Here is a 130,526-nt window from a genome sequence, read left to right as displayed (position 1 = left end):
TGAAGTTTAGAAAAAGTTTTTGATTTAAATTTTTTTTTAAAGTTTTTGATTTATTAAAACATAATATCCCCTAACTATTGAATTTATAATTTAAACCCTAAAATATGACAAAATTATAATTTATCTAAAAAGATATTGCAATAAACAAGGCAGAGCATTCTATATCCACTATCTGGTTAATGTTTAAATATCATTTGCTATCGAATTCGAGAGCATATTTTTCTTTTTTATATTTTGGGTTTTAAAAACTTCAATTTTCGGTGCCATTTCTCTTAAAGATTTTTTCTCTGTTAGTGACTTTTTATTTTCATTATTTTAGTGAATAAATCTAAAAATTATTTTCGATTACTTTTTAAAATTTGTTAAAAATTATAAATATTTGTAATGTCTTAATTGCTTTTAAAAGGCTACTAATGATCAATTACGTAGTCTTATAAAAGTGAACTCAACCCAGAAGACAAAGAGAACTCCTAGATCAAGCATTGGGAGAAATTTGCCTTCGTGGGGACTTTTCAATGGAACTTAAAAGCATGCGCGTTACATATAGTGTAAACCACGAAAACCATCCACGGTTAGACTGACGGCAAGTGAACTCTAACCCATAATCTGTCTTCCACAGAGGATATTTTACATTAGTACTGTGATCAGTGCGAACTGAGTGCATCTTCATATTGACCCGCCAGCTCTGGCATTCGAACCCGGTGCGGCTCTTGAGCATTTGATTGGTGGTAATGGTGGTGTTATTCGCTTATTTCTCTCTTTAAATAGATAATAATTCTTATTTATTTAATTGGCAATAAGAACAACTTCAAAAATTATCTAAACAGTAACAACTATCATTTTAATTACTTTACATCTTTAGTAATTAATTTACTAATTGAAGCGTAAAAGGTTATTTAACGTTGCATTACAACGTAGTATTATAATTAATGAATTTTTTTTCACATTTATTTACATTCACAATTAACATTTATTCAATGTACTATATTTAAGAGCAAATTAGAATCAAAATGCTGGAAACTTATCAGAAGCAAACCTTATTGAATATTTTTAGCAGGATTTCATTGATTTAATCATGATTTAAGTCAGCTGGTTTTTTTAAAAATATCATTGTTTCGCATTGAATCGAATGTTATTTTGATACTTAAATATATATTAGTCATTTAATGTATATATGTATTATAATATCTGGTCTTTTACATATTTTAATTTGTAATTATGAAATTTCCAGAAAAAAAGAAACCATTCATTAAAGTAGGATTGCTTTTTTAATAAGTAAATAAAAAAAATTAGTATGCTTGATTTTTTTTTCATGTATTTTTCTTTATTTTTTTATGATTCATTTATATTCAATTTCCAATTAGTTTGAACAAAAATTGTGCATCCATTATGCATTTGCTAGAAAGTAATTTATAATACAGTAATATTGCCTGAAATATGTAATTATTTTCATAACATTTTCATTGGATTTAAATTATTTTAATATTTATAAAGTTGAATTAAATAAGATGTGTTTTATAAGTAGATCAGTTTTTTCAATTTAAAATAAAATATATCACAAACCTTTTATGACGTAGTTGACAACTTTTTTAACTATTCCTCTAAAAACTTCAGCTTAAACGTATATGGAGAACTTTGTTTCTGCTTACAACAATATATTTATAAACATCATTTTTTATGACATTATTTTTTGAATACACAAGAAAATTAAAAAATAACTTGATTGGAATACATTAGAGGAAAATTTTTTATTTTCTTGTAAAATAATGACGATTTCGATGTTTAAAATATACAAATTCACAAATATACAATATACAAAAACATAAATAGTTCATTGCTATGAAACTGCAAAAAAGGTATTACATATCATCGTTAAAATATCTTATAAATTTTTTAAATAGTATGTCTTTTAGATGTTAAAGAAAATTAAAAACTTACATTTAGGAATATTTAAATATAAAATTTACTTTATTTAAAACTGCCATGTAGTATCATTTTTAGCTATTCAAAAAAATTAATAAACTAAAGTAATGAATACAGATTTTAATATGAAATTGGAAATGAATGAAAATTTTGTATGTTGACAATTTAGAGTTTTTAGGGGTTTTAAATTTAGTTAGTTTTTAAATTTACATGTTTTTCTTTCTTAGATTATTAGCTATTGAACTTAAAACTTCTGGGATGTCTAGATTTTGGTTTAAAAACTTAACGCAAAGTGTTTTCAACCTTTTTTGAAGAGTTTCATAGCTCCTCTTTTTTCTATGTGCGATATGCACTCCAGCTTTGATTTGCTGGAAACTGAAATACAAAGAATGAAAAGCTGAAATACAAAGAATGGCTGAAACATTCCTAGAAAAAGGTTGAAAGGGTTGTTAGAGTGAAACCCCCTCTTATTCTTGTAGGTGTATTCAAGAAACCTCAAGGACATCCATTTGCAGTACACTAATGTACACATACGTCAAAGTAATTGCTATCTTCAGAAATTTACAAGATTAATGAAATGCACTGATTCTAGCAGTAGACTCGCAAAAAAGTACATAAACATCTTTCCTTTTTTATAACACCAATTTCCTTTTGTTTGCAAAAATTTTAATATAGCCACAAATGCTTGTTTTTTGGTAAAGGCACACTTTAGTGCATCTAACATGATTCAATCTGTAACATACCTTATTGAATTTGATAATCATTGATTTATAATACATATTATTCACTTTGTTAAAATGATATTTGTTTTAGACCAGGGGTTTCCAACTGGCAGCCCGGGGGCCGCATCCGGCCCGCGAAGCCTTTTTTTGTGGCCCGCGGACTAAACTTTACTAGTTGTCATTTTTTTGCGGACAATTTTCGTAAAGAATCAATATGGGTTTGAAATGCTTTTCTCGTTAATAAAAACCTAATTTCTTCGTATCTGTGAAATTTAACATACCAATTGTGCAAAAAAATTTATTTCTCAGGTTTTACACCAAGGAAAATATTTATTCAAATGCAAAAATAATCATGTATGTAGCTCTATTTTATTTCATTTCTTTTTGTATTTTGTTAATATAATTTAGCATGTGCGTATCAGAAATTTTCTCGAAGAAATTATCCGATTTAACTTTTTGAGACCACTCATTTTGGACGAAAATATTTGCACACACATTTGTAAATTTTAAATGTAAATATCTATTCTCTGGTGGTTGTAGCAGACAAATCTCAATTTTCTCATTGAATATTTTGTGTGCTACTATGTAAGTTTTAATAAAAACCTAAGTTATTGTAGCCCGAATTTTATTATTTATTTAATATTTTTAAAAATATTATTAATAAGAATTAAATATTTCTAAAAATCTACTTCTTATTTTAATTTGTAATTCAATACTTTTGTTTTGTACAACTTATTAAAAATCTGACAATAATATTTAATGTTCTTTCAAACATGAAAAAGTCCTTCATAAAATTTTGATAAAGTTGTGGCCCCACCATTTGATTTGAATTTTTAATTGTGGCCCGCGGCCTCATGTAAGTTGGAAACCCCTGTTTTAGACCATTATAATAGAATCGTCCTTTTAAAAACATTTCTCTGATAATGAAAGTGCATAGAGAAAGTGATTTTTTATTAAAAAATGTAGTTTCATGAATGCTGTTTTTAAAAAGAATTAAAAATAAAACCGTCTTTAATGAAATAAAAAAAATATTTAAAACTGAATAAAAATAGACATAACAGAACAGAAATGTCTATTATTTATTATTATTTCTTAACAGAAATAATAATAAATAATAGATTTTAAACAAAGCGAAATTTACTTATATATTTCCTAAAAATAGCTGAGAAATGTGTTACAGGCTATTTAATGTAATTTATCAGCGCAAAATAACGCGTGTTTGAATAAGTTCTTTGAAATTAAATTTTTTTTATGCCGAAATCTTAAATTAAATCTTAACCGTGTTAAAATGAAATGTATTAACAAAAAAATATTCTTAATAAAATTCAGTATTAAAATAATCCCTTAAAAGACTACCTATCTGGTAAAAGACTCCTCATTTTACCAAAATAAATGAATCATAACTGTTAAAATAGGGTGAAAACAATTTTGCAGAGAATTGTATCTCCACTAATTACTTAAAAACTGACATATGTTTTAAAAAAATCCATGTTTAATTAAGAAAAGAAATATATTTAACAAAAAAATATCTAGTTTAAGAAACTCCTTCTTAGAAATGAAAAAAATTTCTTGCATCAAATCCCTCCTCCTCCTACTTGCACTAATTAACGAATCTGAATCAAAATTATGAAACGGCAAGAAAACTATTCATAACGTTAGCGTCGTGTCAACTACTTCTATAAACTATTAGTTAAATAAAGAATAACACACGTTCTGTAACAGAAACAACAAAATTTTAAATAGTCTTTTTATCATATAAAGGAAGGGGAAAAAAGTAACATTGTGCTTAAATGTTCTTTCTCCTTTACCTCAATTAGCAAAACTAAATATCAATTAATATGAACTTAAAATATTTCCATGACACCAACCATTCGAATCAGAATTTTCGACAATAAAATAAGTTAATAGAGATAAACGTATCTCTTATAAGAAATAAAAAACCTATAAATAAATATATAAAAGACGAAACCTCTTATAACAATTTAAAATCTTACAAAAAGAAAGAAAAAATGCATCCGACACAAAAGTCCTCCTACCTTCCTCAATCGGCTAATATGAATATCTATACCCTCTTTCCAATTTATCATTTAAAAAAAAAAAAAAAAACATCTTTTACATTAAACATATTAAAATGCATCTTCCCCTTAGAAAAATAAAATAAATAAATAAATTAAATACATCCAGCTTCTAAGAAAAGAAATACCGTGACTCTAATTAAAAAAGAGCAATACTTTCCTTTCTCCACAATTAAAGAATAAACATCCAACACAGAAATCCACCCACCTTCCTTAATCGGCTCATATAAATATCAACATCCTTTTCAAAAAATATCATTTAAAATGAAAAAAAATAGCATATTTTATATTAAATCTTGCCCTAAAAAAATAAAATAAATAGAGAAATTAAACATACCCAGCTTATAAAAAAAAAAAAGAAATACCGCTACTCTAACTAAAAGGCACCAATACTTACACCTCCAATCACGAATAACCATCCAACACATAAATCCTCCCAACTTCCCCGATTGGCTACTTTAAGCCCCACATTAGCAACTTTATACACAAAATATAATTTAAAATAGAAAATAACACATTTTTCGCTTAAAAAAATTTTAAAAAAAAGTAAAATATTATTGAAAAATTTAAATTGTATCTTCCTGCTTTAAAAAATATTCAAAGAAGAATAAATAAGTGAAATAAAATTAAAAAAAAAGCGTAATACAACCAGCCTATAAGTGCCCCCCCTTACCCTTATCGTTACCTCAATGATCTAATCTGAATTATTACAGATAAAAAGAATATTCATTGAAACAGCGAGAAGCATTCATGTTGCCCAGAAAGCGAGAGGGGAAATATCCCTACAGATTTTCCCTATGGAGGTACCTTTTTTACCGGGACCTTTTTTTCCGGGACCTTTTTTTCCAGGGACCCTTTTTTCCGTGCCTTTTTTTCCAGGTACCTTTTTTTCCGGGACCTTTTTTTCCGTACCTTTATTTCCGGGACCTTTTTTTCCGTCTACCGTATTGATTGCTTTAGACACTATTCCTGACTATTTACAATTTAATTTTGCTTTTGAAACACCCCCTTATCCCATTTATAAGAACTGGAAAAAACTGTTTTCGAATAACGTCGGCGAAAACAAATACAAACATGTATTAAGATTATTTTGTAAGAAAATAAATTGTCTTAAGGCATGTTAAATTTTTTCTTTGTATAATTATAGTAAATACCAAAACAGTATAAATATTAACATTTAATCTTTAGAAACATATTTATTCATGTTGTCACTGCAATTTGCGTTGTGTTTTAGAATTTTGAAGTTTTTCACTTATGCGCCTCTTTCACTTATGCGCCTTTTTCTCTTGGCCCCTTACACCGGTGCATAAGTGAGAGTTCACTGTATCTAGTACTAAGTCACGTGTTAATTCAAAATATAAAATAAAAAAATTTTTGTAAAAAAAAAATCTTTATTCAAATTAAATCAAAAATTTTTTTAAATAATATAATCAATTGAAAACTTTTCAATTAATATTAAAAAAATAACTTATGTTTATTGGTATGTGCAAAAAAGCAAACACTTTGAATAACTTATGATCGAAAGTTTGAACTTTTATTTACTAAGACTCAAAATACTTTAAATTAGAAAAACAGACACGTACTTTTTCTAAAAAAAGCATACCTTTTTTTTTCAATTGATTCAAATTCTTGACTCTCGAAATAAATGACCATATCTCGAGAATTTTTCAAACGAACTAAAAAAAATTATCTCACAATAATAAAATTCATTTACCTAAAAACAGTTCCTGGTCAAAAATGATTTGTAAGAAATATTAATCATTTTATATTATTTTATTTACTAAGAGAATAGTCGAAAGAACTTTAAATTGAAAATTTAACAAATGTCATTTTAAATGACAAAATACAAAATTTAATCTGTACTAAATCAATCAAATAAACCTGAATCTTTCAATTTTAAAATAGTTATATATTTAACATTTAATTTCTCAAGAACTTTTCGACAGATTTTGTTCAAATTTTGTATTTTACTATTTAAATTAATATTCTTTAAAATTATGTAATAATTTGTATATTTTTGAATTCAAAATTGTTCCGACTATTAATAATAAATAATTTTTTAAAAAAATATTTTTGACAGGGAATTATTTTTAGGTTAATGAATTTTATTATTAAGTGCAAAAATTTTTCAATTTGTTTCAAAAGTTCTCGAGACATGGCAAAATGCATGAAAACTGCAATTAAGTAAAGGAGCCCAAACTTTCAACCTAAAAAATCTTTTGGGATCTTAATTTCCATATTGTGAATACCATCCATATTTTGAGAGACGAATATCCAAATTCAACAACATATACATATGTAGGTAGAGGAAGCACGTTTGCCCGATTTCATAACTTAAAAAAATATCTTCTGCACCAACTAATTAGCATATTTTAAGTTTGGCCCTCAAACCATTTAGATTGAGATCTAGTAAGTTAAAATCCGATCATTAAATCAAGAGTTATTCAGGTTTTTTACTTTTTTTATTTTACGCACTGTATACAATAACAGATAACTTTTACAAATAATACTGCTTTTCATTATTCCCTTTTCCTTATTAAACCTAATATATTAATAATGATAGGAAGAGAAATGAAGGGAAAAAATAGTGATGATTAATTTTATAAATGCAACAATTATCTTAAATGATCCCATAAAATCTGGAATAAAAATCAGAAATGAACTTATTTCATAATAACAACTCACTCTAGATTGCATCTGTGGAAAACAGAACTAATTATCTAATAGAATTATTATTTAATATTTTGGACATTCTCGTAGTTAGTTGACCAGTCAAAGTCAAAGGTACAGAAGAGCTTAAGAGCAATAAATAACTATCAATTAAATCTTAATTTGACTAGTAAAAAAATAATAGAATTATTACTATTTTGTTTAATATTTTGGACATTCTCGTAGTTAGCTAACCTGTCAAAGTCAAAGGTACAGAAGAGCTTAAGAGCAATAAATAACTATCAATTAAATCTTAATTTGACTAGTAAAAAAATGACCTTTTAGAAAAAATGATAGAAATCACTTAAAACTACTGCATTAAACCTGTACTTAAAACTCTCATAAGTGATAGCAGTAACTTTGGTCTGAAAAAGCTGTTACAGTAAATAAAAACTCTGTTCTCAATAAGTAAATAAATGTATAAACAAAATATGTACTTTAAATAACTATAAATTCAATGATCAGATTTTCATTTACAAATTTGGAACATTCGTGTTTTTATAATACAAAACAAAAACATAAGTATAGCAACAATGAATATAATATAAAAACTAAACTTAAACAATAATCAGTAGAAAATAACAAACCATCATTTTTAATTTATACACTTTTTTTTGTCTTACGATATTTTTTATTCCTGTATGCATACGCGTACATAATACCACATTAGTTTTATAGAAAATAATTTTAGGTTTGGAAAAATATAATCCTTAGAAACATAAACAGAAGTATTGTATGCAATTTTATTAAACCAACATTTTTCTTAAACCTACTAAAATCTATTTTGCCTACTAAAATTTTATGTACTAAATATTTTACATATTCTTTACAACATTTAAAGACAAATTCGTAAAATAAATCGAAGTAAAATTTGTGTATTGTTACCTAAAATTTTTATTTTAAATCGAATAACTATTTTAATTATAACGTCATAGAATGAAATTTATTTCGATAAGATCAATCATTTAAAAAATTTAATTACTTCTTAAAACTTATAATACGGCATCATCCCCTCTTAAAAAATACGTCACATTGTATTTTTAACAAAAACTTGAAATTTGTTTTTATTACTTGAGTATTATTGTGTAATAGAATGCTTAAAATGTAAAAAAAAAAAAAATTATATAATTTTTAATAATTGTAATTTTATTTTTACATTTAAGTTTAATTAATTTTTTATTATTAAAATATAATAATTTTTTAGGAAAATTAAACTCTTCACTTATATTGATTTAGACACAATCAATATTGATCGATAAATAATAATTATTGATAAAATTATTTGAAGGGTTTAGCTACTACCTGAAGCAACATCAGCTTTACACAATTACAGCAGCTTTCAAAAGCAATAATTTAGAATAATGTTTTAGTAGAATAAACTTTTTCTGTGCATTCATGTAGGATGCAGTGCACTCACGTTCTGTGCATTCACGTATACACGGGGGTGTGTAAATACGAGAAATTAGTTACTGATTGTAGCATAAATAATGTTATTGGTTAAAAATTATGTCAATCAAGAAACTTTTCTTTTCCTAGACCTCCCACTTTCTTCAATCTTATAAGTCACCATTTATTTGTATCTCTACTCCCCCCCCCCCTCGAAAGGAAGATAATTTGAATTTTCTGAGATATGCACCCTTTTTTCTTTTGAAGAAAAAAAAAAAAAAAAGAAGGGGGAATGAGTCCCCTAGGATGCTTAAAGATATCTGAGATGAAAGGATGTTCTCTGTCTGTAGTAAATCAATCGGTTACACTTGTCTTGTCCTTAAAGTGTTTCTTCTCAGAAAATTTAGCTTTGTATTCTAACACATATGTTGCTGACAATCACGGTGGTCCTTTTCAGGAACCTTCGAATTCATGGAATCGAATGCTGGCACTATACAGCTTTTGTTGTTTTACGTTGGGGTTGTTTGTTATAGACAGAAAGCAAGATCAGGTTAAATTGAACCACGTTTCCCAGAAGTCTGTTACTTATAATAAAATAACAGGGAACAACAATATTTTTCCCACTCGTTCATGCAGAATGACCAATTTTTATTTTAAGAAAAAGTTAAATGGATAATGGAAATACCTTAACTAATTATTTATTTATTTCAATCTGATTTACACACGAGCTACAAGTTAAGAGCTACAAGTTAAAATTAAGCATTACTATTAATTAACTATAAAAAATTTTTTTAGTGACAGAAATAATATTATTATATTTAAAATATTTACATGTTCAAATTATCATTATAATAAAAGCTGATGAAATTACACACATATATTGTATATATATATAATCATTATCATTAAGGATTTTCCTTATTAGTTATTAAACATATTTTAAAATTCAATTAATAAAAATATCTTTCTTAAATTTGCTATTTATTTTTAATTTAAAATTTTCAGTACTTTTCTTATTTCTTAATTATAATTTTTACAAATTTCGTTATATGATGCACAAAATATAGTTTGCTTGCACTAAAAAAAATTCAATGATTGAAAATTTGATTTTATTGCTACTTATTTCTTACATTTGCTTTCAAAATTAAATTAATTTTAATGGGTACTCTTCTTAACGTATTTTTCATCGTCAACGAACATCCGTTTCACATGGATAATTTACACATCTTTTGTGCTCAACTTTTATAACATTTGTTTTTATACAAGACTCTAAGGACTAAGGAACCTATAATTCTTCCCTTATTCAAAACCTAGCTGCTTGCATTCATATTACGTAGTGTATACTTTAAATCTTAAAATCTAGTTTCGATATTCGATATATATAGATAAAAAAAATCATAAGTGATGCAAAGTGTGTGGTCATATTTTTCGCAAATTTAACCTCTCCTCCACAAAGAAATTTCGAAAAATGATATTTAAACACAGCTCCTTTTTCTTAATTTAGTGAATAAAAAAAATTATTTGACGTAAATTTTTGCAACACAACCTTTACGTAATTTGATGACTTCTTTTCCAGTTGCAATGAGAATATAATTAAAAATATAATATAAGCAAATATTTTATGTAGCATAAACAAAAACAGGCACAAAATGGATTTTTTTTTCACATCAAAAATCACATTTTTTACATCATGAAACCATTGCATCAAAATTTTGTAAATCAAATTTTTTTTTCATAAAAATATCAAATTGCCGGAGTATTAACTTGCTACAACTGCGAAAAATATTCTGTAAACATGAATCGTAGCAGAATGTTATGGAATCATCGTAATGGATAAATAAATAGAGCTTTTATCGCATAGAAATTCACTACCTAATTTTATTATAAGACCGAAAATTTTTGATACAAAACATCTTTCGTTTTTTTTTTTCTTTTATTATGTAAAATTTCATACTTAGAAAAGCTTGTTATCTACTCTTAAAATGGAAACTCAAAATAATAAATTTATTATCAATGTTTCAAAAAAAAAATATATGCACTGCGAACATTTAGTTAGGCTCTGTGGTGCCCCTCTATCCTCTGGTGCCCTAAGCACGTGCTTAGTGTGCTCAATGGTTAATCCGGCCTTGAGTAGAGAACCGATTATCCGGAGCAATTGGGACCATCGCGATTCCGGATAACTGATTTTTCCGGTTTGCTACAAAAAGGCTTTTTTTTTATTGTTTATCAAACCTAACGTAAAAAAATATTATTTAGAAATAGTTTTAAAAAGAAGAAAAAAACGATAAAGTCATGCATAATATATAAGTTTAATAAGATGATAAGGAAAAAAATAATGAAATTAAAAATGTATACAGAAATATATACTTTCTTCCCTTTTTTTTCCTTCTAGAAATGGGGAGAAAATTTATGGAATTTCGTTCTGGTTTCTGGATAAGAGGTTCTGTACTGTATAAGCTAGGGGTGCACAACCTTTTTGAGTGAAGGGCCGCTTGCACAGCAGGTTGGCTAACGAAGGGTCGCGCATGTATTTAGACATGTTAATGACAAATATAGTAATGTTTATTTAAACATTCGCGTCCTATTTTTTTTTATCAATAAACTTAGTGATATATTTGTAAAAAATTAAAGGTGTTCCATTATTAGCAGGGTTGGGGTTTTGGACAGGACACGTGGGTTTTACTGTCTTAAACTGGGTAAAACTGTCCTAAACTGGGTAAAACTGTCTTAAAGTGTCCAAAACCTTGAACTTTGGTAAAAGATAAAAATTCTATAGATGTAACCATTGTACACATAATAATTACATGTATCAATAAATGTTTGATATTTTTTATACAATTTACTATAACTTATTAAAAGAAAATAATAAAATATAATAGGAAAAAGTTTATAATTTTTGAAGCTCCACAATTCATTGAACAACAAAAGTGAATACCTAATCCTTTAAATATAAATATGCTTTTAATACTGATAAATAATATTTTTGCATAAGGTTAAATATGGCAATATTAAAAAATAATAATTTTTCTCAAAAAAAATACTAAATTTGTTCAAAAATTAACCTTCTATTTTTCACAATATTTTTAAAATTTTTTCTTAATAATTTTTGCATTACAGGATGATAAAAAAGACATCTATTTAAAAAAAATTGTTTTTAAATATAAATATATTAGTTTAAATTGAAAATACAAAATAACTGAAAAATGTATTAACAGTTTTGAAGGGCATAACATCAGTTTCAGTTACTGACACTGGTGATGTATCACCACTATGCTGAAAGAATTGAACATGAATGAAATAAAAGTATTCTTGAATAGTACTATAGATAAATAAACCTGTTTATGTTGAACCAAGTACTTAGTCCCTAATATTTTAACCTGTATGGCAAGGCCAAACTTCAGTTATGCACTATTTAATGAGAGGACCAATTGAACTTGATTACTGATTAATCTTCCTTTGTTTAAATTGAAGAGTCAAACAATATTAATGAAACATTATACTTTTAAAAACAAATATTCTCTAGTATATTTAATTATCAATAAGTTATTAGTTCTATGTTTATTTTACCTCTTAAATATTGTTCAGAAAAAATTATGACATAATTTGAGTAAAAGGGTTTTGGACAGTTTAAGACAGTTTTGGACAAAGGGGTTTTGGACAGGACGGTTTAAACCAGGGTTTAAACTGTGGATTAATCCATTCTGTCCTAAACCTTGCCAACCCTGAATTAGAAAATTGCTTAAAAAAAATTGCTATTTTTATCATATGAACCGTAGATTTAAGAAAATAAATAAACATTGAAAAAAAGAAACGTTTTTTTTTTTTAAATCATATCATGCAATGCGAAAATGTCTTTTACAATTAAATCCTAATAAATAAAAAAAAATGCAATGCCCACAGAATGAAAGTAGGAAAAAATTTAGTCATAATTAAGTAATATAAATTCAAATTAAATATTTTAATTGAAGAAAAACAAAACTGTGATAGTTCAAAATAAACTTCAATGCTTATTTTGTTATGTACTTTATTATTTCATTTTATTAATTATTAGATTTTCTTTATCGTAAACATTTTCATTTTTTTTAATCAAAAAAGATCACTTCAGAAACAAAAAATTGAAATCTTAACTACAAACAGTGAGCAGTTTAAAAATTCACGTTTTCTTCCATTTTATGAATTTCTCAAGTTGCAATAACATTACATTTAAATTAGGGATGTAACGAGTATTTGGCCCTTCTGTGAAAAATTCAATTGGTTGAATGATCTGTCAAATATTCGGCAGAATATTTTTTAGAAATGTATTATTCTAAGTTTTTTTATTTTTGAATTTTTATAGATATTACTTTTTTTTTTAAAAAAAAAAGAAAAATTATAATCAGAGAAGTCAATTTTGTTATTTTTTCGATACTTTGAGAACTGAGAAGGATTTTTTTCCAATTTTTGCTGTTTTTATTATAATCAAGTATTTTACAGAACGTCTCATACTATTGATTTATTATCACTCTTTCCCTGTACTGTAATATAAATAAACAGTAACATAGAAAAGTGTGATTTTCAGTATTAAAGTTTTATTTCAGGAACTAAGAAAAATTTGTTTTTTTCTGCTTTTCTTTTTTTAGAAATTTTTATTATGCCAGCATTTTTTTTAAAAAATAAAGTTTCTAATAAAATTTATTTTATGGCAAATTTTTTTCTTCTAAAATTATGGCAATGAGAAAAATTTAAATTGAGATTTTCTGCATAAGATTTTCATTTAAAAAATTAAGAACGTTTTTGTTTTTTCTAAATTTTTATTTTCTTTAAATAAAAAAAACTTTTTTTTAGACGTTTTTATTATAACGCATTACTTTTTAATAGCAGTTCTATTGACTTAATTCTTTTTTCTTGGCTTTTTCTGGTAATTGGAAAACTGAGATGTTAAGCTTTAAAATTTTCTTCCAAAAACATTTTAAAAAACATTCTTGATTGGCCTTATTTTTAGAGTTAATTTAAGAATATGTTTTTCCAGGAAATATTATTCTGAGCATTGAAAAGTTAGTTTCAGTGTTGCTATGCTGCTAAAAGATTTTGCTATTTCGCCCCAAGTGTACGGTGTTCAGTCGATTTTTTTTCTTTTTTTTTTGCCGAATATTTGGTTATTGACCAAATCACAATTCATTACCACATTTGACCAAATCATATTCATTGCGGAAAAAAAGAAGGAAAAATAACTAGGATTTACGATAAAACTGTACTGAAATACCGTATCAAAAAGTGATTATTTAATTGTGCGAATAACAATCAAGTGTCTTAGTAACATCATAGTTAAATAACGGGATCATCAAAATCATGTGGAAAAGAAATAATTGGGGGGGGGGGAATTACTTATATTTATGCTGAACTCAGCACGAATAAAGCTTGTCAAATGAACAATTTAAAATTTGCATGACGTAATAGAACAATTGAAATTTTTTATAATACGTGGGAACGCATAGCAATAACTGCCGAAAAAATTGTTGAAAAAAAGAAAGAATTGCCAAAAAAAAAAAAAAAAAGACAAAAAATCACTTTGATTTAACATGAAATCGTCACAAAAAAAGTGTACCAAAAAATGATTATTTAAATGGGCAATCTGAAACTCGCGTCGAGATTTTTGAAATCATGTAGAAAAGCGAAAATAACTGTTTAAAATAAATCATTTACATTTTCCATAAAATCGGCTTAAAGAAAGCGTGTTAAACGTACATTTACTAAAGAATCTGTTAAAATTGATTGTGTCAAAACGCGATGACTTAAAAGTGCGATTAAAAATTGCAATTTTAAATTTTTTTTTTTGTGTTTAGAAGCTCTCTCAGGCCGCACTTTAGTAGCCGAAGGGCCGCAGGTTGTGCACCCCTAGTATAAGCAATCTGTACGAAAATTCTATTTCAATAGGCATTTTTTTACGAAACTTACATAAAAAAAAAATTATAAGTAGAGATCAGTAGTAGAAGAAAAATCACTATTCAGATGGATAATAATAAGAACTCATGGTTATTACCAAAAATGAAAAATTGTAATATTGATCATAAAGTATTAAGCGGGCCGTGATTCAGAAAAAAACATTCAATAGCTTAAATAAATTAAGCTATATAAAATCATAATTATAGTAATATGTAATGCAAGTATTGTGTATGAGTTACTATCTATTAAAATGTCCCCAATGACAAAAAATAAGCTTGTCCCAGGTTTTTGGCAGTTTATGAAAGTTTTCGATTGGTTTTTATCGTGTCATGTCAAATACCAGTTTCTAACACAAAAAACCCAATTCCGAATACTGTTCTGCCCATATTGCAATGATTAACTTTTTAAGAGATCATACTTCATAGTATATTTTATTTCATAACCATTGCCAATTTAATTTTGAGTTTTCACCTACCAATGTTCAAATCTATAGCCTTGTAATTTTGAAATTAATCAAGAAGACATCAGAATTTCTGAATCAAGTATTGTAACAAATATGCCTTCGTGGTGGACTTTTTGGTAGAACTAACCAACATTTGCATATAGACCAGCAAACCTCCCAAGGTTAGTTTTAGGCAAAGGAACTCTAACCCATGATTCGTCTGTCACTGAGAATATTTTATAAACTTTTCCAATTGGTATTTTTTATGAAGTTATTTTTAGTTTCTCATGATTTTGGTGCAGATCATGATTAGAAAACATTTCCGAAAATGTCGCTTTTAAGTCATTTTCCTTATTTTCTTCAAAAAATATAAAAAGTTGAGAAAACAAGCGAGATATCTCATTGTAAAGTAATACCGAAAAAATTAGTATATTCAAATTTTGATGTACTGAATCATACACAACATGAATACTCACTATTGCTTTATGACGAAGTTCTTTTCCATATTTCAATTGTTCTTTTTTTTCTTCACACAATTTCTAATTAGGCTCTCTTTCAGTATGATGATGAAAATAAAGACATTAGAATAAAGTAATATTCATACAAATAAACTGAATAAATATTTTTTACAAATACTCTTTGTATAATATTTGTTCAAGATTCAAATGTTACCCAGTATTTAGTTGCTTATTTCTACCCACCTGCATTATTCACGATCGCAAAGAACTATAGAGATCGTAGTTGTATGAGACGAATGGATGGGTGGCCTAATGTAAACTATAACAAGCGTCCTTAAACCGGAAAAAATTTTGAAAATTTCTGGTGTATCCCTCCGCTTATGTTATGACTACGAGGCGATGTGCGAACAAACCTAATATTCTATGCAGTTTTGTTATTGTAATTTGGGTTCAAATCTAAACATAATTGCACCATTCATAAGAGCTTTCAGAAATGTATTGATTCTCAGAGGTTGTAAGGCCAAAAAAAATTTTGGAAAGTTAATATCTCATTGGGAATAATTCTTAAGGTTTGCCATGTTTTGTATTTTTTCCCTTATTTATACATTTGAATAAAATGTCGCCAAAAATATCTTTTTAAGTTAGCCTAATTAGAAAATATTCAAATGATTATAATTTTAACATGATCATGCTGAAGTTAAAAGACTGAGAGAAAGAACTCGGTACATGTGGAATACTGCAAAAGATATGATGCAATAATATGATGGAGCGTTTTTTTCAATCTGCGGGGTAAAAATATATCGGAAGCAGTAACCCAGAAGTCTTGCGAGAGCAATTTAACCACTAGCGCCACCACCCTTAGCTTTACACGATCACCCATCCATAGCTGCGATTTCTGTATGAACAATCATTCAGACGATCCTGAGGAAGAGACGTCTGTTATATGTAGCGCTTAGCATTGTAACGTTCCTTCTTTATTGTGACTTATAAAATATAAGAAAGAAACTTTTTTGATAATCTTTCTTATGCAGACAAAAACAAAATGGTATATCTTTTTTTATCAAAGGAACATCCAAACCACATCGGAAAATATTTATAAATTAACAGAAAAAAATTATGCACCTTGTAAAAATATGTACTTCTTAACTCTAATAGAATTAATACCTAATGCCAACGAAGTCGTTTTACTGAATTTAATGATATTGGCGATCGAAATGAACTACAGGTCAGGTAACGTAGAGCAAAACTCTCTACCTATGGCAACACTTCGCAGAAAGGGTCTCTATCTTCATAGGAATTGGTAACTAATTTTAAACCATAGTTTCTACTACAGAATGGCAACAAGGAGATGATAACGTCGGATCAATGGGCTTTTCGCATTGTGATTGGCTGTTGCCTATCACTCAAGTCGTTGTCGAAGTAAAATTATGTACCTAATATAATATAACGCAATTTTACTAATATCTTAATTGTTTATAATTTTTGCGTGAATTTCTTCATTTATAATTTAAATGGCAAATATTTTCAATGTTTTTCTACATTTTTTTTCTTATTTTTTAAAAATGAAAGGTCAATTTACTTTTGAATGAATTTTGTTTTGAATCAATATCTTATAGAAGTCTGTATTTGCTGATTATGACTTACTTTCTCATCTTCAAACAGTTGCTGTAATTAGCTTATGGTAACAACGTTTAAATGAAACGAAAGATATATTTTAATTACCAAGTAATTTTTCAAAAAATATTTAAATATAAAGTAGAAAGTATTTCAAAGTTGCGTTGAAAAACATTTAAATTTGCAACTTTATTTTTTAAAATTATTTCCACAAATAGTTATTCCTTAATATTACTGAAAACTTATTTTAATTGAATAAGTTTCAGTTTATTTAAAAATAGTTTTTTTTTCTTTAATATTTTGTTACCATTTTAATAATTAAAATTAATAGAAATGTAAAAAGTATATTTTCTTCGCATTATTTTGAATAATTGCTGGTACCATTTAGTTATCAATAATACCACATTTTTCACCCATGGCGGTTGCATTTTTAAGTGCTGTAAAAATTATTTCGATGAATAGCATTATGTTTATAACTAGTCGAAATGATTTTAAAATAAACTTTAGAAGCTCAAGTTTTGTGGCGCATTTGAACTATTTTATTTGATTTGTTTTACCTTTGATTATCAAGTTTTAGCCATATATATATATATATATATATATATATATATATATATATATATATATATATATATATATATATATATATATATATATATATATATATATATATATATATATATATATATATATATATATATACACGTATGACACAGTCGGCAAAATAAACTTAAACACCCCCCCTCTCGAATCGGTTAGGAACGGGCCTGAGTAGAATTCTATTTTAAGGTCACCTATTCCTGGCTAACAACTTTAGCACCGTGAAACTCAGAGCAACACATACAAATATTAACAGCAACATGGAGAAAAAATATTGAAAATTATAAATGATCACAAAATTTATTGCACATTAAAATTTCAATATTTTTTTTATTTTTTTTCCTGTAATATTAAAAATGTACACTTAAATTAAGTCAATGCTGGCTATGCGGAGATTAAAGTATTGGCTGCAAGTTGTCACTTTGGACGTCAAAAATACTTCCCGCCTGCATTTAATTATTATTACTTTTAAATATAGATGGAATTAAAATGAATATATTACACCATTTTGAAAATTATTTTATTTCTAGCTTGTTTCTTAAAAGGATGCATTTTTAGGAATAAGCTTTGTAAGGTTCATCATTATTTTTGGAAATATTTAAAAGAAAGCTTTACATTAAGATTCAAAATGTTCAATTTTTGAAAAATTAACCACGTTTTAAAAAGTTTGGCTACTGGCTAGTATGAAAATTTTCTTTATAGGACTGGGCTATAAATCGATGCATCGCGACACATCAATTATTACTTATATCAGCAAGCCGATACCATAGAGTAATAAATAGGAGGAGACGGCATGCCCGTAAACTCCTTAACCGCAACCGCGGCGCCATATTGGTACAACCAAAACAAATCGAACTTCGTTGAACTAGAGCTGTACGTGTTTAAACATGTTTCAAACTGAGTAATAGATTTTATTTTAGCAATTAGTCTAGTGTTGAAAATGATATTAAACACAGTCTGAGAAGATCAATTTTTCAAATAGAGTTGCATGCTTTATATATTAATAAACAGGTTATAATTATTAATTCATATGTTTAAAAAATTTTTTTTTTTTTTTTTTTTTTTTTTTTTTTTTTTTTTTTTACTAAGTGATACATTAACAAATTTAAACAGCTTTATTTTCTGAATTTAAAAAAGTAAGCTAAAACTTTTTATAAGAGAACTTTTTAAAATTATTTATCTAAAAATGAAATCATTTTCTTTCTTCATTTATTTGAGAAAAAAAATGGGACAAGTACCTGATACTCTTTATACGTAATTTTTATTTCACTTTCTATTAATCTTATTATAAACACATTGAAGACCATTAAATATTTATTTCAGTTTTTTATTAAAGTCAAAAGTCAGATGAAATTTTATATAATATATATATATATAGTAAATAAATGTGTGTAAAATCAAAAAGATTAATAAACTTGTTCCTTTTTATTACTGCATTTATATTTTACAATGCGTGAGTTAAAAATTGTGAAACATTATGTAGAACTCCCCCGTAACATCAAAGAGCAGTGGGTTCAGTGGTGTTCAGAGATTCCTGTTTTAAAAAATGCGAAGGTTCCTCGATATGTGCCGAACTCTTGCGCTGATGATGAAAACGCAACACTGGAGATACATGGATTTTGCAACGCGAGTGCAAAAGCTTATGGCGCGTCAATTTATATTAGATTTTTAAAAGAAAATACCATAGAAGTAAAATTGCTTACATCTAAATGCCGTGTTGCGCCCATAAAAAAAATTACTTTACCGAGATTGGAGCTTCTAGGTGCCTTATTGTTAGCCCAATTGGCTAACAAAGTAAAACAAATTGTGGATCAAAAACGATTTTCTTATGTTTTTTTGTACACCGATTCAAAAATAACTTTATATTGGATTAAAGGGTCGTGTAAGAAATGGAAATCTTTCGTAGCTAATAGAGTTACGGAGATACAAAAACTGACTGACACCAATTCTTGGTCGCATTGTGCTGGCAAGAACATTTCAGCAGACTTTGTGACTAGGGGTACTTCTGCTGAATTTCTTCTTGGCAACGACGTGTGGTGGAATGGCCCTCAGTTTTTGAGAGACAAAACTGATCTTTCAACAGAGGGTGATCTGATGTCAGTTTCAATCGATGACATTTCAGACGAACTAAAGAAAAATAATGAGACTGACGATTTTCAATTTAATTTTACTTGTCTTAATCATGATTCCATTATTGATGATATTCTCAAACTTAGTAATAATTTTATAACTATTATTCGTATTATGTGTTACATTCTTAGATTCATTAATAATGTAAAAGGTAATAATAGGATTATCGGACACCTTACGCATGAAGAAATAAGGAAAGCAGAGGTAAAAGTTCTTCAAATTGTTCAACAGGATCATTTTATGCAGGAAATAAATAATCTCAAAGAAGGTAAGAGTGTTCCAAATAATAGTAAGGTGAGATCCTTAAATTGTTTCTTGGATAATAACTTTATTTTGAAAGTGGGTGGAAGATTAAAAAATTCTAACTTAAGTATGAATAAAAAACATCCCATAGTACTGTAAGATAAACACCCTGTAACTTCGATTATTGTAAGATATAATCATTTAATCTATTTACACGTAGGTTCCAATACATTGTTATATCTTTTAAGACAAAAATTTTGGATAATGAATGGGAGTAATATTTGTAGAAAAATTGTACTCGAATGTCTTGTTTGCTATAAAAGTAAACCTGTTTTGGAGAATTAAATTATGGCAGATTTGACAAAAGAAAGAGTAACCCCTAGTTTTCCCTTTATGAATGTGGGAACCGATTTCTGTGGCCCGTTCTATGTAAAATTTAAACACCAACGAAAGGGACAATTGAATAAAGTATACGTGTGTACATTTATATGCCTGAGCACTAAAGCCATTCATTTAGAATTTGTAACAGATCTTACATCTGAAGCATTTATTGCATGTTTAAAGCGTTTTTTTGGTCGTCGTGGCAAATGCTCTAAACTGTTTAGTGACAATGCAAAAAATTTCGTTGGTGCTAGTGTAGAACTTAAAAAACTACATAGAATGGTTAAGTATCCTGATGAGATCTTAGCAAAATTTCTTTCCAGTCAAGAAATTGAGTTTAAGTTTATACCTCCGAAATCGCCAAATTTCGGGGGAATTTGGGAATCTGGAGTAAAATCCTTTAAGCATCATTTAAAACGTGTAGTCGAAAATTCTCATTTAACTCTCGAAGAATTTGTTACAATAATTGCGGAAATAGAAAGTGTTCTTAATTCAAGACCACTTACTCCGTTATCCTCCGAGTTTGATAATTTTGAAACTTTGTCCCCTAGACATTTTTTAATAGGCCGCCCCTTAACTTCCATTATTGAGCCTCAGATTGTTGACATTCCTGAAAATAAACTTTCTAAATGGAAAAAAATTACTAAATACAGTCAACAAATTTGGAAGCTCTGGAATCGAGATTGTCTATCCCATTTGCAACAACGGGGTAAGTGGATGTTTCCTAAACAGTGGCGTACGCAAGGGAGGGGTTTAAACAGAATTCTGGAGATGCGAGAATTCTGGAGATGCGGTGAAAAATTATATAAAAGGGGGAACGGAGTACAGTTAGTCAGACTAAGAGTTATCTCTGCCGCTTGTCTTTCGGAGCTTGTCGCTAAATCTGTTTTAATTATTCTCAACAAAAAGTTCATTCAATCGCCAAACCCGTCGTCGCCACTGTTTCGACTAGTGAAGAAATCAGTAACAATACCATTGGAGATACTGTTCTCGTTGAAGTTATTCATTCCAGCTCGAAACTTTGAGATCGTAGCATAGCGGATATTTCTGCCAATATATATATATATATATATATATATATATATATATATATATATATATATATATATATATATATATATATATATATATATATTATAATTATTTTGAGAAAAAACCACGACCTGAAATTAGTGGGGTGACAGCATCTAGTACCAATGTAAGTTTTTCTGTTGTACAGAAATGTGATACTTCCATTGAAGAAAACGTTTCTAGCATAACAAAATCTGATGAATGTGAAAGTGGCCCTCAAAGTGTTACTTCCCACCCATATGACAATGGACTTTTTTTCAGAAGATATTACATTATGTTCTTAAACTTAAAAAATGAAATCAAAATTTAACTAAACAATGTTGTCTAAATAAAAAGCCAAAATTGTCTAGCTGTCTAAATTAGGGAAATAATAGTGCTTTATTACAGACTCGAATTTCTATTAGAAGTTTTAGAAAATTATGAACACCCCCCTTGAAAAAATTCTGCGTACGCCACTGTTCCTACAAACAATGTTAAAGTAGGTTCATTAGTTTTGATTGAAGACGAAAGCATGCCTAGCACCAAATGGTTCACTGGTAGAATATCGGAAATTATTTTTGGTAAGGATGAAAAGGTACGAGTTCTCAATATAAGGTTGGCCAATGGCAATTTGTTGAAAAGAAATGTTCGTGATATTTGTCTAATGCCTATCAATGATAATTAAAATTTTGTTACCTATTATATATAATTCTCTTACGTGGCTCCCAAATTTTGGCTGTATTTATTTTCCGTCGGTGGCAACGTTTGCTTTGTATTGAAAACACCAAAGCATTCTGCCTTTTAATGATGTGTTTCTGATCTAATATATACAATTCTCTTACGTGGCTCCCAAATTTTGGCTGAAGTACTTTGTACAACTAAATAAGATTCTTTTCACAACAGTTAAATATTTACTTTATTTTCTTCATTCATAGAGAAAACAGTCGGCAAAGAATTCTGTTAGGTTAAAAAACATTTCGCTAAAAAAATAACGAATTCTAAAAGAAATTAAAATGAAATCTTAAAAAATAAAAATGCTGTTGCCAGCCATAGAATTTTTTGAAAGTTAACTTAGCAACATAAATCAAAATGACATAGAATCGCAACTAGATCAAAATTATGATACCTGAGCGCTTGACGTAACAAATCCTTCAATTCTAAAAGTATTGTATCGCCAAATGCCCAAATTAACAATTGTGTTCTTAAAGAAATTCTATAAAAAGTTTTAAATAAACAGCCTATTTCTACAACTGCTTCTTGAAGAACTTGGCTCATTGATTAAAAATATTGTTTTAATTTTTCAGTACTAACTTTACTTCTACTTTCATTATTGCTATGACCCTTTTTCATTACATTTTACAACTTCATGCTAAATTTGAGGACTTTAAGTTGTTTTGTGGTTGAATACTGACATTTAGAAATGTGTACATAAAAAAAATAATATTTAAAGGTTAAGAGTTGCTTCAGAAAAATTTGAATTGTTGACATTGAACTTAACAATAAAAACAATCGTATTTGTGAAAAATTGAATTGTATTGTTGACATCAAAACTAAAAATATTGTGTTTCAACTTAACAATACTACCTTAATTTATACTTTAGAATTGCCTCGGAGAAATTTGAATTGTTAGCAATGACTTAAACAAAAAGTTTTATTTTAACTGACAAATACTACATTATAATTTTAACTTTTTCTATGACTATACTCATTTTCTTACTCTTTTCTTTGTTTTTTATACATTTTATATTTTTGTGATAAAATAAAAAACTTATAGTTGTTCTGCTTCTGAACACTGATGAAAGCACAAAATGACGGGCTTCATCAACAATCCAAAATATCTTCATTTATTTTACAAATTCAATATTATTAAGGTGGCGCCCTTCAGAGAATTAAAGATACAAAATTATTTTCATCAAAGCCGATGCTTTACATCCGGCGTTCATACATGGCTTTAGCCCTCTGGTGGGAAAGACTTAAAACAAAACTTACAACAGTTACTTTTTTCAACAACTGAAATTTAGAATAGTGTGATTAAAAAAAATATGTGAACTGTATGCAATTTCAAATTAAGATTGAAATGTACAAGTTTCGAATTTTCTACAGTGAAAAGTTTTCGGAACTTCAGTATTCAAAAAAGTATACAAAAACTAGACGTTAAGAACGTATCCAATGAGCGAGCAAAGCGAGCATTGGATTGCGAAGCAATCCGAAATGAACTGCTAAAGCAGTTACGGGGGTTGGTGAGCGCCAGCGAGCAGGGGGGCGAAGCCTCCTAGTATTTTACTAATTTACTTGATTTGTGTGAATATTGTTGGATTTAAATGTTATCTATATATTGCTTATTTTGTATTCGATATATTTGATTCTATGTTATCATTCATTTAGTTTGAAACCCTTAAGGTTTCAAGGTCGGGAGTATGTTCCCGCACCAAATTAATTAAAAAACAGATCAAGAGATGGCGCTGGGAAGAGTCATGTGTGTATTAAGTGATATAATAGAATTAATACCTAATGCCAACGAAGTCGTTTTACTGAATTTAATGATATTGGCGATCGAAATGAACTACAGGTCAGGTGGAGTAGAGCAAAACTCTCTACCTATGGCAACACTTCGCATGCTTTCAACCATTAGCATGTAGAGAGTCATGGGAGAAGCAAGTACGTTAGCTTCTGGCTTGATTTTCATGAAGATTAAAATCTCTTAAGTTAGGAAACTATATGGAACTGAAAACTGTGTTAAACATTTCTCTAAAAGAAAGCGTCATGGATATTTTAAAAATATTTTTATTAAATAAAAACGAAAAATATTACGAAAAGGAAAAATATCGTAGTACATACACACAGTAATAAATGATATTTTTTCATAATAGCAATTTAATTTATGTTTCCTTTATTTTTTTATAAAAGCATGGGAAAAACACCTCTACATCAGATGTAGACAAGGATAGACAGTTCCAGCCTCATGAGCTAATTTGTCGTAGAAGATGAATGCTTTAATAATCCAGCCTCACGAGCTAAATGATGTAGAAGAATTGGATTCTTTCATTGCTGCACAAATTGAATTAGAATCTTCTGATACTCTTCCAACAGTTTCAGTGGAGGAGACACTTTTAAATAAATTTATAAAATATATATCTATTAAACAGTCGAATAACGGAGAAAACGGAATTCATGTGTTTTCTTTACAAGAACAGATTATTCTTGAAAATTAATTACAAAATTCTTCAATCGTTAAAAATAAGTAAAAATTGTTAATAAGTAAGAATCGTTAATAACTAGTCAGTAACCGGCGTTGCATAGCTGCACAATCTACATTCTGGCTTTATTGTCGGTCAGCAGTTAACTTAGCTACTTCAAAAACTTAAAAGTTGACTAGTTTCATTTTATAACCGTCGTTGAACAGTCGACCCCATTCTGTGTTTACGAATATCTACGTTCAACTCCGTAGCCTTGTAAATAATGAACCCTACTCAGAAGACAGGGAAACTCCTGTATCATGGAACAATTTATCCTTCGTGTAGCGATTTTTGATGGAACTTCATTTTCGTTACTTGGAGAGGAAAACAGCGAAAACCTCACGTAGTTAGCACGACTGCAAAGGTATCCTATACCTATAATTCACCTACAACTTTAGACGTTTTGTGTTAACTCTGTAGTCGGTGCGAGCAGGGCGCAGAATACTTAACAACCAACCACCACTGGGACTGGAAGCTGGGTTACCTCATTAGAAGGATAACGCTCTATCCTCTGAGCCATAGCGGCTTTTAGCGCTGACAATAAGGAATTATAAAACAATATTTTCAGAATAACCAATATGTGATACGTTAAATAAATATTTAAGTAAATTTATTAATATAAATTAGTAATATTTAAGAAAATGGAAGTAAATTTAAAAAAAAAAAAAAAAAACCGTTGGTCACGAAAACGTGGAGCCCTTACCTCCTTAACTCCCCCGACCCATAATGGCCTGTTGTAGGAATGCTTTACTTCTATAAATGGTCAGTTTAAATGTGCTAAAATGAGTTGTTCTCTGCTATCACAAATATAAGAACTGCGATGATTCAGGGGATGGAGCGCTCGCCCCCCGAACAGGTGAACCGGGTTCGAATCCTAACAACGGCTGGTCGATACGAATTCCGCTCCCAGCTCGTTACGACCAATGTGCTGACGTAAAAATTTTTCAGTGGTAGTAGACGGACCATGGGTTGGAGTCCCCTTGCCGGCAGACTAACAGTGGGAGATTTCCCCCCCTTTGTAACACAACAGCAGATTAGTTCCATCAAAAAGTCTTCCTCTGGGGGTGCTGATCCAGGCGTTTTCTTGTCTTCTGAATTGGTTCAAAATTACAAGGCAACGGAGATGATTATTAGTAGTCGTAAAACCAATATTGTCTCAGCTGTTTAACGATTGTTATAAAATATAAACAAGTTCAGTCATCATTTGAAAATAATCAAAACTTAGCTGTAATATTAGTAAGGGGATAAGGAAAATTTTTTTTAATAAAAATGTTTAATAGATAGTTAGAAATATTTAAGATAAATAAAAAACTGATTAACAACTATTAAAAAATTCAAGTTGCAAAATCCGTAATTTTAAGAAAAAGTTAAGTTTAAAATGTAATAGATGCTCTCTTAATTGCCGCGTCATAAAGAAAACAAAACAAAAAACTTTGAAAAAGAAAAATCTAGATAAAAAACAAAAAAAAAAAAATATTCTTAATTTTTAAATGAAAGGTTTAAAGCTAGAAATTGCAATTGAACTTTCTCACAAAGCCGTATTTTTAGAAAAAAGTGCCCGTAAAAGAATAATGTTCATTAGAAACGATCCTTGAAACCTGCTGATATAATAAAAACGGTGATAAAAGAAAAGTTAATAAAAAAAGAAATAATTTTTTTTCCTCAGTTCTGAAATATAACTTTAATGATATGAATTTTATTTTATTTTAAAACCGTCGTTGAACAGCTAATGTTCAACTCCGTAGCCTTGCAATTTTGAACCCAATCTTGAAGTCAAGGGAACCTCTAAATCAAGTACTGGGATAAATTTTGCCTCAGTGGAGTATTTTTTGATGGAACTAATCCGCATTTGTTTTGCATGAAGAGGAAAACTACGAAAATCTCTCATGGTTAGCCTGACGGCAAGGGGACTCTAACCCATCATCCATCTACCACTGATATTTTTACGTCAGTACTGTAGACAGCTCGAGTTAGGTGCGGGATTTGCTTCGATTCGAACCCAGTTCACCTCATTGGAAGGCGAACGCTCTGTTACCCTGAGCTATGACGGCTCCATCATTCAAATAAGTAATATCACACATCCATAGAACTCGTTTAATTTTTTTTTTTTTACTGAACGAAAAAATCTTAAATATTCAGAGATAGAAAATTGTGCTGCTACTTACAATGTTTCAATGGGTACTATTGAAATTTAGCACAATGATGAAAATACGGTAAATAAAGCTCACACACACACACACATATATATATATATATATACACTAGTGGGCTGAGCCCCCTGCTCGCTGACGCTCGCCAACCCCCGAAAATTGCTACGCAATCTTATATGGTTTGCTTCGCAAGCCAAGCTCGCTTCGCTCGCTACTAACTTCGGTACATTGCAAATGCACAAAATTCTAAGAATTCCAAACAATCACTCAAATCCATATAACAACTTTAAAAAAAAAATTACATCTTTTTAGTAAATACTGAGTCATTAAAATAAATTTGAATTCAAATAAATTGCATGTAATTCGTTAAACCTATTAGAAATGTGCTATAGTATAAAATCTTAAGATAAAATTTCTAAAGCAGATATCTCTTTAAAAAGGTTAAAATCTTGGCTATAATTAATTTTATTAAAAACTGAAATAAGTGAATTGCGATGGAAAAACCTGCATAAACAAAACACTGAATTTCGGAAGAAATCATATTTGGTGAGAATGCTCTTTCTTGTCAAAAAATACTAAATAAACTGACCTCAAGTAAAACTCAAAGGACTTTGAATCAAATAATTAAGGAAACTACTATCAAAGATTGTATAAGTGTAAAGATGGGAAACTCGCGAAAGTCGTAACAAAATTTGGCACAATGCCAGCGATTCGTGTACGGCGGAGAAGTTTGTGTCCAGGCATGCGCAATATCATCCTTAGTTTTGGAAGGAGAGTTTGGAGAGAGAAGTACATGAGAAATCAATCAATGGCGGACGTTAATTTGACAATTATCCCTCACAAGTAAGTGCGCTTTGTCTAACCTAAATTCTGTTGATTTTTTTCTCCTTGTTTTTATTTTTCATAAAGATTTAATCCTCTTTTTTTCTTTCAATATTTTTCAGGGATTCTTCTGTGCGCAAAGCAAAGAATTATGATAGATGTGCTTAGTGCAATGTAAATAGAGCGGTTATCCAAATTTGAAATTGTTTCGCTTTCCTCAAAATATCGAAATGTAAGTAAATAGTTAAGCATTTTCGAAGATTTCGGTAAATTATTTTTCAATGATAGATTATATGAACCTATTAGATAAGACTGACTTAGAATTGTAACTAAATGTGTGACTAATTTATAGTGTCTGACTTTAATTTAATTTCATTTGGTTTTTAAATTCTGTATAATTCCATAAGTGCGTTTATCTTTTTTGGTCGGAATTAAATATTTACAAATGAAATTTATGTATATAACTAAGTAAAAATTTAAATGTTTTTCAAGAAATGTGAAAAAGATCTATAAATCTGACATTTTAAATTTTTGAAAGTTCATTACATATATGAAATTATTTAAATAGTGTTAAGTGTAAAAAGTGTTACTTTTTATTCATATAATATTTATAGAGTGGTTTATAGTAGATATATATATTTTATTTATCTATTAGCTCTAAATGTCCACTCCTTAACTTATAGGCACACAGGGCAATGCCCGGGGACCCTATTTTCTCAGGGGGCCCTAGAGAATCGTACTTTTTTGAAAAATTGCATTAAAAATAATTTAAGACTAAAAACATTACTTACATTTTTTTTATAGAGTATGCATTTTTTTTCTACAAATAGTGATTGCTTATCAAACACCAATAATTGGAGTACTTTATCACCAAGCAAACTTAAAAAAATCAACCGAAAACTATTTTTCTTATTTTATTATATGAGGATTACAGCTGGTTAGCGTATCAATTCTTTTAAAACTATGCATAGTTTAAAAGTTCTTTATTTGAGTTTTTGTGGTAATCAAAATTAGTTAAAATTATTGCATTATACAGTCCCTGGCCAAATTATTAGACGCGATTATAAAATTATTAGACCAAATTATTATTAGATTCTATGTAAAATCTTAATTACTCAGGTGATACTTCCACAGCTTTATTGTATTTACGCTACTGAAACCGGTTTGTACTTGTTTACGTTTGTGTATCAATTGGTTAAATTAGGCTATATGTAATATAAATTCGACAAAATGTAATAAAAATACAGATTATTTATTGAATCAAGTACTATATTATAATAATTAGGTCAAATTAATAGACGCACTGTAGTTTTTTAATAATGACATGATTTGCACGAGTTTACATACTATACTTTAAAAATTAAACATGCGCGTTAATTTATTAATATAATGTATTTAATTATAAAAGTATTAATATACATGTTAATACTTTTATAATTAAACATACAAATGGATTTTTATTCAGGCGATTCACCTCCTATTTGTATTTATTTTTAACGTATTTCATTTCATTGTTAACCAACTGATACACTAACGCAGAGGTCGCCAAAGTGGTCTATATAGACCCCCAGGGGTCTATTTAACATAAGAGGGGGTCGATCCGATGAGGAAGGGTCAATTGGTCGAAGGATTATCAGTATTTTTCAGATATGTGACAATTAGAAATAAAAGAAGATTTGGAAATATATACAGGTAATCTTCAAAAATTGAGCGGTGATTTTAAACTGCGTTTTGTTGATTTGGAAAACATTGACATCCCTGATTGGATTATTGTGCCATTTTCTGCTCAAATTGAAAACGTAGACATCAACCTGCAAGATGAACTTGCTGAATTATTATGGGGATTTGAAGCAAAGACGCTTTTTAAATTTTACAATAAGCAAATTTTGGACAAATATAAATATAATGCAAAAACATGTAAAACTTTACGAAATAGCTCAGCCATTTATGATAGCATTTCCAAGTTCCTATATGGTTGAAGCCGGCTTCAGTCACGTAAATTCAATCTTAACTAAGAAGAGAAATAAATGAAATGTGGAGTTTCGAGGGGATTTAAGACTAAAATTGACCAATTTTGAACCCAATATAACGAATCATGCAAAAAAAAAAAAAAAAAAAAAAAAAAAAAAAACCAGGCGTTGATTAAGAAGCAATAAATCCGTAGTTACTTTACTTATTATTTCTACTTACTTATAATTACTTATTATTTCATAAATATTAATGTATTTATATTTCAGCATTAATATATTTTTCATAAAACTATTGTTACACTACGTACTATTACTTTAATAAATGTTCAAAATCATAATATAAATGTACAAACACAGTATCTAATAGAGTTTTATTTTAATTAGCAGAAAATTACTTTTATGGGGGTCGATGGAGATTTCGAAAAATTATGTAGGGGTCGATGATCAAAAAAGTTTGGCTACCCCTGCACTAACGTAAAGAAGTGGAAACCGGTTTCAGCTGCGTGAAAACAATAAAGCTGTATAGTATTACCTGATAATTATAATTTTACATAGAATCTTAAAATGCGTCTAATAATTTGGCCAGAGACTGTATCTTAAAAGTGATTTATTTTTGCATGTGAAGTGTTTTAGTTTGTTTTTAAGCATTACGACACATTATAGGTCTAAAATATTTTTGTGCCCAGGGCCCCTGCATGCTATGAAGAGGATACTGCCAGTAAAACATAAATTTAACTGATTTTGTTATTTAATCACCCAATGAATTGTTTTGTTATTTAATTTCCTTTCTAAATATTTTCCTTAAACACTGCCTACTTTTTTTAAACTATTTAATAAAATATTAATACTTAAGAAAAATAATACATATAATTTATTAATGCCATACATTCTAAGTTCCGTTCTCGAATTAGACTGTATTCTTATGTCATATTAGCACTTTAATCTTACTGTGTGATTTTTTCTTTATATTAGGTGCAAGAAATGATTAGAGGCCAGCAGAATTGTATCGTTACTGAACGTTGATACTGACAGACTGACAACACAACAGATGTAGATTGTGTTCAAGACATTCTAAAATTAAAGATTATGTATCAAAAATAATGCAGACTTGTTCCTAGTGCAGTTCCAATGAACCAATATTGCATCTTTTTAATTTCATGTTATTTTATTTCATAAACTTGCTCAAATATTTATTTATTGTATAGAATGTATACAATTTTATTTGGATAATTTTTATTTTATTGAAAAGTATATTCTTAAAATATATAACCAAAAAGAATATTTTTTAGATAAGTTTAATAAAGATAAAACAAATACTGCAACAAGTGTCTTGTTTATTTTCTTAAAACTCTAAGTATATAAACTCCTGTTTGTGAAAATTGCAACACCATGAAGGAATCGTCATAATTGAATGAAATTTAATACACAGTTGAGTGGTAGTGGTGCAAATGAATGATTAAACTTTCAAAGCAAACAAACAATAACAAGAGATCGAAATCAGTATTTTGTGTAACCACCACAGTCCGCAATAAGTACTGCTACACGACATGGCATGGAGTCAAGCAAACTTTGAATGTCTGTCTGACGAAGAGAATTCAATACTGTTTGTATGCGTACCCAAAGTTCGTCTGTAGAAGCAACAGGACGAGGATTACGAGCGAGACGTCGACCAACGAAATCCCACACATGTTCAATCGGCGACATATCCGGGGAATACGCCGGCCAAGGAAGAAGTTGTACCTGTCGCGATGCAAGGAAGGATTGAACAGTCCTAGCAATATGAGGGCGGGCATTGTACTGTTGAAATACAGCACCTGGCAAGGCTTGAAGGAAGGAACAGCTTGGGGCTGTAGAACTTCACTGATGTACTGGTTGCTGTTCAGATTACCCACAATTCGTAGCAATTGAGATCGTCCATGATATGCTATGTCACCGCAGACCATAACGCCGGGTGTTCGTCCACTGTGGCGTTCGATAACGCACTCCGGAAGATGGCGTTCACCGGCATAGGGTCTGACACGAATGCGGCCATCATGGTACCACAAATTGAAGCGAGATTGGTCAGAAAACACGACACGCTGCCAATCAGCAAGCCAGTTTCTATGCTGGTTGGCCCATTAGCGTGAGGGGGATCCTGTATAAAGGAGTCCTTGCGCGCAGTCCACGCTGCAGCAGACGTCTACGAATTGATAAAGTACACAATGAAACACCTGTAGCTATTGACCACCGTGCTGCCAGTTGTCTAGAGGTAGCCGTACGGTCCGTTAGCGCAACGCCTAACAGGTGTCTATCCTCGCGAGCTGACGTGACATTTCAGGGTCCACTCCCGGATTTCCGAGTTGTCCGACACTCGTCCATCAACTGCTTTCAAACACGGATCACTGTGCTGCTGTTACGCTGCACACGAGCGGCTACTACACGATGAGATAATCCAGCTTCACGAAGGCCGATGATTCTCCCACGTTTAAACTCCGTAAGTTGTTGAAATCTCGCTCTCTTTCGTCGAATAGGTATAAGTAATGACTAAGCTAACATTTACCACTAGCAGATTACCACCGATAACCATACTCGCTTGGCTACAGCCGTCTATTTATTCGGATCCATCCGCAGTTCAGAGGGCGCTGCTCAGCATACGCATGCGCTACGGGTCTGAAATTCTAATCATTTGCATATCATGCTCCACTTTGCATTTGCAGAAAATTTCAGCTCACTCGCGTAAGTCCTTCATGGTGCTGCAATTTTCACAAACATGAGTTTATATAATTAAAATTTTTTTATTTATATATAGCACATTTCTTATACATATACACACATGGAAAAATTAACAAAGCGAAAAAGTTTTTTTTTTTCAAGGGAAAATAAATTTTACTCAATTTTTTAAAGTTTTAATGAATTTTTACTTTTTAATATAAATTACTTTAGTTAAATAAAAATTTACTACTTTAAAATAAATTATAATCCTGGTAAATTTGTGAACTGAAAAAAATTTGAAAGCAAAATCGAATCCGATTATAATTAACGGAGAAAATATGAGTGCATTGGGTGAAAATCAAATCATGTGCGCCCGTTCTTCAATCGCTCTTAACGGTGGCTTTCCTGCATTACACCTTCAGCGCCCAAGTTGGGGGAAAGATCCTTACGACTTAACATTGATAGTATAAGAAGTTTCCCTTCTTTACGCGAAGCGTATAAGTTCTTTGCTGCTATCACGTTTAATATAAAAGGAAGATTTATTAACTAAACAATAAAATTACAGCATCGCAGTTACAAAAAACAAATCTCACACTCACTCAAAAAAAAGCAATTTACATTCTAAATAGTCACCATAGCAACCACAAAACTCTTCTCGTTACCATCTATGAACTAATATATAATAAATAAATTATTTAACAAAAAATAAGATGAGTATAAGCACATAATATTTTACACTCTGGTTATTTCAGTTTCCGTTTTTAAAAGCGCTATATGTTGAGCCATCACATCTAGTTTTGGCATGTGACATTTTTAGCTGCAATCATTGGTCGATTTTCTAGCGTTGCCATTCGGGGAGTTGTAATGAGGCTTTTTTTTATTGCCGTGTAAGAGAAATATATATATATATAACGTCGTTGCCGAGTGGAAGGATTAAAACAGGTCTTAGGCAGGAAAGGAGGGTACAAAATTTATTTATTAATTATTAGGACAGAGCAGTCATGAGAAAGTGTACACGGAAAGTTGCGCTCCTTGGTTATATGTTAGGGAAAATCTTGCAAAGTAAAATCCGTAAAATGTCTTAATTTAGGGAAAGAGGGAAATCGTAGTATAGTTTTTATTGGTTTATCAAATAGATCGAGCGTTTCCCCCACAGAGCAAAGGGAAAAATGTCCGGCTTTTAATTAAATGCATAGTTGAGCCAAAAATAGATTTATGAACAGGATGTGGCTTTTAAAAGTGTGAGAAAGTATTTCGATTAGAATAATTAATTAGGATAACATAAAAAGATTAATTGAAGCTTTTTATGTTATATATATATATCCTTGTTCTCACGTAGTTATTTACTTTCTAAAATAGTTGGATTTTATTAGGAAAAATCAGAACGTAATCGCTTACATTGCATAACAATTATAAATGAACGGCAGATGGACATGAATAACATCAGTTCGTTAATAATCACGTGACTCCCCGTTTCAGATGAAAACGATAGTAAGCGTTTTTTGCTTAATAATTAGTCTTCTTAAAAAGAATTATAAAATATTTCCTGGGAATTATGAATGGATTAAGATTTTTTAAAAAAAGCTACTGTAATTTTCCTTTTTTGCTACGACGAGTTGTACCAGTGACAAATTGTGCGTGCCACGATTCCGCAATATTCGTAAATAGACGCATTTCATAGATGCAACAGCAAGAAATTGTGCTGTTTTTCAAAAAATGATTAAAAATAAAGGTTTCATTTTATTAGATTAATCGAAAAAAGTGCCTAATAACTGTTTATACATTTTAGAGACTTTTATTCTTGTGAGATTTATATTTACACATTTTAAATAAATAGAATCTCGCATTCATACTTACATTAAAACATTGATAACATTTTATGAACATATGGGACTACACATTTTACACATGCTCAAATTTCAATTACTTAAAAAGTGTTTAGGAGTTACATTTTGGGATTTATATTTTTTTAAATTTTTACCAAATTTATCCCTGCAAAATACAGTTCTACAAAACCCGTCAAAAAATCTGTGATCTTCAAACAAATTTGGACAAAATGAGGAGGAGACAAAAGGGTTGAAACAAATTCCAAGATTTCAACAACAATGCATGCAGGAGTTCTTTTTAGTGGAGATTTTGTGCTCTCACAAAGCTTTTCATTTTATCTAAGACTGAAATCAACCATTCCATTATCATAGCTAGTTAATATCTGAGGGAGGGTGGGTGTGAACAATTTAAATTTAGGATAACCAACCTCCGGGAAAGATTGGGATGTGTAGCAAAAAAGAAATAATGAATTAAAAGTGGATTGAAGAACTGGTTTAAAAAAATCGGTAATGGAGAAATCACAAATCTGAGAAGTGGAGAAACCTAAATTGAATAGCAGTACAAGAATAAATTTTAAAAACTACAATGAAAATAAATGAAAGGCTAGATCACTTAATTTCAAAAAATCGCTTATTACACTCATTAAAATAATTAAGTTACTCAGAGGCAAACACAATTACGTAATATAAGAAAAAATAGGAGTTAAAATGAAGAAATAAACAAAACATTTTTTATTACGTTAGTAACAAGATCAAGGTTTTTCATCAGTATGAGAGCAATTGTGTTTAGTTAGATAACATTTATGTGAAAAACTCTTCTTACATATACTACATGAATAAGGTTTCTCACCAGTATGAGAGCGAATGTGCACAGTCAGACGACTCTTCTCGGAAAAACTCTTCTGACATATACTACATGAATAAGGTTTCTCACCAGTATGAGAGCGAATGTGCACAGTCAGACGACTCTTCTCGGAAAAACTCTTCTTACATATACTACAAGAAAAAGGTTTCTCACCAGTATGAGTGAGACTATGGCTATGTAGATGTATCTTCTGGGAAAAACTCTTATTACATATACCACAAGAATAAGGTTTCTCCCTTGCATGAGAGCGATAGTGTACAGTCAAATTACTCTTCTCTGAAAAACTCTTATTACAAATGCTACAAGAATAAGGTTTCTCGCCAGTATGAGTGCGATAGTGTTTAGTTAGTTTACTCTTCTCTGAAAAACTCTTATTACAAATACTACAAGAATAAGGTTTCTCGCCAGTATGAGTGCGATAGTGTTTAGTTAGTTTACTCTCCTCAAAAAAACTCTTATTACACATACTACAAGAATAAGCTTTCTCACCAGTATGAGTACGATTGTGTTTAGTTAGATCCCACCTATACGAAAAACTCTTATTACATATACTACAGGAATAAGGTTGTTCATCAGAGTGCCTGTGATTGTGCTCAGTTAGTTTATCCTTCCTTGAAAATTCTTTACTACATATGCTACAAGAATAAGGTTTCTCACCAGTATGAGAGCGACTATGCTTAGTCAGACTACTCTTCTCTGAAAAACTCTTCTGACATATACTACATGAATAAGGTTTCTCACCAGTATGAGAGCGAATGTGCACAGTCAGACGACTCTTCTCGGAAAAACTCTTCCGACATATACTACATGAATAAGGTTTCTCACCAGTATGAGAGCGATTGTGTTGAGTCAGTTTACTCTTCTCTGAAAAACTCTTCTGACATTTACTACAAGAAAAAGGTTTCTCACCAGTATGAGAGCGAATATGCACAGTCAGAATTTTCTTCTCTGAAAAACTCTTCTGACATATACTACAAGAATAAGGTTTCTCACCAGTATGAGAGCGATTGTGTTTAGTTAGACTACTCTTCTGTGAAAAACTCTTATTACATATACTACAAGAATAAGGTTTCTCACCAGTATGAGAGCGATTGTGTTGAGTCAGACTACTCTTCTCTGAAAAACTCTTCTGACATATACTGCAAGAATAAGGTTTCTCACCAGTATGAGAGCGACTGTGTTTAATCAGACTACTCTTCTCTGAAAAACTCTTCTGACATATACTACATGAATAAGGTTTCTCACCACTATGAGAACGATTGTGCACAGTCAGACTACTCTTCTCTGAAAAACTCTTCTGACATATACTACAAGAATAAGGTTTCTCACCAGTATGAGAGCGACTGTGTTTAGTCAGACTACTCTTCTCTGAAAAACTCTTCTGACATATACTGCATGAATAAGGTTTTTCTCCAGTATGAGAGCGACTGTGTGCAGTTAGATTACTCTTCTCTGAAAAACTCTTCTGACATATACTACATGAATAAGGTTTCTCACCAGTATGAGAGCGACTGTGAGCAGTTAGATTACTCTTCTGTGAAAAACTCTTATTACATATACTACAAGAATAAGGTTTCTCACCAGTATGAGAGCGAATGTGCACAGTCAGAAATTTCTTCTCTGAAAAACTCTTCTGACATATACTACAAGAATAAGGTTTCTCACCAGTATGAGAGCGACTGTGTTTAGTCAGACTCCTCTTCTCTGAAAAACTCTTCTGACATATACTACATGAATAAGGTTTTTCACCAGTATGAGAACGACTGTGCACAGTCAGACTACTATTGTTTAGAAATCTTTTATTACATATAACACAGAAATAAAGATTCTTATTAGTATTAACATTAAGCCTGATCATGTTACTGTCCACTAAAAAACTCATATCGTATAAAATGCAACTGTATTAATCTGTATGTAGCTAATTATTATTTAAAAGATCTAAATATACTGCAATCATAAGATTTTTTAAGAGTGAAAACTCTTATGACAAGTTAAAATATATTTTTAGAAAAGCATCATTACAAATTTTACTCAAATGTCTCTCAGAATGAGTTATGGATACTATAGTTGGATACTAATAACTACTACTGGATATAATATTGAAAGGATAAAGCAAAAATAGTATTTAAATTGTTATAAAAACATTTAAATTTTGCAATGGAATAATTATTAGAGTAATTCTTAGTAGTAAATACATTGCAATAAAAAAATCATAGTAATAAATAATGCATACAGTATTATTATAGTCCTATAAGGTAATGAAAATGCCTTGTTTTCTCTCTGGCAGGCAGTAGAAACAAATTTTAAGATCACTTATTCTTGGTTAATATCTTTGGTTGTCTTCAAGAACAATGAATTTCAGAACAATTCATCCAACTATAAAGAGCAACATAGAGAAGAAAAAAAATTAAAAGTCATAAATGGTATTAAAATGTATTGCATATTCAAATGTAATCAATTTTTCTGTTACCAATAAAATAAAACTTAAATTATGCCAACAGATGCAAAAAACTTTTGTACTGGACAAAAGAGACAGTCAACACTGGCTATGGAGCGATTACAAAATTGTCTTCAAGTCCCTACTTTGGACATCAAAAGTGCCCCAAACGTCAAAATTACATTTAATTATTATTATTCTTTTAGATAAACTTTTCTGAAAATTACTTTATTTGCAACTTGTTTCTTAAAATGATGCAGTATTAGGAGTAAGCTTTGTAAGGTTCATCATATTTTGGGAAAGGCTTAAAAAGAAAGCCTTACATAAGGATGTAATTAAAAAAGTAATTACATGTATAAAAAAGTTGCCACTGTTAAAATGCTATGTGTAAAGTCAAGATTAAATCTACCCGAAAAACATTTATTACTTGATTAAGGTTTCTCACCAATATGAGTGTGACTGTGATTAATTAGACACTCCTTACTCGAAAAACTCTTATTACACATACTGTAAGAATAAGGTTTCGCATTGGTATGAGTGTGAAGGTGTTTAAATAGCTGCCCATACTGTGAAAAAATCTTATGACAAATATTACAGGAATAAGGTTTTTTCACCAGTATGAATGTGATCGTGTACTGTTAAACATTTCTTTTCTAAAGAACTCTTATTGCATATACTACAAGTAGTATAAGGTTTCTCACCAGTAGGAGTGTGCAACTGATTATTTTGATGAGTCTTCCGCAAAAACTTTTTTCACGCCTATAGAATAAGGTTTTTCACAAATAAGAACATGATTATGTTCAGTCAGACTAGAAAATCTCTTATTACAGAAACTACAGGAATAAGGTTTCCCACCAGTATAAACACGCTTATGCACATTCAGTTTACTTTTATGAGTAAAACTCTGATTACATATAATAACAGGGATCCCACTATTTCAACAAAGCAAAAATTAAGCACTTCTAAGGACTTTTCTAACGAACTCTTAATGCATATACTACAAGCATAAGGTTTCTCACCAGTAGGAGTGTGCAACTGATTATTTTGATGTCTTCCTCAAAAACTCTTTTCACGTCTACAGAATAAGGTTTTTCACCAATATGAACGTGATTATGTTCAGTCAGACTAGAAAACCTCTGATTACAGAAACTACAGGAATAAGGTTTCCCACCAGTATAAACACGCTTATGCACATTCAGTTTACTATTATGAGTAAAACTCTGGTTACATATAACAGGGTTGCCATAGTAAAAAATGGTCAAAAATAGTTGCTTTTAGTAGCCTCAAGCATGAAAATAGTCGCCTGAACAGGAACAAAAATTTATCAAAATTGGTAGCCAAATAACTAAAACTATAGCTTAGTTGTCAAATACCACAATTGGGACTGGGTGATGCCATAAATTTTAAATCGTGATACATCGTCCTTTAGACGTCGCGATATAGCGATGTATCGCAATTTAGCATATGTTCAAAAATTACCTATGGAAAATCTTTAAACCAATCAAAAATGAATAAAAAGGAATAAATCTATCACAAAATAATTCTAACATTGCTACTATACTAATTCTTATTATCTTATATTAATTATATTATCTATTAATTCTAAACATTACTACTATAACATCAATATCATTGCTTAATTTTTTCAATCAAAATAATTAAGAAGTCAAACTCAAAGAAAAGCAAACCCAAGCTTTTTCATAAAATAATCACCTGCTTTTATTAACAAATAATTATATGCCTAAACTAATCAACAATCTTCTCCTTTTATTTTATTTTTATAAAAAGACTATTTTTAACGAAAGCAGATGTGTTTCCACATCAAGAAAACTTACTAATGGTACCGCATTTCTAAAAAATCAGAATTCATTCACAAAAAAAAATTTTTTTGTTAATCGATGGCAAATAGATGAATATAACTGGTGATTAAAAAACGTTTTACTCATAATAAATAATGCATTATCGGAAATAATAAAACAATTCATCATAATAAATCAAGGATAACAAAAACTGAGTAATTAAAGTAGATTTAAAATAAACCTCACACGTCAATCCCCTTAGCTAGAAGTTTCATGTTCCTTAATTGGGACATTCATTGATATGCGTGTGCAATACATTCCCCCCCCCCTCCTCGTAAATCGAAGAGAAAACGAAATCAGCATTCCTTTAAGTTTGATTGACTGCAGCTTATCAGAAAAACAACTGACATACAGGAGAAAACATTTGTCCCTTCCCTGCCCGAACTAATTCATCTTTCTTTTATTTTTTATAATCGTTATACTTCAAAATAGCGGGAAAACCGAGCAAAATCTTTCCCAGTTTTCTGGATTATTAAATACCACTAATTTTAAAATATCCTTTAACTAAGTAATAATTTTTTAAAAAAATTTTATAGAATTTTTTTTTTTAAATTAATAGACTAAATCTAAAAAACGTCAGCCTTTTTCGTATTAGAAAAAAATAATAAGTGCAATACCGAAAATAAAAATAAATTTTGCTCTATTTATCCTTATTTTAATTAAATCGATAAAATAAAAAAAGGAAATTTTATAAAAAATAAAAACAATAAATCTAAAAATTATTAAAACGCCATTTTAAAAATGACAAAATATCGCTTAATTTTTTATTTATTAAAGAAAATAAATTAATCATTTTAATTATAAAAAAAAAAGCAAACTATGTTTTAATTTATTTTGAACATAAAAACTAATTTTAAAATTAAAAAAAAAATTTTTTTTCTTAAATTTGCTCAAATTTTTTGAGAGTTTCAATAAATTAAGAAAAAAATAGTTGAGAAAACTAACAAAATATACTTTAAGTATTAAATGATTTTTGAAAAAAACATCGCTATCAATTTCGATGATTTACAATAATAAAGTTGGACGGGCAGACGGCCAAATATAAAATAAAATATAAGCTTTGTTTTAACTTGTAAAAGCAAAAACTAAAGAATTATTGGTTTAAAAATAATTAAATTAGTGAGGTACATTGAAAGGAATATAAAAAAGATGAATTTATCTAAAAATTACAAACAATACTAAACAATAATTATTTAAATACGAAATACCGCAATCAAATCGAATCACTTAAAAGATAAAACATTTAGTGAAATCTCTTCCTAAAATAGATTTTCTTTTCATTAATGGATGAATTCAGAACAAAATGATACCCAGCAATCTCACATTAGCAGGAGTCTCTCCAGAAAAGAATTAAAAAAATAAAATGCCAAGTCCCACTGAAAAGTAATCTTCAAGGGGGGAAAAAAAGGAAGCAAAAAATAATTTATTGGGTTCTACATTCTGACGCTAATAACACACAAAACCACGACCTAAGATTAAAATTGTCCTTTGCCATTCAACATCCCGAAACCAATTCCGAAACGACATTGTCTTTGCAGCAAAACTGAAATGAAATTAGTCTTTCTATTAGTCTTAAACAAGGTTTTTTTCCTATTTCTCAATATTTTTTAGTTTACTTAAAATATATTTAAAATTTTACACATACCTATGATGACCTGGAGAAGTAATTGAAATTTACAAATCTGTCTTTCTTTCTTGAGTTTATGATTACAATAACTATTTACTGATAAAAAATGAATATTAATCTTGAATATAAGCTTATAAAGTAGCTCTCCTTACAAACAAATAAAATAAACTGTGTTTTTAAGTTCCACCTTTGAAAATTTGATTGTGAAACTTTTGTTTTTGAATTTGTTTTGATTTTTTGAAACATCTGAACCTTCGATCTCCGGAAACTTCCGGATCACAGTTGGCGAATAATCCGGAAATCCGGATTCCGCTAACTGTGATCCGAAAGTCCGGAAATCCGGATTTTTTCCAGAGCACAATCAGCCCTGTAGTAGCTCACTCTGATCACATTTAATCAATATTTCGTGATATATCGCCTATTAACAGAGGCATTATCATTTTGTTACAAAACCGATTCGTCCCTATATGATTTTATTTTGAAACAATTTTAAAAATATCAGCAACAAAAAAAAAAAATGTAATTTTCTAATTTTTTTTTTAAGAAAAATATCTTGAATATTAAGAAACATTCAAGAATTGAATATTAAGAAAAATATAAATCAACATAAAACACACTTTCCTGAAATGTGTTATGAAGAGGACACTGGTATGGTAGAAAATCAAATCATCACATAGATATACAATTAAAAATAAAATACGCTTCCACTTGAACGAGCGAATAATGCAGGAACGCAGATTCCCCCCCCCCTTCAGTGGGGTGAAATAACAAGGGAGGGATCAGCGTGATGACGTCACTGAGCACAGGCACGTGGTAGGTGGCATTACGTACGTGTTAGCGAGGGGACTGAAAAGTAACATTCATTTTTGCGAAAAAACTTCGCAAAAAGTAAAAAGTCTCCCAATAGTCGCCTATTCCTGAAATTAGTTGCTTTTTTAGCCTTTTCAGGCAAAAAAAGTAGCCATAGCCTAGGGCAGAAAATAGTAGCAAATAGTTGCATTTTAGTCGCCTGTGGCAACCCATAACAGGGATCCCAATGAAAAATTAAGGACTTTAAAAATAGTATCATTGTTTATCATCGAATATAGATATGACACCAACAGCAGTGCTAATTATTTACCTTCCTAAAAGAATAAATAAGTAAAAAAAATGCTGAAAAACAATTTTATTATAATGTAAGCACTGACATAATTGAATTAATTAACAGGGCTCGCTAAAGAATTACCAGGCAACTTTTGCAAATCCAGGTCGGGTCTTTTTTAAAAAAAAAAAAACATTTTTAGATTGTGAAAGGATTGTTGCCATTCATATTGTAAAAGCTAATGTATGAAACTTATCTGCATTCCATTTAATGATTTCATTGAAATTGAATTGTAAAATTAAGTGCAGAAATTAAAATTTGCAATTTTTTCATGCATATTAAAAAAGAAGAAAAAAAAAGAGTAAATAAAGAAATTTGCCAAAACATTGAAAAAATTATTTCAACAAGTTTTTCTATTTCGCTACAAGACCAGCAAATAACTTTTATGATGAACTTAAACAAAATTATTTTCAGTCAAACCTGTTCTTAGGAAATAACTTTACATAATGTAATTAAACATTTTGACGCAAAACATGAACTACTTTTAAAGCAACTAAACAAAAAGTAAAAAAGGTATATCAAGTTGCAATGTTTACTTAGTAAAATTATTATTAAAATCTAAGAATCTTTTAGTCGAGTAGATTTGAGTTTTTATGTCACAATATGCTTCTCCTTAAATATAAGTAATAGAGTAACAATCTTATCTTAAAAATTTTTTACATCGCAACAAAACAAATTATAAATAGTAACCAAATATTTAACTTTCTTGTTAGAAGCAATTCATGCTTTCTTACTTAGTACTCAGTAAGGAAAAACTTAAGTATCTTTGAAAGAAAACTTTAGGTTCTCCTCAAAAACCCAATAAACCTCAGGTTTTTGATGAAACCTTGCTGGGCTGGGATTATTCAAACCCTCTTTCTTACAAATCTGTTTAATTTTTAGTACAATCATGAATTTTAAAAAATGTTATGCTTTCTTACATTTTTTGTTAATACAGTCATTACACATTGAAATATTATACAAATTTATTTAATTCTTCAAGAATTCAGAAAATAGTTTTTGCTATGGATTCTAGTTTAAAAAAATGTCAGACCCTTTTCTTAGTGTTTTACTTAATTCCTATAAGGAGATGCAATGCATTTACCAGTAGAACTGAATTTCTTTAATTCTGTCAATTTTGAAAGTTAGTGTGGGTCTTCTACTTAGGTACCTTAAAACTGCTCCCCCCTGAAAAAAAGTACTATCTCTTCCATGTGTAGTACTCTCCTTGTCCACACCATTCTTTTCTTTTAGAATGGTTCTCTCTCCTTATAGAATATCATAGTAGGCAAAGGGTAGAATATATTAATGAAAGGACAAGCTTTCTTCTCCTTGCCTTCAACACCCCCCACACACACATTAATTTTTGTCACTCTAAGATGCTTTACCCTAGATGTATGGTCTAATTCTAAGCGATAAAAGAACAACATTTTGTTTTAAAAAATTGAACTAAAAAATTTTTCATATCAATAATAGTGATGCTAAAAAATTTAAGGACTTTTAAAAACCTTGAACCAAAATTAAGTATTTTTAAGGGCCCCTATTATCCAAAAAAATTAAGCAGTTTTTAAGGACTTGTAAGGACCGTGGGAAACCTGAATACAATAATTTTATTCTAATGTCTCTCAGTAGAATGAGTTATTGTTGGATACTAATAACTATTACTCCATATATTATTAAAAGGGTAAAGCAAAAATAGTAGGGTGACCTGGGGTAATTCCTGATTAACAAACGCAAACATCTATTTTGTGAAAAAACTATTCAAAATAGAATTTTAATATTTACTGGAAGTTTGAGGCTATATGAGATGAGTCCTATGCCACCTTCTTTTGCTTGAAAATCTAATTAGAATTTAAAAGATTTTAAATTTTTAGTGATTAGGAATTACCCCTGGTCTGGATCATTTCTGTGGTAATTCCTGATCACTTCTGGGGTAATTACTGATCACCAGTTTTTATTGTAAAGGGGCTGTTTAAAAATAATTATATGATGGTAATAAACAAATAAGACTTCATTAAGGGAAAGTGTAAAGTTAAGTAAGGTATGTCAACAGCTCTGGCAGCAGCTCTCACACTGAAATTTTCATTTTCAATCATTAAAAGAAATTCACTAATTTTGTTTTCTAGAAGCTTAGTATCCTTTTTAGACTTATAATTTCTTACCATGCTTATACTGGGCTAATTTATATACTTAAAAGTTATTCTAACAATTATACTAGGCTAATTTATAAACTTAAAAATTATTCTAACGATGTACACACATACAATTAAGATAGAAGCAAAGTAAGAAAGACAAACCAGAAATGGTGCATACCAGAATACAGTCTTGTATACAGTTAAAAACAAATTTTGTGTTGACAGTTAAAATATATTTTATTGTTGTTCCACTTAATAAATATGAACTGTTTTTTAAGAAAAGACAATTAGCTATTTATAAGATATTTATATACTATTTATAAGAAGAAATGACAATCATCAGGAATAACCCCAGTGATCAATAATTACCCCATGTGTAGGGGGCAACATTTGATATAGTTTCCTATAATCAATTATAATGTTTACATTACATATGAAACAATTAAACAAAAGCTTACACTACTTTTATATAAAAGAAAAAGAAAGTAACTCAAAATATTTATTATTAAGAGAAGGAGGGGGATCTTTGCAGAAATGTGCACATTTTGAAATCCATCTTTGAAATGGAAAATACAGAAAGCAGTTTAAAAGATACTTATTTTGTTAGATTAAACAAAAAATTATTATTAAGTAAATGTAGTTATACTTTAGAAAAGTGTACAAGCATTCTTGTCCATGTCTCAAATTTAAAAAAAAAAAAATAATTTTTTAAAAATAAAACTTAGGTGATCATTATTTACCCCAGAAACAGAGTGATTGTGAACTACCTCGGGTCACCCTACTTAAATTGTTTTAAATACATCTAAGTTTTGCAATGGAATGAATATCAGAGTAATTCATAGTAATAAATACATAGCAATAAAAAAAATCATAGTAATAAAAAATGCTTACAGTATTATTATGGTCCTATAAGATAATGAAAATGCCTTTCTTTGCAGTAGAATCAAATTTTAGGATCACTTATTCCTGGCTAACAACTTCAGCACTGTAAACTCAGAGGTCAACACATACAAACATTAACAGCAACATGGAGAAAAAATGCTGAAAATTATAAATGTTCATAAAATTTATTGCATATTAAAATTCCAATTTTTTTTTCTTTTTTTGTAATCTTAAAAATGAATACTTAAATTACGTCAACAGGTACAATAAACTTTTATACAGGGTGAAATTAACAGTGGAGATTAAAGTATTGGCTGCAAGTCGTCACTTTGGACGTCAAAAATGCTTCATGTCTACATTTAATTATTATTACTTTTAAATAGAGCTGGAATCAAAATGAATATATTACACAATTCTGAAAATTATTTTATTTATAGCTTGTTCTTAAAAGGATGCATTTTTAGGAATAAGCTTTGTATGGTTCATCATTATTTTTGGAAATGCTTAAAAAGAAAGCTCCACATTAAGATTTAAAATGTTCAATTTTTTAAAAATTAACCACATGTTTTAAAAAGTTGCTACAGTTTTAAATGCTGCAACTAGCTACTGGCCAGAATGAAAGTTTTCTAATTTTCTCTATAGCTGTACTCATAACCAGAGGCGTATCTAGAGAAAATGGCGCCTTTGGCAATCCTCCTATCGGCGCCCTTCTTAAAATATTTTTATTCTCGATTGTTTCACATATATACACACCAGCATATATATATATATATATATATATATATATATATATATATATATATATATTATTATTATTATTAAAATAAAAAAACAAAAATTTAAAAAAAAAAAGTTAAATTAAAAATTTTTTTATAGAAATTCGGGAAAAAAAAGATATAATCTCTTCATCAGCCCATACTATTATATCCATAAAAAGGAGTGCTTTTCAATATTGTATCAATGTAGCCAGAGCAAATATCAATACAACAGTGTGAGGAGCACTCAATAAACTTTTTTGAAACAAAATAAAACACATTAGGTAATAAATATCACGTAAAAAGCAGAAAATAAAATGTTAAAAAAAAACTGAGCAAAACACTATACGAAATCTGTAAAGCGAATTGCTAATTCAAATGAACTTACATGTACGGGAAAACTTTGGAAATAATGATTTAAATTATTTCCATAATAAAATTGTCAGATTGCACAATATGAAAACAGAAGAGCAAATTGTGGTAAAAGCGTAAATAGAGGGATTTGTTTTAAGCCGCGTTCTTACTGAAGTACTGAAGCGCGCTTGATTTGTTAGTTACCAAGGATTGTCTCGAAAATGGATGTGCGCAAGGTGATATTATACTGGCTAATTTAAAGATTATTGTAGTTCGTTTATGTCACACTAGAGCTGCACAATGGGAATTATAGAAGTTTATAATAATTAAAGTTTATATTTAATCATACAATTTTAATGATTTTAGAAAAATAACATTTATTTAAGAGGGAAAGGAACATGAATTGCCGTTTTGCACATATTTTTAGCTATGCAATTGCCCGAAATGGATTTGCACAAGAAGTTTTTAACAAACTTATTTATAATGACATACAATTAACTCAAGGATTTCACATAGAATATTATTACTTTAGTTGGGTATCCATTGTTTTTTATCAAATTTTTAAAGAGTTCGACGATATTTTTTTTTTTTTTTTTGAATAAATAAACATTACTACATGTTCTTTTAATTCTATTCATTTGATTAAAAATGGTATTTAAATAGATATTTTTAGGAACATTAGAATTCTAAGCAATTAGTTTATTTATATTAAAATTGAAATCATTTCTGTTATCGTTCAAATCAACTAAGCAGATATTTTCTTCTTTTATAATACCCAAATCGAAAAAATTAAAATTAATATTATCATCATGATTACGAAACAAGATTAGTTCCTCGGGGTAAATATTATTTAATAAAATTGTACAACCCTGAAAATTAAAGATAATTAAATCATCAATAATCTAAAAATAAATTTAATATTAAGAGAATGATTTTTTTTCTTCATAATAGTGCAAAAACAAGTTAGCTAAGAGAGATAAGAAATTAAATCCTTTTGGTATTCCATCGATTTGAATAAAATTCTTTTCCATTGTAAAGGTAGTCATTAAAGAGACAAAATTAATTAGAATTTCTCAATGATCAAAATCGCAATTAAGGATATTTTTAAAATCATAGTAATAATTCAAAAAGACATCCTTTAGTTTAGAAAGGGGAATGCTATTGAAAAGATCCTGGAAATCAAAAGTTGCAATAGAATTAATTTCATTATCTTTAATATATTCTAAACTCGGGTGATTATTAGTAATAATTCAAGAAAAACCTTCTTTAATAATATTGTTAATAATTAATATTAAAGTAGTTAGAGAAAATTGAAACCACTATGTACATATTTTTCCGGCATTGTGCTTGAAAATTTTAAAAGGAAAATAAAGGCAGTTAAAATCTAGAGATTTTAGTTTCGTTTCGCATTTTTCTTCTTTTTTAGGATATTAAAACTTTTTTTTAAATTCGAATTGTAGACTTAGAACTATCCAAAAGAATTATATATTTAAATAAAAGTATGTATATTCAAATTAAAAATTCTTATCTTTAATTCTTGTTTGTTCATTTTATGCACATAAGTCCGAAGGTGGTTGGACCCATCAAGTAAATCAGAAAAAGAATTACCTTTATAATCCTTATTATTAGTATCAGATAATCATGCATTATTACAATTTTAATGGTTCGATAGGGAAACGTTAAATCTTTCATTTTAAATTACAAAATATATTACGATAAAATTGTAAGTTACTTTATTTTTCTTTAAACCCATAGAAATAAGCTAAAAAATTAGTATATACACTAAAAATCAAATATAAAAAAGTACTTCCCCTTAATAAACACGTTCATCAAATTTAGGTTTTTGATCTTCAAAATATTCCCCAGAAGTTTAGAATAGAAAAGAGGTCTCCCCCTCCCCCTTATATATTTCCTTTAAATTTGAACTAAATGGAATATTATTTTTATGTGAAGAAACGAAAAAGTTACAAAAGTGCAATAGTAACTAAAAACACATTTAGAAAATCTGCACTAATATTAAAAACACAGATTAATTTCTTTTGTTCATATTTGTCACACAATTTTCGCATATTTCGCAAAATAAATAAATAAATAAAATTGAGGATAAAAACTTAATTTCTAAGAAGAAATATTCTGAATTAATATAATAAATAAAAACTGTTTTACACTAATCTTATTTTTCCAAATATGGCCATGGCTACTGTACCAAGGGTATTGTTAAAAAAATCCATAAAAGATATGATAAAAAATTGCTAAAAGAATTACCTAAAAAAAAATATTATTTGAGTGGGCATAAAATGTTTTTTATAGGAAGGTATTGTAATATTATTATTAAATATTTTAAATAGTTCTAAGAATTTTCTATAATTACGGTTTATTGAAACCAAAATAGGCTATTATGTAACCAAAATACTACGTTAAACCTAAGTTAATTAAAGAGTCGTTTCTTAAATTTTGCACTCAAGTGGCAATTAGTTGAAAATATATATATATATATTAAAAAAAAAAAAAGATAGAGATTAAATGCACGTTTACAGAAAAAATTATTTAAAATTCATATGATCAAATATAATCCAAACATATAGATCAACAAATATATAATTATTAATAAAACAAATTTTTGCCTTAGCGGTAATACGTTTACACATTTGATGATGCATACACACTTTTTTTAAAATTTAAATATTGTCTGGGGTCATAAGTAAGTTTAAAATTTTAAGCGGTTAAAAATTTATCCAATCGAGAACCTTTACATTAAAATGCAACTTCAGTTTACAAGCAACAAATAATTAATATATAAAATAAAAGATTTAACCATCGATATTTTTTTGACAAAGCCATTATCCAAATAAATCTTTCCAAAATGAATTGAATTTAATTAGTTTTAAAATTTTCTTTTAGAAAAAGGAGAAATATAAATCTTTTGAATATTTTGAGGAGAGAGGGCTTTTTGAATTTTTACAAAAATGCATATGTTTTATAAATAAACAAGATCGAATTTTTCTATAAGATGTTTATTATTATTTTTTACTTATTTTCTTAAAATAAAGGGAATTAATTAATGAAAAAAAATCATTGTTGTTATTGTGCTGCTTTAATAGATAGTTATAAAATACTTATCATAGCTTCAATGATATTTTGTTTATATTTTATTTTAATTGTAATGGACAAATATATAAATAAAGGTCACTTTATATGAACCCTTTTAAAAACAGTTTTTTTAAGTATAATTTATAACTACCAAAATAGGTCTATAGCAGGCAAAAGATTAAAAAATTTTGTGTACGAGATGCTTTGAAATTAAAAAAATACTAAGTAAGGTTTTGATAAATTACACAACTCTTTTCTTTTTCTCAATTTGTAAACATAAGGATTATTTAAACTTGAGCTTAAGTTATTAATTTAAAATTAAAATTGTGTGTGAATAATATTTCTGTGACTTAAAAGCAAAAACAAAAAAAAAATCAGTTTGAACAATTAACCGGTACGTTCCTTAATCTATTCATTCAATAAATAAATACGTTAAAAAATAAATTAATTAATTAAAAATAAATAAATTGAACTTTTATGAGTGTTTAAACCTAAAATCTATCTTTTAATGAATGAAAAGAAATCTATTTCTGGGTAGTTGGCACTCTTAACTGAGCCAATGCTACGTAATTTACAGAAAAATATTTACTTATTGCAGTAATTTTTCAGGAAACTTATAAAATTATGTTTCCAACATTTCAAATTTTAACATTCGTTTTTTTTCCCATTAAGGCATTGTTTTTAATAATAATGATACAATAACCAGCATTTAATTACACAAAATTCACTTTTTGTTATCAAAATATCATTGTGCATATTAAATGTTTTTTTTATAAAAAAATTATATACAAAAACAAAATATTATAATGTAGTAAACGCCCCTCTCAATCTACATATACAGAGATGCAAACTAGCTCTGCTCCGTGTAGAAAAATATTTTTTATGGAGTGCAAAAGTTATATTTATTGCATGATTCTTTGTTTATTTAATGTAAAACCATTTTCTCCCTCTACGTATAAATAATAAATAACTGAAAAAAATCATGTGAAACATAATTTTGTTCCAGGTGAGAATTATAAATTTTATCAGAATTATCTTAAATCCTGCAAGGTTTCGTTTTTAACTATCACTCAATAAAATATTTTAAAGAAAGTGGAGCAGTTGGCATTGCTAGAAAATATATCGATCGCTACAAAATATAACGCGAACTAATAAAGTGAGTATGTTGCAATACAATGATTTGAATAAATAAGAAATGATTACTTACAATTTAATCCTTGATTAAAAGAAAATCCTTGTAATACTATTTTTAAATTACACTTATGACTGTCTTTTTTTTTTTCATAAAAAAAGAATAGATGAGATGGGGTGTATTCATTGTTAAGTCTTACCATTGGTTTAAACAAGGCGGAGGCACCTCCTATTTTTAGTATTTAAATGTTATGCGACAATGATTCCCACCATGTGTGGCGAAACCTCCCTTTTTGGAAGGATTTACGCCAATTTACAGCAAGGGTTCTATTTGTATAATCAATAAATTCGAAAGCCGCTTTTCAATGTGATTTTCACCCCTGATAAAATTTAAGACCTCCAAGCATTTTAGATAATTGGGCTAAACTGGACCGGGACACCCCGTGGTTTTCACATTTCTCTGCCCTCTGTCACCACCAAAGGGCTATTCTCTGCCTGCAGGTGTTCTATTCATCCCCGGATAATTGCCCTTTTACATCCTGGTAATGTGATATGAAGAGATGTTTATCTTGTCTTTTTGCTTGACTGGAAAAAGGATCATTGGAAGTTTTTATTCTGCATTCTAAATGATTCGTTTCAATGTTTTATTCTTTTTTAAATTTTATTTTTACTTAAAACAAACAAAATATCAAAATATTTTGAAAAATTGTAAAAAAGAAAGAAACGTTGGTGTTGATTGATTTTGCGCCTTTTTCAAATAATGCGCCCGTGGCTGTTGCCCCGCCTGCCATACCCTAGATACGCCACTGCTCATAACTGAAAAAAAAATCTAGTACATTTTAGGAAATAATACAAGTTTCATGATAATTGTTGTATAATGTAGGAAATATTTTACACACAGGGAATTTTTCGGATTTTTATAGTCATCATAATAGAAAAACTGCAATATTTCCCACTTATGATTGACATTAAACATATTTAAAATGTTATGTATTATGTTTACTCATAATTTTGAATATTAATAGTCATTTAATTCATCAAAGATAAAAAAAAATTTTTATTAGAAAGAATTCTGAATAAAAATAAACTGCAAATTTTCGAGCAAAGAAAAGACTTGAACTGATTTCTATAAATAAGGCTTCACTATGTATCAGCAATACTTATTAAAATATACAGTAGAGTCTACTAGGGGTGCTCAACCTGCGGCCCTCGGGCCAAATGCGGCCCGCCAACCCTCGATGTGCGGCCCGCGGCTGCAATCTGAACAAAATGAGAAAAAAATTAAATATTTGTTTTTGAAGAATAATAAAAAAAATTCGGTAATTTAAATTTACACTTTTAAGTTTTTGACGCACCCAATCTCAATCAATGTAGTTTTTCGATGGTTACGGATTGCAGCATAGTTTTAAAAATCCCTTTTAATACATCATTATTACGAATTTTAATTACCACTTTTGACGCTTTTCGTATGACTTTTCAGTAGTTATTGCTACCCATTTTCAAGTAGTTTCTGAAATAGCGATTTTTGAAAGTTATGAAACGCTTTATTTGTGCAAACTTCATGGAAAATCTAAATGATCCTTTCTTCAACAGTTATTGCTGCACATTTCCGCCCGGTTTTTAAAACTTCGATATTTTAGCACGATATTATTGCGAGTAAAGAATCGCTCATTCAGGTAACCATTTTTTGACATGGGCTTACTTGTAACGATTTTATCGCAAATCAAATTATTTTTCAATCGTTATTTTAGAAATTATTGCTACACATTTTTACAAGGTTTTGAAAGTACAGACATTTTTTATACGCTATTGCGACATTTTAATTTCAAATCCGGCATTTAAATTACATAAAATTTTGATGGACCTAATTTACTCCAATTTCATCTGAAATATAAAAGTATTTTGGTCATTGTTTTAGTAGTTATTACGCTTTCCCTGTGATTTAAAAAGATTATGATATTTTTAATACTATGGTTTGACAGCAAGCGAGTTTTGAATCGCGCATTAAAATAATTATTTTTTATGTGCTCTGTTTGTGCCGATTTTATCATTTGCGTTGTACCGATTTTAACACGCATTTTTTAAGAGGTTTTTCGAACGTGTTTTTTCTTCTTTCCCGTTATTGCTCCATTTTTATTTGTGATTTAGAGTATACCTGATATTTTCGCACAATATTACAACTCGCGAAATTCGATTCAGTTTCAATTTTTTTTCGTAACTTAAAAAGTAATTACGTACCTTAGCCAAATCAACACCTTCCCGGGAAAAAAAAAACGAGATGTGTTTATATTAAACGCGGTCCGTTTCGCAAAAAAAAATAATTCAAAACACGGCATAATTCTTTAGTCCCATGAACGCGTGCAAGTTTAACAACACACATCGAACCTATTCTTTTTGTTCTCACATGTAATTTAAAAGTCATACATCGTAATTTGTATTTACGCTCTCTGAAAATTGCGCATTGCATTTCGTATTAACATTAACGAGATTTAAAAATAATCCATCGCGTTTCGTATTTACGGGATTTAAAATCACATATCGCGATTTGTGTTCTGGCGTTTAAAATATCATCCTTTGCTACTTTTCTCGCAATTAATATGCACTCGTTTTAAAAACCATATATCGCGATTCATATTCATGCATTTTAAAAATCAAGTGTTGTGAGTAGTCCTTTCGCAATTTAAAAGCCACACGATTCGTATTCACGCGATTTGACAGGCATCGAGTTTTTCATTTACGTAATTTAAAAATTACACATGGCAATTCGTATTCAAGCAATTAAAAAATAACACATAGCAATTCATATTCAATCAATTAAAAAATAACACATCGCTATTTGTATTTCCGCGATTTAAAAACCCAGAAAGGAAGAACACCATCTAGGACAAATTCCAAAACTGATTATGTTATTTGCTCTAAGTTTAATACTACCCACAACAACAGCTTCTGTCGAAAGACTGTTTTCCAGAATGAATTTGGCCTGTTCAAAATTACAGAGTAGTCTTTAAATACAATCATTACATTTTCATTTAGTGGCTCAAAAAATATCACATGATCAAGTAGATAAAATTATCACAATATTAAAAAATTTTGCAAATTACAGTATAAGCATTAAGAAATTTTTTAAACCATTTTCTACCTTCTTGGAGCATTTTATATCATTTATGATTATATGCTGGGAAATGATTTGTATATCATTAAATTTTAACTGTATAAAAAATTTAATCAAGATAAGTTTCGTAAAGTAATGTAAATTTTATTGATTATTAATTGATTGTGTATTAATTGTAAATAGTAAGTGTTATGTTAAAAATATATTCGTCATAAAAAGTTGTAAACAAGTATCTTAATAGTTTTTTATTATTAAGGAATATAGTTCCTTAAAATTTAATGTGTTTTCTTTCTTTCTTTCCTCTCTCAGCCTCTTATTATTAATTTAAAATAAAAATGTCTGAAAAAGTAATGTCTTAAAGTACAGTCCCTAATAAATGCTAAATCTTATTTTCCACTTAAGGGGTTTTGTTTTAGTTTTTATAATTTTTAACCGTATAAACTTTCCTTAAATCAAAGTATTTAACTTGAATTTATATTAATAACTAGAATATTTATTTATTTGAAATTTAATTCTATGAAAAAAAATTTAACGTTAAAATTTATGTTTAAATGGACTTCTGTATTTTGTAGTGTGATAAAAAAAATTTCAATTTTTCCATAGTTTTTTAATTATTTCAATTTATCTAAATTTTTTCTGATAAATTGATTCTGATTTTCGAATTCTGTTTTCCTTCTTAAGTAATCAGTTTTGCATTTTCTAATTTTAAACGCTTTAAAGTATTGTATTTTCTGCAAAGAGATTACAAGGTAAACCGACAAAAAGAATTTAGTGTTATATAAACAATGATGTTTATATAACAATCACCACCAACAATTGCTTTCAATATGTCGGTCTAAACACTTTGGCATGCGGCCCTTCATTGGTCAATCTGCTGTGCATGTGGCCCTTCACTGAAAAAGGTTGTGCACCCCTACAGTAGAGTCTCTACTGTAGAGAACCGATTATCCGGAGCAATTGGGACCATCGCGATTCCGGATAACTGATTTTTCCAGTTTGCTATAAAAAGGCTTTTTTTTTATTGTTTATCAAACCTAACGTAAAAAAATATTATTTAGAAATAGTTTTAAAAAGAAGAAAAGAACGATAAAGTCATGCATAATATATAAGTTTAATAAGATGATAAGGAAAAAAATAATGAAATTAAAAATGTATACAGAAATATATACTTTCTTCCCTTTTTTTTCCTTCTAGAAATGGGGAGAAAATTTATGGAATTTCGTTCTGGTTTCTGGATAAGAGGTTCTGTACTGTATAAGCTAGGGGTGCACAACCTTTTTGAGTGAAGGGCCGCTTGCACAGCAGGTTGGCTAACGAAGGGTCGCGCATGTATTTAGACATGTTAATGACAAATATAGTAATGTTTATTAAAACATTCGCGTCCTATTTTTTTTATCAATAAACTTAGTGATATATTTTTAAAAAATTAAAGGTGTTCCATTATTAGCAGGGTTGGGGTTTTGGACAGGACACGTGGGTTTTACTGTTTTAAACTGGGTAAAACTGTCCTAAACTGGGTAAAACTGTCTTAAAGTGTCCAAAACCTTGAACTTTGGTAAAAGGTAAAAATTCTATAGATGTAACCATTGTACACATAATAATTACATGTATCAATAAATATTTGATATTTTTTATACAATTTACTATAACTTATTAAAAGAAAATAATAAAATATAATAGGAAAAAGTTTATAATTTTTGAAGCTCCACAATTCATTGAACAACAAAAGTGAATACCTAATCCTTTAAATATAAATATGCTTTTAATACTGATAAATAATATTTTTGCATAAGGTTAAATATGGCAATATTAAAAAATAATAATTTTTCTCAAAAAAAATACTAAATTTGTTCAAAAATTAACCTTCTATTTTTCACAATATTTTTTAAATTTTTTCTTAATAATTTTTGCATTACAGGATGATAAAAAAGACATCTATTTAAAAAAAATTGTTTTTAAATATAAATATATTAGTTTAAATTGAAAATACAAAATAACTGAAAAATGTATTAACAGTTTTGAAGGGCATAACATCAGTTTCAGTTACTGACACTGGTGATGTATCACCACTATGCTGAAAGAATTGAACATGAATGAAATAAAAGTATTCTTGAATAGTACTATAGATAAATAAACCTGTTTATGTTGAACCAAGTACTTAGTCCCTAATATTTTAACCTGTATGGCAAGGCCAAACTTCAGTTATGCACTATTGAATGAGAGGACCAATTGAACTTGATTACTGATTAATCTTCCTTTGTTTAAATTGAAGAGTCAAACAATATTAATGAAACATTATACTTTTAAAAGCAAATATTCTCTAGTATATTTAATTATCAATAAGTTATTAGTTCTATGTTTATTTTACCTCTTAAATATTGTTCAGAAAAAATTGTGACATAATTTGAGTAAAAGGGTTTCGGACAGTTTAAGACAGTTTTGGACAAAGGGGTTTTGGACAGGACGGTTTAAACCAGGGTTTAAACTGTGGATTAATCCATTCTGTCCTAAACCTTGCCAACCCTGAATTAGAAAATTGCTTAAAAAAAATTGCTATTTTTATCATATGAACCGTAGATTTAAGAAAATAAATAAACATTGAAAAAAAGAAACGTTTTTTTTTTTAAAATCATATCATTCAATGCGAAAATTTCTTTTAGAATTAAATCCTAATAAACAAAAAAAAATGCAATGCCCACAGAATGAAAGTAGGAAAAAATTTAGTCATAATTAAGTAATATAAATTCAAATTAAATATTTTAATTGAAGAAAAACAAAACTGTGATAGTTCAAAATAAACTTCAATGCTTATTTTGTTATGTACTTTATTATTTCATTTTATTAATTATTAGATTTTCTTTATCGTAAACATTTTCCTTTTTTTTAATCAAAAAAGATCACTTCAGAAACAAAAAATTGAAATCTTAACTACAAACAGTGAGCAGTTTAAAAATTCACGTTTTCTTCCATTTTATGAATTTCTCAAGTTGCAATAACATTACATTTAAATTAGGGATGCAACGAGTATTTGGCCCTTCTGTGAAAAATTCAGTTGGTTGAATGATCTGTCAAATATTCGGCAGAATATTTTTTAGAAATGTATTTCTCTAAGTTTTTTTTATTTTTGAATTTTTCATAGATATTACTTATTAAAAAAAAATAGAAAAATTATAATCAGATATGTCAATATTGTAATTTTTTCGATACTTTGAGAACTGAGAAGGATTTTTTTCCATTTTTTGCTGTTTTTATTATAATCAAGTATTTTACAGAACGTCTCATACTATTGATTTATTATCACTCTTTCCCTGTACTGTAATATAAATAAACAGTAACATAGAAAAGTGTGATTTTCAGTATTAAAGTTTTATTTCAGGAACTAAGAAAAATTTGCTTTTTTCTGCTTTTCTTTTTTTAGACATTTTTATTATGCCAGCATTTTTTTTAAAAAATAAAGTTTCTAATAAAATTTACTTTATGGCAATTTTTTTTCTTCTAAAATTATGGCAATGAGAAAAATTTAAATTGAGATTTTCTGCATAAGATTTTCATTTAAAAAATTAAGAACGTTTTTGTTTTTTCTAAATTTTTATTTTCTTTAAATAAAAAAAACTTTTTTTTAGACGTTTTTATTATAACGCATTACTTTTTAATAGCAGTTCTGTTGACTTAATTCTTTTTTCTTGGCTTTTTCTGGTAATTGGAAAACTGAGATGTTAAGCTTTAAAATTTTCTTCCAAAAATTAAAATTGATTTTTATGCTCTCTTGTTTCGCTTTGCGACATTTTAAAAAACATTCTTGATTGGCCTTATTTTTAGAGTTAATTTAAGAATATGTTTTTCCAGGAAATATTATTCTGAGCATTGAAAAGTTAGTTTCAGTGTTGCTATGCTGCTAAAAGATTTTGCTATTTGGCCCCAAGTGTACGGCGTTCAGTCGATTTTTTTTCTTTTTTTTTGCCGAATATTTGGTTATTGACCAAATCACAATTCATTACCACATTTGACCAAATCATATTCATTGCGGAAAAAAAGAAGGAAAAATAACTAGGATTTACGATAAAACTGTACTGAAATACCGTATCAAAAAGTGATTATTTAATTGTGCGAATAACAATCAAGTGTCTTAGTAACATCATAGTTAAATAACGGGATCATCAAAATCATGTGGAAAAGTATAGAAATAATTGGGGGGGGGAATTACTTATATTTATGCTGAACTCAGCACGAATAAAGCTTGTCAAATGAACAATTTAAAATTTGCATGACGTAATAGAACAATTAAAATTTTTTATAATACGTGGGAACGTATAGCAATAACTGCCGAAAAAATTGTTGAAAAAAAGAAAGAATTGCCAAAAAAAAAAAAAAAAAAAATCACTTTGATTTAAGATGAAATCGTCACAAAAAAAGTGTACCAAAAAGTGATTATTTAAATGGGCAATCTGAAACTCGCGTCGAGATTTTTGAAATCATGTAGAAAAGCGGAAATAACTGTTTAAAATAAATCATTTACATTTTCCATAAAATCGGCTTAAAGAAAGCGTGTTAAACGTACATTTACTAAAGAATCTATTAAAATTGATTGTGTCAAAACGCGATGACTTAAAAGTGCGATTAAAAATTGCAATTTTAAATTTTTTTTTTTGTGTTTAGAAACTCTCTCAGGCCGCACTTCAGTAGCCGAAGGGCCGCAGGTTGTGCACCCCTAGTATAAGCAATCTGTACGAAAATTCCATTTCAATAGGCATTTTTTTACGAAACTTACATAAAAAAAAAAATTATAAGTAGAGATCAGTAGTAGAAGAAAAATCACTATTCAGATGGATAATAATAAGAACTCATGGTTATTACCAAAAATGAAAAATTGTAATATTGATCATAAAGTATTAAGCGGGCCGTGATTCAGAAAAAAACATTCAATAGCTTAAATAAATTAAGCTATATAAAATCATAATTATAGTAATATGTAATGCAAGTATTGTGCATGAGTTACTATCTATTAAAATGTCCCCAATGACAAAAAATAAGCTTGTCCCAGGTTTTTGGCAGTTTATGAAAGTTTTCGATTGGTTTTTATCGTGTCATGTCAAATACCAGTTTCTAACACAAAAAACCCAATTCCGAATACTGTTCTGCCCATATTGCAATGATTAACTTTTTAAGAGATCATACTTCATAGTATATTTTATTTCATAACCATTGCCAATCTAATTTTGAGTTTTCACCTACCAATGTTCAAATCTATAGCCTTGTAATTTTGAAATTAATCAAGAAGACATCAGAATTTCTGAATCAAGTATTGTAACAAATATGCCTTCGTGGTGGACTTTTTGGTAGAACTAACCAACATTTGCATATAGACCAGCAAACCTCCCAAGGTTAGTTTTAGGCAAAGGAACTCTAACCCATGATTCGTCTGTCACTGAGAATATTTTATAAACTTTTCCAATTGGTATTTTTTATGAAGTTATTTTTAGTTTCTCATGATTTTGGTGCAGATCATGATTAGAAACCATTTCCGAAAATGTCGCTTTTAAGTCATTTTCCTTATTTTCTTCAAAAAAGATAAAAAGTTGAGAAAACAAGCGAGATATCTCATTGTAAAGTAATACCGAAAAAATTAGTATATTCAAATTTTGATGTACTGAATCATACACAACATGAATACTCACTATTGCTTTATGACGAAGTTCTTTTCCATATTTCAATTGTTCTTTTTTTTCTTCACACAATTTCTAATTAGGCTCTCTTTCAGTATGATGATGAAAATAAAGACATTAGAATAAAATAATATTCATACAAATAAACTGAATAAATATTTTTTACAAATACTCTTTGTATAATATTTGTTCAAGATTCAAATGTTACCCAGTATTTAGTTGCTTATTTCTACCCACCTGCATTATTCACGATCGCAAAGAACTATAGAGGGCGTAGTTGTATGAGACGAATGGATGGGTGGCCTAATGTAAACTATAACAAGCGTAATTGGGAATAATTCTTAAGGTTTGCCATGTTTTGTATTTTTTCCCTTATTTATACATTTGAATAAAATGTCGCCAAAAATATCTTTTTAAGTTAGCCTAATTAGAAAATATTCAAATGATTATAATTTTAACATGATCATGCTGAATTTAAAAGACTGAGAGAAAGAACTCGGTACATGTGGAATACTGCAAAAGATATGATGCAATAATATGATGGAGCGTTTTTTTCAATCTGCGGGGTAAAAATATATCGGAAGCAGTAACCCAGAAGTCTTGCGAGAGCAATTTAACCACTAGCGCCACCACCCTTAGCTTTACACGATCACCCATCCATAGCTGCGATTTCTGTATGAACAATCATTCAGACGATCCTGAGGAAGAGACGTCTGTTATATGTAGCGCTTAGCATTGTAACGTTCCTTCTTTATTGTGACTTATAAAATATAAGAAAGAAACTTTTTTGATAATCTTTCTTATGCAGATAAAAACAAAATGGTATATCTTTTTTTATCAAAGGAACATCCAAACCACATCGGAAAATATTTATAAATTAACAGAAAAAAATTATGCACCTTGTAAAAATATGTACTTCTTAACTCTAATAGAATTAATACCTAATGCCAACGAAGTCGTTTTACTGAATTTAATGATATTGGCGATCGAAATGAACTGCAGGTCAGGTAACGTAGAGCAAAACTCTCTACCTATGGCAACACTTCGCAAGAAAGGGTCTCTATCTTCATAGGAATTGGTAACTAATTTTAAACCATAGTTTCTACTACAGAATGGCAACAAGGAGATGATAACGTCGGATCAATGGGCTTTTCGCATTGTGATTGGCTGTTGCCTATCACTCAAGCAGGCCCGTTCCTAACCGATTCGAGAGGGAACCTAACCGATTCGTTGAAGTTTATTTTGCCGACTGTGTCATACGTGTATATATATATATATATATATATATATATATATATATATATATATATATATATATATATATATATATATATATATATATATATATATATATATATATATATATATATATATATATATATATATATATATATATATATATATATATAATTTGTATATGGCTAAAACTTGATAATCAAAGGTAAAACAAATCAAATAAAATAGTTCAAATGCGCCACAAAACTTGAGCTTCTAAAGTTTATTTTGAAATCATTTCGACTAGTTATAAACATAATGCTATTCATCGAAATAATTTTTACAGCACTTAAAAATGCAACCGCCATGGGTGAAAAATGTGGTATTATTGATAACTAAATGGTACCAGCAATTATTCAAAATAATGCAAAGAAAATATACTTTTTACATTTCTATTAATTTTAATTATTAAAATGGTAACAAAATATTAAAGAAAAAAAAACTATTTTTAAATAAACTGAAACTTATTCAATTAAAATAAGTTTTCAGTAATATTAAGGAATAATTATTTGTGGAAATAATTTTAAAAAATAAAGTTGCAAATTTAAATGTTTTTCAACGCAACTTTGAAATACTTTCTACTTTATATTTAAATATTTTTTGAAAAATTACTTGGTAATTAAAATATATCTTTCGTTTCATTTAAACGTTGTTACCATAAGCTAATTACAGCAACTGTTTGAAGATGAGAAAGTAAGTCATAAGCAGCAAATACAGACTTCTATAAGATATTGATTCAAAACAAAATTCATTCAAAAGTAAATTGACCTTTCATTTTTAAAAAATAAGAAAAAAAATGTAGAAAAACATTGAAAATATTTGCCATTTAAATTATAAATGAAGAAATTCACGCAAAAATTATAAACAATTAAGATATTAGTAAAATTGCGTTATATTATATTAGGTACATAATTTTACTTCGTACATAATTTTACTTATATTTTAATGAATACAATAAAATAAAATTATTATCTTAAAATTGAATTAGAATTCAAAATTTACACTAAAATGCATTTATATACACCGAGGAATAATATTCGAAATCATATAGTTAATCATAATTTATATAAACCAAATATTAAACTTATAATAATCATAATAATCATTTATTATTCAAGAAAGAAAATAAATATGAAATGAAAAAGTTGCTTTTTACAACTATAAGTAAATATAAAAAATGCCGCCCCAAGGTAAGTGCCGCCCGGTGCGGACCGCACCCACCGCACCCCCCCCCCCCCTAGATACGCCACTGGAGCCAGGGGTGAAAGTGAGACGGAAAAGAGAAGAGGCTGGTAGTAGAAACATTTCAGTTATTGCCAGTTTTTGGGTGGAGTTAACGGTTCTAGGGGTGTTTCACCGAACATACCACCTGTGGTCTTTACCCCCACCCCTACAGAATGAAAGGAACTCCTGAGGTAGGTATACTGACATCGAAAACAAGTACAGGGGTTAACATAAGATTGATTTTTGGCAGAACAATATGAAGTCAAAAATCTCGCCAGTGATATGTCTGTAAACTACACCTTCCCTCTTACACACGAATTAGCTGCGCATGCTCGACAAATCGAAACCAAAAATCGAAATACTAGATCAGTTGTGACTAGTATTGACAGCACTGATCTAGTAACTAGTTTTACTCTATATCCACGCCCTCGAGTGAGCTGTGGTGCTTCTTTATTGTAATTTAATCCTTTTTTTTTATAAGTTGTAATGATTAATATTAATTCATAACATTCTGTCTCTTTGCAGAAAAATAGGAAAATTCGCAAATTTTATAACACATTTTTTATCTCGAATTTTTGAAAGATTTATAATTTGTAAACTTTTAAATTAAAAAAAAAGAAACCGATATGTTCTTAAAATGTAATTCTTTATATCATTCTGAAATTCAAATACTTGAAATTAAAAAAAAACACAATTTATGTACTTACAAAAAATAAATTAATTAAATTAAATAAATTAAATAAAAAACATTTTAGTGAGCAATCTGAGCTGCCCAAAACATTAAATTTCATATAAAGCACAAGAAATTGGAAAATGATAATAATTGCTGATATATAGTCTCGTTATTATCTGTTAGCGTTCAATTAGTTTGTAAAAAGCGTTTTGCTGGTTTTCATTTATGCTTAATGGAAATTCTAATTATTTTCATTCAAAAAGTCTTTCAAAATGTGATTTTACTCCTCTATTTCAATTACAAGTTATTTTGATATCTGCGTTGTGTACAAAAAAGTGAAAAAAGTACAAAAATAAGAAGAGCATTTCACAACATTTACTAAGATGATAGACTATATATCCAGGATGATAAAAAAAATATTGATTATTAAAAAATAATTTCATTGCTATAATAAACATTGAGAAGAAATCCTATTATATATAGGTTGATATATTGGTTATATATAGGTCATAATACATAGGTTACTACAATAGCTTTTATATTACTCTGATACTTAAACTACAAGTTACTTTGATTTTTGGGTCGTGTTAAAAGTTAAAAATATAAGAAAAGTGTCTCACAACATTCACTAAGATGACAATTTGTCTGTCAAGGATGATTAAAAAAATTAATGGTTAAAAAAAATAATTTCATTGCGATAAAGAACATTTAGCTAGAATCTTATTACCGTTCAGGAATCTAAAACACTTTTTTGTGGTTTTTTCTTGCATGTAACGCAAAATTTGATTATTTTTATTTAGTCTTAATTGAAATAAGTTATTCTTGTAACTTTACTGATTATGATTGTACTCCAAGTAACTTATGAGTAATTTTGATTTCTGGGTTGAATTAAAAATAATGACGTTTCCTTATATTCACAAAGATGATAAACCATCTATCAAGGACGGGAAGAAAAAAAAAATTCTTTATTTAAAAATAACTTCTTTTAGATAATGAATATTTGGCTGGAATGCCTATTACCGATAAAAACAATCTGAAAAACATTTTTGTAGTTTTCATTAGCATGTTACGCAAAATTTGATAATTTAATTTTATTTAAAATAGGTTGTTTTTATAGCTTTCATAAGTATATAATTGTATTTCGATACTTAAATTGTAGCTTATTTTGTTTGTTTATATTCAATAAATTGATACATTATCTGTTTCATAATTTTATAACCGTCGTCGAACAGCCGACCTAATTTTGTGTTTACTCCTACTGATGTTCAACTCCGTAAATTCAATTTTAAATCCAATCCAGAAGACAAGGATAGTCCTGGTTCAGGTATTGAAAGAAATTTGCCTTCGTGGAGGACTTCTTGATGGAACTAACCAGCATTTGCGTTACATGGAGAAGAAAACCATGAAAACCTCCCACGGTTAGCCTGACCTCAAGGAGACTCCTGATCTTCTGATCCACAACGGTTAGGCCTAAATAATAATCAAAAATTGTTGCTTATAAAAAATTATTTCATTGAGATAAGGATGAACATTTAGTTGAAATCCTATTACCTCCAAGCAATCCGAAAAACATTTTCGCGGTTTTCCTTTGCGGGTAACGCAAAATTTGATTATTTTATTTTAAACTTAATCTTGGTTAAAATAAATTATTTTTATAACTTTTATAAACATTGAAACAAGATTTGTACATTGTAGTCAATTTATTTAATATCTTTCTTAAGCAAAACATACATATCTTCAAATTTATAAATTGATTTAAATCAATTTGAGTATGGAGTTTTGATAGAAATCTGATTTTCTGTGCCTTACAAGTAAATGAAATTAAATAATACTATATCGCGATACAAAATACGAAAATACTATATCGCGATGCCAAACTGACGATGCATCACGATATATAATTTCTAATATCGCCCAGTCCTAGTCATGACTATTCGTTTTGAGCTCTTTTGGGTAATTTATTATATCGAGAGAATTTTATTTTATTGATTGTTTTATTGATTGTTACATAATACGTGGCGAAAATCGACATTCCCTTTCATAAATTTCATTTTCGAAAAGGGAAAATAAAGCACCTTTTAAAAACACCCATTAAGAAAAGCACCTTTAAGGGCCTTTAAAAAATGAAAATTGAAAATAAGCACCTTTAAGCACTTTTCAAAAACGCTACGCACCATGTTTTATACCTTAGTCACTCAAATCAAGATAAAAAAAATTGTCAAAATTCTAGATAGTATTTAAGTTTCAATTTTCAATTAATAAGGATTTTCAATTATAAGACGATATTTTAAGTTTCTAAAACAACACAAAAATATTTTTACTCTAAATAAACATACATGTTCTTTGACGGATTTTGATTTTTGATCCCCAAAAGCAGTGTTTCCCAAACTTATGACTTTTGTGAACCCCTTCTAAATGTTTCGTAACGCTGTGTACCACTAATAAAAAAATGAATGCATTTTGTACTATAAAAATTGCACAAAAGTTAATAAACACAACTGGCTGTTGACACCACTGATTATTAACTGTTAACTCTGCAAAAAATAGCTAATAGAAAAATACGTAATCGTAAACTTTCATAGCTAGCTTTGTTTTTAAATAAAGTTTTTGAAATTTTCGTTCGTTGCAAGATATTTCGCATAAGAACGCGTACCCCCACTAAACTGTCCCAGTACCCCTGGGGGTACGTGTACCACACTTTGGGAAACACTGCCCTAAAGAAAGGTGGTAGCCGCAATCTCGTAAATATGGTTGGACGCTTGTACGTACTTTAACCTTATGCATATTTTAAAATATCTCGAGAACATTTAAATGAAAATAAAAAAATTGCATTGAATTATAATATTCGTTTATCCAAAGGTTATTTTATGAAGGGTTAACTAATTAGTACTAAATATGCTAACATATGTATCAAATATTATACTTATATAATTTGTGAGTATTAAAACACCAATGCTAATTAGCTTTACTACCGAAACCTTGGAAATAAGTGTTTTACTTCCTCTCGAAAGGGACATGTATCGAAGATAATTACTTGACACAGGTAAATTTTGAAGAGTATGAGTGAGCCATGAAGAATAGCATCACACCAAGCAATGCTGAATGCATTTATTTTTTATTCTTATGAAATGAATTACACAAAACGAGTTTTTATTTCAATAACGTAAAGCCACCAATAAGGATGCATTATTAAATAAAAGCTATATTAATTGAGTCAGTGTGCGGGTGGGTGACCACTTGGATCAGTCTGCGTAGGGACCGAGGGTGTGCGGTATTGGTCCTCGTTAAACTGTTTCTACCGTAAAGTGCTCGACTTCGCGCGCACGTCGTCGGGCTACCGAAGCGGGGGTGCCATCCCCTCCGCAGAGGATCAAAATTGTGATGGCATGTCTTCGGAACATCGTCAGGAATGTTTCCCAGACCGTCGCCAATAGCCCATTGTGCAGCTCTAGTGCGACGTAAATGGACAACAACAGCTATATTAATTAAAGAACTTAGTAGAAAAACGAGGTAAGTGATGTTCGTATAACGAAAAAAAAAAAAAATTGCATCCGAACTATTTCATCGCCAATTTTTATTAGAAGCCGGGATAAAATTCTCTTCTTTATTTTACTTACCTGTGCCATATTTGAAATTAAAATCTTGTAAGCATACTGAAAACTTATGCGGTTGAGTGAAGTTAAGATTAAAATTAAAGTTTAAAAAAATTAATTGATGATTAAAATGAATCATTTAAGCAACCACTATTCATATTGACGCAACCACTTTTTGTTATTTTTTTTCATTCATAATTTTCTCCTAAAAATGTCACTTACCTGGTTCTTCCATTAAGCTCTTTAATTGTGTCGATATATGTTTTCCAGTTTTGAGCATGATATATTTTATTTAAATTATATTTTTTTTAAGTTTTTTTTTTTCTAGTATAAGATAGGTCAAATTCAGTTTGGAAAATGATTACTTCAAATATACGGGGAAAGTAGAAAATTGAAACTGATGTACTTTAGTACTATTTGTAGTTAAATCATTAATTTTCATCACATCGGTAAAGATTTTTTAATAATGTAATGGGAAATCCAATGTTAAAGAAGAAAAAAAAATCAAAAAAATATATCTTTTTTCTGAATTCTAAAGTTGTTCATTATTATACATATTTTATTAGTTAAGAATACTCTAAATGCCTTTGTTTGCAAGAGATTAATTAGTCAAATAATTTCTGAGAAATCGAATTTTGAAAAATTTGTATTTGTTATTTAATTTCTCAGAAGCGATTTGACATACTTCACTCGACAGATTTTTTTCAATCACACACACACACACACACACATATATATATATATACACAAATAATATAAAATAGAAAAATATAAAACTATTGAAGGGAAACAGAAAACTCTTTCTCAATACACATATTTTGCTATAATTAAATGCGATATTTCTGCACTAATTAATTAGTACATTTGAAGTACCCCCACCCTTGGACCTTCAAGATTGAGTCCTTGAGCATGAAGCTCCTATTATTAGATCAAAAGACCGTTTTTGTATTTTGCGTATTGTGCATCATACAGAAATTCAAAATTAAATCTAGCGTTGTTATGAAAAAAAATCATACTAAATATTTTGGAATTGTCCTATGACTGCAACACAAATTAAATGATCGCGTTAAACGTTTTTAATATTTTAAAAACTTCTCTCTTTGATTTTATGTAAGGACAGTGTTACATTAATATCTATGATTTTTTTTTCTAATCACACATAATTTTTTAATGAATAGCAGATTATTAAAAATGCAATGTATTTTTATAAGCAATAATTGGTCATGTCTATTCGTTTTGAGCTCTATTACATCGTGAGAATTACATTTTATTGATTGTTCAGATTGTTTACAGTCAGAAATTAATTATTTTTATTAAATAACAGCTTTCTTTAATTATTAATAAAGAATAATATTTATTTCTAAGTAGACAAATTGTTCTTTTTATTAAACTTAGAGCAAGATTTTCATGTGTGGAAAACTTTAAATTGCAACTATGAATAATTAAATCAGTTTCCCATAATTCCTCCTTCACTTCCTTAACCATTTTAACATAGTTAAATCAATTTCCTTTTTGAGTCATCTGAAGTGAAAGTATTAGAGTCTGATAAAATTTTTTTGTAATTATTTTATATTTCTAACAATAATCAACTGTGACTTCAAATACGCTTAAAAGCAATATTATTAAAATAATATTGCTTTTAATTAATATTGCTTAAAATTGTTATAAATTAAAACAAGTCTATTTTTGATGCTTTTTTTAATAGCTAAGCCAAGATGTTTACGCACATTAAATAATGTTTCTGTTTCGAATCTTATAAAAATAAATCGAATAAAAAATACAGAATACTTTATTTTAATAATCAACTGTGACTTCAAATACGCTTAAAAGCAATATTATTAAAATAATATTGCTTTTAATTAATATTGCTTAAAATTGTTATAATTTAAAACAAGTCTATTTTTGATGCTTTTTTTAATAGCTAAGCCAAGATGTTTACGCACATTAAATAATGTTTCTGTTTCGAATCTTATAAAAATAAATCGAATAAAAAATACAGAATACTTTATTTTAATAATCAACTGTGACTTCAAATACGCTTAAAAGCAATATTATTAAAATAATATTGCTTTTAATTAATATTGCTTAAAATTGTTATAATTTAAAACAAGTCTATTTTTGATGCTTTTTTTAATAGCTAAGCCAAGATGTTTACGCACATTAAATAATGTTTCTGTTTCGAATCTTATAAAAATAAATCGAATAAAAAATACAGAATACTTTATTTTAATAAAGTGTACTAATTCGGGTTAGGAAGCTCATTACCGGCTCAAAATTAAACAAGAGAATAATTATAATTCTTCAGAAACAAAGAAGTTATAAAGTGAATGATTTTAAATTTAAAAAAAAAATAAATAAATAAATAAACTTCAGTGTCATTCTAGAAATAAAATCTTGTTCTTTTAAGTAATAAACAAAACCAAGTATAATAAAATAAATCAATTAAAAAAATAAATTAATAAAAAAGGTCAAAGTGGGGAAACTTTCAAAGAAAGTTTTCAGATTTAGTTTTAGTTTCTCTGGTACGTCGACAGCAGACAACTACAAACGAATATACCGGTTGTGTTTTAAGAAAGAGCCATTCCTTCCTCTAAATTTTCACCTTTGGCGATCATCATTTGGCATATACTGGGGCGAAAAAGAGTGCCAATCTAGTAGGTAATAAAACCTAGACTTAGTTGAGAGTATGATGATTGATCATCCCCACGCCCATAAAAAGGGGGAAGCAGAGACATTCGGTGAAACACCCCTGACACGGGAGTTAACTTATTCTTTGTTTAAACTATCGAACAATATCGATTTTATCTTGAGAGGCGAAGCAGATTTATATATATGTTAAAATCTTAAAGAAATCTTGGTAGTTACCGATATTTTATTTTTCTCGGAAAAAATGCTTTAATAAAATGTGTTGCGCACCAGTTTTTCATCTTTTCCGTCTTGCTATATAAGGGCTTTCACCCATGTTTAGAGCGTTTGATTCCTTTTTTTTTTAATCTTTTCTCTTTTTCAAAAGCTTCTGTTTTAGAAAAAAAATTAAAATTTTTTATTTGTGTTGTAAATTTTTTATTTTATTTTTCCTCCTTTAACTTTTTTGAATTCATGTTCATAATAAAGAGTATCCTTCTTATTGTACTATTCATAAATGCCAAACTCCTGTTTGGAGAATGAATATTTATTTTTACACATGTTCAGACCTTTTGAAGAAAAACCCCTTTGATGTTTTCCCTGGCCTTCAAATGGTTTTAAAAGAGATACCGTGTTTTTACAAAAGAAGCATTAGTAACGAACATTTTCAAAATTTCAGGAATTCTTTCATTAATTATTAAATTTAATAGCTTGAACAAATTGTTCCTTTTTATGTTTCAGCTCTCTTCTGATTTTCATCGATGCCATTTGTCCAAATACAATGACAAATTGAAATTGTTATTTCTATGAATAACGATTGATAAATAGGATATGTATGGAAATTGTATAAAATTGTTTAAAGCAGCTCAATGTTTAATAACTAACTCATCTACAAATTTATCATACATAGTATGATAAATTTGTTAATAAATAACTCATCTACAAATTTATCATACATAGTAAATTGGTTATTAAGAAAAAAATAAATTTGCTAATAAAAACTGTTTTTAATAAATAGTGAAAAAAAACTGTATAGGTTACAATAAAATATGAATAAGAAAACGTAATTTAAGCAAAAAAAACTTCAGATAATTTCAGATGGTTTGATGGGTGCTGATAAAAATCATCGTTGATAGTTTTAGATTTCATCCTAGTTGCGGTCACTTGCTTTCAGTTTCAAAAATAAATAAATAAAATATTTAAAAATTAATAATCAAAATAAAGATATTTAATATTTCTCCGGCACAGATAACGTGAACTATTTTTATTTTCAGCAAAAGTTTTATCTCCTTTTAAAATCAGAGTTATTAAGTTTAAGCTCTTCACTTTTTCCAGAAAATTCAAGTAATAAAAGAAATTAACTGCTTTAAAAAATGTGCAAGTTTAGAAATTAAACCATCTAACAATCAATGAACATTCATAATAAATATCGTAAAATTAAAAAGTAATATTAAAAAAACCTGTACTACCCTTAATGTCAGAATTTGTTCACTTTTTTTCCTTTGTATTTAAAAAATAACAACTGATTGAATCGAGAGAATTATTTTAAGTAAGAAAAAAATTTCATGCGAATCTTAAAAAAGTTCTTGAATCAGATTAAATAAGTCTCCTACTGGTGGCTGAGTCAGCCAATCTGGTATACTCCCCATCTTGGCCAAAGAATACCTAAGGAGGCCTTTTCATTTCAATTCCAACCTTCAGTAAGGATAGGTTCGAAAAGGGACGAAATATATTGCACCTCCAAAACCCGTTTCACTGTCTCCCCTACATTTTTTGTGGGGGTGCGTGTGTTAAGTAACCCGAAACTAATCACTGTCACAGAAGGGGAATTGCAACCTGCGGGGGTCAACTAGCTTTCAAAAGATATCAGAAGAAACTCACTCTTCATCTTATATTATGCTTTTTCTCTTTCTAAGATAAACTTAAAAAATATTTTTTTTTAACTCTAAAACGACTTTATTTATTTTCAAAATAGTTTTATCATTTTATTTAACATGCACTTTTTCTAATTATATCTTGAATTGTTTATTATTTTGATTTGATTCTTAACAAATAAACACCGGGGTTATTTGTCACAAACAAATTGAAACATCAAAATTGAAAATTATTCGATTTAATTATCACAAAATTTTAAATCATATTAAGACAGATCTAAATTCCGATTATATCACTTAACTTATTCAAATAATTTAGCTCGGATACATTTAAAACTTCACCCACAAACTCATATTCATCATTTTTACTTACATTATTTCTACTCAGTTATAGTTACTTTAAAAACTTATCGCCAAAGATATTATTTAACAATAATACAAAAGAAATTCCTTATTGATCTAAAGCAGTTATTTAGTATAAATTTATTAAACTGCACATTTTGAAAGCGCAGTTTTATATGAAGTTTATTTTAAAGGAATAAAGGAAAACATAACTTATTAAAAAGCGAAAATATTTTATTTATCAGATTTTGCTTGTTAAAAGGTATTTATATTTTATCAAATAATTTTTATCAAGTAATATCTTGTGATTACTTTAATAAAGGAATTAGGAACTTTAATTTTAGGCCTTTAACTTAAAATTATTATAACCCTAATAACAAAGAATGATGGTAAAAGTGGGTAATGAACGCATTTTATTTGTAAATGTCGTAAATAAAAGGACAAATAAATAACTTACAAAAGTATAACTTATTTCTAAGAAATTCCTTAAAAACTATCTTTGATAAGCTTTATAATTTTCTAAACCTAGAAGTAATATTATAAGAAAATTGATGTAACTCTTTCATTTCAGTTTTGAGGATTCATAAAAAATACCATCATTTCTGTCGTAAAAATAAATTATAACATTTTCGACTAATAAGCTGAAGTGACAGTTTAAATTTATTTTTCTAATAGATCATTTCGATGGATCATTAAAAACAACAAAATAAAACAATTCGATGTTATTTTACATTTTAGTACATAGATTTGTGAGACTGCTCACTGTAATTAATATAAAGATTTATCAAAATAATCGAAATTAATTTATAAAAAAGTACGATAACGAAATTTTTGAAAGAAAAGGCATTTATTGGTTTTCATTAAAACTTACAACATAACAACAGATTGAGACAAGTTTACTTTACAAAATTTTATTAAATACAAAAATACAGAAAATTATGGTTATCTGGGAGATATATTCATATAGATGGCATGCTGGCTAACCCTGGGAAGTTTTCGTGTTTTTCCTCTTTATGTAATGCTAATGACGGTTAGTTTTCTTATATTTTGATTAACTATAATTACACTAATTAAAGTTTGCAGTATAGAAATTTCTACTAAAACTCTTCTCCATGAATGGCAAAAGAGGGTCAGGGAAGAGAAATTAAAATAACACATTGATTACATACTTTGTTCTAGCAAAAAATTATGAATAAAAGTTACATTATACACTTTTAATATAAATTCGAAAAATTTCTCATTATTAAATACATAAGATATTGCATAATTACTACTCTTAATATATATTTTTAGAATATTTCGAAAAAAAGTTTTAAAAAGTGTATTAATTAGGAATTACCGATTAGGGAATCAACTAAGGAATCAGGTCTGAAAACATCAAAACCAGTTTGACTGTCTGAAGTAACAAAGAGTAACTTAACTCTAAGTATTACAGCTTATTTTTATTTTTTAATTTATCGTAATGAAATTTCGTGGTGTTTATAATAATCACATTTCTCATTCTTTTTATTTCATCTGGCAATCAAACTGGTTTCAATATTTTCAATGTTGCGTTCCTAAGCATCGATTCATTATATTTTGATACCGTTTGTATTTTTCTCTCGTGAATATTAATTATGACCACTAATGTTCTTTTACTTCCCTTTTTTTTTTTAAAGAATTTTAAAATACATGCGTGTATTTTCATATTTTTCTTCATTTGCTGATTAAAATGAAAATTTCATAATACTTTAGTGTTCTTGTGTATTTACATTAAAGCCCTAAAAACAGGGTTAAGTGCTTGTTCATGTTTGGATGATGCGTGGTCTTGTGTACTAGCTATTTTTTTTTCCTTACCGTGAAAAAACATACTATCCCAGCTATTGGAGTAATTAAAACTATTTACGGAATGAAAAAATTGGAACCTTTTAAATTTCTTTAATGTAAATGTTTTTTTAAACCTACAAATGAGTGTACGATATATTTTTTTTAAAAAAAAGGAAAACGGCGGTTTTGTGATGCTTTATAGCATATTGGAAGATCTTTACGTCATTTATTCGATTTTAATTAATCTCACTTTATTCAGCAGCTAATTTTTTTAATTCTGAAACATCTTTAAAAAACAAGAAACAAAGTTTAAAAAAAGGGGAATAATGTATTTAAAAAATAAATTCCATTCTCAAAATGAATAAAAACAAGAAAATTATTACTACTAAATAAATAAAATGTATATAGAATGAACGAATTATCAGCAAATATAATTTTCATAATAAATTACAAGCTTATAACTAAAGAGAAAGCTATCGGTTTTTAAAGCGTTCCCCATATCAGTTCTTCAGAAGGACAGAGAGAGAGAAAAAGATTTTCAAAAGGGGGCAAGACCTCCCACCGAGAAGATTAGTGAACTTGGGGGTGGAAGTTGCCTTCCTCCCTTACTCAAAGGTAGAAAGTGACTTGTGTTTCAAAGGCAATATTACAAAAAGTAATAAAGATAAAAAAAATTAACCTACATTTTCGTGGATAGGAAAGATTGAAAAAATTATTAGTATTTTTTTTTAATTGATCACTCCGATTCTTGAACAAGAAAAATCGATTCAAAGTATGACAAGCCCGCCATAGACTTTACATGTTAAAAGCAGAATTGAGGAGTCTGCTTGGTGCAACACTTTTCTCCCGGCAACCACGATTCATGACCCTGATTTTCTGCTCTTTTGAGCGCGCCCCGTGTTCTTTGTTCGCCAAGCTCCCCATACAAGCTATCATCGAAGGCGAAAGAAAAGGAGACCTCTTCATCGAAGCCACCCTCCCTAAAATGCTCTCTTCTTGTTTCCATAGCACCAGACTGCCGCAGACTTTGTGGCGGACAGAGTACCTATCGTAGACAAACAGTAAGTAAACATGCGGAAGAATTAGCAGCTAGGACGTAGTTTGAATTTTCTGTTTTTCTTTGAAAATCGTAAAAAAATATAATAATTTGACTTCAACGACTGAATTTTCTTTAAAAAAAAAACTAGATATTTATAAATGAGTAAAAAAAAAAACCAAACTTTTAGAGAATCTGAGTTTTTGATAAAAAAGCTGAAATTCGAGAGACAAAAGGGAAAAAAATCTCATCCCTGTATAAAGGTCAATCAGTTTTATCCCAAGGAAATGAATTTTAGAGAAACTTCAAAGGGAGGAATGAGGACTTCAATAATTTCGCTCAGCGGAAAATTAAATTCCTCATAAAATATTTTTACTTGTGAAAAAAAAAATTTCAGCTGAAATTAGCGGAAAAAATGGAAAAATCTGAGAAAAAGCGGAAATCCGCGAATCCGCGAAAGAATCTCATCCCTGAACTTATCACGCTTAATATTGTCAACAATATCTTTTTCTACTTTAAGTAAAAGCAGTGAATTTAGGCGTTCAGTGGTCATTGTTGTTCGAAGATAGTTTTTAATCCATTTCATCTTGCTGAAAATTCTTTCACTTGTCGAAACTGTCATCGGTGCAGTTAACGCTAATAGATTTAACAATAAAAACTTATGAAAGCATTTATGCTAAAATGTATGATTCTGCATTTTTAATACAAACTGTGAATTGAATTTTTACATAATTACAAAATTATTAAGTTTTTTTTTAATAATAATTAACTTAAATGAAAACTGCTAACTGTAGTCAAAAAGATAATATAGAAGCATTAAATAATTAAATACATAAGAAATACGTCAACCCCGCTCAAAGGAATACCATCGGTTCCAGCCAAATCTATGCAACTAAGCGGGTTATTCGATCAAAAGGGGAGTGCAATATTCAATCCAAAATTCTGAATTTTTACGAAATTTTACTTTTTAATGGTTTTTAATGCATAGTATAGCATTTTGATTAAATAAGTTCAGTTTCATGGTCAATAAACAATTATAATTAAAACTGTATGCGTTAGTAGTTTCAATTAAATAAGATCCATGAAAAATAATTTCAACTGAAAAAATCTAAAAAAGAAAAAAAAAATACTATTTCAAGCACAAAATAAAAGCTTAGTAAAAAGTAAAAAACGGAAAAAGAATTCCAATTTTCAGAATTCAAATGTGATTTATCTTTTTCTATCCCTAGCTCCTACTAATGAATATAAATAACATAGCATTTTTAATTGCTCTTTTTTCTTTCTTTTAATTATTTTACTGTACAAAAAAGATTAAAAAAATAATTTTATCTGCTTCATGAAAATCAATTTTTACCCGAAATAATTTAATTGGAAAGTAATAACACATTTAATGCAATTTAATTAAACTTAATATTTAAACAATAAGACTGCAAATAATAAATATGTATTCATAAAAAAATTGCACTTACGTTCAAAATTAGACTGCTGTAGATAGGATGATCGTTGGCATGTGAGCGGATTTTCTATTTTATTCAATAATAATATGAATTTATAAAATACGCTTTGAGTAACTAAGTACCCGTACATGACAGTTAAAAACAGGTCAATGAAGTAATTGGTACCACAGCTGCCTGTGCTTTGAGCCCCTTCCTTCCCTTCTTAACCACATGGACAAATATTGTCTTTATTCTCAGAAAGAGTAAGAGAAAACATGAGAAAATATAGCTTAGGGCATTTCTAGCTAACCACTTTTAAAAGACCCTCGATTTTTCAAGTTGACAGAAATATCCGGGGTTTTGTCTGCTGCTTCACAAGATCGAGTCGCAGCACCAGCGGCTTGATCAAACAAAATTGCCACTTCTCCGTGAATATTCGGAATTCCCTATTTTCACCATATTTTTATTGAAATAATTAATGAATCCAAAATTACAACATTTAACACTTTGAACTCGGCAACCATTCTCAAATTGTGTGAAATGATCGAAGTGTTGATTCGATTGAATGTAACTCAAATTTAATGTTTCAGAATTCTTAGGATTCTTGAAAAAAAATATTAAAAGCAAAAAACAATATTTTATTTTCAAAACAGAAACTTTTATAAAAGTGAATTGAGGATCACATATATGTTAACTATTTTCCATAGAGAATATCAAATTTTGTTGTCATGATTAATTGTTCTAAATATATGAATTAGTCCCTGAACACTTTATTTTAGGTTAAAAAATTTTGAACACAAGTAATAATCCAATCCTCATAGAATTTTAAAAGTTATGAACTGAATGGTAGTTAACAAATTAAATGTTTTTATTTTCTTTTTTAGAGTTAGGAGTCCTTTGAAGTTAGTAAAATTCTTCATAATAGAAAAATAGCGTTTGCTAATTGAAAATATAAATTATTTAATAATTTATGTTATTTAAACAGAATTTAACAATTTAAATAAGATATTTTGAATAATAAAGTATCCCATTTAATAGGTACTCTTATTTGTAATTTTTTCCCTATATTTTGAAAGTAAAAAAAAAATGGGCTGCATCATCAGCACGATTATTTCATATAAAATTTATAATTCTTTAAAAAAAAATCATGTAAGTTCATCACTTCCTTTAAAAAAATTACTTAAACCTCAAATAAAGATTTAATATAATTCAGATAAATAATATCTGAATTTTATGATACATTATTAGCTAACTAAAAATTAAGGTCACTACAAATTTTTTTTAAATTTAAGAATGTGTCGTTGAAATAATAATACAAGAGAAATGGTTTTCGATATTTTGGCATGTAATGTCGGTCATCTTGCTTTGAATTATCATAAATGGTTACTCATGGAGGAGAAAAAAAAACTAAATTTAAAAAACACATTTCACAACAAGATTTGCCAAGTCCGGTCTGGGATCCCGAAACGAAATTCAGATAACATTGAAAGCCGATTAAATCTCATCACCGATAAAATATCCGATAATGAAAGATTTTCTGCAAAGTCGGGATTATGGCCTGAATTATCGATCATCTTGCTTTGAATTATCTTAAATGGTTACTCTTGGAGGAGAAAAAAAAAACTAATTTTAAAAACACATTTCACAACAAGATTTGCCGAGTCGGGTCAGGGATCCCGAAACGAAATTCAGATAACATTGAAATCCGTTTAAATCTCAATGTCCGATAATGAAAGAATTTCGGCAAAGTCGGGATTTTGGCCTGAATTATCGATCATCTTGCTTTGAATTATCATAAATGGTTACTCTTGGAGGAGAAAAAAAAAACTAAATTTAAAAACACATTTCACAACAAGATTTGCCGAGTCGGGTCTGGGATCCCGTAACGAAATTCAGATAACATTGAAATCCGTTTAAATCTTATCACCGATGAAATATCCGACAGTGAAAGAATTTTGGCAAAGTCGGGATTTTGGCCTGAATTATCGATCATCTTGCTTTGAATTATCATAAATGGTTACTCTTGGAGGAGAAAAAAAAACTAAATTTGAAAACACATTTCACAACAAGATTTGCCTAGTCGGGTCAGGGATCCCGAAACGAAATTCAGATAACATTGAAATATGTTTAAATCTCATCACCGATGAAATATCCGACAATGAAAGAATTTCGGCAAAGTCGGGATTTTGGCCTGAATTATCGATCATCTATCTAGCTTTGAATTATCTTAAATGGTTACTCTTGGAGGAAAAAAAAAAACAAATTTAAAAACACATTTCACAACAAGATTTGCCGAGTCGGGTCTGGGATCCCGAAGCGAAATTCAGATAACATTGAAATATGTTTAAATCTCATCACCGATGAAATATCCGACAATGAAAGAATTTCGGCAAAGTTGGGATTTTGGCCTGAATTATCGATCATCTATCTAGCTTTGAATTATCTTAAATGGTTACTCTTGGAGGAAAAAAAAAAACAAATTTAAAAACACATTTCACAACAAGATTTGCCGAGTCGGGTCTGGGATCCCGAAGCGAAATTCAGATAACATTGAAATATGTTTAAATCTCATCACCGATGAAATATCCGACAATGAAAGAATTTCGGCAAAGTCGGGATTTTGGCCTGAATTATCGATCATCTATCTAGCTTTGAATTATCTTAAATGGTTACTCTTGGAGGAAAAAAAAAACAAATTTAAAAACACATTTCACAACAAGATTTGCCGAGTCGGGTCTGGGATCCCGAAGCGAAATTCAGATAACATTGAAATATGTTTAAATCTCATCACCGATGAGATATCCGACAATGAAAGAATTTCGGCAAAGTTGGGATTTTGGCTTGTAAAAAAAAAAAAAATGCCGACTCAACCTGAATTTGCCGACTGGATGATATTGCTGGGGGGGGGACACCCCTCTCACCCCCCCCCCCCGTTGGGGACAGGCCTGACGTCGTCGTCGAAGTAAAATTATGTACCTAATATAATATAACGCAATTTTACTAATATCTTAATTGTTTATAATTTTTGCGTGAATTTCTTCATTTATAATTTAAATGGCAAATATTTTCAATGTTTTTCTACATTTTTTTTTCTTATTTTTTAAAAATGAAAGGTCAATTTACTTTTGAATGAATTTTGTTTTGAATCAATATCTTATAGAAGTCTGTATTTGCTGATTATGACTTACTTTCTCATCTTCAAACAGTTGCTGTAATTAGCTTATGGTAACAACGTTTAAATGAAACGAAAGATATATTTTAATTACCAAGTAATTTTTCAAAAAATATTCAAATATAAAGTAGAAAGTATTTCAAAGTTGCGTTGAAAAACATTTAAATTTGCAACTTTATTTTTTAAAATTATTTCCACAAATAATTATTCCTTAATATTACTGAAAACTTATTTTACTTGAATAAGTTTCAGTTTATTTAAAAACAGTTTTTTTTTCTTTAATATTTTGTTACCATTTTAATAATTAAAATTAATAGAAATGTAAAAAGTATATTTTCTTTGCATTATTCTGAATAATTGCTGGTACCATTTAGTTATCAATAATACCACATTTTTCACCCATGGCGGTTGCATTTTTAAGTGCTGTAAAAATTATTTCGATGAATAGCATTATGTTTATAACTAGTCGAAATGATTTCAAAATAAACTTTAGAAGCTCAAGTTTTGTGGCGCATTTGAACTATTTTATATGATTTGTTTTACCTTTGATTATCAAGTTTTAGCCATATACAAATTATATATATATATATATATATATATATATATATATATATATATATATATATATATATATATATATATATATATATATATATATATATATATATATATATATATATATATATATATACACACGTATGACACAGTCGGCAAAATAAACTTCAACACCCCCCCTCTCGAATCGGTTAGGAACGGGCCTGAGTAGAATTCTATTTTAAGGTCACCTATTCCTGGCTAACAACTTTAGCACCGTGAAACTCAGAGCAACACATACAAATATTAACAGCAACATGGAGAAAAAATATTGAAAATTATAAATGATCACAAAATTTATTGCACATTAAAATTTCAATATTTTTTTATTTTTTTTCCTGTAATATTAAAAATGTACACTTAAATTAAGTTAACATTTAAATTAAGTCAATGCTGGCTATGCGGAGATTAAAGTATTGGCTGCAAGTTGTCACTTTGGACGTCAAAAATACTTCCCGCCTGCATTTAATTATTATTACTTTTAAATATAGATGGAATTAAAATGAATATATTACACCATTTTGAAAATTATTTTATTTCTAGCTTGTTTCTTAAAAGGATGCATTTTTAGGAATAAGCTTTGTAAGGTTCATCATTATTTTTGGAAATATTTAAAAGAAAGCTTTACATTAAGATTCAAAATATTCAATTTTTGAAAAATTAACCACGTTTTAAAAAGTTTGGCTACTGGCTAGTATGAAAATTTTCTTTATAGGACTGGGCTATAAATCGATGCATCGCGACACATCAATTATTACTTATATCAGCAAGCCGATACCATAGAGTAATAAATAGGAGGAGACGGCATGCCCGTAAACTCCTTAACCGCAACCGCGGCGCCATATTGGTACAACCAAAACAAATCGAACTTCGTTGAACTAGAGCTGTACGTGTTGAAACATTCTTCAAACTGAGTAATAGATTTTATTTTAGCAATTAGTCTAGTGTTGAAAATGATATTAAACACAGTCTGAGAAGATCAATTTTTCAAATAGAGTTGCATGCTTTATATATTAATAAACAGGTTATAATTATTAATTCATATGTTTAAAAAAATTGAAAAGAAACAGTTTTTTTTTTTTTTTTACTAAGTGATACATTAACAAATTTAAACAGCTTTATTTTCTGAATTTAAAAAAGTAAGCTAAAACTTTTTATAAGAGAACTTTTTAAAATTATTTATCTAAAAATGAAATCATTCTCTTTCTTCATTTATTTGAAGAAAAAAAAATGGGACAAGTACCTGATACTCTTTATACGTAATTTTAATTTCACTTTCTATTAATCTTATTATAAAAACATTGAAGACCATTAAATATTTATTTCAGTTTTTTATTAAAGTCAAAAGTCAGATGAAATTTTATATATATATATAGTATATATATATATATATATATATATATATATATATATATATATATATATAATACATAAAATACAAGAAAACACGAAGAAAGTTAAGAAAAACAATGAATTTCATTTATTGCGCTTAAGCTGCAAGTAAACAGAACTCACTAGATAATTTCATAACGAAGAATAAAACAAAGAAAAATAATAGACATATGAAAAAGGGGGGGAAATAATAAGTAAAAAATAACAATCAACAGTTTATTAAAAATAATAAAAAAAATCATGAAATGTTAATTAAAAAACCGGAAAAAAAAGAAGGCTATAATCTTTTCTTCAGCCCACACGATTATATCCGCAAAGCAGAGTGCTTTCTGATATTGTACCATCACAGGGATCTAATTATTCATCTCTCTTAGCTAACTTATTTTTGCATTATTATGAAAAAAATTTTACTCTTAGTATTAAATTTGTTTTTAGATATATTGATGACTTAATTATCTTTAATTTCCTAGATTTTACTGTTTTATTGAGTGATATATACCCTGAGGAATTAATCTTACTTCGTAATCATGATGATAACATTAATTTCAATTTTTTGGATTTGGGTATTATGAAAGTTGAAAATATCTGCTTTGTTGATTTATACGATAAAAGGAATGATTTTAATTTTAATATTAATAAACTAGTTACTTGGAATTCTAATGTTTCTAGGAGCATCTATTTAAATACCACTTTTAATGAAATGAACAGAATTAAAAGAATATGTAGTAATATTTATTTATCCAAAAAACAAATCGATAAACTCTTTCAAAATCTGATAAAAAACAATGGATACCCAACTAATGTAATAAAATTTTATATAAAATCATTGAATTAATCGAATATTTTGGTGGATATATTTATTAAACATTTTTTTTGTTAATTTTTATGATTTTCCCATGTGCAAATCCATTTCAGGTAAATCCATTGCCAAAATTATTTCTTTGTTAATCTATACAGTTTTTCCATGTGCAAATCCATTTCGGGCAAATCCGCGGATAAAATTGTTTGCTAAAAATTTCTTTATTAATTTATACTATTTTCCATGTGCAAATCCATTTCGGGCAAATCCGTGGCTAAAATTATCTACTAGGGTTTTTTCTTTGTTAATTTTTCCATGTGCAAATCCATTTCGGGCAAATCCGTGTCAAAATTATCTATTGAAAGAATTTTTTCTTTGATAATTTAAATAATTTTTCTATGTGCTAATCCATATCGTGCAAATCCGCGGCTAAAATTATCTGCAAAACAGGCAATTTATGTTTCTATTTTGTACTTTTTCTTAAATAAACATCAATCTTCTAAAACTATTTATGATCAATTTTTAAAATTATCCAGTATAATATTACCATGCGCACATCCATTTCGGGCTCATCCTTGGTAACTAACAAATCAAAACTCAGAATAACAAATCACTTCAACAGTGCAGTAAGAACGACACTTTAAAACCCTCTTGTTACATTCAATTTGCGCTTTTGTTTTCATCTTTTGTTTTCATATTTTGTAATCTGGCAATCTTTCTTCGAAAACATTTTTAAATCATTCTTGAAAAATATCCGTCCATGTAAGTTGAACTGATTTTGCTGCTCGCTTTATAGTCCCCCCTTTTTAATGTTTTTTATTTTTATTTCATTTTATTATCTGTTTTTACATGTTATTTTTACTTATTTGTACTTTTTGTGATCTTTTTCATTTGTTGTTATTTTTTAAAAAAATTTTTTGAGTGCTCCTCACATTATTGTATTAATTTATTTAGCTTTGGCTTTATTGATACAATATCAGAAAGCACTCTGCTTTGCGGATATAATCGTGTGGGCTGAAGAAAAGATTATAGCCTTCTTTTTTTTTCCGGTTTTTTAATTAACATTTCATGAATTTTTTTTATTATTATTTTTAATAAACTGTTGATTGTTATTTTTTACTTATTATTTCCCCCCCTTTTTCATATGTCTATTATTTTTCTTTGTTTTATTCTTCGTTATGAAATTATATATATATATATATATATATATATATATATATATATATATATATATATATATATATATATATATATAGTAAATAAATGTGTGTAAAATCAAAAAGATTAATAAACTTGCTCCTTTTTATTACTGCATTTATATTTTACAATGCGTGAGTTAAAAATTGTGAAACATTATGTAGAACTCCCCCGTAACATCAAAGAGCAGTGGGTTCAGTGGTGTTATGAGATTCCTGTTTTAAAAAATGCGAAGGTTCCTCGATATGTGCCGAACTCTTGCGCTGATGATGAAAACGCAACACTGGAGATACATGGATTTTGCAACGCGAGTGCAAAAGCTTATGGCGCGTCAATTTATATTAGATTTTTAAAAGAAAATACCATAGAAGTAAAATTGCTTACATCTAAATGCCGTGTTGCGCCCATAAAAAAAAATTACTTTACCGAGATTGGAGCTTCTAGGTGCCTTATTGTTAGCCCAATTGGCTAACAAAGTAAAACAAATTGTGGATCAAAAACGATTTTCTTATGTTTTTTTGTACACCGATTCAAAAATAACTTTATATTGGATTAAAGCAGTGTTTCTTAACCTTTTTGGTATAATGGACCCCTTTTAAAATTTTTTAAGAAGTCACGGACGACCCCCCTGTGGAAAAAGTAATTGCAAAAAACATCAATTATTAGAAAGCATTTAATTTTATTATTTTAATAGCATACAAAATTTTTTAAATTAAAATTTTTAATGTTAAGGTTGCTGCTGCTTTTCCTTAATTAACAAATTGAATTGGGGGATAGATTTCGACAAAGCGACGCGCATATCATGTTCAACATTCAATCGATTTCGATGTTTTGTTTTTATTGTCATGAGTGTGGAAAATCCCGCTTTGCAAAGATACACCGTAGCAAACGGAATTATAGCTGCCATAGATCTCTTTACAAGCAATGGGTAGGCCTCCAAATGTTTTAAAAATTAGGAGTAGTTAGCGGACCCCCAAAATATGACTCATGGACCCCTTAGGGGTTCATGAACCACAGGTTAAGAAACCCTGGATTAAAGGGTCGTGTAAAAAATGGAAATCTTTCGTAGCTAATAGAGTTACGGAGATACAAAAACTGACTGACACCAATTCTTGGTCGCATTGTGCTGGCAAGAACAATCCAGCAGACTTTGTGACTAGGGGTACTTCTGCTGAATTTCTTCTTGGCAACGACGTGTGGTGGAATGGCCCTCAGTTTTTGAGAGACAAAACTGATCTTTCAGCAGAGGGTGATCTGATGTCAGTTTCAATCGATGACATTTCAGACGAACTAAAGAAAAATAATGACACTGACGATTTTCAATTTAATTTTACTTGTCTTAATCATGATTCCATTATTGATATATTCTCAAACTTAGTAATAATTTTATAACTATTATTCGTATTATGTGTTACATTCTTAGATTCATTAATAATGTAAAAGGTAATAATAGGATTATCGGACACCTTACGCATGAAGAAATAAGGAAAGCAGAGGTAAAAGTTCTTCAAATTGTTCAACAGGATCATTTTATGCAGGAAATAAATAATCTCAAAGAAGGTAAGAGTGTTCCAAATAATAGTAAGGTGAGATCCTTAAATTGTTTCTTGGATAATAACTTTATTTTGAAAGTGGGTGGAAGATTAAAAAATTCTAACTTAAGTATGAATAAAAAACATCCCGATGAAAAACATCCTCGAATCCCCAAGATAAACAACCTGTAACTTCGATTATTGTAAGATATAATCATTTAATCTATTTACACGTAGGTTCCAATACATTGTTATATCTTTTAAGACAAAAATTTTGGATAATGAATGGGAGTCATATTTGTAGAAAAATTGTACTCGAATGTCTTGTTTGCTATAAAAGTAAACCTGTTTTGGAGAATCAAATTATGGCAGATTTGCCAAAAGAAAGAGTAACCCCTAGTTTTCCCTTTATGAATGTGGGAACCGATTTCTGTGGTCCGTTCTATGTAAAATTTAAACACCAACGAAAGGGACAATTGAATAAAGTATACGTGTGTACATTTATATGCCTGAGCACTAAAGCCATTCATTTAGAATTTGTAACAGATCTTACATCTGAAGCATTTATTGCATGTTTAAAGCGTTTTTTTGGTCGTCGTGGCAAATGCTCTAAATTGTTTAGTGACAATGCAAAAAATTTCGTTGGTGCTAGTGTAGAACTTAAAAAACTACATAGAATGGTTAAGTAACCTGATGAGATCTTAGCAAAATTTCTTTCCAGTCAAGAAATTGAGTTTAAGTTTATACCTCCGAAATCGCCAAATTTCGGGGGAATTTGGGAATCGGGAGTAAAATCCTTTAAGCATCATTTAAAACGTGTAGTCGAAAATTCTCATTTAACTCTCGAAGAATTTGTTACAATAATTGCGGAAATAGAAAGTGTTCTTAATTCAAGACCACTTACTCCGTTGTCCTCCGAGTTTGATAATTTTGAAACTTTGTCCCCTAGACATTTTTTAATAGGCCGCCCCTTAACTTCCATTATTGAGCCTCAGATTGTTGACATTCCTGAAAATAAACTTTCTAAATGGAAAAAAATTACTAAATACAGTCAACAAATTTGGAAGCTCTGGAATCGAGATTGTCTATCCCATTTGCAACAACGGGGTAAGTGGATGTTTCCTAAACAGTGGCGTACGCAAGGGAGGGGTTTAAACACCCCCCCTTGAGCTCAGACAAAATGGCAAAAATAAAACTTTTAGTAGAAATTACTTGAGCTATTATTTTTTAAGGCTAAATATTTTACTCTGTCATATGCCTACTTTTTTTTTTCTCACGGTATTTCTCAGAATACTGAAAAAACATTTACTATAATAGGGTTGTACTTTTGAAACCAAATTCACGTGATACTGTCACGGATTGGTTCCTTTCTGTTCTTCCAGTATAGTTTTCGAGACTGGCTGTCATTCGTGAGGTCTTTACGCGATGATTCTGGAATCCTAGACGTTTTGTCGTCTTTGAGACAATTCGAGAATTCTGGAGATGCGGTGAAAAATTATATAAAAGGGGGAACGGAGTACAGTTAGTCAGACTAAGAGTTATCTCTGCCTCTTGTCTTTCGGAGCTTGTCGCTAAATCTGTTTTAATTATTCTCAACAAAAAGTTCATTCAATCGCCAAACCCGTCGTCGCCACTGTTTCGACTAGTGAAGAAATCAGTAACAATACCATTGGAGATACTGTTCTCGTTGAAGTTATTCATTCCAGCTCGAAACTTTGAGATCGTAGCATAGCGGATATTTCTGCCAATATATATATATATATATATATATATATATATATATATATATATATATATATATATATATATATATATATATATATATATATATATATATATATATATATATATATATATATTATAATTATTTTGAGAAAAAACCACGACCTGAAATTAGTGGGGTGACAGCATCTAGTACCAATGTAAGTTTTTCTGTTGTACAGAAATGTGATACTTCCGTTGAAGAAAACGTTTCTAGCATAACAAAATCTGATGAATGTGAAAGTGGCCCTCAAAGTGTTACTTCCCACCCATAGAAAATTATGAGCACCCCCCTTGAAAAAATTCTGCGTACGCCACTGTTCCTACAAACAATGTTAAAGTAGGTTCATTAGTTTTGATTGAAGACGAAAGCATGCCTAGCACCGAATGGTTCACTGGTAGAATATCGGAAATTATTTTTGGTAAGGATGAAAAGGTACGAGTTGTCTATATAAGGTTGGCCAATGGCAATTTGTTGAAAAGAAATGTTCGTGATATTTGTCTATTGCCTATCAATGATAATTAAAATTTTGTTATATTTTATTAATTTACTTGATTTGTGTGAATATTGTTGGATTTAAATATTATCTATATATTGCTTACTTTGTATTCGATATATTTGATTCTATGTTATCATTCATTTAGTTTGAAACCCTTAAGGTTTCAAGGTCGGGAGTATGTTCCCGCACCAAATTAATTAAAAAAAAGATCAAGAGATGACGCTGGGAAGAGTCATGTGTATTAAGTGATATAAAAATAAAAAAAGATGGAAGAAGAGCAAGTCGTGTGTCCTTTATTGTGGTAGAAAAAAGAAAAAAAAAAAAAAAAAAAAAAAGAGCCAGCTGAAAAGTTTTTTTGATCTAATATTGTTCAACACTAAAGAAGATTCAAACATATATTAGTGATAATGCGCTAATTAAATTTTAACATAAAATACATATAACAGAATTAAAATAACTTTTTGGATTTATTTCTATTTTTTAAGCTTATACGACACTTTTTAATAAATAAAAATATTTACACAGTAAAACTTAAAGCTTATGAGCACTAAGCGAAAAAACCCAATTTTTTAATAAAACCCAGGCGAGTTGGGTTTTTTCAAACCCTGCTAAAAAGCAGCAAGTAATTATATATTTATTCATTATATTTTCAAAGTGTTGACATTTAAATCTAGTACTATCCAGGATTTCTATGTGCCTTAAAAAGGCTTTAGTATTCATTTTATCTTTCAAAGTTCCTTAAAAGCCTTAAAATTTGCTTCATCTGAGCCTCCACCTTCCACTACTAACGTTTCAATTGCTGTGTCAAATCTATAATTTATTATAGAGCATTCGTTATAGACAATAATGCCTTGGCATCTATTTGCTCACCACTTCATGTATTTTGTGAATGAGATAGAGCATTTCATAAGTGGAGTTTAAACCTCAATTGGAAAATAAATATTCCTATATATTAAATGGGTCGCATTCATTTCATCGACAATCACTTCATCGACAGCCCATTTCATCGACAATCACTTCATCGACAGCCCATTTCATCGACACCACTTCATCGACAGGCCATTTCATCGACTAGGTCATTTCGTCGACAGGCCGTTTCCTCGACAGGGTTGTTTCGTCGACAGGCCATTTCGTCGACAGGGTCATTTCGTCGACAGGGTCATTTCATCGACAGGGTCATTTTGTCGACAGAGTCATTTCGTCGACAAGTCATTTCGTCGACAGGATCTTTTCATTGACAGGGTCATTTCGTCGACAGGGTCATTTCGTCGACAAGGTCTTTTCGTCGACAAGTCATTTCGTCGACAGGGTCGTTTCATCGACAGGGTCATTTCGTCGACAAGTGATATCGTCGACAGGGTCATTTCGTCGGCAGGGTCTTTTTCGTCCGCAAGTGATATCGTCGACAGGGTCTTTTCATTGACAGGGTCATTTCGTCGACAAGTCATTTCGTCGACAGGGTCTTTTCATTGACAGGATCATTTTGTCGACAGGGTCATTTCGTCGACATGATCGTTTCATCGACAAATCACTTCGTCGACAGGGTCATTTCGTCGACAAGGTCATTTCATCGACAGGGTCATTTCGTCGACAGGGTCATTTCGTAGACAAGTCATTTCGTCGACAGGGTCATTTCGTCGACAAGTCATTTCGTCGACAGGGTCTTTTCATTGACAGGGTCATTTCGTCGACAGTGTCATTTCGTCGACAGGGTCTTTTCGTCGACCAGTCATTTCGTCGACAGGGTCGTTTCATCGACAGGGTCATTTCGTCGACAGGGTCATTTCGTCGACAAGTCATTTCGTCGACAGGGTCTTTTCATTGACAGGGTCATTTCGTCGACAGGGTTATTTCGTCGACAGGGTTATTTTGTCGACACGGTCATTTCGTCGACAGGATCATTTCGTTGACAAGTCATTTTGTCGACAGGGTAGTTTTGTCGACAGGGTCATTTCGTCGACAGGGTCATTTTGTCGACAGGGCCATTTTGTCGACAGGGTCATTTTATCAACAGGGGTCATTTCGTCGACAATATTAAGAAAAGATTATTTTGTAGGCAAAGTCATGCGTAATTTTGAAACTAGTCTTATGATTTTTTACATTAGACGTTATACCCCTTGCACTTCTTTGTAATTTAGTATATTTCTGTTGAAATTTTTAAAACCTAGCCTGATGCAAAATCTTAATAGTTTGTTGAAGTTGCCGGAAAAAATCATTTTATTTCAAAATTGCCTACTCCTCTATTCACATCACGTTGCAAAAACGAAACATTAATTGCATTTTACACATTTAAGTTGTATATTACACAATTTTTTTCTAGTCATATATAGCGCATTTATTTCTAAGATTAATTTTTAATGTACATTATTATAGATTATCATCGCAAAAGCAATTGCAACAACTATTGTGAATGATTCTTGATGTAGGGAGTGAATGACGGGTGAAATTAGGAAGGAAAAAAAGACGGCATATAATGAATCTGTAAGATAATGAATCCATGTGGTCGATAGGTAATTTCAATGACAAGGTCTTTTCGTTAACAGGCCATTTCAGTTGCAAAAATCTTCTGTCGATAAAAGGAAAATTATACTTATATAATGTTCCCCCGCAATGAGTAAAACTCATTAATACAGTTTAAAATCTTGTCCAAAAAAAAGAGAAAGAAAAGGAATAAACTTTTGCTATGATAACAATGGTGATGTTTACAAAGAATTTAATCCGAAAAACACAAATCTTTTAGATAGTTAGCTAGTAAAATTACTTCTTGTTTTATCTAAAATTTATATATTCCCGGTGTTTAGATATTTATTTTTTTCAAGCTCAGTTGATTTTTTTTCATATGCAAGTAATCGTTAATTTTGTTACTATTGACATATTAAAAAAATTTTCTTACATGAAATTTCAATATTTATATATTTTCTCTTTAAAAAAAAGTTCGATATAGGAAAAAACAAACTAAGTTGTATGAGTGGCTATTACGAAGGTTGGCGAGAGAAGTGAGCAAGGGGCTGAACTTCCTAGTATTATCAAAATCTTGGGGAAAAAATGCATGTGGGGAAAAATAAAATTAAAATCCAACTTGGAAAACATATTGGGAAATAATGTTGATAAAAAATTTTGTTCTAATCCTCTTCCTCATGTCTTTGTCAGCTATGCTGCTGAAGAGGGAAGTTTCTGACAATTCGTGTGAAATTTAAATGAAATATTATTTGAAACAAAAATCTTGTTCTCGCATTTCCAGTTTATTTTATTTCTTATTTAATTAATTATTTATAACGTTTTGGCGTTTAATAGTTTAATATGTATTTTATCCTATATGTTCCCTAAACATTTATAAGTTCTTTTACCTTATAAAATAAACTTCGTTAAAGTAAAAAAAAAAAAAGAAAAAACTCACAATGACTTCACATCCTCGATATGCGATGCAATCGAAATGATATAAAAAATGGTTCTAAATCAGAGGAGGGAAGGAAACCTGTCTAATTGGTTTTTATGATCTAAAACATTTGGGAAAAAAACGCAATTTATTACGATATAACAAATAAATTGACTTTTGAGTTTATAATTGAGGAGAGTTATCCATATGCATTTGATTTTATTCTCATTAGTGTTTTACTAAAATAAGTTTAGCAAACTTGCTTTTTTACTCAAATATTAAAATGCTTTTCTTTTCGATTTGCCAGAGAATAAAAATTTATTTAAATTAATAAAATTTGCAGTAAGTGTATAGATTTTAAAGGCGAGCAATAAGGAAAGTCCTTTATAAAGTGTAATCGGAAATGGAAATGTTTTTAAATATCATGTTTGATATGTGTTCTGAAAAAGAAATGTGAATTTTTGTTACCAAAACGAAAAAAGTGGAATTTTGAATGTTGATAGAATATTTTGTGAAATTTTGCCCTTGTGGTTTTTGCTATGCGTGAAAAATTTTTTTCTCATATGTAGTCTACTGAAAAAACTTGATATTTTAAATATATATGCATTTTTTATTTTCATTTTTTCTGCATTTTAGTTTTGAGTCTCCTGGCTTGTTCAGGCAGAAAATAATCAAAATTTTGATTGGCGATAAGTCGTGCTAATAGTGGTCAGTAAGCGTTTGAAAATTGTGTTTTCATCCTGTGTAGAAAATCATCATTTACTTACTACTATTATTATTCTTATTAAATTATACTATTATTATTTAATTATAATAATAGTATAATTCAGAAATACTTTAATTTGATAGTATTAGATTAGAATTAAATAATTAATACTATTATTAAATTCACTATTCATAGAAAAAAACATATTTTGTGAAGAGCAAACACTAACACGCTTCCAACGTTACGCCCGTGCTTCTAAACGTTTTTGGAAAGGTGAGTAGCACTTTAAATATTGTGGGAATCTACAACCGCCTCGGTAAAAACCTAAACATCAAGTTTGTGTTCCTCGAAATCTCTAATAGTGGTAACGAAACTAAGACTCAGTTCGACTGTTCGAATAAGCATATTCCTGTCCTAATGTTAAAGATGCTGAACAAAAAGTTTAAAATTGCAATTAAAGTGAACATTACGAAATTACTTTACCATCATAAAAAATCTAGAATTTTTTTTTCTACTTATGCAGATATAATAATTAGGTCTATGATTATTTTCATTTCTGTGAGAATTCGACTGAAGTCTATGTTTTTGTCAAAAATTTATGTAAAAATGTTGAAATTTTTACAGCAATAAATTTAGCTTTCCCCTCCTTGAAATAGTTTCTAAATTTTCATTGTAAAAATATTTTTATTACTTCTAATTCTAAAAATATATTTTATTAATTTGATTTGATCTTAAAAACAATTTGATTGTTAACGTCACACTATATTAACTGTTGACCACGGTCTGGATATCATGCTTGGTAATGTTCTGAAGACAATCCTTACCTATCCTGAAAATAAGTGTCGAGCTATTACGATTTAGTTATAGAAAAGTAGATCTCGATACATCAACCGTTTAAACGCTACTCAACTACCTATCAATTAATTTAAAAAGCGAACTTCTTTTAGTGCAATTGGAACAATAAACAGCCATAAAGAATTTTACTTTAGTAATAAGTAATTAGTTGATAAGTGCATTTTTCTAATTAATAATAGAAATATTTAGAGTAAATCTTTAAAATAGTTTCAGAATTACGCATGACACTATCAACGAAATGATCCTGTCGACGAAATAACTTGTCGAAGAAATGACCCTGTCGATGAAATGACCCTGTCGACGAAATGACCCTGTCAATGAAAAGACCCTGTCGACGAAATCAGTTGTCAACGAAATGACCCTGTCGATGAAATGATCTTGTCGACGAAATGACCCTGTCGATGCAATGACTTGTCGACGAAATGACCCTGTCGACGAAATGACCCTGTCGACGAAATGACCCTGTCGACGAAATGACTTGTCGACGAAATGACCCTGTCGATGAAATGGCCTGTCGACGAAACAACCCTGTCGAGGAAACGGCCTGTCGACGAAACAACCCTGTCGAGGAAACGGCCTGTCGACGAAATGACCTAGTCGATGAAATGGCCTGTCGATGAAGTGATTGTCGATGAAATGAACCAGACCCATATTAAATACTCTGGGTATTTACCTTTAAAAATAAATACACAGTTATTATACGTTGCTATGTGTAAATTACAATTTTGTACACTTCATATAATCAAGTGCTTTGCAAAAAAAAAAAAAAAAAATTAGACTTCTCTGTTTAGTAATAAAAAGTATGTTATGGACTAGTTTTATTACCCAAGTGTTTACTCAAATGGCTTAATGTTGATTATTGCTATTCTTTTAGCACAAACCAATATTTTTCCCTTTAAATATTCTAACTTTAAAGAAAAGTGCGTTTCATATTATTTTGTTTATTTGCCCACTCCTTCTTATTTATAACTCTATGGCCGATACAGCAACTTTCGTTTCTGGCGATGCATCAGAAATCTGATTTAAGCCGTAGACTGAAGACGACGAGCTTGGATCTTCTTGCCACTGATACCGACTCGCGCTGTGGAAGATGATGTTCGCCTGGTTATGCTGAAATGACCTTGATTGATGAGTGGTAGAATCAGAACCATAGTTTTGAGAATATATATCGTGATCTCGCATGTTCGTTTTCGCGCCTCCGAGTTTTTTCTTTTTCCTTGTCGCGACTCGAGATCGTTTCTTGTAGATTATTTTCAGTGGGACTGACTCTGTGATCGCCATCGTTACCTTGTTCTGAACGTAATCTATTATTGAAAAGAATATATAAAGAAGTGTTTTTTGATTCATTCTTTCTCTTTTGGATTTGGACATAAGTCAATCAACTTTTCTATTCGAAAAAATTAGTAAGGTTTGCGACTTCCTTTTTTTTTAATCATTTAGCACCTCGTTTTATTAAAGAGTATAATTGTGTTTTTTTAATTTTCTTTCAATATTGATCCTCGGGCCGGCAAGGTTGACTCAGCCTTTTATGCTTTCAGTGGGTCGATAAATGAGTACCAAGCATGCTTGGGAACTAAACACTGGGGGTTTTGCGTTCGGCTGACCACCTAACCGGAACATTTGCTCCGGCACCCCAGGTTAAGAAAACTGAGATTGGCACAGTAGGCCTTGGCCCTCTATGGGCTGTCGTGCCGGTGAGTTTAAATTATTTATGCGACAATAATAATGATAAAAAAATAGTGTTTTAAAAGCGTTTTTTTTAAAAATTTATTTAGCGCTTTGTTTTAAGCATACATATGATTTTTAACGAACTTATTTTTTTTCCTATATCGTTAGGTAAATATATTGATAAATTTAAATTTTATTTATTTTTAAACTAAGAAATCTTTTGTTATTTGCGCGATCATGTTTAGAAAATATAACATTAATATCTTTCTTAAGCAAAACATATATATATCTTCAAATTCATAAATTGATTTAAATCAATCTGAGTATGAAGTTTTGATAAAAATCCGACTTTCTGTGCCTTACAAGTAAATGAAATTCAAAAATACTATGTCGCGATACATCGCTATGCAAATCTGACGATGCATCACGATATAAAATTTCTTATATTGCCCAGTCCGAGTAAGGACTAAACAGGTTTTCATTGTCAATTGTAAAATCAATCATCCCCACATACATTGTTTGTTGGTATCTGAGGGAGGTTGGGAGGGAACAATTCAAGTTTAGGATAACCAACCTTTAGGAAAGATTAGGATGTGCAGTAAAAAAGAAGTAATGAATTAAAATTGGATCGAAGAACTGTCTTAAAAAAAAAAATCGGTGATGAAGAAAATACAAATCTGTGTAGTGGAGAGACCTAAATTGACTAGCTATAAAAGAATGAATTTTAAAACCACATTGAAAACAAATGAAAGGCTAGATCACTTTATTACAAAAAACCTTTTATTTCACTCAGTAAAAGGATGAAGGTACTCAAAGGCGAACACAATTACGAAATATGTGAAAAAATAAGAGTAAATATAAAAAAAAAACCACAAAAAAATTTATTACGTAAGTTACAAGATCAAGGTTTTTCATCAGTATGAGAGCAATTGTGTTTAGTTAGATCAAACATATAAGAAAATTTTTTATTAAATATACTGCAAGAATACGGTTTCTCACCAGTATGACAGCGACTGTGCACAGTCAGATTACTCTTTTGACATATACTACAAGAATAAGGTTTCTCACCAGTATGAGAGCGAATGTCTTTAGTTAGATTACACCTATATGAAAAACTTTTATTAAATGTACTACAAGATTAAGATTTCTCACCAGTATGAGAGCGACTGTGTTTAGTCAGACTACTCTTCTCTGAAAAACTCTTCTGACATATACTACAAGAATAAGGTTTCTCACCAGTATGAGAGCGACTGTGTTTAGACAGACTACTCTTCTCTGAAAAACTCTTCTGACATATACTACAAGAATAAGGTTTCTCACCAGTATGAGTGCGACTGTGTTTAGTCAGACTACTCTTGTCTAAAAAACTCTTCTGACATATACTACATGAATAAGGTTTCTCACCAGTATGAGAACGACTGTGTTTAGTCAGACTACTCTTCCCTGTAAAACTCTTCTGACATATACTACATGAATAAGGTTTCTCACCAGTATGAGAAAGACAGTGTGCAATTAGAATACTCTTCAGTGAAAAACTCTTATTGCATATACTACAAGAATAAGATTTCTCACCAGTATGAGAGCGACTGTGTTTAGTCAGACTACTCTTGTCAGAAAAACTCTTCTGACATATACTACATGAATAAGGTTTCTCACCAGTATGAGAGCGACTGTGTTTAGTCAGACTACTCTTCTCTGAAAAACTCTTCTGACATATACTACAAGAATAAGGTTTCTCACCAGTATGAGAGCGACTGTGTTTAGTCAGACTACTCTTCTCTGAAAAACTCTTCTGACATATACTACAAGAAAAAGGTTTCTCACCAGTATGAGAGCGAAAATGCACAGTCAGAATTTTCTTCTCTGGAAAACTCTTCTGACATATACTACAAGAATAAGGTTTCTCACCAGTATGAGAGCGACCGTGCACAGTCAGACTAGTCTTCCCTGTAAAACTCTTTTGACATATAGTACAAGAATAAGGTTTCTCACCAGTATGAGAGAGACAGTGTGCAGTTAGATGACCCATCTGTGAAAAACTCTTATTACATATACTACAAGAATAACATTTGTCACCAGTATGAGTACGATTGTGTTTAGTTAGATCACACCTATATGAAAAACTCTTATTGCATGTACTACAAGAATAAGGTTTTTCACCAGTATGAGAGCGACAGTGCACAGTCAGATTACTATTGTTTGAAAATTTTTTATTACATATAACACAGAAATAAAGATTCTTATTAGTATTAACATTAAGCCTGATCATGTTACTGTCTGCTAAAAAACTCATATTGTACAAAATGCAACTGTATTAATCTGTATACAGCTAATTATTATTTAAAAGATCTAAATATACTGCAATCATAAGATTTTTTAAGAGTGAAAACTCTTATGACAAGTTAAAATATATTTTTAGAAAAGCATCATTACAAATTTTACTCAAATGTCTCTCAGAATGAGTTATGGATACTATTGTTGGAAACTAATAACTACTACTGGATATAATATTAAAAGGGTAAAGCAAAAATAGTATTTAAATTGCTATAAATACATCTAAATTTTGAATGGAATAAACATCAGAGTAATTCATAGTAGTAAATACATTGCAATAAAACAAATCATAGTAATAAATAATGCATACAGTATTATTATAGTCCTATAAGGTAATGAAAATGCCTTGTTCTCTCCCTGGCTGGCAGTAGAAACAAATTTTAAGATCACTTATTCTTTGCTAATATCTTTAGTTGTCTTCAAGCACAATGAAATTCAGAACAATTCATCCAACTATAAAGAGCAAAATTGAGAAGAAAAAAAATTAAAAGTCATAAATGGTCTTAAAATTAATTGCGCATTCAAATTTAATAAATTTTTCTGTTACCAATAAACAGATATTATGCCAACAGATGCAAAAAACGTTTGTACAGGACAAAAGAGACAGTCAACACTGGCTATGGAGCGATTAAAAAATTGTCTTGAAGTCCCTACTTTGGACATCAAAAGTGCCCCAAACGTCAAAATTACATTTAATTATTATTATTCTTTTAGATAAACGTTTCTGAAAATTAATTTGTTTGCAACTTGTTTCTTAAACTGATGCAGTATTAGGAATAAACTTTGTCAGGTTCATCATATTTTGGGAAAGGCTTAAAAAGAAAGCATTACATAAGGATGTAATTAAAAAAGTAATTACATGTATAAAAAAGTTGGCACTGTTAAAATGCTATGTGAAAAGTCAAGATTAAATATACCTGAAAAAAATTTATTACTTGATTAAGGTTTCTCACCAATATGAGTGTGACTGTGATTAATTAGACACTCCTTACTCGAAAAACTCTTATCACACATACTGTAAGAATAAGGTTTCTCATTGTATGAGTGTGAAGGTGTTTAAATAGCTGCCCATAATGTGAAAAAAATCTTATGACAAATATTACAGGAATAAGGTTTTTCACCAGTATGAATGCGATTGTGGACAGTTACAGAAAACTTTTCTAAAAAACTTTTATTGCATAAGAATAAGGTTTCTCACCAGTATGAATGTGATCGTGTACTGTTAAACATCTCTTTTCTAACGAACTCTTATTGCATATACTACAAGTATAAGGTTTCTTACCAGTAGGAGTGTGCAACTGATTAGTTTAATGATTCTTCCGCAAAAACTTTTTTCACGTCTACAGAATAAGATTTTTCACCAATATGAACGTGATTATGTTCAGTCAGATTACAAGAATAAGGTTTCTCACCAGTAAGAACACGTTTATGCGCATTCAGTTTACTTTTATGAGTAAAATTCTGGTTACATATGATAACAGAAATCCCACTATTTCAACAAAGCAAAAATTAAGCACTTCTAAGGACTTTTTTTATGAAACAATTAAGTACTTTTTAGAACAATTAAGGACTTTGAAAATAGTTTGATTGTTTATCATCGAATATACATATGACACCAACAACAGTGCAAATTATTTAAAATCCTAAAAGAATAAATAAGTAAAAAAAATGCTGAAAAACAATTTTATTATAATGTACTGACATAATTGTATTAATTAACAGGGCTCACCAAAGAATTACCAGGCAATTTTTGCAAATCCAGGTCAGGTTTTTAAAAAAATCATTTTCAGATTGTTAAAACATTGTTTCCATTCATAGTGTAAAAGCTAATGTATGAAACTAATCAGCATTCCATTTAATGATTTCATTGAAATTGAATTGTGAAATTAAGTGCCGAAATTTAAATTTGCAATTTTTTCATGCATATCAAAAAAAAAAAAAAAAGAAAGAGCAAATGAAAAAATTTGCCAAAACATTGAACAAATTATTTCAACAAGTTTTTCTATTTCACTACAGGACCAGCAAATAACTTTTATGATGAACTTAAGCAAAATTACTTCCAGTCAAACCTGTTCTTAGGAAATAACTTTACATAATGTAATTAAACATTTTGACGCAAAACATGAACTACTTTTAAAGCAACTAAACAAAAAGTAAAAAAAGTATATTAAGTTGCAATGTTTACTTCGTAAAATTATTATTAAAATCTAAGAATCTTTTAGTCGGGTAGATTTGAGTTTTTATGTCACAATATGCTTCTCCTTAAATATAAGTAATAGAGTAACAATCTTACCTTAAAAAGTTTTTACATCGCAACAAAACAAATAATAAATAGTAACCAAATATTTAACTTTCTTGTTAAAAGCAAATCATGCTTTCTTACTTAGTACTCAGTAAGGAAAAACTTAAGTATTTTTGAAAGAAAACTTTAGGTTCTCCTCAAAAACTCAATAAACGCCAGGTTTATGATGAAAAACCTTGCTGGGCTGGGATTATTCAAACCCTCTTTCTTGCAAATCTGTTTAATTTTTAGCACAATCATGAATATTAAAAAATTTTATGCTTTCTATATATATACAGTTATTACACATTGAAATATTCTACAAATTTATTTAATTCTTCAAGAATTCAGAAAATAGTTTTTGCTATGGATTCTAGTTAAAAAAAAAATGTCTGACACTTCTTTTCTTAGCGTTTTACTTAATTCCTATAAGGAGATGCATTACTAATAGAACTGAATTTTTTGAATTTTGTCAATTTTGAAGATTAGTGGGGATCTTCTTCTACTTAGGTACCTTAAAACTGCTCCCCCCTGAAAAAGAGTACTATCTCTTCCATGTGCAGTATTTCCTTTGTCCACACTATTCTTTTCTTTTAGAATGCTTCACTCTCCTTATAAAATATCATACTAGGCAAAGGGTAGAATATATTAATGAAAGAAACAATATATTAATGAAAGGACATGCTTTCTTCTCCTTGCTTCAAACCACCCCCCACACACATTAATTTTTGTCACTCTAAGATGCTTTACCCTAGATGTATGGCCTAATTCTAAGCGATAAAAGAACGACATTTTGTTTTAAAAAATTGAACGAAAAAATTATTCCTATCAACTACAGTGATGCTAAAATAAAGGACTTTAAAGGACCGTGGGAAACCTGAATACAATAATTTTACTCTAATGTCTCTCAGTAGAATGAGTTATTGTTGGATACTAATAACTATTACTCCATATATTATTAAAAGGGTAAAGCAAAAATAGTAGCGTGACCTGGGGTAATTCCTGATCAAGCAAGGTAAGAAAGACAAACCAGAAATGGTGCATATCAGAATACAGTCTTGTATACAGTTAAAAACAAATTTTTTGTTCACAGTTAAAATATATTTTGTTGTTATTCCACTTAATAAATATGAACTGTTATTTAAGAAAAGACAATTAGCTATTTATAAGATATTTATATACTATTTATAAGATGAAATGACAATGATCAGGAATAAACCCAGTGATCAATAATTACCCCAAGTGTAGGGGGCAACATTTGATATAGTTTCCTATAATAAATCATAATGTTTACAGTACATATGAAACAATTAAACAAAAGCTTACACTACTTTTATATAAAAGAAAAAGAAAGTAACTTAAAATATTTATCATTAAGAGAAAGAGGGGGATCTTTGCAGAAATGTGCACGTTTTGAAATCCATCTTTGAAATGGAAAATAGAGAAAACAGCTTAAAAGATACTTATTTTGTTAGATTAAACAAAAAATTATTATTAATTAAATGTAGTTATACTTTAGTAAAGTGTACAAGCATTCTTGTAATAATTTTTTAAAAATAAAACTTCGGTGATCATTATTTATCCCAGAAACAGAGTGATCGTGAATTACCTTGTGTCACCCTACTTAAATTGTTTTATATACATCTAAGTTTTACAATGGAATGAATATAAGAGTAATTCATAGTAATACATAGCAATAAAAAAATCATAGTAATAAAAAATGCATACAGTATTATTATGGTCCTATAAGATAATGAAAATGCCTTGCTTTGCAATAGAATCAAATTTTAAGATCACTTATTCCTGGCTAACAACTTCAACACCTTGAAACTCAGAGCAACACATACAAATATTAACAGTAACATGGAGAAAAAATATTGAAAATTATAAATGATCACAAAATTTATTGCTCATTAAAATTAAATTTTTTTCTTTTCTTGTAATTTTAAAAATGTATATTTAAATTACGTCAACAGGTACAATAAAGTTTAGTACAAGGCAAAATTAACAGTCAATGCTGGCTATGCAGAGATTAAAGTATTGGCTGCAAGTTGTCACTTTGGACGTCAAAATTACTTCCCGTCTGCATTTAATTATTATTACTTTTAAATATAGATGGAATTAAAATGAATATATTACACCATTCTGAAAATTATTTTATTTATAGCATGTTTGAAAGGATGCATTTTTAGGAATAAGCTTTGTAAGGTTCATCATTATTTTTGGAAATATTTAAAAGAAAGCTTTACATTAAGATTCAAAATGTTCAATTTTTGAAAAATTAACAACGTTTTAAAAAGTTTAGCTACTGGCCAGTATGGAAATTTTCTAATTTCCTCTATAGTAGGACTGGGCTATAAATCCATGTATCCCGACCATATATGGCAGTACTTTTACTTTCGTTACTTGTACCGCCGGTACAAGTAAAAAGTACGTACTTTTACTTGTACTTCGTTACTTTTTAAATTTAGTACTTTTACTTGTACTTTCGTTACTTTTTCAGGGAAAAAGTACAAGTATTTGTAACGGAAATATCGAATGAAATCGTTACTTTTTTCTAAAACTCGGCAAGCTTTCTAAAAAAAAAAAAAAAGTAAAAAAATTACATTAAAAAAAATGCTTATGTTTTTTTTAATTTATAAAATTAATGTGCGATAGATATGCATTCACAGCTAATTTCCTGTTTAAATATCCTCTATTTCAACTTATACTGCACATTCAATTATTTTTTACTAGCTCAAAGATCACAAAGTTATCTGAAACCCCGTGTTTGCTTTGTTTATGACTGTGCTTTTTAAAACGCGTTTCTAAAGAGTAAAACAATTTTAAATCAATGGTAATTTAAATAAATAAAAATAAGAAACTAAAAATTAAAATCAATAGATAAAATTTCTCTTTCGTGCAAATCCATAAAAAGTTTGAAAAAATTATATTTGATTTTAAAATTATATTATACGATTATATTATAAAATTATATAATAATATTCCTCCGAATTTAAAAATAAATTAATATCCATAACTTTCAAAATTAAAAATAATTAAATAAATAACAACAATTTTGCAAAAACATTAAAGAACATAAGAATATTATTCAATAAAATTTTAGGTTACTTTGAATTTTCGATTTCCTAGAAATGTACTTTTAAATCGTTACTTTTTTTGTTTAGTACTTGTACTTTTACTTGTACTTTTTACTCGTTACTTTTTAAAATAAGAACTTTTTACTCGTTACTTTTTTTAAAAATACTTGTACTTTTACTCGTTACTTTTTAAAAGTAACGTTGCCATATATGATCCCGACATATCAATTTAACGCATTCGTTTCTAGCGATGTATCAGAAATCTGTTTTAAGCCGTAGACGACGAGCTAGGTTCTTCTTGCCACTGATACCGACTCGCGCTGTGGAAGATGATGTTCGTTTCGTTCTGTTGAAATGGCCTTGATTGATGAGTTGTAGAATCAAAACCATAGTTTTGAGAATATATATCGTGATCTCGCATGTTCGTTTTCGCGCCTCATAGTTTTTTCTTTTTCCTTGTCGTGACTAGAGATCGTTTCTTGTAGATTATTTTCAGTGGGACTGACTTTGTGATCGCCGTCGTTACCTTGTTCTGGACGTAATCTATTATTGAAAAGAATGTATGAAGAATTGTTTCTTGATTAATTTTTTCTCTTTTGGATTTGGACATAAAGTCAATCAACTTTTCTATTCAAAAAAATTAGTAAGGTTTGGGACTTCCTTTTTTTTAAATCATTTAGCACCTCGTTTTATTAAAGAGTATAATTGTGTTTTTTTTAATTTTCTTTCAATATTGATCCTCGGGCCGGCAAGGTAGACTCAGCCTTTCATCCCTTCAGTGGGTCGATAAATGAGTACCAAGCATGCTTGGAAACTAAACACTGGGGGTTTCGCGTTCGACTGATCACCTAACCGGAACATCACACAGTAGGTCCTCTATGGGCTGTCGTGCCGCTGAGTTTAGTTTATTTATGTGACAATAATAATGATTAAAAAAAAGTGTTTTAAAAGCCTTTTTTTTAAAAATTTATTTAGCACTTTGTTTTAAGCATACAAATGATTTTTAACGATCTTATTTTTTTAATTTTTTTTTCTATATCGTTAGGTAAATATATTGATAAATTTAAATTTTATTTATTTTTAAACTTAGAAATCTTTCGTTATTTGCGCGATCATGTTCAGAAAATATAACATTAATATCTTTCTTAAGCAAAACATATATATATCTTCAAATTCATAAATTGATTTAAATCAATCTGAGTATGAAGTTTTGATAGAAATCCGACTTTCTGTGCCTTACAAGTAAATGAAATTCAAAAATACTATATCGCGATACATCGCTATGCAAATCTGGCGATGCATCACGATATAAAATTTCTTATATTGCCCAGTCCGAGTAAGGACTAAACAGGTTTTCATTGTCAATTGTAAAATCAATCATCCCAAATACATTCTTTGTTGGTATCTGAGGGAGGTAGGGTGGGAACAATTCAAGTTTAGGATAACCAACCGTTAGGAAAGATTAGGATGTGTAGTAAAAAAGAAGTAATGAATTAAAATTGGATCGAAGAACTGGCTTAAAAAAAAAAAATCGGTGATGAAGAAAATACAAATCTGTGTAGTGGAGAGACCTAAATTGACTAGCCATAAAAAATTGAATTTTAAAACCACATTGAAAACAAATGGAAGGCTAGATCACTTTATTACAAAAAACCTTTTATTTCACTCAGTAAAAGGATGAAGTTACTCAAAGGCGAACACAATTACGAAATATGCGAAAAAATAAGAGTAAATATAAAAAAAAACACAAAAAAATTTATTACGTAAGTTACAAGATCAAGGTTTTTCATCAGTATGAGAGCAATTGTGTTTAGTTAGATCAAACATATAAGAAAAGTTCTTATTAAATATACTGCAAGAATACGGTTTCTCACCAGTATGACAGCGACTGTGCACAGTCAGAATACTCTTTTGACATATACTACAAGAATAAGGTTTCTCACCAGTATGAGAGCGAATGTCTTTAGTTAGATTACACCTACATGAAAAACTTTTATTAAATGTACTACAAGATTAAGATTTCTCACCAGTATGAGAGCGACTGTGTTTAGTCAGACTACTCTTCTCTGAAAAACTCTTCTGGCATATACTACAAGAATAAGGTTTCTCACCAGTATGAGAACGACTGTGTTTAGTCAGACCACTCTTCCCTGTAAAACTCTTCTGACATATACTACATGAATAAGGTTTCTCACCAGTATGAGAGCGACTGTGTTTAGTCAGACTACTCTTCTCTGAAAAACTCTTCTGACATATACTACAAGAATAAGGTTTCTCACCAGTATGAGAGCGACTGTGTTTAGTTAGACTACTCTTCTCTGAAAAACTCTTCTGACATATACTACAAGAAAAAGGTTTCTCACCAGTATGAGAGCGAAAATGCACAGTCAGAATTTTCTTCTCTGAAAAACTCTTCTGACATATGCTACAAGAATAAGGTTTCTCACCAGTATGAGAGCGACCGTGCACAGTCAGACTATTCTTCCCTGTAAAACTCTTTTGACATATACTACAAGAATAAGGTTTCTCACCAGTATGAGAGAGACAGTGTGCAGTTAGATGACCCATCTGTGAAAAACTCTTATTACATATACTACAAGAATAACATTTGTCACCAGTATGAGAGCGATTGTGTTTAGTTAGATCACACCTATATGAAAAACTCTTATTACATGTACTACAAGAATAAGGTTTTTCACCAGTATGAGAGCGACAGTGCACAGTCAGACTACCATTGTTTGAAAATTTTTTATTACATATAACACAGAAATGAAGATTCTTATTAGTATTAACATTAAGCCTGATCATGTTACTGTCTGCTAAAAAACTCATATTGTATAAAATGCAACTGTATTAATCGGTATGTAGCTAATTATTATTTAAAAGATCTAAATATACTGCAATCATAAGATTTTTTAATAGTGAAAACTCTTATGACAAGTTAAAATATATTTTTAGAAAAGCATCATTACAAATTTTACTCAAATGTCTCTCAGAATGAGTTATGGATACTATTGTTGGAAACTAATAACTACTACTGGATATAATATTAAAAGGGTAAAGCAAAAATAGTATTTAAATTGCTATAAATACATCTAAATTTTGAATGGAATAAATATCAGAGTAATTCATAGTAGTAAATACATTGCAATAAAACAAATCATAGTAATAAATAATGCATACAGTATTATTATAGTCCTATAAGGTAATGAAAATGCCTTGTTTTCTCTCTGGCTGCCAGTAGAAACAAATTTTAAGATCACTTATTCTTGGCTAATATCTTTGGTTGTCTTCAAGAACAATGAATTTCAGAACAATTCATCCAACTATAAAGAGCAACATTGAGAAGAAAAAAAATTAAAAGTCATAAATGGTCTTAAAATTTATTGCGTATTCAAATTTAATAAATTTTTCTGTTACCAATAAAATAAAACTTAAATTATGCCAACAGATGCAAAAAACTTTTGTACAGGACAAAAGAGACAGTCAACACTGGCTATGGAGCGATTAAAAAATTGCCTTGAAGTCCCTACTTTGGGCATCAAAAGTGCCCCAAACGTCAAAATTAAATTTAATTATTATTATTCTTCTAGATAAACTTTTCTGAAAATTAATTTGTTTGCAACTTGTTTCTTAAACTGATGCAGTATTAGGAATAAACTTTGTCAGGTTCATCATATTTTGGGAAAGGCTTAAAAAGAAAGCTTTACATAAGGATGTAATTAAAAAAGTAATTACATGTATAAAAAAGTTGGCACTGTTTAAATGCTAAGTGAAAAGTCAAGATTAAATACACCTGAAAAAAATTTATTACATGATTAAGGTTTCCCACCAATATGAGTGCGACTGTGATCAGTTAAGACACTTCTTCCTTGAAAACCTCTTATCACACATTCTACAAGAATAAGGTTTCTAATTAGTATGAGTGTGAAGGTGTTTAAATAGCTGCCCATAATGTGAAAAAATCTTATGACAAATATTACAGGAATAAGGTTTTTCACCAGTATGAATGCGATTGTGGACAGTTACAGAAAACTTTTCTAAAAAACTCTTATTGCATAAGAATAAGGTTTCTCACCAGTATGAATGTGATCGTGTACTGTTAAACATCTCTTTTCTAAAGAACTCTTATTGCATTACTACAAGTATAAGGTTTCTCACCAGTAGGAGTGTGCAACTGATTAGTTTAATGAGTCTTCCGCAAAAACATTTTTCACGTCTACAGAATAAGATTTTTCACCAATATGAACGTGATTATGTTCAGTCAGATTACAAGAATAAGGTTTCTCACCAGTAAGAACACGTTTGTGCGCATTCAGTTTACTTTTATGAGTAAAATTCTGGTTACATATGATAACAGAAATCCCACTATTTCAACAAAGCAAAAATTAAGCACTTCTAAGGACTTTTTTTATGAAACAATTAAGTACTTTTTAGAAAAATTAAGGATTTTAAAAATAGTTTGATTGTTTATCATCGAATATATATATGACACCAACAACAATGCAAATTATTTAAATTCCTAAAAGAATAAATAAGTAAAAAAAATGCTGAAAAACAATTTTATTATAATGTACTGACATAATTGTATTAATTAACAGGGCTCGCCAAAGAATTACCAGCAATTTTTGCAAATCCAGGTCAGGTTTTTTAAAGAATCATTTTCAGATTGTTAAAAGATTGTTGCCATTCATATTGTAAAAGTTAATGTATGAAACTAATCTGCATTCCATTTGATGATTTCATTGAAATTGAATTGTAAAATCAGGGGTCTGTTTAGAAGAAATTTGGGTCCGTTAACGGACCCTTCACAAAATATCTTTTCATAAAAACGGACCCTTCACAAAATATTTTAACTTAAAAACGGACCCTTCACAAAATGATTTTTCTTTTAATCGGACCCTTCACAAATTTGTTTATCTTCATTATTATTTTGTTAATCGAATAAACCCTTTCCAGGGCAGAAAACAAGAAAGATGGATGTAAACGAATTAAGTTTTGTCTTCGGCAGACGATTCTTCCATTATTCGTCCGAAATTAATATTCTGCGTTCAGCAGTATATGCTAAATACCAAATATTTGTATGTTGCATCTCTAATTTAGAAGCAGCAATTGTTGTTTATTTTTTAAAATTTAATTTTTTTAATTATAATTTTACAGTGTTCAGCATAATCTTGTATGTTTTTACAATTTAAAAACTCCTTGAAAAAGTTTTTTTTTTTTGCAATAACGGACCCTATTTGCACTAATTCATAAAAGCGGACCCTGGTTGAAAAAATGTGAGTAATTTTTTCACAATTTCACGAAAAACGGACCTTTCACAAAATGTCTGGACAGACCCCTGAAAATTAAGTGCCAAAATTAAAATTTGCAATTTTTTCATGCATATTAAAAAAAAAAAGAAAGAGTAAATGAAAAAATTTGCCAAAACATTGAAAAAATTATTTCAACAAGTTTTTCTATTTCACTACAGGACCAGCAAATAACTTTTATGATGAACTTAAGCAAAATTACTTCCAGTCAAACCTGTTCTTAGGAAATAACTTTACCTAATGTAATTAAGCATTTTGACGCAAAACATGAACTACTTTTAAAGCAACTAAACAAAAAGTAAAAAAAAAAAAGTATATTAAGTTGCAATGTTTACTTCGTAAAATTATTATTAAAATCTAAGAATCTTTTAGTCGGGTAGATTTGAGTTTTTATGTCACAATATGCTTCTCCTTAAATATAAGTAATAGAGTAACAATCTTACCTTAAAAAGTTTTTACATCGCAACAAAACAAATAATAAATAGTAACCAAATATTTAACTTTCTTGTTAAAAGCAAATCATGCTTTCTTACTTAGTACTCAGTAAGGAAAAACTTAAGTATTTTTGAAAGAAAACTTTAGGTTCTCCTCAAAAACTCAATAAACGCCAGGTTTATGATGAAAAACCTTGCTGGGCTGGGATTATTCAAACCCTCTTTCTTGCAAATCTGTTTAATTTTTAGCACAATCATGAATATTAAAAAATTTTATGCTTTCTATATATATACAGTTATTACACATTGAAATATTCTACAAATTTATTTAATTCTTCAAGAATTCAGAAAATAGTTTTTGCTATGGATTCTAGTTAAAAAAAAATGTCTGACACTTCTTTTCTTAGCGTTTTACTTAATTCCTATAAGGAGATGCATTACTAATAGAACTGAACTTTTTGAATTTTGTCAATTTTGAAGATTAGTGGGGATCTTCTTCTACTTAGGTACCCTAAAACTGCTCCCCCCTGAAAAAGAGTACTATCTCTTCCATGTGCAGTATTTCCTTTGTCCACACTATTCTTTTCTTTTAGAATGCTTCACTCTCCTTATAGAATATCATACTAGGCAAAGGATAGAATATATTAATGAAAGGACATGCTTTCTTCTCCTTGCCTCCAACACCCCCCACACACACATTAATTTTTGTCACTCTAAGATGCTTTACCCTAGATGTATGATCTAAATCTAAGCGATAAAAGAACGACATTTTGTTTTAAAAAATTGTTCATATCAACAATAGTGATGCTAAAAAATTAAGGACTTTTAAAAACTTTGAACCAAAATTAAGTATTTTTAAGGGCCCCTATTATCCAAAAAAATTAAGCAGTTTTTAAGGACTTGTAAGGACCGTGGGAAACCTGAATACAATAATTTTACTCTAATGTCTCTCACTAGAATCAGTTATTGTTGGATACTAATAACTATTACTCCATATATTATTAAAAGGGTAAAGCAAAAATAGTAGGGTGACCTGGGGTAATTCCTGGTTCAAAAACGCAAACATCTATTTTGCGAAAAAACTATTCAAAATAGAATTTTAATACTTATTGGAAGTTTGAGGCTATATGAGATGAGTCCTATGCCACCTTCTTTTGCTTGAAAATCTAATTAGAATTTAAAAGATTTTAAATTTTTAGTGATTAGGAATTACCCCTGGTCTTGATCATTTCTGTGGTAATTCCTGATCACTTCTGGGGGTAATTACTGATCACCAGTTTTTATTGTAAAGGGGCTGTTTAAAAATAATTATATAATGGTAACAAACAAATAAGACTTCATTAAGGGAAAGTGTAAAATTAAGTAAGGTATGTCAACAGCTCTGGCAGCAGCTCTCACACTGAAATTTTCATTTTCAATCATTAAAAGAAATTCACTAATTTTGTTTTCTAGAAGCTTAGTATCCTTTTTAGGCTTATAATTTCTTACCATGCTTATACTGGGCTAATTTATATACTTAAAAGTTATTCTAACAATTATACTAGGCTAATTTATAAACTTAAAAATTATTCTAACGATGTACACACATAAAATTAAGATGGAAGCAAGGTAAGAAAGACAAACCAGAAATGGTGCATATCAGAATACAGTCTTGTATACTGTTAAAAACAAATTTTTTGTTGACAGTTAAAATATATATTATTGTTGTTCCACTTAATAAATATGAACTGTTATTTAAGAAAAGACAATTAGCTATTTATAAGATATTTATATACTATTTATAAGAAGAAATGACAACGATCAGGAAGAACCCCAGTGATCAATAATTACCCCATCAGTAGGGGGCAACATTTGATATAGTTTCCTATAATCAATTATAATGTTTACAGTACATATGAAACAATTAAACAAAAGCTTACACTACTTTCATATAAAAGAAAAAGAAAGTAACTTAAAATATTTATCATTAAGAGAAAGAGGGGGATCTTTGCAGAAATGCGCACGTTTTGAAATCCATCTTTGAAATGGAAAATACAGAAAACAGTCTAAAAGATACTTATTTTGTTAGATTAAACAAAAAATTATTATTAATTAAATGTAGTTATACTTTAGTGAAGTGTACAAGCATTCTTGTCCATGTTTCAAATAATTTCTTAAAAATAAAACTTCGGTGATTATTTTTTTTCCCCCAGAAATCGAGTGATCGTGAATTACCTTGTGTCACCCTACTTAAATTGTTTTATATACATCTAAGTTTTACAATGGAATGAATATAAGAGTAATTCATTGTAATAAATACCTAGCAATAAAAAAATCATAGTAATAAAAAAAGCATACAGTATTATTATGGTCCTATGAGATAATGAAAATGCCTTGCTTTGCAGTAGAATCAAATTTTAGGATCACTTATTCCTGGCTAACAACTTCAGCACCGTAAACTCATAGGTCAACACATACAAACATTAACAGCAACATGGAGAAAAAATACTGAAAATTATAAATGTTCATAAAATTTATTGCATATTAAAATTCCAATTTTTTTTTCTTTTTTTGTAATCTTAAAAATGAATACTTAAATTACGTCAACAGGTACAATAAACTTTTATACAGGGTGAAATTAACAGTGGAGATTAAAGTATTGGCTGCAAGTCGTCACTTTGGACGTCAAAAATGCTTCATGTCTACATTTAATTATTAATACTTTTAAATATAGCTGGAATCAAAATGAATATATTACACAATTCTGAAAATTATTTTATTTATAGCTTGTTCTTAAAAGGATGCAATTTTAGGAATAAGCTTTGTATGGTTCATCATTATTTTTGGAAATGCTTAAAAAGAAAGCTCCACATTAAGATTTAAAATGTTCAATTTTTTAAAAATTAACCACATGTATTAAAAAGTTGCTACAGTTTTAAATTCTACAACTAGCTACTGGCCAGAATGAAAGTTTTCTAATTTTCTCTATAGCTGTATTCATAACTGAAAAAAAAGTCTAGTACATTTTAGGAAATAATAGAAGTTTCATGATAATTGTTGTATAATGTATGAAATATTTTACACATAGGGAATTTTTTTGGTTTTTTATAGTCATTAAAATAGAAAAACTGCAATATTTCCCACTTATGATTGACATTAAACATATTTAAAATGTTATGTATTATGTTTACTCATAATTTTGAATATTAATAGTCATTTAATTCATCAAAGATAAAAAAAAAATTTAATTAGAAAGAATTCTGAATAAAAATAAACTGCAAATTTTCGAGCAAAGAAAAGATTTGAATTGATTTCTATAAATAAGGCTTCACTATGTATCAGCAATACTTATTTAAATATACAGTGGAGAACCGATTATCCGGAACAATCGGGACTATCGCGATTCCGGATAACTGATTTTTCCGGTTTTCTGGTTCGCTACAAAAAGGCTTTTTTTTTTATTGCTTATCAAACCTAACTTAAAAAATATTATTTAGAAATAGCTTTAAAAAGAAGAAAAAACGATAAAGTCACGCATAACATATAAGTTTAATAAGATAAAAAGGAAAAAAAAAAAGAAATTAAAAATATATACAGAAATATATATTTTCTTCCGTTTTTTTTCCTTCTAGAAATGGGGAGAAAATTAATGGAATTTCGTTCTGGTTTTCGGATAAGAGGTTCTGTACTGTATAAGCAATCTGTATGAAAATTCTATTTCAGTAGGCATTTTTTTACGAAACTTACATAAAAAAAAAAAATTTATAAGTAGAGATCAATAGTAGAAGAAAAATCACTATTCAGATGAATAATAATAAGAACTCATAGTTTTTACCAAAAATATAAAATGAATAATTGTAATATTGATCATAAAGTATTAAGCGGGCCGTGATTTAGAAAAAAACATTAAATAGCTAACTAATTAATCTAAGCTATATAAAATCATAATTATATAGTAGTACAGTCAGACCTCGATATAAGGTCACCTTAAGGAACATAGCAAAAGTGACCTTATAAGCGGGGTGACCTTTTAACCGATTCACTAGCAGTTTATAACTAAAAACGTAAATAGTACACATTATGATTTTTTAAAAATGGTAATACTAGCGAAAACGATGAGAAATAAATTAAATATTTAAGTCAATAAATTTTAACAGAATTAATAGAATTAAAGTCAGATTTTTAAAAAAAATTTTGATTCAAAATAAAGCTGTTTACAAATTTCTTCTAAGTGTACATTTATACACCGCATCTAACTTTACTTAAAATAATCATTTATGCAGGTCCGTCTCGTTCTTGGTTTCATTTTTCGCACAGTGTTTTCCGGCTTTTGTCACTTCTCAAAATGTTCCTTAGCTCCCTAATGGTTTGTAAAAAAATTTCATACGACATTTATTTCATTGAAGGCTTTCCTTTAGGATACAACTACAGCCTCAGGATCGCTGTCATTGTCCACAACTTGTGAAACTTGTAAAATAATTTCAGAAATTGTAGCTCAGAAGAGGTGGCAATTTCCTCATCAATGAAACCATATTCAACCTCCCCTTCAGTGGCATGGCCACGATTTTTCAAATCTTCCATCAGAACAGATAAAGGAATATCGTCTTTGTCATCCACGATATTCAGAGAACTCACACAACCAGCATGACGAAAACAATTTGCTATGCATGTGGTGGACACCATGTTACGCCTCAGATAAAACTGACCTTATAAGCGATAACGATTCTTAAAACTTGACCATATATCCGATAATCTGTAACAAAGAATTCCTATTCAGTGAGACGGGTCTTTGGAAAAGTGACCTTATATGCGGATGACCTTATATCGGGGCCTGACTGTATATGTAATGCAAGTATTGTGTATGAGTTACTACATGTCCCCAATGACAAAAAATAAGCTTGTACCAGGTTTTTTGCAGTTTATGAAAGTTTTCTACTGGTTCCCACACAGCCACCGCTATCCCAGGGATATCCAAACACGTCTGTTACTTATCCAAATATCCAGTGGATATTCGGATATGTTCCAGACTTCTTACACATATCTAAACACATCTAAGTCCATGAGTTGGATATTTTAGACATCTCTGGGACATCATTTTTGGATATCTGAGGGATGTGGTAATTTGGTTATTATAGAGATATCCAGGTATATCTAATTTCTAGATATGGACATTTTGGATATTTAATATAGATAAGTTTAAGACATGGATCACTGGATGTCTGTAGAATGCCTAAGAGATGTTTCAAATCGTACTCAATAGCTGACGCATATCCAGTTTTCGACATCTCAGAGATTTCAGTTTTTGGATATTGATATTCTTTTATTTACAATTCTAAACTCTGATATAATTTTCTTTTTCTGATGCAGATTTTTTATTCTGGATTAAAACGGAATTTTGAATTTTTAAATATTCTTAGATAATTATAATTCTAACCATACTCAACAAAAACAGAAACCTGATACCAAATACGAAACCGCAAAATTCATTTTTAGCGAGCGTCTTCATTTCATTTTACAACCTCGATATAAAAATCATTTATTGTTGAAGTAAGTACGAGTTTTTTTTTCCATTGAAATATTTGTTTTCTTCTTATTGGTTATATTGTCATTTTTATTTCACCTATATGCATTTTACATATCTTTAAAATGTATGAACTTGGATATAAGTCTGACTTTGATGAATTGTTATGGCTTACAATATGAAGAGTTACTGTTTGAAAAATTTTCTTTAAAGATTTCATTTTCTATTAATGTATGCTTATTAAAAGATGAATCTATTTGTTTAATCAAAAATATTATTAAAATATCAGCTGGTAGTGTAAATATTGTAGACACCAAATTTTTTAGCTGTGTTGATGTTTATGAATATCCTGCTAAATCTTCACAGCTATGAATATCCTGATAAATCTCATATTTTTGGCTCAGAATCATTCCTCTTTATTTTATGTGTCTGTCAACCATATTTTATGTAAATGCCTTTCCATAAAAGAAAATAATAATTACAACATATTTCCTTTGTATTATAAATTTTAATTAGTTTTTAGCTTCTTACCTGTATTACATATTTATTATTTTTCATACTTTTTATATCTTATTGCTAATAAAAACGGATCGTTTCGTTCTTGTATAAATTTTCACAATGTACTTAATTTTCCTCAGGTGAACACGCTTAATGTGAACTAATTTTTCTCTTCTCGCTAAAAGTCTTATTAATATCAACAGCCCCCTTTTCCTAGACTTTGCAGTTCAGATTGACAAGTCTAAATACATTAATTTTTTTCACTTTGTAGAATTGAAAGTTTTAACAAAGAATTCCTGTTTTCCTCACAAAATCATTCCTTTAATATTAGCGTTGAATTCTGTTCAATATATATAAATATATACGATTCTTCTATTTTGTTTGCCCACTTGCAAATTGCTGAGCCAAATTTTTAATTTTGAATACATTAGCCAGGCTGATGATATTAATACATCATTATTTTATTTGTATATATTGTATATGTAATATTGGCTGCTGAAATTGTTAATAATTTTTTATTATTGTGGTCATCCCCATTGCAGAATCACAGCGACATTGTCACAGAAAGTTAGGGTTCTTGCAAAAAGATTTTTCTTTTAAAAAGTAAATACTAAATTTAGTTTTCTTTTCTACAGAAATTTACACGTAATATTTGAACCATGCATTTAGATAATCACTTTTTGACACGCTTAATTTACACCGGTAGTATCATAAATCAATGTAAAGTTTCTATTGTATTTTCGGCAACTATTGATTTTTACCTGGTTTTTAAATATCTCTATTTATTTCACACTATATGGAAAATTCGAATCTTGCATTTGAGTATTTACTTTTAAGGCAATGATTCTGTCTAATTGTTGGCAGCTATTGATTTCTCAATAGTTTTTATATCAAATATTTTTATTAGATATTAAAATTATTTATTACGCATTTGAGTAACCCCTTTTTGAGGAGTCCAATTCGCATGATTTCATTGTTAATCTTCTTTTATTTTTTTCGATAACGAATTACATTATTTTTTTAAATTGTGGTGATTATTTACAAAATGCGAAGGAAATAATTTGTGTGACATCCCCTCCCTCCAACAAAATGCGCAAATAACACCCATAATATTAGAATAAAAAATTATTACATGTTTAATTAAAAAAATTATAGTTTTTTTTGGAAACACAGCTCTTTTGTTATTTTTAAATTACTAGCATATATGTTTGTTATATTGAAGTTATCTTAAAGAAGGTTATTAGTGCCAGACAGTTTTGTTGCAAATAGCTTGAAAAAATTCTGCCACAGGGGTGGTCATTATATTATCTTTGTGCAATGTGTATGTTTTAAAAAAAAGATCATAATTCTTAAGCAATATTTCCATACACACTAAAATGATTGCTTGAGTGTTAGGAATTATCATTGCATATATAGCTTTTAATTTTAAAAATGTTGAACTTAGAATTTTTTTATTTTCATTTTTTATAATATTGTAATTGCTTTATTCATGTATATATATGAAATATGTAAATGTTCAAAAGTATGTTTAATTTTGCATTATATAAATAATGACCAAGTGTATCAAAACAATGTTTCCATGCACAGACATAATTGCTTGAATGCAATGGATTATCATTGTATATATAGCTTTTAATTTAAAAAAATCATAAACTTAGAATTTCTTTATTTTCATTTTATTTTTTTTTTGAAATTGTAATTGCTGTCTTCGTGTATATATCTGAAATATGTAACTGTTCAAAAGTATTTTTAATTTTGCTTTATATAGATAATGCCGAACAATTTTGCAATTGTTAAGTTTCTATTGACTGATGAGGTGGAAGTTCTGCCAGTGACCTGGATTTCAACAAAGGGATGTGTGTGGCCTCCTTTAAAAATGTATGAAGTAATGAAACTTGTTATGAAGCTAACTAAACCTTCTCCAGATTGGATTTGCCATGAAGCAAAACTTTTGGGTGAATATGGTAATAACTTATTACTTAAAGAATTTTATTTTTTTGTTTGTCCAAATGCAAATTTCAACTGGTATGTATACACCAGTTAAGACACGATGTTTGTATATAATTTAATAGGATGTGATGAACTATGTATAATTTTTGTTATTTTAATTTAATTACTAATTTGTTCTTCTCAGATACGACCTCAGAGTGCTTCACTATTTTATTATTTACTTCCTTGCTCTTTTCTTACTTTTTTTTTTCCCCCTTTGGTTTTTTCCTGTGTTACCCTGAGTGTTCAATATTGTTATTGTTATGAAGTTTTTTAACTCAGAATTTTACAGTGCATCACTGGATCTAGCCCAGATCTAGATGTAAAGTTTGAATGTATATTCATTCAATTTGATACAATTGTTCTTAACCAATTTTGGAATGTTAAAGCCTATTCATATTACCTAAACCTGTTACCAGACCCAATACTAGACCCAGACCACTGTTAAAACTCCCATTTCTAAACAAAATAATTTGGAAGTTAAAAATAGTATATTTTACAAATCTTTCCCAACAAAATTTTCATTTATTTCATATGTTTACCGATTTGATTAAATAAATCAAAATGACATAAGAAGTATAAAACATTTTTATTTATGAGTTGATTTTAATGTGATAAAAAAGAAATATATATATGTGTATAATATGCACACATATTTTATAAAAAAATTATAAAATAAGTGAAGAGAAGAAAAAAAATCATAAAATTAAGAAGAAAAAAATAGCTGTCACTTTTTACTATTTGTTTTCTTAAGAAAAAATTGTATTCCTTAAGTAAAATTTTTTATGAGTTAGTATTTAACAATAATTACAAAAGCATATGAGCTATCACTCAAATAATGCGCCCTTATTTACAATGCATCAATTCATAAAAATTTGTTTAATTATTTTGTTCATTGTCTGACTCATGGCATTTGTAGAAGAAAAAAATTTAACTTTTTAAATTTGAAACATAATTATCTAATATATATAAGCAGGCAAGGTATGTAATAAAATGTGATGAAATCTATCTTCGTTTTCTAACATAACAGGGTGCCTAGCATTTTCAAAAAAATGCTTAAAGGTGCTTATTTTTTATATTCATATTTTAAAAGATATTTAAGGTGTTTTTATTTTATTGTGGGTTTGAAAAAAGTGCTTAATTTTCTATCTTTTAAAAAGAAATTTTTTAGTGTGGCGATTGTTGTCGTAAATTACAAAAACAAAAAAAACGTGATATTCACGATATTTTTTGCAATATTTAACCGAAACTGGTTTAAGTTTTCAAAAATGTGTTTGTATTTTTTTGGAAAGTGATAAAAAATATTTTTGAGTGCTCATTTTTTGTTGAAAAATTTGATTATGCATGCTGTATAAATATTATTACTGTATCCTTAAATGATAAAGTATGATTGGGTAATTTTAAGAAGCAAAAATAGGAGAAAGGTTACAGCAAAAATGTTTAAACTAATATGTCAATAAATTAACCACTGGTCTTTTAATTTTCACCAGCACACATTTTAGAATTTTTTTTTTCTTCTTCTTAGCATAAATTAAAAGGATTTTTATGCTCTTTCTGGTAGACTTCTCCATAATTCCTTCTATTTTTATCAAATTAGTTTTAGCTTATTGCTTTTAACCAGATTATAAAAAAAATTAATGTGTACTTTATAGTGGCAAAATAGTGCATCATATCATTCTGTATGCAATTAAAAAGTTAACATTTATTGAGAGTAAATGCTATTTTAAAAAGTCACATTTAACTTTTTTACACATTTTTTACTTTAACTCATTTCTGTAAACAAACTAAACTACAGAAACAAAATTTAAAATTTTGACTATTTTTATGAAAAAAAAAATTCTGATGGAGAATTGAGGGGTAAAAAAATCTGTTAAGGAAAGAATAGGTAGTTTTCTTGAATGTCATTAATAAATATTTAATTTCAATCATTTCTAAAACTTATGCTATGCCATTGCTCTATTTTTAGGTGCTGTGAGGAGAAATCCTTCGATCCAAGACATAGCAACAGACCATGAAATTGAAAAATGTATGAAAAACGGCATGCAAAAAGCAAGAAATGTTTCTTCATTAAAAAATTTTAAATTGTAAATTTTACTTTTTTGTAAATAAATTATTTTTTTGTAAATAAACTATTTATATATGATTGTTTCGATTTATACCCTTATTTATTTAACATTCTTTTCAATAAGCATGAAAATGTAAAAAAATTTCAGTTTCAGAAATTTTCCTTTTTTTCTAATTTAAATTAAAACTCATAATAATAATTTAAACTTTTCTTGAAATTAATTTAAATTTTTTTTTTAATTTTAGAAAATGAATCATTGATGTTCTAAAAGTTTTTTTTTCATAATTGAAAAAATTCAGAATCTTGAAATATTTTCATATTATTCCTTCAACCTTCATTTTTCAAATACTACAACCAGTTCTTTTCTTCCAATAAAATTTTTTATGCCGTAATCGTAATTACGTTTCTAATTTAAAACACTCTTTCTGAATATTACAATCACCTTGGAAGAAAATGTATTTTAATAAAATTTTACTAAATTCAGTATATTATAAAATTTACTACTTTAACAAATTTCTTAAGGTAGCAATCAAAGCAAAAAAAAAATTTCAAGTATACAAATATTTCAAATTAGAATTCTGAAATAATTTGTCAAATAAAGTGAATCGGGTATTATGAGTATTTTACATATATCCTAACATTTTGCAATTAATATTCTCAAAACTTACGTGATATACAATCTAAATATACTCAAAATACAAGATAAATCAATTTAATGAGAAATTCTCAATTAAAAATTTGTATCGTTTAATAATAAATAATACAAATTTAGTAAATAAGCATTTTTTAAATACTTTAGTAAACAAAAATGAAATATGTCTCTCAGACATTCAGGGTTGTCTCTGAGACATCTAAAAGAAATATCCTTGGGATATCCAGAAACTAAATATAACAGACATCTAAACGATGTTAGAGAGATATCAATGTTTAACTTAGGACATCCCTTGGATGACTGTGGTAGGTCAAAGATATCTGTCGGATGTCTCTTGGATATGCAACAGACATCAATATCCAAATATCTGCTAGACATCATACAGATGCGACCCCTGGATTTCTGTTGGATATTTCATGGATATTCAGACGTCTCGGGGATCTCTGGTGGATATGGCAATATCCAGTTTTTTTATCCAAGAGATATCTCAAAGATGTGTTGTGGATATTTGTGGCTGTGTGGGGATATGGCAATATCCAGTTTTTTTATCCAAGAGATATCTCAAAGATGTGTTGTGGATATTTGTGGCTGTGTGGGTTATTGTCAAGCGGAATTCGTATCAACCAGTCATATTGAGATTTGAACTAAAACCACTTCACTGAGAGGCAAGGGCACTTATAGTACATTTGAAATCTTCCATTTTCTAACTTTTATTCCCACACAGCCACAAATATCCACAACACATCTTTGAGATATCTCTTGGATAAAAAAAACTGGATATTGCCATATCCATCAGAGATCCCTGAGACGTCTGAATATCCATGAAATATCCAACAGAAATCCAGGGGTCGCATCTGTGTGATGTCTAGCAGATATTTGGATATTGGTGTCTGCTGCACATCCAAGAGACATCCGACAGATATCTTTGGGCTATCACAGTTATCCAAGGGATATCTTAAATTAAACATTGATATCTCTCCAACATCGTTCAGATGTCTGTTATATTTAGTTTCTGGATATCCCAAGGATATTCTTTTAGATATCTCAGAGACAACCCTGAATGTCTGAGAGATATATTTTATTTTTGTTTACTAAAGTATTTAAAAAATGCTTATTTACTAAATCTATTATTAAACGATACAAATTTTTAATTGAGAATTTCTTATTAGATTGATTTATCTTATATTATGAGTATATTTAGATTGTATATCACGTAAGTTTTGAGAATATTAATTGCAAAATGTAAGGATATATGTAAAATATACTCATAATATCTGATTCACTTTATTTGACAAATTATTTCAGAATTCTAATTTGAAATATTTGTATACTTTAAATTCTTTTTTGCTTCGATTGCTGCCTTAAGAAATTTGTTAAAGTTGTAAATTTTATAAAATACTGAATTTAGTAAAATTTAATTAAAATATATTTTTTTCCAAGGTGATTGTAATATTCAGAAAGAGTGTTTTAAATTAGAAACGTAATTACAATTACGGCATAAAAATTTTTATTGGAAGAAAAGAACTGGTTGTATTTGAAAAATTAAGGTTGAAGGAATAATATGAAAATATTTCAAGATTCTGAATTTCTTCAATTATGAAAAAAAAAATTTGTAAAACATCAATGATTCATTTTCTAAAATAAAAATAAAAAGTTAAATTAACTTTAAGAAAAGTTTAAATTATTATTATGAGTTTTAATTTAAATTAGAAAAAAAGGAACATTTCCGAAACTGAAATTTTTTTACATTTTCACGCTTATTGAAAAGAAAGTTTAATAAATAAGGGTATAAATCGAAACAATCATATATAAATAGTTTATTTACAAAAAAGTAAAATTTACAATTTAAAATTTTTTAATGAAGAAACATTTCTTGCTTTTTGCATGCCGTTTTTCATAAACTTTTCAATTTCATGGTCCGTTGCTATGTCTTGGATCGAAGGATTTCTCGTCACAGCACCTAAAAATAGAGCAATGGCATAGCATAAGTTTTAGAAATGATTGAAATTAAATATTTTTTAATGACATTCAAGAAAACTACCTATTCTTTCCTTAACAGATTTTTTTTCACCCCTCAATTCTCGATCATAAATTTTATTTTAAATAAAAATAGTCAAAATTTTAAATTTTGTTTCTGTAGTTTAGTTTGTTTACAGAAATGAGTTAAAGTAAAAAATGTGTAAAAAAGTTAAATGTGAATTTTTAAAATAGCATTTACTCTCAATAAATGTTAATTTTTTAATTGCATACAGAATGATATGATGCACTATTTTGCCACTATAAAGTACACATTAATCTTTTTTATAATCTGGTTAAAAGCAATAAGCTTGATTTGATTAATAAAAATAGAAGGAATTATGGAGGAGTCTACCAGAAAGAGCATAAAAATCCTTTTAATTTATGCTAAGAAGAAGAAAAAAAATTCTAAAATGTGTGCTGGTGAAAATAAAAAGACCAGTGGTTAATTTATTGGCATATTAGTTTAAACATTTTTGTTGTAACCGTTCTCCATATTTTTGCTTCTTAAAATTAGCCAATCGTACTTTATCATTTAATGATACAGTAATAATATTTATACGGCATGCATAATCAAATTTTTCAACAAAAAATGAGCACTCAAAAAATATTATTTATCACTTTCCAAAAAAATACAAACACATTTTTGAAAACATTAACTAGTTTCGGTTAAATATTGCAAAGAAAATCGTGAATATCACGTTTCTTTGTTTTTGTAATTTACAACAACAATCGCTACACTAAAAAATTTCTTTTTAAAAGATAGAAAATTTTTACAAAATTTTTACATTTTTTACAAACCTACAATAAAATAAAAACACCTTAAATGGCTTTTAAAATATGAAAATAAAAAATAAGCACCTTTAAGCACTTTTTAAAAATGCTAGGCACCCTGTTATGTTAGAAAACGAAGGTAAATTTCATCACATTTTAGTACATACCTTGCCTGCTTATATATATTAGATAATTATGTTTCAAATTTAAAAAGTTAAATTTTCTTCTTCTACAAATGCCATGAGTTAGACAATGAACAAAATAATTAAGCAAATTTTTATGAATTGATGCACTGTAAATAAGGGCACAATTTTAAAATCAAAAATAAGCACCTTTAAGCACTTTTTGAAAATGCTATAGGCTTTTTTCTTCTTAATTTTATGATTTTTTTCCTTCTCTTTACTTATTTTGTAATTTTTTTATAAAATATGTGTGCATATATACACACATATATATTTCTTTTTTATCACATTAAAATCAACTCATAAATAAAAATGTTTTATATTTCTTACGTCATTTTAATTTATTTAATCAAATCGGTAAACATATGAAATAAATGAAAATTTTGTTGGGAAAGATTTGTAAAATATACTATTTTTAACTTCCAAATTATTTTGTTTAGAAATGGGAGTTTTAACAGTGGTCTGGGTCTAGTATTGGGTATTGGGTCTGGTAACAGGTTTAGGTAATATGAATAGGCTTTAACATTCCAAAATTGGTTAAGAACAATTGTAGCAAATTGAATGAATGTATATTCAAACTTTACATCTAGATCTGGACTAGATACAGTGATGCACTGTAAAATTCTGAGTTAAAAAACTTCATAACAATAACAATATTGAACACTCAGGGTAACACAGGAAAAAACCAAAGGGGGAAAAAAGTAAGAAAAGAGCAAGGAAGTAAATAATAAAATAGTGAAGCACTCTGAGGTCGTATCTGAGAAGAATAAATTAGTAATTAAATAACAAAAATTATACTTAGTTCATCACATCCTATTTAATTATATACAAACATCGTGTCTTAACTGGTGTATACATACCAGTTGAAATTTGCATTTGGACAAACAAAAAAATAAAATTCTTTAAGTAATAAGTTATTACCATATTCACCCAAAAGTTTTGCTTCATGGCAAATCCAATCTGGAGAAGGTTTAGTTAGCTTCATAACAAGTTTCATTACTTCTTACGCTTTTAAAGGAGGCCACACACATCCCTTTGTTGACAACCAGGTCACTGGCAGAACTGCAACCTCATCAGTCAATAGAAACTTAACAATTGCAAAATTTTTCGGCATTATCTATATAAAGCAAAATTAAAAATACTTTTGAACAGTTACATATTTCAGATATATACACGAAGACTGCAATTACAATTTCAAAAAAAAAAAAAAAAAAAAAATGAAAATAAAGAAATTCTAAGTTTATGATTTTTTAAAATTAAAAGCTATATATACAATGATAATCCATTGCATTCAAGCAATCATGTCTGTGCATGAAAACATTGTTTTGATACACTTGGTCATTATCCATATAATGCAAAATTAAACATACTTTTGAACATTTACATATTTCATATATATACATGAATAAAGCAATTACAATATTATAAAAAATGAAAATAAAAAAATTCTAAGTTCAACATTTTTAAAATTAAAAGCTATATATACAATGATAATTCCTAACACTCAAGCAATCATTTTAGTGTGTATGGAAATATTGCTTAAGAATTATGATTTTTTTTTAAAACATACACATTGCACAAAGATAATATAATGACCACCCCTGTGGCAGAATTTTTTCAAGCTATTTGCAACAAAACTGTCTGGCACTAATATCTTTCTGTAAGATAACTTCAATATAACAAACATATATGCTAGTAATTTAAAAATAACAAAAGAGCTGTGTTTCCAAAAAAACTATAATTTTTTTAATTAAACATGTAATAAATTTTTATTCTAATATTATGGGTGTTATTTGCTCATTTTGTTGGAGGGAGGGGATGTCACACAAATTATTTCCTTCTTCGCATTTTGTAAATAATCACCACAATTTAAAAAAATAATGTAATCCGTTATCGAAAAAAAATTGACGAAGATTAACAATGAAATCATGCGAATTGGACTCCTCAAAAAGGGGTTACTCAAATGCGTAATAAATAATTTTAATATCGTATAAAAATATTTGATATAAAAACTATTGAGAAATCAATAGCTGCCAACAATTAGACAGAATCATTGCCTTAAAAGTAAATACTCAAATGCAAGATTCGAATTTTCCATATAGTGTGAAATAAATAGAGATATTTAAAAACCAGGTGAAAATCAATAGTTGCCGAAAATACAATAGAAACTTTACATTGATTTATGATACTACCGGTGTAAATTAAGCGTGTCAAAAAGTGATTATCTAAATGCATGGTTCAAATATTACGTGTAAATTTCTGTAGAAAAGAAAACTAAATTTAGTATTTACTTTTTAAAAGAAAAATCTTTTTGCAAGAACCCTAACTTTCTGTGACAATGTCGCTGTGATTCTGCGATGGGGATGACCACAATAATAAAAAATTATTAACAATTTCAGCAGCCAATATTACATATACAATATACACAAATAAAATAATGATGTATTAATATCATCAGCCTGACAAATGGCTAATGTATTCAAAATTAAAAATTTGGCTCAGCAATTTGCAAGTGGGCAAACAAAATAGAAGAATCGTATATATTTATGTATATTGAACAGAATTCAACGCTAATATTAAAGGAATGATTTTGTGAGGAAAACAGGAATTCTTAGTTAAAACTTTCAATTCTACAAAGTTAAAAAATTTAATGTATTTAGACTTGTCAATCTGAACTGCAAAGTCTAGGAAAAGGGGGCTGTTGATATTAATAAGACTTTTAGCGAGAAGAGAAAAATTAGTTCACATTAAGCGTGTTCACCTGAGGAAGATTAAGTACATTGTGAAAATTTATACAAGAACGAAACGATCCATTTTTATTAGCAATAAGATATAAAAAGTATGAAAAATAATAAATATGTATTATGTAATATAGGTAAGAAGCTAAAAACTAATTAAAATGTAATTAATATTTATAATACAAAGGAAATATGCTGTAATTATTATTTTCTTTTAAGGAAAGGCATTTACATAAAACATGGTTGACAGACACATAAAATAAAGAGGAATGATTCTGAGCCAAAAGATCCAATCCTGAGCCAATCTTTAGGCATACATTTCAAAGATATGTAAAATGCATATAGGTGAAATAAAAATGACAATATAACCAATAAGAAGAAAACAAATATTTCAATAAAAAAAAACTCTTACTTACTTCAACAATAAATGATTTTTATATCAAGGTTGTAAAATAAAATGAAGACGCTCGCTAAAAATGAATTCTGCGGTTTCGTAATTGGTATCAGGTTTCTGTTTTTGTTGAGTACGGTTAGAATTATAACTATCTAAGAATATTTAAAAATTCAAAATTCCGTTTTAATTCAGAATAAAAAATGTGCATCAGAAAAAGAAAATTATATCAGAGTTTAGGTTAGAGTTAGGTAGTTAAAACTGGATATGCGTCAGCTATTGAGTACGATTTGAAACATCTCTTAGGCATTCTACAGACATCCAGTGATCCATGTCTTAAACTTATCTATATTAAATATCCAAAAGATATCCAAAATGTCCATATCTAGAACTTAGATATGTCTGGATATCTCTATAATAACCAAATTACCACATCCCTCAGATATCCAAAAATGATATCCCAGAGATGTCTGAAATATCCAACTCATGGACTTAGATGTGTTTAGATATCTGTAAGAAGTCTGGAACATATCCGAATATCCACTGGATATTTGGATAAGTAACAGATGTGTTTGGATATCCCTGGGATAGCGGTGGCTGTGTGGGTTTTTAAAAAAAATCTTATAGTTGTTAGCTCTGTGATTACCAATTATTGAACTTTTCCAATTGGTACCTTTTTATGAAGTTATTTTTAGTTTCTCATGATTTTGGTGTAGATCATGATTAGAAAACATTTCCGAAAATGTCGCTTTTAAATCATTTTCCATAGTTTTCTAAAAAAAACAAAAGGTTGAGAAAACAAGAGAGATATCTCATTGTAAAGTAATACTGAAAAAATTCGTATATTCAATTTTTAATGTACTGAATCATACACAACATGAATACTCACTATTGCTTTATGACGAAGTTTTTTTCCATATTTCAATTGTTCTTTTTTTTTCTTCACACAATTTCTAATTATTCTTTCAGTATGATGATGAAAATAAAGACATTAGAATAAGATAATATTCATACAAATGAACTGAATAAATATTTTTTACAAATACTCTTTTTGTATAATTTTTGTTCAAGATTCAAATGTTACCCAGTATTTAGTTGCCTATTTCTACCCACCTACATTATTCACGATCGCAAAGAACTATAGAGGGCGTAGTTGCATGAGACGAATAGCTGGAACAATTCGCGATCGCAACACTCGAATACGCCATCTGGGGAGAGACCGGTTTCATGCCTTTTGCCCTTCTCCCTTCCCTCTCCTGCTCTTTTCAGTTGTATAGGAATGTACTATGATATTTTCCCTTTTTATTCAATAAAAATATTCTTTTAAAATTTCCGTGATACTTTTCTTTAGAACTATGTTTAATGCAGTTTTCAGTTCCATATAGTTTTCCAACTTAAAAGATTTTAATCTATATGAAAATCAAGAGAGAAACTAACGTACTTCCCTCCTCTATGACTTTCCACACGCTAATGGGGAAATCATGTGAAGTGTTGCCATAGGTAGAGCGTTCTGCTCGACGCCACCTGCAGCCCATTTCGATCGCCAATCATTCAGATGATCCTGAGGAAGAGACGTCTGTTATGTAGCGTTTAGCATTGTAACGTTCCTTCTTTATTGTGACTTATGAAATATAAGAAAGACACTTTTTTGATAGTCTTTCTTCTGCAGACAAAAACAAAATGGTATATCTTTTTTTATCGAAGGAACATCCTAACCACATCGGAAAATATATATAAATGAACAGAAAAAAAAATATGCACCTTGTAAAAATATGTACATCTTAACTCTAATAGAATTAATACCTAATGCCAACAAAGTCATTTTACTGAATTTAATGATAATGGCGATCGAAATGAACTACAGGTCAGGTGGCGTAGAGCAAAACTCTCTACCTATGGCAACACTTCGCATGCTTTCAACCATTAGCATGTGGAGAGTCATGGGAGAAGCAAGTACGTTAGCTTCTGGCTTGATTTTCATAAAGATTAAAATCTCTTTAAGTTAGGAAACTATATGGAACTGAAAACTGTGTTAAACATTTCTCTAAAAGAAAGCGTCATGGATATTTTAAAAATATATTTATTAATTAAAAACGAAAAATATTGCGAAAAGGAAAAATATCGTAGTACATACACACAGTAATAAATGATATTTTTTCATAATAGCAATTTAATTTATGTTTCCTTTATTTTTTTATAAAAGCATGGGAAAAACACCTCTACATCAGATGTAGACAAGGATAGACAGTTCCAGCCTCATGAGCTAATTTGTCGTAGAAGATGAATGCTTCAATAATCCAGCCTCACGAGCTAAATGATGTAGAAGAATTGGATTCTTTCATTGCTGCACAAATTGAATTAGAATCTTCTGATACTCTTCCAACAGTTTCAGTGGAGGAGACACTTTTAAATAAATTTATAAAATATATATCTATTAAACAGTCGAATAACGGAGAAAACGGAATTCATGTGTTTTCTTTACAAGAACAGATTATTCTTGAATATTAATTACAAAATTCTTCAATCGTTAAAAATAAGTAAAAATTGTTAATAAGTAAGAATCGTTAATAACTAGTAAGTAACCGGCGTTGCATAGCTGCACAATCTACATTCTGGCTTTATTGTCGGTCAGCAGTTAACTTAGCTACTTCAAAAACTTAAAAGTTGACTAGTTTCATTTTATAACCGTCGTTGAACAGTCAACCCCGTTCTGTGTTTACGATTATCTACGTTCAACTCCGTAGCCTTGTAAATAATGAACCCTACTCAGAAGACAGGGAAACTCTTGTATCATGGAACAATTTATCCTTCGTGTAGCGATTTTTGATGGAACTTCATTTTCGTTACTTGGACAGGAAAACCGCGAAAACCTCACGGGGTTAGCACGACTGCAAAGGGATCCTATGCCTATAATTCACCTACAACTTTAGACGTTTTGTGTTAAATCTGTAGTCGGTGCGAGCAGGGCGCAGAATACTTAACAACCAACCACCACTGGGACTGGAAGCTGGGTTACCTCATTAGAAGGATAACGCTCTATCCTCTGAGCCATAGCGGCTTTTAGCGCTGACAGTAAGGAATTATAAAACAATATTTTCAGAATAACCAATATGTGATACGTTAAATAAATATTTAAGTAAATTTATTAATATAAATTAGTAATATTTAAGTAAATGGAAGTAAATTAAAAAAAAAAAACCGTTGGTCACGAAAACGTGGAGCCCTTACCTCCCCCGACCCATAATGGCCTGTTGTAGGAATGCTTTACTTCTATAAATGGTCAGTTTAAATGTGCTAAAATGAGTTGTTCTCTGCTATCACAAATATAAGAACTGTGATGATTCAGGGGATAGAGCGCTCGCCCCCCGAACAGGTGAACCGGGTTCGAATCCTAACAACGGCTGGTCGATACGAATCCGCTCCCAGCTCGTTCCAACCACGGTGCTGACGTAAAAAATTGTCTGTGGTAGTAGACGGATCATGCGTTTTCTTGTCTTCTGAATTGGTTCAAAATTACAAGGCAACAGAGATGATTATTAGTAGTCGTAAAACCAATATTGTCTCAGCTGTTTAACGATTGTTATAAAATATAAACAAGTTCAGTCATCATTTAAAAATAATCAAAACTTAGCTGTAATATTAGTAAGGGGATAAGGAAAATTTTTTTTAATAAAAATGTTTAATAGATAGTTAGAAATATTTAAGATAAATAAAAAACTGATTAACAACTATTAAAAAATTCAAGTTGCAAAATCCGTAATTTTAAGAAAAAGTTAAGTTTAAAATGTAATAGATGCTCTCTTAATTGCCGCGTCATAAAGAAAACAAAACAAAAAACTTTGAAAAAGAAAAATCTAGATAAAAAAAAATATATATTCTTAATTTTTAAATGAAATGTTTAAAGCTAGAAATTGCAATTGAACTTTCTCACAAAGCCGTATTTTTAGAAAAAAGTGCCCGTAAAAGAATAACGTTCATTAGAAACGATCCTTGAAACCTGCTGATATAATAAAAACGGTGATAAAAGAAAAGTTAATAAAAAAAGAAATAATTTTTTTCCTCAGTTCTGAAATATAACTTTAATGATATGAATTTTATTTTATTTTAAAACCGTCGTTGAACAGCTAATGTTCAACCCCGTAGCCTTGCAATTTTGAACCCAATCTAGAAGTCAAGGGAACCTCTAAATCAAGTACTGGGATAAATTTTGCCTCAGTGGAGTATTTTTTGATGGAACTAATCCGCATTTGTTTTGCATGGAGAGGAAAACTACGAAAATATCTCATGGTTAGCCTGACGGCAAGGGGACTCTAACCCATCATCCATCTACCACTGATATTTTTACGTCAGTACTGTAGACAGCTCGAGTTAGGTGCGGGATTTGCTTCGATTCGAACCCAGTTCACCTCATTGGAAGGCGAACGCTCTGTTACCATGAGCTATGACGGCTCCATCATTCAAATAAGTAATATCACACATCCATAGAACTCGTTTAATTTTTTTTTTTTACTGAACGAAAAAATCTTAAATATTCAGAGATAGAAAATTGTGCTGCTACTTACAATGTTTCAATGGGTACTATTGAAATTTAGCACAATGATGAAAATACGGTAAATAAAGCTCACACACACACACACACATATATATATATATATATACTAGTGGGCTGAGCCCCCTGCTCGCTGACGCTCGCCAACCCCCGAAAATTGCTACGCAATCTTATATGGTTTGCTTCGCAAGCCAAGCTCGCTTCGCTCGCCACTAACTTCGGTACATTGCAAATGCACAAAATTCTAAGAATTCCAAACAATCACTCAAATCCATATAACAACTTTAAAAAAAAATTACATCTTTTTAGTAAATACTGAGTCATTAAAATAAATTTGAATTCAAATAAATTGCATGTAATTCGTTAAACCTATTAGAAATGTGCTACAGTATAAAATCTTAAGATAAAATTTCTAAAGCTGATATCTCTTTAAAAAGGTTAAAATCTTGGCTATAATTAATTTTATTAAAAACTGAAATAAGTGAATTGCGATGGAAAAACCTGCATAAACAAAACACTGAATTTCGGAAGAAATCATATTTGGTGAGAATGCTCTTTCTTGTCAAAAAATACTAAATAAACTGACCTCAAGTAAAACTCAAAGGACTTCGAATCAAATAATTAAGGAAACTACTATCAAAGATTGTATAAGTGTAAAGATGGGAAACTCGCGAAAGTCGTAACAAAATTTGGCACAATGCCAGCGATTTGTGTACGGCGGAGAAGTTTGTCTCCAGGCATGCGCAATATCATCCTTAGTTTTGGAAGGAGAGTTTGGAGAGAGAAGTACATGAGAAATCAATCAATGGCGCATGTTAATTTGACAATTATCCCTCACAAGTAAGTGCGCTTTGTCTAACCTAAATTCTGTTGATTTTTTTCTCCTTGTTTTTATTTTTCATAAAGATTTAATCCTCTTTTTTTCTTTCAATATTTTTCAGGGATTCTTCTGTGCGCAAAGCAAAGAATTATGATAGATGTGCTTAGTGCAATGTAAATAGAGCGGTTATCCAAATTTGAAATTGTTTCGCTTTCCTCAAAATATCGAAATGTAAGTAAATAGTTAAGCATTTTCGAAGATTTCGGTAAATTATTTTTCAATGATTGATTATATGAACCTATTAGATAAGACTGACTTAGAATTGTAACTAAATGTGTGACTAATTTATAGTGTCTGACTTTAATTTAATTTCATTTGGTTTTTAAATTCTGTATAATTCCATAAGGGCGTTTATCTTTTTTGGTCGGAATTAAATATTTACAAATGAAATTTATGTATATAACTAAGTAAAAATTTAAATGTTTTTCAAGAAATGTGAAAATGATCTATAAATCTGACATTTTTAATTTTTGAAAGTTCATTACATATATGAAATTATTTAAATAGTGTTGAGTGTAAAAAGTGTTACTTTTTATTTATATAATATTTATAGAGTGGTTTATAGTAGATATATATATTTTATTTATCTATTAGCTCTAAATGTCCACTCCTTAACTTATAGGCACACAGGGCAATGCCCGGGGACCCCATTTTCTCAGGGGGCCCTAGAGAATCGTACTTTTTTGAAAAATTGCATTAAAAATAATTTAAGACTAAAAACATTACTTACATTTTTTTTATAGAGTATGCATTTTTTTTTCTACAAATAGTGATTGCTTATCAAACACCAATAATTGGAGTACTTTATCACCAAGCAAACTTAAAAAAATCAACCGAAAACTATTTTTCTTATTTTATTATATGAGGATTACAGCTGGTTAGCGTATCAATTTTTTTAAAACTATGCATAGTTTAAAAGTTCTTTATTTGAGTTTTTGTGGTAATCAAAATTAGTTAAAATTATTGCATTATACAGTCCCTGGCCAAATTATTAGACGCGATTATAAAATTATTAGACCAAATTATTATTAGATTCTATGTAAAATCTTAATTACTCAGATGATACTTCCACAGCTTTATTGTATTTACGCTACTGAAACCGGTTTGTACTTGTTTACGTTTGTGTATCAGTTGGTTAAATTAGGCGATATGTAATATAAATTCGACAAAATGTAATAAAAATACAGATTATTTATTGAATCAAGTACTATATTATAATAATTAGGTCAAATTAATAGACGCACTGTAGTTTTTAAATAATGACATGATTTGCACGAGTTTACATACTATACTTTAGAAATTAAACATGCGCGTTAATTTATTAATATAATGTATTTAATTATAAAAGTATTAATATACATGTTAATACTTTTATAATTAAACATACAAATGGATTTTTATTCAGGCGATTCACCTCCTATTTGTATTTATTTTTAACGTATTTCATTTCATTGTTAACCAACTGATACACTAACGCAGAGGTCGCCAAAGTGGTCTATATAGACCCCCAGGGGTCTATTTAACATAAGAGGGGGTCGATCTGAGCCAGGGGGTCGATCCGATGAGGAAGGGTCAATTGGTCGAAGGATTATCAGTATTTTTCAGATATGTGACAATTAGAAATAAAAGAAGATTTGGAAATATATACAGGTAATCTTCAAAAATTGAGCGGTGATTTTAAACTGCGTTTTGTTGATTTGGAAAACATTGACATCCCTGATTGGATTATTGTGCCATTTTCTGCTCAAATTGAAAACGTAGACATCAACCTGCAAGATGAACTTGCTGAATTACTATGGGGATTTGAAGCAAAGACGCTTTTTAAATTTTACAATAAGCAAATTTTGGACAAATATAAATATAATGCAAAAACATGTAAAACTTCACGAAATAGCTCAGCCATTTATGATAGCATTTCCAAGTTCCTATATGGTTGAAGCCGGTTTCAGTCACGTAAATTCAATCTTAACTAAGAAGAGAAATAAATGTGGAGTTTCGAGGGGATTTAAGACTAAAATTGACCAATTTTGGAACC

General features: G+C 29.0%; 4 protein-coding genes and 1 long non-coding RNA gene across 9 annotated transcripts; 2 read left to right on the top strand and 3 right to left on the bottom strand.

The window, feature by feature from the left end:
- Positions 1 to 27,784: 27,784 nt before the first annotated feature.
- On the top strand, positions 27,785 to 31,880 carry LOC147804359 (uncharacterized). The gene is made up of 3 exons (XR_015429434.1): positions 27,785 to 27,884; positions 27,986 to 28,095; positions 30,806 to 31,880. It is a non-coding gene; the product is annotated as an uncharacterized LOC147804359 (long non-coding RNA).
- Positions 31,881 to 35,059: 3,179 nt separating this feature from the next.
- LOC147804358 (uncharacterized) lies at positions 35,060 to 75,458 on the bottom strand. 4 transcript variants are annotated; one of them, XM_087152409.1, is made up of 3 exons: positions 75,298 to 75,458; positions 45,285 to 45,434; positions 35,060 to 37,591 (listed from the first exon to the last, which is right to left on the bottom strand). In XM_087152409.1, exon 3 carries the CDS (start codon positions 37,095 to 37,097, stop codon positions 35,103 to 35,105), a length of 1,995 nt encoding a protein of 664 aa, XP_087008535.1. In that variant the 5' UTR covers positions 37,098 to 37,591; positions 45,285 to 45,434; positions 75,298 to 75,458; the 3' UTR covers positions 35,060 to 35,102. The 4 variants fall into 4 exon arrangements, with proteins under 4 accessions (XP_087008535.1, XP_087008533.1, XP_087008534.1 ...); XM_087152407.1 differs by lacking the exon at positions 75,298 to 75,458 and adding an exon at positions 59,393 to 60,137; XM_087152408.1 differs by lacking the exon at positions 75,298 to 75,458 and adding an exon at positions 50,682 to 50,776.
- Positions 75,459 to 93,689: 18,231 nt separating this feature from the next.
- LOC147804357 (uncharacterized) lies at positions 93,690 to 100,318 on the bottom strand. Its single transcript, XM_087152398.1, has 2 exons — positions 99,160 to 100,318; positions 93,690 to 95,603 (listed from the first exon to the last, which is right to left on the bottom strand). Exon 2 carries the CDS (start codon positions 95,107 to 95,109, stop codon positions 93,955 to 93,957), a length of 1,155 nt encoding a protein of 384 aa, XP_087008524.1. The 5' UTR covers positions 95,110 to 95,603; positions 99,160 to 100,318; the 3' UTR covers positions 93,690 to 93,954.
- Positions 100,319 to 101,877: 1,559 nt separating this feature from the next.
- LOC147804355 (uncharacterized) lies at positions 101,878 to 124,601 on the bottom strand. The gene is made up of 3 exons (XM_087152406.1): positions 123,952 to 124,601; positions 108,595 to 108,744; positions 101,878 to 103,837 (listed from the first exon to the last, which is right to left on the bottom strand). The coding sequence occupies exon 3, from the start codon at positions 103,341 to 103,343 to the stop codon at positions 102,525 to 102,527; it is 819 nt and encodes a 272-aa protein (XP_087008532.1). The 5' UTR covers positions 103,344 to 103,837; positions 108,595 to 108,744; positions 123,952 to 124,601; the 3' UTR covers positions 101,878 to 102,524.
- LOC147804356 (uncharacterized) lies at positions 113,962 to 116,388 on the top strand. 2 transcript variants are annotated; one of them, XM_087150695.1, is made up of 2 exons: positions 113,962 to 114,219; positions 116,211 to 116,388. In XM_087150695.1, exons 1-2 carry the CDS (start codon positions 114,027 to 114,029, stop codon positions 116,330 to 116,332), a joined length of 315 nt encoding a protein of 104 aa, XP_087006821.1. In that variant the 5' UTR covers positions 113,962 to 114,026; the 3' UTR covers positions 116,333 to 116,388. The 2 variants fall into 2 exon arrangements, with proteins under 2 accessions (XP_087006821.1, XP_087006822.1); XM_087150696.1 differs by having other exon boundaries at positions 114,012 to 114,210.
- Positions 124,602 to 130,526: the final 5,925 nt, after the last annotated feature.

Source organism: Parasteatoda tepidariorum, chromosome 9 (assembly GCF_982258835.1).
Source record: "Parasteatoda tepidariorum strain Cologne lab strain chromosome 9, Ptep-v5.0, whole genome shotgun sequence".
NCBI classification, from domain to species: Eukaryota; Metazoa; Arthropoda; class Arachnida; order Araneae; family Theridiidae; genus Parasteatoda; species Parasteatoda tepidariorum.
Note: the sequence above shows the minus strand (reverse complement) of the source record. Positions and strands in the feature narration are given on the sequence as shown.

What these genes read in the sequence shown, in the direction of transcription:
- LOC147804358 (XM_087152409.1), bottom strand. Translation starts at nt 37,097, where the DNA reads ATGAGTTTTTTAGTGGACAGTAACATGATCAGGCTTAATGTTAATACT.
- LOC147804357 (XM_087152398.1), bottom strand. Translation starts at nt 95,109, where the DNA reads ATGAGTTTTTTAGCAGACAGTAACATGATCAGGCTTAATGTTAATACT.
- LOC147804355 (XM_087152406.1), bottom strand. Translation starts at nt 103,343, where the DNA reads ATGAGTTTTTTAGCAGACAGTAACATGATCAGGCTTAATGTTAATACT.
- LOC147804356 (XM_087150695.1), top strand. Translation starts at nt 114,027, where the DNA reads ATGCCGAACAATTTTGCAATTGTTAAGTTTCTATTGACTGATGAGGTG. An exon ending in AAAACTTTTGGGTGAATATG is followed by an intron (nt 114,220 to 116,210) that starts GTAATAACTTAT and finishes CTCTATTTTTAG; the next exon opens with GTGCTGTGAGGAGAAATCCT.